The sequence below is a fragment of the Danio rerio genome, chromosome 16, assembly GCF_052040795.2.
Source record: "Danio rerio strain M-AB ecotype USA chromosome 16, GRCz13ab, whole genome shotgun sequence".
NCBI classification, from domain to species: domain Eukaryota; kingdom Metazoa; phylum Chordata; class Actinopteri; order Cypriniformes; family Danionidae; genus Danio; species Danio rerio.
The window spans coordinates 27,665,846-27,790,308 of record NC_141036.1 but is presented as its reverse complement, the minus strand read 5'-3'; the positions used below and the strand labels follow the sequence as shown (position 1 = coordinate 27,790,308).

The 124,463-nt window shown below is 38.8% G+C and overlaps 5 protein-coding genes and 1 long non-coding RNA gene across 7 annotated transcripts in view; 2 read left to right on the top strand and 4 right to left on the bottom strand.

Annotated features, from left to right (window-relative positions):
* Positions 1 to 18,985: 18,985 nt before the first annotated feature.
* On the bottom strand, positions 18,986 to 45,252 carry znf1035 (zinc finger protein 1035). The gene is given in 4 exon segments (NM_001328215.1): positions 18,986 to 27,872; positions 27,952 to 28,005; positions 44,291 to 44,368; positions 45,059 to 45,252. A coding segment is annotated over 1 exon segment (7,995 nt). The 5' UTR covers positions 27,763 to 27,872; positions 27,952 to 28,005; positions 44,291 to 44,368; positions 45,059 to 45,252; the 3' UTR covers positions 18,986 to 19,767.
* Positions 45,253 to 45,431: 179 nt separating this feature from the next.
* Positions 45,432 to 58,203, top strand: LOC147840291 (uncharacterized). Its single transcript, XR_015511433.2, has 2 exons — positions 45,432 to 45,528; positions 57,108 to 58,203. It is a non-coding gene; the product is annotated as an uncharacterized LOC147840291 (long non-coding RNA).
* A 5,779-nt stretch (positions 58,204 to 63,982) lies between these two features.
* si:dkeyp-84f3.5 lies at positions 63,983 to 79,239 on the bottom strand. Its single transcript, NM_001326353.1, is given in 3 exon segments — positions 63,983 to 67,688; positions 76,802 to 76,877; positions 79,006 to 79,239. A coding segment is annotated over 1 exon segment (1,743 nt). The 5' UTR covers positions 67,247 to 67,688; positions 76,802 to 76,877; positions 79,006 to 79,239; the 3' UTR covers positions 63,983 to 65,503.
* A 2,990-nt stretch (positions 79,240 to 82,229) lies between these two features.
* Positions 82,230 to 85,141, bottom strand: fpr1 (formyl peptide receptor 1). The gene is made up of 2 exons (XM_087287054.1): positions 85,070 to 85,141; positions 82,230 to 84,125 (listed from the first exon to the last, which is right to left on the bottom strand). The coding sequence occupies exon 2, from the start codon at positions 84,110 to 84,112 to the stop codon at positions 82,994 to 82,996; it is 1,119 nt and encodes a 372-aa protein (XP_087143180.1). The 5' UTR covers positions 84,113 to 84,125; positions 85,070 to 85,141; the 3' UTR covers positions 82,230 to 82,993.
* A 20,270-nt stretch (positions 85,142 to 105,411) lies between these two features.
* has1 (hyaluronan synthase 1) lies at positions 105,412 to 111,965 on the top strand. 2 transcript variants are annotated; one of them, XM_087285513.1, is made up of 5 exons: positions 105,412 to 105,536; positions 106,272 to 106,967; positions 108,125 to 108,350; positions 109,009 to 109,141; positions 110,595 to 111,965. In XM_087285513.1, exons 2-5 carry the CDS (start codon positions 106,287 to 106,289, stop codon positions 111,268 to 111,270), a joined length of 1,716 nt encoding a protein of 571 aa, XP_087141639.1. In that variant the 5' UTR covers positions 105,412 to 105,536; positions 106,272 to 106,286; the 3' UTR covers positions 111,271 to 111,965.
* A 91-nt stretch (positions 111,966 to 112,056) lies between these two features.
* spaca6 (sperm acrosome associated 6) overlaps positions 112,057 to 124,463 on the bottom strand; it is a 36,846-nt gene continuing 24,439 nt past the window's right edge. The window contains exon 10 of the mRNA XM_087285002.1: positions 112,057 to 112,686. Within this exon, the coding sequence (XP_087141128.1) occupies positions 112,653 to 112,686 (34 nt within the window). The 3' untranslated portion in view covers positions 112,057 to 112,652. The remainder of the gene's footprint in view (positions 112,687 to 124,463) is intronic.

The following is a 124,463-nucleotide window of genomic DNA, read 5'->3' as shown; positions in this document are numbered from 1 at the left end:
TTCATTCCGCTGTGGCAACCTCCGATTAATAAATCAAATCAAATCAGGCCTTTATTTTTCACATCTTTCGCATAGTGAAATTGAACCCCCTTATGCCTTCGCCGTTTGCTGTGTAAATACAGACGATCGGAAACGAGTCACTTTTGAAAGATGATGTAAGCAGGTTATCAAAAAAAATCGGATACAGTCACAAAATCAGAATTGACCATCACTATCTGCAGTGTAAATGCAGCCATAGAAAGACATTGCAGCGGTGGTGAAGTTGTGGGTGCTTACTGGGGTTTTATGGATAAATATGAATTTGTAGTTTAATTGTTAGCGGTGCCAAATAGCATTTCCCTTTGTTTACATCCTTGTTTAAGCCTTTGCTACAACATAACATTAACGCTAGACTCTATGCATGTAATAGATCAATTTGACCAAATAAAATACTTACAGGTTGTTACGTAGACTACATAGATGAGTTCTGATTCCCTCTGGATTGTTTACTCAGGAACTGACTTCATGACAACCGTGTTACCACATTACAGGTCTGAACAACATCATACGTTCATATGTTGCGCTTCCAATTCACCCTTTATAAAACACCTCCCTATCTTTAAGTAAGAATCCTCTTTTAACATTTACTTGTAAGAACAAAAATTCTACTAGAAGTGACATCATCTGTAAACATTATCTTGAACTCAAGCAAACAATTTGCTTTTCTTTTTACCATTTTTCTTCTCTCTTGTTAGAACATAACCTATTTTCGCTTTACAACTTCAAATGCTCAGGAAGCTGTGACACTCTGCCTGAATTTGTCACATAAGACTCCCTGGACCTATCCTTGTCTTCTACAGGATAGATATGAGTTTCAGTGTTACCTGTGTCATGAGTTGTGTCTCTGGATTCGGTGGGTTCTTTATGTTGCACTGGGTGCATTGCCCACACATGAGTGTGGTTTCTCCTTAGCAGTCCTTCATCAGTGTGTATGATGTAAGATCTTGGTGTTTCCACTGGACTCATGACTGTCCCTTGTGATTGTTTTCTTGGCAGCCACACACTTTATGCAGGTTGCAGTATTGGCAAGGAGGTACCCTGTGACACATGTCATACCAGCATCACTGTTTGCCTTTTGCTCGTCTCTCAAACTTCTTAAACTCCTTGATTTTTGGCCATTAAGGTTTTAAAATCTTTGTAAGCTGTGGTAATGTGGTGCGCAGTACTCTCCCCAGGAGAAGTTGTGCTGGGGAGTAGCCATTCTCAAGAGACGTAGCCCGATATGTCAGCAAAACTTTTGTTTTCTCTCCGCCTCTTTTCCATAGTCCTTTTATGGTTGCCACTGCACGGTCCGCTATTTCCTTGTCTGTATCTCGGGCTGCTGGTAATATGTGCAAACCCATAATCACTTGCAAAATTCTTAAAGAGTGCACAGTTAATCTTTGGTCCATTGTCCAACATTACAGTCTCTGGAACAATCTTTTAGCACTGCAATAACAGTATCGGCTGTGGCTACATTAAGACGTGCTGGTTAAAATGTTGCGTGAAAAATAGTCCACAACCAGAAGATACATAGTCTTTTCCCAGAAAAATAAGTCTGTGCCCTCCCACTGCTAGGGTCCGTCAGGCACTGCGTTGGTCAGCAAGAGTTATGTGTTCTGCCCTATACTGTGAACATATAGTACAGTTCTCCACCAACTGACTAATGTGAACAGACAGTCTTGGCCACCAGACAGCCTTGCGAGCTTTGGCTTGGCAGTTGACAATACCCTGGTGACCATTGTGTATCTTACGGAGCCCTCTAGCCTCATGCATTGAGGAACTACTATCCTTTGGCCTCTGAGGAGTAGGTCTTAAGCAACAGTAAGATTTTCTCTTTCAGGCCAGTATGGCACCAACTCAGGGGGAAGAGCTTGTTTCATCGGCCACTTTGTCTCACAGTATATGATGAGTTTTTCACAAATCAGATCAGCTTTCTGACTCTTGATTATTGTAGTCAAACCTGCCTCTGTAGCTGGGAGAACCTGAATCACTGCATCCAACATCTTCACTTCCTCCTCTTCCCTTTTCTCCTTCTGCGTAAGTGAAGTTTAATTTTAAACCAATTTCGAGAGGAGCACGTGCTCATGTTTGACCCAGCTGGCACACATTAGCTAATCATGATCCTTCAATCAAAGGATCCCAAATCACTATATATATCCTCATTTTCTATCTATAACTATCTTCGTCTGGAAGAAACCCCAGCTCCTCCCCTTCTTCCACGTTTATCCAGAATATCCAGGGCGGCATGGTGGTCCAGTGACTAGCACTGATGCCTAGCAGCAAGAACTGTCATCTGAAATGGCCATCTGGTATTTCTGTGTGGAGTTAGCATGTTCTCCCCGTGTCTGTGTGGGTTTCCCCCGAGTTCCCTGGTTTCCTCCCACCAATTAAATATGCTCTATATTATAGACGAAATAAGCCTAAATCTTTTTTAGTAATGACTTACTCTCAGGAAGTTCACCTTGGCCTTAGCAGCAGGGGAGTTTGTCCTCACCCTGCGAAAGGGGGAAGCCCTGGGCCCGAAGATCCCTTGAGCTCAGGGCTCTCTCCCAGGACAGCACGCCAGACAAGCTATGTATAAATCATGAGCTAAGTGTGCACTCTTGAAATGTATGTTTTGCTGGGGCTCTTGATAACGTGTCAGAGATTATGAGCTGCTTACCCGGCACATGCACAATGTCAAATGTGACAGCAAGGGCTTCTTTTTCTAACTAGGCATAATGTTTTTCTGCCTCAGAGAGACCTCTGGAAATGAACACTACTGGTTTCCATATACCATTTCACTGTTTTTGACTCAAAACACCACGAAGACATAGGAAGAGGCATCAGCAGCAACACATGTCTCTGCTGTTGGTAAGTATGGGGACAACACCCGGTGAGAGCTCAACTACACTTTCAATTTCTGAACCTCCTTTTTTTGCGGTATTACCCAACACCATTCATTTTTCTTGCTAAGCAGCTCTTTGAGTGGGTGGGTGTATGATGCAAGGTGAGGCAGAAATTTTCCTAGATAAATAGCCATGCCCAAAAAACTTTTCACTCCTTCAAACCCCGTTAGTTCAGGCATCTCTATAATCTCCCTGACTTTACCAGGGTCTGGTGCAACTCCTTCGACTGTGATGTGGTGACCCACAAACATAATGTTGTCTGTAGCAAACACACACTTAGCAAACACACACTTCTCGTTCAAGGTCTATCCTTCTTCCCTAAGTCTTTTGAGGACACAGTGCAGTCCCTCTTGTGGCTGTTTATATCTTCTCTATGTACAAATATTTCATCTGCATGACACACAACCCCTTTGTACCCTTCCAGTATTTGTGGTAGGCAGCGCTGAAAGTGTTCTGGGGCCGATGAGATCCCAAATGGTAGACAGTTGAATGCATATCTCCCAAATAGGGTAATAAATGTTGTCAACAATTTGCTCTCTTGTGACAATGGGATCTGCCAGAACCCAGACGTTGCATCAAGCTTTGTGAAAACTCGCAAGCGTCTGGTCCACTGCTGAAAGTATATGTCTTTCTCACAACATCCACTTGTTTAAATGGGTCAAGTCGATACATAGCCGTATCTTTCCCTGGGCTTTGGGCACAACAACCATTCCTGCACACCACAAGCTGCGTTGAATCACTTTGGAAATAACCCCCATATTCTTCATGCACTTCAGCTCAGCAAATACCTTATCTCTCATTGGAAGAGGTACCTGATGAGGGGATGAAAGTACATATGACACTGCACTTGGTTCAGTACGGGTTCCAACTCAATCGTATAAGGCTTTTTAATTTCCCCAAGACTGAGATAACTGAGGGGTATTTGTTTCTAATATGATCCTGTTTTTCATTTACAGTGTAGAGACGCTGTATTAACGTTAAGGCTTCAATTGAAGGAAGGCCCAGTAGGGGTTTTGACAGCCCATCAACCACATAAACATCTTGTATGGTGGTTTAATCTTTAACACGTAGCTCCTCTTTAAATCTGCCCTTTACATCTAGCTTATGGTTACCTGGACCAAACTGCACTTTCCTGTGGGATGCAGTGCACCATGTTTTTGGGTGGAGAATTTGTTGCATGGAATTGCTGTTACCCATGTCTAACTTAAAGACTCCATTCAGAGTAATGAATTCATTTTACCCATCATTTTCATGTGGATACACTTCACCAATCCAATTGGTTGCTTTGCTCCATGTAATATTAGCTGCTGCTTTTTCACTTCTGCACTCTGTCTTACTTTCGTTATACTTACACTTACACTTCTGAAGTGTCAGTTAAGCATCTAGTTGTAAACTTTCTGACAGTTTGGCATCACATATGCCGACAACGATTCGGTCTATTAATAATTCTTCTTTTAGAGCTAAGAAATCACACAGTTCAGCTAGTGAATGAACTTCTGTAATGTAATGAACGACTCTACACTCTTTCAAAAATGTTATTTCTGTTGTTGATGCAGTGTTTATTATAAGCTTCCATAACTGCAGCATATGATTTCTTTTCCTCTTCGGTTAAAGGCAGCACATATAAAATTTCCTTGGCATCTTCACCTGCAGTGTACATAAAAGTATTCACCTGATATTGCTGTGATTGTTTCCAACCTCAACGCTATTCTGTAGCGCTCAAACTGTTTCATCCATCTCTGCCATTCGGTTGTGTTGTTGAAGACGACCCTGCCTGGTGGTGTTAGCTGCGAAGCTAACATCAGTGGGGCTGGCTCATCTCTCTCCATTTTGTCAGTGACCTCCTTATACAAGTTTTTTTCAGGTGTAGTTTGTTCTTACTTTAACTACTACACCGTTACTTCTGACACAGTTTTACTCACCATGATTGTTTACTTAGGAACTGACTTCATGACAACCGTGTTACAACATTACAGGTCTAAACAACATCATACGGTCATACATTCCGCTTCCAACGTACCCTTTATAGAACACAGGTTGTGGCTCACAATCCACAGCTTCGTCTATTATGGTTGGAACTGCTCCTTTGAGGAGTTTTTAGTCAAATCCAGCACTGTACTGGGAGATATTCCAAAAGCTGTCCTTGTCACGTTAGTGATCAAGAACAGGAACAAAAACGGGAACAAAAAGGGTGTGGATCCAAGTGCAGATTTAATATAGTATAGTGCAGTAACAGTGACAAAAAATACAAAAATCCAAAGTACAAAATAACAAAACAAACAAAACCAAGAACTCAAACAGACTAAACTAAAACTAGACTTTGACAACTAGGATAAGATACTAAACTGGATACAGGATGACAAGATACAAGACTGGATTCAAACACATACCACAAGGAAGACAACGACCGACTGACAAACAGAGGATGAATGACTGAATATATAGTCCAGGTAATCACGGAGAACGGAGACAGCTGTGGTTGTAAATCAGTGTAGATGAGACCGGGTGTGTGTGCGAAAGAATGTATGGAAATGTAGTTCTAAAGCCACTGTAGTCCGCTGGGGGTTGCTGGCGAACTACAGTGGCATCTGGTGGACATACACAGTCATGACAGTCCTTTGTATAATGCTAGCTATATATATTTTTTTTTGAAGTTATAGCAGCAACTTTGTGAGGGGAAGGAACAATTGCAGTGGCAAGAGATGAGTGAATTATGTCAATGATGAGAGGAGACAGGGAAGGGAGTATGGCCTTCATGAGAGCAGTAGGTAAGAGGTTTAACCTGCACCTAGAGGGTTTGGATTTAAGAATGAGACTAGAGATATCAGTTACTAAGGGTAGAGTAAATTCTGAGAATAAATAAGAGGGGGTGAAGAAAATGCGGACTGGTGGATTCAAAACAGAAGTGGACATAATTTGCTAATGAATGTGTTCAATTTTTGAAGAAAAAAATTAAGCTAAGGTGTTACATAAGTCAGCAGTATATATGTTTGGGGGATGTAACAGAGGGTTTTGTGATGTTAGTTAGGAGAGAGAAGAGGGATTTAAAATTGCCTTCATTGTGCCTAGTTCAAACTCATGATTTTAGCCCCAATTTTGACCTGCTGACAGGTTTTTGGAAATCGCAGACAAATGCCTGGAATTACAGGCAAATTGGTGTTCGTTCACGTGAGTAACAATCACACAGTGTAAAATATTAAAGCCACGATCTGAAAGAAAGAGCAATGAGTCTCTGACAGCTGTGAGATATTTGGCATGCTAAATATCTGGACCTGTTGGCGATTTAAAATCACACTGTGTAAAATGTGTTCTAAATAACATCAGCAATTACCTACAGCCAATGAGAGAGCAGCATCCACTAGTATGGGTATCTGCAGGTAAGCGAGAAGTTGTGGGGAAGGTAAAAGGGCTTCATTTCAATCTATTTGGACCCAAGAAATGGAGGGAAAACTAGTGGAAATTTGGCAGGAGCACCCGTATCTCCTTGATGTGTCATCTGTGCAATACCATAACCAGGTAGAAAAAGAAATAATTTAAAGAAAATTGCTAATTCTCTAAAATGCAGGTGAGCAAAATAAGTATTTTTTCTACCCCACTAAAGGCTTTTTCATTATGTAGTTAATATCAAAATATATACTATGTGACCTTACGTTGTTTCCATGTCACTTCTCGCGTGTGTTTGGTTGTGAGACGTAGTTTGCGGACCGAGACAAAGTTGTTGGCAATTCTTCCTATTTTAAAGTCATGCAACATGATACCCCCTGTCGCCGAGCCATCTTGCAGTGTAAACACAGCAGTGACAGAACCCTGCCCCAGATAGTCATGCAGCGTGAAAACATCTGTGACGCGACTACTTTGAAAATCATGCAGTCTGAACTCGGCATTAGAGCTGATTAAACTGGAGTAGTATGTGAGTTTAGCTACAGAAATACAGTCGTTATAATAATGAATGTGATATGCATACATGTCCTTGTGTACAGTGAGATGTGTTTTTCAGCTTACAAGATGTCCTTTTATGAGTAGGAGTGAACCAAGGTGCAGACAGAGTACATGAAAAAGTCCTGGTTTTTAGTGGAGCATGATTATGTAAAAGGTTATGAAGGTTACTGTTGTAGTGAAAGCAGTTTGTCCAATGTCGTGAGATAGTCACCACTGGGAAGGCTGGTGATAAATCTCCTATAAATCTTCAGAGGATGACTTTAAATCTCATGATGTGTTTTCATTTCATATATGCCATATGCATCAGGAGTTGTTAGGTCACTTGGTATGACATTTGAGGCAGAATATACCCAGATGGCAGCTGATTCCAGACTGAATCCATTTTCAAATAGCCAAAGATGCATTATAGTCACATCTGTTTCATGCCTTCAATATGGATCCAAACCAATCTCAAAACAGATAGCGAAAAATAAAAACACACCTGGCCTGAATTGTTTTGAACTGTTTTTGCTTATCCTCACCAACACTGGGCCAGATCTATGCCAGTTGAGGATTCATTTATGTTGATTTAACCCATGTCTGGGCCAGATCTGGTTCAAAACTGTTCTGGATTTGGTCCAGTACAATGTTGGATCTGAGCCAGCACCATACTGGATTTCGGCCAGGACAGTCAGTAGCACAGTTTAAATACCACAGAAAACCAGAGCAGTCTGTCACACTGCTTAGGTGCTATGAGAGCCCAGGTTGCCCTGATAGTGGCTTTCAGCTCTTCTGCATTGTTGGGTCTGGCATATTGGATCTTCCTCTTCACACAACCTCATAGATTTTCTATAGGGTTATAGTCATGGGAGTTTGCTTGCCAAATAAGAACAGAGATACCATGGCTCTTAAAGCAGTTACTGGTAGCTTTGGTGATGTGTGCAGGTGCCAAGTCCTGTTGGACAATGAAATTTGCATTTCTATAAAGTTGGTCAGCAGCAGGAAGCATGAAGTGTTCTAAAGGTCCTGGCATAGAGCTGCGTTGACCGTGGACCTTAGAAAATGCATTGGAGCAAAACCAGCAGATGTCATGGGACCCTAAACCATCACTGACTGTGGAAACTTTACACTGGACCTCAAGCAACATGGATTGTGTGCCTCTTCTCTCTTCCTCCAGACTTTGGGACCCTGATTTCTAATAGAAATGTGAAATTTACTTTCATCAGAGAACATAACTTTGCAAAACTCAGCAGGAGTTCAGTCTTTAGCCCAGGTGAGACACTTCTGATACTCTGTTGTTCAAGAGTGGCTTGACTCAAGGAATGTGACAGCTGAAACCCATGTCTTGCATATGTCTGTGTGTGTTAGTTCTTGAAGCATTGACTCCAACTGCCGCCCACTCATTATGAATCTCCTCCACATTTCTGAATGAGTTTTGTTTCACACTTTCTCCAGGGCGCAGTTTCCTTATTGCTAGTATTAGATTTTCAACTTTAAGGCTGTCTATTAGTAATCAAAAAAAGACTTTTGTCTTGTCATGTATACAAACATTAGTTTAAATGGGCGGTCCACTATGATATCATATTTAAAATTTTAGTGTATTGAATGTAAGATGAGGGTGACACGGTGCCGCAGTAGGTAGTGCTGTCACCTCACAGCAAGAAGGTCGCTGGTTCAAGCTTTGGCTGGGTCAGCTGGCGTTTCTGTGTGGAGTTTGCATGTTCTCCCTGCATTCGCGGGGGTTTTTTCCGATTTCCCTACAGTACAAAGACATGCGGTACAGGTGAATTGGGTAGGCTAAATTGTCCGTAGTGTGTGAGAGTGAATGTGTGTGTATGAATGTTTCCCAGAGATGGGTTGCAGCTGGAAGGGCATTTGCTGTGTAAAACATATGCTGGATAAGTTGGCGGTTCATTCTGCTGTGGCTACCCCAGGATAATAAAGGGACTAAGCTAAAAAGAAAATTAATGAATGAATGTAAGATGCTCAAAGTTCAATGTAAAGGGAGACACTGGCTTTTACAATGTTAGCCATGCCTACAGTGAACAAAGCTTAGGGGACTACAAAAGTAGTCACCCCAGGAACATTATAACATTTATAACATTAGTAATAGAGAAAGGTAAAATGCCATCCAAATGCTGCACTGTAGTAAGTGCACTACAGTGTAATAATTAAATGATCAAATCACAGTGCTTCAGTGGAACTTATCAAATCGAGTGGGTTCCTTATTTTCTTTTTCACAGATCCCCATGGGAAGTGAGTGTGGCTTATGTGGCAGACCTGCCAGTGCGGTTTCAGTGTTGCCATGGAAACGAATCCCTTACCCCAATCAGCAAGCCGATCAGAGTCTGCTGAGGCTCATCTGGAGAGGAGAATATAAGCCACGAGGCCAGAAGAAGAAAGGGCAGCATGATTTGGACTGAAGGCTAGTGGTGTTCCTTTCTCCAGCTACTCATGATCGGCACTCCACTTCCCACAGTGGACCTGCACAAGCTGGATCTTTAGCTGCACAATGAACACTTCACACCCCACACTTCATACACCCCCTCACTGTAAATAAGCAGCCCTTTTGGCATTTCACTGTCTCTGTGTCTTTGTGATCTCTCACCTGCGACATCTGGTGGAGAATACGGACGTTGGGAGTGACTATACGAGATACAAATTACCATCAGACCGTGTTTCCCCCTAGGGCCCGCTCTCTCTCTCTCTCTCTCTCTCTCTCTTCAGACTGCAAGGAGTAAAGATGGAGAAGATGATGCAACTTGTCAAGGAGGTTGAGTCAAAACAACAAAACCTACCGGGCCAGCTAGCAGAGCATGAGAAGACGGCAGCACGGGTAATCGATCTCAGCCTGGATGCCCCATCCCGGGAGCCCTTAATACCATCTCATGCCCAAACTCGATGACCTGGATGATGTTGAGGCATTCCTGCGAGGCTTCAAGGTGCTGGCAGCAAAAGAGGCATGGGATAGAAAGCAGTGGGTCTGACTCCTTGCCCCATTCCTGACCGGCGACAAAAGAGGCTGACCTGCTGCATCATGTCCATGCCTGGCTGCTACATGATGGATTATTCGCTATGCAGGTAGGCAAGAGTGGGGATTACCACCTGCTGCAGGCGTTGCCTTCCCGACAATGCCATCTTGTTATGCTACACAGCCCCACCAGTTGCACAACTACTGGATGGGCTGGAGCATGTAAAGGCAACTGAAGCCCAAGAGATGAGAGAGAGAGCAGCAGGAGCACCCCTGAAATGGCAACCTGTGAAGGGTGCCGCATAGCCAGTACATAGACCTGTGGCCCCTTCACCAAAAGACCATCAGAAGTACATCAACCCACTGGTTTTTAAAAGGTTAGAACAGTAAAGCATTTACCATTTTGCAATGTTCCCATTACTTTTCACAACACTTAAGACATTTATGGACTTAAGACAACAAGTGATGAAGTGTTTTAGGTGTAATTTTGTCCTATTCTTTCTGCAAACAAGTCTTATGGAGGGCAACAGAACAAGGTCTTCATTGCCGCATTGTGCACTTCATAATGCACCACCCATTCCATATCTAAGAGAGGTCGGTATTGCAGATAGGCCAGTCAAGTACCTGTATGCTCTTCCTTCACAGCCAGGACTTTGTAATGTGTGCAGAATGTGGTTTTGCATTGTCTTGTTGAAATATGCATGGGCGTCCCTGGAAAGATTTCTTCCTGAAGGCATAAATTGTGCTCTAGTACATCTCTCTGTACTTTTCAGCATAAATGGTATCATTACTGACACAACCCCATACCATGGCAAACCCTGGCTTTTGGACTTACTGCTTGTAACAGTCTGGATGATTCTTTTCTTCTTTGGTCCGGAGCACACAGCATTTATTTCTCTCCAAAATACCTGGAATACTGATTCCTCTGACCCCAGTACACATTTGCACTGTGTGATGGTCCATCCCAGATGCCTCAGAGCCCAGAAAAGTCGACGGCACTTCTGGACATTGTTAACATACACTAACATACACAGCAGAGTTTTAACTGGCATTTGTGAATGTAACTATGTATTGCGATACTTGACAAAGGGTTGTCAAAGTAGTCCTAAGCCCATGTGGGGATATTACTTATAGATGATAATTCTTGATGTTGTTCTGCTTAGGCTTGTTTCCTTGTCTTTTAAGCACTGAAATTCCTCCAGATTCCTTTATTTTTTTTATTTGTGTTATACCCTGTTAAAATTGAAATATACAAATGTCTTCCTAATTTTTCTTTAAGGAACATTGCTTTTAAACATTTCAATAATTTCAATAATCGTATGTATTTATTGGCAAACTGGCAATTTTTAGCCCATCTTTGCTCCTAAAGCACTAGACCTTTCTTGAATGCTGCTTTCGTACCAAATCATAATTACAATCACCTCTAGACGTCACCAGTTTCAAGTCACATTAATCAGTTTACCTGACCACTAGCCCTAAACTGCTCCTGTCCCTATCTTTTTAGAATGTGTGACAGGTCTGAATGACAGGATAGGATGTATATTTACAAATGAAATGAAGCTGACCAGACAAAACATGAAGTATTGTGTGGTCATATGGTCTGCAATGAAATACAAGTCAAAGAAAATTTGGAAATCACTATTTAGTTTTTTAATTGCATTTCCATACTGTATATTTCACATATACACTCATTGGTCACTTTAAGTACACCTGTCTAACTGCTCATTAACGCAAATTTCTAATTAGCCAATCACATGGCAGCAACTCAATGCATGTAGGCATGCTGGTTTGTGCATTTCAGAAACTGCCTATCTACTGGGATTTGCACGCACAACCATCTCAAGTGTTTCCAGAGAAAGTCAGAAAAAGTGAATATATCCAGTGAGTCGCAGTTCTGTGGGTGCAAATGTCTTGTTGCTACCAGAAGTCAGAGGAGAATGGCCAGACTGGTTCAAGCTGATAGAAAGGCAAAGTAACTCAAATAAGCACTTGTTACTACTGAGGTATGCTGAAGAGCATCTCTGAACATACAATATGTCGAACCTTGTGACAGATGTGATGCAGCAGCAGAACACCACACCAAGCGCTGGTCCTGTCAGCTAAGAACAGGAAACTGAGGCTACAATTCGCACAGGCTCACCAAAATTGCACAATAGAAGATTGGAAAAACGCTGCCTGGTCTGATGAGTCTCGATTTCTGCTACAACATCAGGATGGTAGGCTTAGAATTTGGCGTCAACAACATGAAAGCATGGATCCCCATCCTGCCTTGCATCAACAGTTCAGGCTGCTGTTGGGGATGTGGGAGATATTTTCTTGACCACTTTGGATCCATTAGTAATAATTGAGCATTGTGTCAATGCCATAGCCTACCTGAGTATTGTTGCTGACCGTGTCCATCCATTTATGAACACAGTATACCCATCTTCTGATGACTACTTCCATCAGGATAACGCACCATGTCATAAAGCGCGAATCATCTCAGACTGGTTTCTTAAACAAGAAAATGAGTTCACTGAACTTACAGTAAATACCCTACAGTCACCTGGGGCCTCATGTATCAATGCTGCGTACACACAAAAACTTTGCGTATGCCAGGTTTCACGCTCAGAATCGATCATGTTTGGATGTACTAACTATGAATGTGCGCAGCTCCACGCCAGCTTCATGGCTGGCGTACACACATTTTTTGTGAGTGTCTGTTTTATTTCCATTGGCGACTCCTAGAGGCAATTGTGTTAAATTGCACTCTACAAAGTGTCTTTGAGCCGTGCAATGGCAGCTGTATGAGGCGGGTTCATCTAGCAGGTATATAAGGTTTCCATATCATGCGGTTGACCAGCCAAACATTAAAGCGCAATTTGCAGCGATCGTCGGTTTTACCAATTTAATCGGAGCTATCTACTGCACGCACATTGCTATAAAGACACTATCTAAAGATAAATTTGCATGCGTGAATCAGAAACATTTCCCTTCAATAAATGTGCAAATAAAATATGTTGCACAGACTTATTAATGATTCCTACTTGTCTTCCTCGTGATAAATAGTAGGCAAAATCTGATATGTAGCGGGGGACAAAAAGAAGAATGACTTCATCAGACGCTGAATTCGAACCGAGTTCATGCTCGAACGTGTCAAAACATGCTGACATGTGTTTTACGAACTGCGCCACCTAGACTATTAAGAGCACTTAAACATTTTACACCTATACATCTCATTATTTATTTTTTAATCCACACAGTGCGATGTTCAGATTTAACTGTGTTAACCGCATCAGCTAAACTCTCCCACTTTTTTTAATTCCGGAGGACAAACTTGCAAATAACACCGTTTTTCTCCGCTCTACCTCCGAAAGGAGCACCTCCAATTCACATTCTGTTCAAAGTTTCTCTTTTGGCTTGCTTTTGCCAAAGTAGAGTCATTTGCATATTCATATGGGGGAGGAGTCAGGGAGGGGTTTTGTGCTCGTGCATGTTGCGCTCAGTTTCACGTTCATTCGGATGTACAAAGAATATGCGTGGGATTCAGCGTACGCAGTGTTTCATACATCTGAATTTTTTTTCTGCGTACGCACATTTACAGCTTTGTGCTTACGCAATGTTTTAGTATGATTTCCACACAAGTCTTCGTACATGAGGCCCCAGATCTCAATCCAATAGGCCACCTTTAGGATGTGGTGGAATTAGAGATTCGCATCATGGATGTGCAGCTGATAAATTTGCAGCAACTGTGTGATGCTATCATGTCAATATGGACCAAAATCTCTGAGGAATATTTCCAGTTTCTTGTTGATTATCACGATAGATTAAGGCAGTCCTTAGGGGAAAAAGGTGTCCAACCTGGTACTACTAAGGTGTACGTAATAAAGTGGCCAGTGAGTACACACACACACACACATACATGTGACTAAATGATGTGCACCTGTTACGTTTTTGTCTCAAATCTTTCCACGTTAAGCTTTTTCAGAACCACTATAAAATTACGTTTTGTTGTCCTTTGGTGTGACAGTCCTATTTATTGTAATGTCCTCAATTCTGACAAGTCAAGTCACAAGAGAGTATGCATAATTTCACATATATATATATATATGTATGTATAAATATATAAAAATGAAGATAAATCACGCTCACATAATTTGTATTAGGGTTGTTTTTTGTCATACCCTAAGGTACCTTTAAGGTGCAGTTCAGTAATTTTTTTTAATAAATAAATAAGTGTATAAATTGATAAAGTTAGTGACTCCTATATTTGACAAGACTGACCTAAAAGTAATAAAAAATACAAAATTATATTTAAAAGCATTTTACTGCCTGTTTGGCAACCACCTAAATACAACTCTGTGTACTGTATTTAAAACTTCAGTGCTAAGAGTAATGCTAACCTTTCCTCCAAATAATACACTCCATATCACTTGCATATGTGCATTGAACATGGTCACTCACAGCCCTATAATGTCTTATTCTAAATAAATCTATTCAAAATATTTGTGAGTTAACATGAACAGGCACCAATACATTTAATGTTGCCCCCGGTTTAAAAAAAAATATAAGGAGAGGGTCAGATATCACCAATTAAAGAAAATAATAATAATTAAAAAAAAATGCTGAACTTTTTTTGCCTTTTTTAATCCTGTAAAGTGTTCTTCTTTTTAGTCTTACAAAACCCAGCAAACATTTTGTTGTGTTTAAAAAAAGTTGAATAGACAGAAGGTTAAATTTGGACTTTGATTAGTAAAAATCAAATAGACATTTAATAGCTTAAAAATGTACTTAGAAGTCCGTTTAATCTTCCTATTTGGTGACTACTCTAGTTTTTACAACTACTCAATATTTAGACGTCTATTAGACTGTATTAAATACAACATTGCTTGGTTGGAAACGGCCAATACCACCTTTATACGTTTAGAGAGGTCAGTAAAACATGAGCACTATTTAGTACATCAGAGTCAGAATTACCTTATTGATATATACTTTAAACATCACAGTCACCTTCAGGTGAAGGATTCAGATTTCTACCTTCCAATCCATCTCAACATGGATCATTGTTTATCCTTTTCTCATCATCCTGTTTCTCATTATTTTTTTATTAAAGATGATTATAGAATAATGAATAAAGTTAACACATTGCTTAATGTAAGAATGTTCAGTGCAGTTGCCTGTCTCTTGGTAACTATTTTCAGGAGCCAGCAAACTAGGTCAGAGTTCACGGAGACCTTGAGTGTAACTGAAGGGCTGAGGACTGGAAGCAACTGTTTCTAGTTATTTCTATGAGTTTATACTATCTACAATGTCTAAAGGGATTTTGCTATTTTTACCATTACTTATTTTAAAGTGATTTTCCTTTATATTCAAGATAGACTTTGTGCAGTAAGTATATTATAACTGCCTGAATGTAGATTATACCGGCTTTTAACCAGTTTTGATAAAGACAGCCGAGAGTACACTCAGCCTTGGGTAAGAAACATATTGTACTTTAAGTGTGTGTGTGTGTGCGCAAACTATCTTCAGTAAACTTTATTTATTTAAATCTCTGACTCTAGCACTTCTTTATCTGACAGTCTGCTCATTCTTTGGGTTAAAACTGTAAATAATCCATACACAGGTCAAACTAAATTTGAGATATAGATGTTGCTTAAAACTATGCAAGCATCATCAACTCTGGACTAATTGTATAAATTATTGCAGGTGATTATGGGGTGTTCATACAGAATAAAAACAAAAAATCTAATTCAACTACAATCAACATTGCTGAGTTAAATTAAAAATACAGGCAAATTGTATGACCTGATGAGTGTTTTACTTCATGTGTACTCACATATAGAGGTAAAATACCTTTTTAAATCTGAACCAACAGCTATGATAGCTTAGTGGCATGAATGGTAGTTACTACAGTATGTAATGTCTGGAAGATCATCATCATGTAACAAAAGAAAAATCTTAAATCAAATGTTTAATTTATATAGTGATAAATCAAGCTCAAGTGATGAAACCTTTTGAATTTTTAAAACAAATTGTTTGTCAGATATATAAACATCTCAAGTGTAATTAATGCTTTTGACAATAAGAATATTTCTGTATATCAAGAGTTTACACTTCTAACAGAATTCACAAACGTAACAGTTTAGATCACAGGTGTCAAAGCCAGTTCCTGGAGGGCCAACACAGCCCTGCAGACGGACACGCACATTCACTACATGTACAGATGGTAAAATAATAGAACCATATGTAATAGATATTTAAACTTTTAATGTATGTGTCTGAAACAAAAACAACCTGTTTATAACAAATTTATATACACAATAAAAACTAAATAAAAATGATTGTGAATCTTTCGTATGCTGTCTGTTTATACAAGTTGTCTGCTATTTAGGATAGGAGTAACCTGTGAATGTGTATCACACACGCACACCTTTACACACAAATGGACATGCAGCACTACATTCAGCATACTTTTATTCACAAATAACTATTTGTAATCGACCACACTCCCCCCTGTCTCTGCTATAGGCCTAACGTAGCATCCTTTCTCACAATACTGGTATTGGCAAAACCCTAATAAACACAGTATAGGATGTAAAGATTGCAGCTAAATGTTTTCTAACTGACTGCTCTCAACATGGGTTTCTACAGATTTCAACAAATCAAGTTGAAGACATTTTAAGACCCTTTTAAGACCATTATGAATAAAATTTTAGAAATACAGGGCTAAACACTGAGGATTTTTTCTAATGGTCTGGTAACTTTGGTTAATAGTTTTTGTATTAATGGAAGATCGCGTAAAGGGATGTGATGCTTTAGTTTTCTTTCATTGATTAGGGAATTTAATTTGGAGAATTTGCTGAAAAAATGTAACGGATGTTATAAATGGAATCTTTTTGCAATTAAAAACTGATTTGGCCAGATTGGGTACTTGGACAGATGGAAATAAAAACCTGTTTAAAATGATTTAAGACCTACAACACAATATTTCAGTGAATTTAAGACTATTTAAGGCCTAAAATTTTGTTTTTAAATTTTAAGACTTTTTAAGACCCCACTGAAACCCTGAATACACATTAATACAATTAAGTAATAACAGTAGCACCAAAAGGAATAGTATAGCAAAAAAATAAAAAGAAAATCACAGCAATATTTCTGTGTGTACCTGCAGATTCATACATTTTTTAATCCTTCTTAATATATAGTTATTTGTGAAATGAAGTATGCTGAAGCGTTGCTAGTGCTGCATCTCCATTTGCGTGTATGTGTGTGTAAAACACATCCACAGGTTACTCCTATCATAAGGGTTAATTTATCGTTAATTAGAGCCAGTGTTAAAAAGGCTGACATGAGCTTCTATTTTGAAGTGTTTCTGGCAATCAGTGATCTCATACTCATGTTGATTGTACATGGAAGTGTTTAGTTTATTCTAATTTGTTGTAGACCACACACATACACCAACCCACATGGAAACCCCAAAGTGATTGTTAGCACTTGCATGCTCGGTACTTGTTAGAAACTTTGTGGTAAGAATAAAGAATCAAAATAATTCTGGTTTGATTGCAGATTGTCTCTGACAATGTGAGGATTAACTACATACTGTTACCTGCATGTATTTAATGTTTTACTTTAAACACTAGCTATATATGGCAAGTAGCATTCAGCAGTCTGTATTCCCTAAACCCCACATTACCTGCTGATAATGACATATTAAAATGTACGGGAGTTCTACGCCAAGCTTACAACTGTTAAACACTGTAGGTTATTGTCACAAACTGTCAGAAGTAGCGTGAATCGCATGAAAATTACTTGGTACGTTTTAGTATAATGAGTTAGAAGTATATTTTCTGTTTTCTTCTTACCTCCTCTACCGCGCTACTGTCCTTTGATGCAGCAGCAGAATTTAAACCTTTCGAGAATATTTTAGTTAATTTTATGCATTTGGCAGAGTCTCATGTTAGAGCCCACCCTCCTCCTTTTGTTTTTTTTTGCTTTCTCTGAGCTTTTCCGCACCACCTTTCCTTTTTTTACAGTACATCTCTGACAATTAGCTTGTGTGGCACTTATTGTTTGTTTCACATTCTTGCCAGATTTTGACAACGTCCGCGTAACCTCTGGTTGGGTCGTCCCATCTCAAAACCAGCCGGCCATCGTCAATTGGACCTTAACATTTATTATTATTATATGTTCATGATAATATTGCACATCTTGTAAGAGATAAAAGCAGCCTGCATGTAAAAAAATACATATAAAAAAAAAAAATTTAATTAAAAATAAAAAAACTGACCGGCCAACATTTAAAAAATGCTCTGGCCCTTCTGGCATTTGCCAGAACTGCCAGATAGCCAGTCCGCCCCCAGGGCATACTCACACTATGTACAGTTGCCTTGAACCAAGCCAAAGCATGCCAGTCCCCCTCCCGTCTCCCCCGTCGGCCTGCATTCACATTACATTCTGGCCTGGGCACACTTGCGTCATCGATGATGCGCTGTTCAGTAATCGCTCTCGTTCAGCACAGTGGAGATTTCTCTAGTTTATTATTTTAGTCGTTTGGGATGCGGTGACGTGCAGTCAAATATTTTGCCGAACAGATCAGCCACTTTTGACGCTCATAAACAATCATTAAGTCCTCGTGCTGCAGGAATTAGGAGGTTTGCTGAAGGTGCAACTGCCATGCAGTGAGCAGTTTGCCTCTTTATTAAATCACGACAGTTTGTGTTCATTGAACGGTAAGAATGATTAATGAATCCATATAAAACTGTCCCTTAAAAGTCACGTCTTGCTTTCAGTTTCAGGCTTAGGCATGTTTTGCACTCACACACAAACATAGCGCGCTAAAGCCTAAGTGAACCACGCTCAGACACACGTCTTCCAACCGGGCCAGTGCCGGCCAAGTGAACTGTGCCTGAGCACGATTCAGAGCACTCACACTTCTCAAACGATTCAGGAAATGGGCCAGAGCATGGTTCGGATAGCACAGTGTAAGTAGGCCCTTACTTGTAGGTTTCAAACAGGGCTGAAGGAATCAATTAGTTTGATCAGGTATTTAATTAGGGTTGAAACTAAACTGTGCAGAGCTGCAGGCCTCCAGGAACAGGTTTTGGTTTAGATTATATGACTCAAACTTTTAATAACGCAGCAATTAAATTTGAAGACCTAAAGCTTCGTCAAAGCAAGAAAAAAACAAATTGCACAAGCTACAAGAAGGTAGATGTAATTGTTTTACTAGTTGAAGAAATCCTCAACATTGCCATATAATACAAAAGTAAAACTAAACACCAGGTTAACACAGACAGAAATGTCAGCACTAATGTAGTTCAAACTCATACAGAAAAATACAGTATTATGTCAAGCCTAATTTTTGCAGTTTACGTTGAGTAAAAACATCCAAGTTAGACTCAATAAAAAGGTAAATGTTTTTTAAGTAACAAAATACACTTTCCAACTTAGAAAGACATGAACAATATGGATAACTAATATTCAATAACCCCTTAACTGGACCTTAAATGTTTAGAAACACAAGGATAATAAAAAATATTAACATGAATCTACAGATTTCCTATTACTTTCAAAAGGATGTTTAAAAACAGTAAATGGCTAGTAAATCTAGCAAAGTCAAACAGGACTTCAACAATGAAGGAATGAGGCGCAATTCTGAACTATACATCCGGTTTGGAACCACCTCATTCATGCACATACTCCTACAGATCAATACATCATCTAACTGGCATACATTTATTATACACATCAGTCTGAGCACTGTACAAAGAATTTAGTGAGCAGTTCACAGAACTGTAAAACAGTAGATTGGTAACATTAGCAGACTGATTTAGAAGTAAAACACCAATGCAATATGTCAAAAGTGGATAAGAGCAGTTTGGCATAGAAAAAAAAAAGAAAAGAATTGTATGTACACCTAATTTTAAATATCGTTCAGAAAACTGAATCATATTGAATAACCTGCATTGCAGGAAACTTGAGCATTTTAATTTATTCATTTACTGGGCTCTGGAAGGGGAAATGGCTTGGTGATTGGGACTGAATTGAATCTGTGGAAACAGAAGCGGCATGAGTTTTTTGATGCTCCTCTAAAAGATGTAGAAAAGCAAAAGCTTTGTCACACTCCGTACACTCATAGACCACTTGACCTACATGGGTTTCCTGGTGCTTTTGCAAATGAGCGAACATAGTGAAAGACTTATTGCACATATCGCACCGGTATTCTCTGCTGTCCTGAGCTGTGAATCTGAGGTTTTCAGAATGTTTCTGTTGATGTTTTGCGAGATCTTTTGACGTAAGATAGGTTTTGCTGCATATGTGGCACTGATACTGCCGTTTTGCATCATGTATTTTACAATGACTTGCTAGAGTCGTTTCGGATTTAAAAGATTCGGAGCAAACTTCACATTGGTAAGGCCGTTCACTGTGTGTCTGCTGGTGCTGTGTAAGGTACCGTTTTTTCGTAAAGGTTTTTTGACAAACCAAACACTTGAAAGGACGTGGCTCCTCATGATGCTTTTTATGGTGCTCCATTAAACTGCTATTAGAAGAGAACCTTTTTTTACAGATAGGGCAAATAATAAAGTCCTCTCCAACATCAACCTCCTCCTCTTCGTCACCTGTTTGAAAGAGAGTCCTTGAACTCTGATTCTTAGAGTAAGAGGAAGAAGACTCTGAACGATGCTTTTCTGAAAATGTCAAACTTCGATTACTACAGCGGTGCCTGCGGAAAGCATCACTTCCAATAAAATGGTCTCCGCATTCTGTGCATTCATACTGCGTAGCAGCAGTTAGATGGCACTGTTCATGTTCGTCAAGCTCATTCTGAGAGGGAAAGGTCATATTACAAACACTGCACATATGAGAATGAACAGAGAGGTGATTTGCAAGGTCCAAGGCTTGGTAAAAACTCAAAGGACATATGGGGCACTGGTAAATTTTGTCACGTTTGGTTTCCACATGGACCATCTTTTCACTGGTTGCAAAGTTGCTGTTCTTGGAAGCCTTCTCATTTCCATGGCTTCTTAAATGAGTGAGAAAAAGGTGGTGTTGTGTGAAGCTCATGTTGCAATGGTTACACCGATAACAACGTGGTCCTGACAGCTGATGACTGAGCTGATGCTTTTTTAGGTGGGAACCATGTAAGAAATGCTTGTTACATTCCGGACATGAGTATGGACGCTCTTTAGCTGGATTGCATCCATGTTCTGAGAGCTGTTCTGGATCTGGAAATCTTAGTTGACAAATTCCACAGCGAAACTTGTACTGCTCAGTGTTACTTGATGAAAGACTCTTACTGTGGATAGCTGTAGTCACCTTCTTTGTTTCAGGCTGCTTGGGTGGAATCAATGGTGGAAGTTCCTCTTCTTGCTCTGTGTGCATCTTGCGATGCTCAGCTCGACTTGTTTTGCAGGAAAAGGTTTCATCACAAAGGTCACAAGGAAAGTTTTCATCACGGTGGGTAATCATGTGCTCAGCTAGTTCAGTTGAACGTGTAAAGCTCAGGTGGCACTTGGTACAGCGATGAGCACTCTTCTTGACATGCATCTGCTTGTGTTTGCGCAGACTAAAGAGAGAGGTAAAGCCTTTACCACACATTTGACACTGAAACTCAGACTTGTGGGATCGCTGATGTTGCTGCAAGTTTGTTAGCTGAACAAAGCACTTCCCACATTCTTCACACTCAAAGGGTTTTTCACCAAGATGACATCTTTGATGATCCTCAAGTTTTTCCGATGTTAAGAATGTTTTGCCACAAACATGACAGGGAAAGTAGGGTGCTGAATCAGAGTCATTGTCACTGTCATCATCATCTTCGAAATTTCTGTCGGACTCTTCCTTATCCGATGCCTGACTAACACTGGTAGAGGTTTTTGTTTCATCATTGGGAGTTTGGACTGATTCCGGTTTATGTTTTACTTGGCAGTGCTTTATGTATGATTTTTTGATTGTGTAAGTTTTGTCACATGGTTCACATCTATATACTTGCTCAGTTTTTGCTTTCAGGCCAGATTCTTTTGAATTTGGTGGTTGCACATGTCCATGAGCCATCCTTTGGTGAAGGGCCAGGGCTTTTTCAGTCCAATACCGCATCTGACAGGTAGTACAAACAAGGGGGCGACTAGGGTCATGGTAAGTTTTATGGATATCCAAGTCAGAAGGAAAACGATATTTCTTGGAACAAATATTACATGTGTAATCCACTTTTTCCTGATGTTGAACTCTCAAATGCCTGTGCAAAATACCAGCTTGAGCAAAGACTTTACTGCACACATGGCATTTGTGAACATCTGATTTGCGCTTTTGTTCTTCACGGCCATGTTCCTCCAAATGACTTATAAGTCTCAGTCCATCTGTAAAACTCTGATCACACTCAGAACACTGATACTTGTGAACAGAAGCATCTCCTTTCTCAGCATAATTTTCCTGGTCTTGATCTTTACATGAGAACTTAGTCTGCAGTACTCCAGTTCCTGTGGCATTACAACCCTTGTTAAATACTAGCACAGTGTCATTTAGAGCACTTTCTACGTCACCTGCACTTTCCAAGACAGATGCATTGTTTGAGATGATTGTGTGACCTCTACATTTCCTCTTGTGTTTCTCCATTGTCTTTTTGGTCCAAAAACCAATATGGCATTTTGTGCAAGAATGCGGGTACGCTCCGTTATGTATGCGCATATGCATACCTAGCCCGGTACTCCTGGAAAACCGCATGTTGCACTGTGGGCATTTGAGAGGCTTCATAATCTCTATGTTTGAACGTGCACGTGGCTCCCTTCGAGATACCTCATGGCTGCTTTCTTGTTTCTGCCCATGCACCTCATCAACTGTCTCTTCCTTTATGACTTGCTGTTGACTTGATACCAATTGCTGTTGATTGTTAATGGTCAATTGTGGCTGATCAGACCTGTGCTTTGCCAAAAAATGCTGCTGGAGCTGTGAAAACAATATAAAACGGGCACTACAGTTAGCACAGGAAAAACCTCTTATCTTGTTGGGGCTCTTGTCCTTTTTTACCACACGAGAAGATCCAGGCGATTTTGAATTCACAACACAAGTCTTTTGGTGTACAGATAGTGCTTCAAAGGTAAACAGGTCACCACACTTGTCACAAAGCACCTTTTCTTGATTTTCTACCCTTCCGTTACATTTGGCCAAGTGTCGTTTCAAATAGTCTGTTCTGATGAAATGCTCTCCACAGTTGGCGCAGCCATATGGTTTTTCCCCGGTGTGAAGACGTTCATGGACTTTCAGTTGTCCTGACATTTTAAAGCGTCGAGGACAATAGTCACATTGGTATTTCAATTTATTCATGTAGTGAACTTGTATACGCTGCAAAAGTTTGGAAGTTTCTCTGCATGGCTGATTTTGAACATTCGTGGCAGATTTCACAGTTACCTTTGGAATCCTTTTGCATTTGATGGTGTCGTTATGCCTTTTCAAAGTTTTTTCAGAACTGTAAGTTTTGCCACATCGTTTGCAGGGAAAAGGTTTATCAGTAATGTGGAGCATCGCCATATGACGTCGTAGATCACTTGGAGTGGAAAGCACCTTAAGGCAAACTTTGCACTGCAGTTCATTATCTTGCTGCGTTTGACTTTGAGAACTTTCGTTCAAGCGGTCAAGATTGATCTTTAGTACTCGCACCTCAAGTTGTTTCTTTCCTCTGCAGCGGGCTTGGTGCAATTTCAAATGATCATAGCGAGAGAAACCACTTTTACAGTTCTTGCATTGGTATGGCTTGACTTCTGTATGAGTGAGGATGTGGCGTCTTAAACTTTTGGCCCACAAAAATGTCTTGGTGCAAAAATTGCACTTTAAATCTTCACCATTTTCGTCAGTGACATCTTTCAAGTTATTTAACTCGGCACATATTGATTTGATTTTCTCAGATCCTTTTAAACTTTCCAATCTACGCTGCTTGGACACACCATTACAAAAAGCCTCGTGCTGCAAGTATCGATGCTGGCTTCCAAATTTCTGCCCACAACGCATGCATGAATATGGCATTGCCTTTGAATGAAGAGAAAGATGTCTCTGTAGAAAAATGCTAGATCTAAAACATCTAGAGCACTCTGGGCATTGATGCTTTAAGTTGCGCTTTTCTTTTGTTCCAGTTATGGTTTCAGCTGGCAGATTCCCCTGGCACTGCTTTTCGTGACCATTTCGGTAGTTTCTTCTGGTAAAAACTCTTCCACATTTTCTGCAAGAAGGTTGTAATTGACCTCCTTTGCAGAGCTCCACATGTTCCTTATATTTTCTTTTTCTGTAGTATTTCCCACATTTTGAACAAGGCATAACTGTCTTTGCCAAGTGGGCTCTTTCGTGAAGTTTCAAATTACTCGAAAAACGAAAAGCATGTGGGCAGTATGAGCAAAAATAAGGCCTGCTGGTCTGGTTTATTGCTGTGTCCACACTGCGTTCTGCTTTTATTTTTTTAGACTTTGATTTCTTCAATGAAGGAGGTTGCTCTACTTGACATTTTTCCTCATGTACTTTAAGATATTCCTTTCTGCTGAAGTGTCTGCCACAAGTTGTACACTGAAAAGGCCTTTCACCAGTGTGAATACGAATGTGACGAATCAGAACAGCATGACTTGAGTAACTGCTTTTGCAGAATGGACATTTGGACACAGATGAGGCAGGGATATGAATTGAACAATGCTCACTAAGTGCCTTCGAGTCAGCAAAGTCTTCTTGGCAGAGGCGACATTTAAACTCCTCTTCGCAAGTTTCTTCTACCTTCCAGGATGAAGCTTGGTCCTTTGGAGTTGTAACTTTTTTTGGAGGAGGTGCCATAAGTTTGTGTCGTCTTTCATGCACAGCCACATGTCGAAGGAAAAATACTGGAAACCTGAATTTTAATGGGCAATCAGGACACTTAAGCAGGCCTTTATTTGGATGAGACTCTCTGTGATTTAACAAGTCTCCAATTGATGAAAAAACTTCCCAGCAGACTAAGCACTGTATATTTCGCTTGTGCACATTTTTGTGAGAGATCAGATGCCCATGTCTGGAAAAATTTTTCCCACAGTCTAAGCAGCGAAAAGGCTTGTTTCCTTTGTGAAGTTTCAAGTGCTTTTTTAGCGCGTCAGATGAAGATGAATTCTTTCCACAAAAGCGACAAGAGAAAGGATGGTTTGAGCTATTATCAGCAGGGTTTGAACCTTTCAAATGAACATCACTACCATTTTTGTGTTTGATTGCCTTTTTGGAATTTCCAAGCAATTTATGTTTCGCAAGATGGGTGTAGAAACCAGACTTGCTTGAATACATAGCCGAGCAAAATGTGCATTTGTACCGCAATACTTTTTGTGAGGTCACAGCCAGTGACTCTTTGCTTTCATTTTTCTTAGACGAAAATATCAACTCCTTTCTTTTCCTTACTTTTGCTGTGTAGAGTTTAAGCTTGACGCAAGTTTGCTTGATGTGCCTATTGCGGTTGCATGCCATAGTAAACACATCTTTACAAAAAGGGCAACGATACTTATCATCAACCTTCCCTTTGCCTTTTCTCATGTATTCCTTAAGACACTGTTCACGTAAATGGCGTGTCCGATTGTAAAAGTAATTGAAAAGGCGAAAGCATATGGGGCATTTAAACTTTGGAGTCTTGCTTTCTGAATCTGACATGGTTGAATGAGGGATGATCTTTTGAAAGCACTGTTTTTTATGCTTGTTTAGATTCCAAGTATATTTGAATGCCTTTCCACAGTCACACTTAAATGGTTTTTCATCAGAGTGTGATCTAAGGTGTGCTTTCAGTTGTGCTCTGAGCCTGAAATTCCTCCCGCAAACTTGACAATGTATTTTTTCAGGTGACTCACTTTTCTTGTAAACATCCAATAATTTCACATAGCAATTTCGAAGTTCTACATCGGAGTCTGCAGTTTCAATGACATTTGGAATATATTTCCTTTTAAGAGTTGATTTTGATGAGTGTGCAGTCTGTAAAGAAGGTTCCAGTAGCAAGGGCGTGCATCGTATTTTGTGCTGGTGTGATTGACATTGGCTATCTGTAGGAAAGTATAATCCACAACGGGGACATCTATAATCAGTGACAATTCTGTGCTTCAGATCGTGAAGTACATAATAAGGTTTTTTAACAAAGATCTTCCCACAGTACCTACATTTGTACTTTGGTTTCTCCCCAGTTAGGTTCTTTGTATACGAGGTTGATGATTTTAACTTGTCATTAAGCTCAACTTCTCCACAGAAATGCTGTTTTGCCAATGCATCACCAGTCAAGAAACATTGACAAGTAGGACAATATTTAGCCTTATGGAAAGAATGCATGCAGTGATAGTGTTCAATTAGCTCATCTACACTATGCATTGACTCTTTGCACTCAAAGCAATGGAAATTTTTTCCATCACAAGTTTTTTGCTCCGGTGTTTTAAGGACAACAACAGGCTGTAGCTTTCTCTTTTGTGTTTTTAACAAAGATAGTGAATCCTTGCTTGCATTGGTGCCACTTTCAGTCAGACATATTGGTGGTCCAGAATCTAGAGAGTTCTCAGAACCTTGAACAGCACTAAGTGCTGGAGGATCTTCTTGTAGATTGGCTTCATCTTTCTGATCATTAGCTTCAATAGCAATCTGTAGTAGAACTGGTGGTTCTGTGGAATTCAACTGATTGCAATCATTGACTTGATTTACGTGTGCATGTTCCAGGTGTCTCAATTCCTCAGTGTTCTGTGTTGCACTTTTTAAACCAAAACAAGACTCAAGGAATCCAAAACTTCCCCGCTCAACATGTTCATCTTCAGAAGTTAAATGTTTTTGCACCTCCAGTGAACTAGAATTTTCTAGATCAAGATTTGGAATGGCACATCCAGGATCTGGTTGTTTATTGTCCAACTGGCAGCCACCAATTGAATCATTTTCGAAGTTGGATATCTCATCAGTTTTATGAATTTCAGGCATTAGTAATGCTTTTTCAGGCTCTGGGTCCATTCTATCCAACTGGCAAACATCAAGTAAATCTTTTCCATTCCTAGAAATCACAGATGTATCTTCACATTCAGGTTTTGATGATTTTTTTTCAGTATCTGGGGTTGTCTTTTCCAACTGACAATAATTTGGGGGATCTGCAGTTGGGCAGATTTCAGAACAGTTTTCATTTCCATTAGAAATGAATGAGGTCTCTACATTTGCATTATCTGAGGCACACATGGAACCACCATTGGAGGTATCAGGTTCTCTGCAATGTTCCAGTGTTTGCTCCAAATCACAAGAATGAACATCTCTCTTCTCAATTTGCACATCGTTTGACAAAGGCTCCACACTGTTTGGGCTATCCACACTTTGCATTTCTGTACATGGATCATCAGCATTCACAGGAACTGAGCCCTCACTGCAGTTACTGCCAGTACAGCTTACTTCTTCGGTTTTGCTCTCTTCCATGGTCACTGTAGGCCTAGTGTCCTGCATTTCCATGCCACTCATATCTGCCTCCACAGCACCATGACAAACGTCACCAGAAAAGTCAATTGTATTACTTAGATTCTGGTCTCTTTCCTCTATAGACTGATCAGCCTGGTTGCCACTAATGTCATCTTTAATGGATGAACTCAAATTGCAATCAAGATTTGTTTCGGAGTCAGAGCAGCTGCTTATATCAGAATACTCTACCAGACCAGCATTGGTTTCAAATGCAGCTTCTAACAACACCTCGTCAGAATTTGTTTCCAATGTGGATTCAACCTCTACCGAGTTGGGTAAGGAACAAGGTGTCATGTTACTATTATATTCTCCTTTATCTTCTGTTTTATCTGGTTCAAGATCAGGTGCATTTATCACATCTTGCCAAGATGATTCAAAGCATGTGTGCTGCAGAGAACTAGACTCAAAATCTTTCATGTCAGATTCAGCAATGTCTTGCAAATCCATCATGCTTGAGAAGTTCTCCTTCTCAATTAATTGTTCTATCTCATGTGCAAAGGTGTCCTCCGATTCTGCAGGAATACCATTACATTCCATAGTTCCTACAGAAGTCTCTGGGATCTGACTAACTGGAATCTGTGTTTGCAGGAGTGCATTTTATGTATTAGCCCTCGTTGTTTTCTCCTCCATGGATTAGTTATCAAACTCTGAAAAAGAATTCCATGTTATTACCAAAACAGCACACATTTTTAAAATAAAATTTAGATAAAGGAATGAAATGCTCACCTCACTTATCCGATACATATCTGTGGGAACATTATAGGTGACTTGCCGAAAGACCTGCATAAAAAAGCAAATATATTTAAAAAACAGCAAATACATTTTTTTGTTAAAATAGTTCTTTACTTTAACAGGTCTACATATTAATATTATGTAATCTGAAGGTAATCAAAGCATTCAATGTATAGTCTAAAAGCTTAATTTTAGTTGTCCCTTCATGGCCAGACCACATGATGACTAGTGGTTGTGGTTACCATTACAATCACGATAAAGGACACTAAGAAAAACAAGTAAACTACATCATTTTTCCAGTTTTTGTGTAGGCAAGAAAAAAAAAACTATAGTTGGATCAAGTCTAGTGAAAAGAAAGGTTTCAGCAGAAAATACAGTGTCAGCAGTATAACAGAGTAACAAACTGTACACTCATGCACCAGCAAAGGTATTCTACTAAATAAAACTTTAGGTACTGAACCCAAAACTGTGAATTGTTTGTCACGCAAGTGTTTAAAATGAATAAGTAGAGTACAGCAACAGTAGCATGGACAAATATGCAACATTTGTTTAATGCAATGCTAGGAATGCAGACAGACACACAAAACTCCAAATGACCTAGTACTAACAGTGAAGTTTCACCTCATAAAATAAGAAATCTCAAATCAACCAAACTAATGCATGATCTTGAGTTTTGATGGGGAAAAAATAAAAATCACCATTGAAATGGCCTGCATCAGGCAAAAATAAACTTTGCAAAACGGCGACTGTACAAAGAGCAGGATAATCAGGAAACACACCTTGGCCAGAAAGGAACAATTCCAAGATTTTCAGGGACTACCATCTTGAATACATGAGAAATAGGTAGAAACAAATATCCTTGCAACTTGGTAAATAAACTGGCATTGTGACTGGGTTGTAGTATCATTGAAATAGCTGGGGTGCTGTGGTAAGAATTTACTAACAGTGGTCCAATAAGAGAAAATTCGCTAAAAAGAAAAAGGCATTGCACTGTATGAAGTAGCGCTACTTCACTACAACCAACTGCTAATCAAAGGTAAAAGGATTGGAACTAAACCTTGGAGCAGGGTCACATTTGGTCAATCCATCATGTGCATGGATATACACGTGTGGCGTTTATCAGGAGAAGTGATGTACTACCAGATAGCAACAAACTAGCATGAGGAATGTAAAGATCTGAGCAATGTTTAATTGGGATACCCTGGATGTACCTATCAAAGCATTGTTGCAGAAAAGGTACACCCATTTAATAGGCGTTTACTGTTGGAAATGGCTTTTTAAAAATCAAATAACTGACCATGTAACACTGCACACATTCAGGAAATCCATCAAGTTGTGTGCTCTAAATATTAAGACCAAACCATATAACTCAATTGTCTAAAAAACAATTGCTGGATGGCCACAGCTCTACAGAGTTTAGCTCCACCTCACACCTGCTCAACAGTTATTAGTAGTCTTCACGAAAGTTTGAGACTTATTATAATCCTTTATATCACGTTAGTCTTTAGACAAGACTGGTGAAAAGGCAAGCAACACAACAACCACAAAAGGTTTAAAATAGCAATTCCCAGGTGTTATTTGAAAGACTACATAGGCCTACAGGTAATGGTACTGTGGGTGCAGGACTTGAAACAAGCACAGCAGTTGTAGTTGGAAAATTTTTTTTAAAAGTGGTGCCCTATTCCATATTTTTAGCAAGGTACACATATTTTAGCAACCCCCAATTGCTTACTGAGCACCAGAAGCAATAATCAAATACATAAATGAAAAGCTGACCACTCCTCTATATGTGCTCTTACTGCTCCCTGCATAGAATGTGTGCACACACTTTGAGGGTTTAATATTTAGAATGTATTAGATGTCTACCTATACAACACACAAAAGGTTCTTTTGCACAGAACTTTGAAAAAGTGCCATTATTATTGCAAACGCAATAGTCAAACAGACAATTTTGTGCATATCTACACACCATACCAATGGGAAAAAAATTAAACAATGGAATGTAACAACTCAAACATGTTTTGCAAACCATCAGCTTGTGTTTCATGTAGGTAAGTCATCTCAAATGTTCCAGGAGGTGGGTCCCAAAGACTTCAGTTGAGTAAGACCTTAAACCTAACAATCATGCACACCAACAATCAGGCTTTTACTCAATTTCAACTCCATTTACTCTTGTTTACTTGTTAACCAAGTTACAGGGGGAAACCAGCACTGCACATTTTGCGTGTCTCCTTAGTCTGCTACAACCATTTTTATTCCTTGATTTTCTGTAAAGAAATGAGGAGCTGAAGATGTTGGGGTCCTCCAGGAACATGGTTAGGCCCTTCAAAAACAAGCCTGGAGCTGTTGTGAAGTCACTCTATTATTTTAGCTGTGTGCTATAGCATCATTGTCATTTTAAAAGGTAAACCTTCAGCCCAGTCTGAGGTCCTGAGCTCTGGAGAAGGTTTTCATCCAGGATATCCCTGTACTTGGCCGCATACATCTTTCCTCAATTGCAACCAGCCATCCTGTCCCTGCAGTTGAAAAACTGTTGGGACTGTATTGGACAGGTGATGAGCAGTGCCTGGTTTGCTCCACACATACCACAATAGGCCAGAAAGTCCTATATTGGTCTCATCAGACAAGAGAATCTTATTTCTTAATTCTTTTTTTTTAGCAAACTCTATGTGGGCTTTCATGTGTTGGGCCATTCTGCAATAAACCCTCAACTGGTGGAGGGCTGCAGTAATGGTTCACTTTTTACAACTTTCTCCCATCCCCTGACTGCATCTCTGGAGCTCAGCTACAGTAAAGTTTAGGTTCTTCTATATTCTTCTCACAACGTCTCTTCTCCCCAGATAGCTCAGTTTGGCTGGACGGCCAGTTCTGAGAAGGGTTCTGGTCGTCCCAAATGTCTTCCATTTAAGAATTGGAGGCCACCGTGCTCTTACCATAAGTGCAGAAGAAGAACTTTTTTGTAATCTTGGCCACAATCTGTGCATGGCCACAATTCTGTCTCTGAGCTCTTCAGACAGTTATTTGACCTCATAATTCTTATTTGCTCTGGCATTCATTGTGAGCTGTAAGGTCTTATACAGACAGGTGTGTGGCTTTCAGCATAATCAAATACAGCTGGACCCAAAAGAAGGTGTAGAACCATCTCAAGGATGATCAGAAGAAATGGACAGCACCAGAGTTAAATATATGAGTGTCACAACAAAGGGTCTGAATACTTAGAAGTGGTATTTCAGTTTTGCTTTTTTATGCAAAAATGTCAACAATTCTCTGTTGCTCTGTCAATATGAGTGTGGACATCGAGTTAAAAAACAAATCTTAAAATTAATTTAGAAATGGTTGCAATACAAGGAAGAGTGAAACTTAAGGGGGTCTGAATACTTTCCATAGGCAATGTAGGTGATTTTATGCAAATAGCCCTAAGCAGATGCTAGCCAATCACGTTTATGCAACCCTAGAAAAGTAATGTAATTGGCAGTTGTGCTCTGCCAAGCATAGATGCTGACATTTTGCGAATGAACCATGAAACGTGCAGAAACCATAAAGTGCACAGCCGCTGGAGATGTGACAAACTTCAAAGCATGTGTAATATCATCCCTGGTGAACACAGTGAAGATGTGCATTGAGATATCTGATAAGCAAGATGAGCCAGCAACTATGAAAAGTACTTGACTTGTACAGGATGTTGAGGAAGTGATAAGTGCATTTTAGCACAAATTAGTCATTGGTAAAGTTGCATTGTTTTTGCAACATGTCATGAGCTGTCAAACAGCATGTTTGCTGCCAATAACTCGCAAATTGTGGCATGTCTTAAAACATTTGTATCTTGGTTTTTATTGATGACATCTCAGCGTCTATTCAACATCGACTTGACCTTGTTAACATTAAAAGTTGACTTCCAAAAATCCAAAGTATTTAACCCCCAGATCCAAGCCCACACAGAACCAATTGAGCTACCTAAAAGCTCTTACTAGGCTTTCTAAAAACAATGGTGGGCAAATAGGGGTTAAAATTTCCCCCAGGGCCAAAAAACAGCCTCCCATATACATCACATGTTGAGCCAAAGGACAGCTCTTAGCATGACGTCTGAGGCTATGTGTGGAGTCCACAGAGGTTCTTATAGAATCAAATCCAGGGAATAGAGGTCTTCAATCAGACATTATCTTAAAATAACAGCTGAATGTGATTTTGCAATGTCTTGTTGAAATATGCATGGGCATCCCTGGAAAAGAGGGCAGCATATTGTGCAGCAAAATCTCTATGCACTTTTCAGCATTATTTGTGCAATCACAGAAATGAAAGTAACCTTTGCCAAGGGCACTGACACAACTCAAAAGCCTGACAGACCATGGTTTTTGGACTTGATACCAGTAACAGTTTGTAAAATCCTTTTCTTCCTTGACCCGGAGCACATGGCATCCATGACCACAGCACACGTTTCCACTGTATGATGACCCATCCCAGATACCTAAGAGCCCAGAGAGGTCGATGACGCTTCTGGACATGTTAATATGTTTCCTTTTTGCACAGTACAGTTTTCAAATGGCATATTTGGATGTAACTGCATATTGTGGTACTTGACAAAAGTTTTCTAAAGTAGTGGTCCTGAGCCCATGTAATGATTATAGATGAATGCTAATTCTTAGGGCTGTAACGATACACCAAACCCACGATTCGGTTCGTATCACGATTTTTGACCCACGATTCGGTTCGTAACACGATTTTTTATTATTATTTTTTTTCGTGTGGGGTGGTAAAAAAAGATTTTTAAAACTATTTTTTATTAAATAACATTTGAAAAATCTTTATAAACTAAACATCAAAGAACAATATTAACTATGCAAATTATTAACAATATAAATAGCCATATATAAAATAAATAAATAGCCAAAGCTATCACTTCTGTTTTCTTTGTAACAAAATACTGTTGAAAAACCAAACAGAACTAAACTCCATTGTGTAGATGGTTCAAGCATGTTGAAAATTCTTTTTCAATCAAGTTCTCTTACACAGAAAAAGTAAATTAAATAGCTACTAGGGATGCTCATTTAGTTAATTTTGCTAACCGACAACCGCTGCTCATTAATCGGTTATTAACGGTTAACTGGTCAGATTACTATTAATTTTATTTTAAACAAATTGACGTGTCTATTTTGTGTCTGACACATTAAATATTGCATTTTAAAATACTGATTTATTTTTAAATGTTAGAATATTAATAGCGGAACAGAACAACAGAGCATCTTCACGCACCTGCAGTGTTTAGCACAGAAGAGCAGAATAATCTAAATAAAATGAATAAAATAAATAGGACTGCCCTGAATTATTTTCACTTAAATATTTAATTTATATTACAAAACGAAAATGAGACTGATTCTTTTTAATAACCGGCATATGCTTTTTTTTTTCAATCATATGTTTTTTTCTTCCGTGAAATAAAAATCGCAGACTTCCTCAAATTGCCCGCTCCACGGAAAATATGCATTTATTTAATGCCCCGCTGTTATTATTATAATCACAAAACCTAAGAACGCTGTATAATCTCCCAAATGTATAGACATGGAAGAAATTTACAGAAATAAACATTGCTGCAATACTCCACTGATCTTGTCAGTGACAACACAAATTATTTTGAAAAAATACATGCCATGAAGAACTGTAAAAATGCCAAAAATGAGGATCTCTGAAACTTAAATTCAAGGTCTCATAGCTGGAAGAAAATCAGGGATGCTCAAAACCATTCCAACATAAAGCATGGTGATGGCAGAGACATGCAACGGGGGATTTTCAGTGGCAGGGAATAAAGAAATCAGGGATACAGATCTGCAGAGTTTAGCTCTAACCACCTTTAGCTCTAACCAACTTCAACTCAAACCTGCTTAAAGGATGATTTATACTTCTGCATCAAGCGTATGATTTGGCTCAGCCTTTGCGTAGTCGCATAGCCCTCACTGTAGCTGAAGCGCACCTCTCAAAAAATGCAAATACACGTTGCACTAACGCATATCGCAAGCTCTGTGATTGGTTTGTTGGTAGCTGTTACCTATGTTGGTGGGGCAGAGAGCCGCACGAACCTGCTGGAGCAAGTGTTTACAAGTGTTGAGTCCCAGAGGAACTCCAGCACAACACAGAGGAACATAAAAACCTACTGTCAGCTAAACTTAAGGAAGAGTTAATTGCAGAGCAACACATGCAGATCACTTGACGCAGAAGTATAAATTAGCCTTACTATTCGTTCACACCGAAGGCTACTCGCTACATTGATCTCGTATTTAAAGGAGTCATTGCAGTATATCATAACAGTTACATTCCCGCATAAGACATGCTTTTTAGTGAGGAAATGTTGGGCACTTCATCAAATTCATTTAACAACGTAATATCAAGTGGTATGTGGTGTGGCTTTGCACTATTTAATTATCCAATGTTTCCATATGTCTGAAATATCCTGAAGCAGCAATACCGTTTTGTCGCATGAGATTCCCGCTTTTTTTTAAAGTAAATATATATATATATATATATATATATATATATAATATATATATATATATATATATATATATATATATATATATATATATATATATATATATATATATATATATATATAAAACATTATTGCATGTCAGTAACTCGCCAGTAACTTTGTAAATAATTGGCAATCTGGTGATTGCAATAATCAAAGCCTTGGGAACAACTGTGGTCTGAACCAAAGTTCACAGTGACTATGTTCTCTGGACTCCTCTCAAGCGGTCGACATCTACATTCTGATTGCTTGCCACCGAACCGCATCATAACTCATTACCATAAAGTTGACTTGTTTCAATTCTACTCGACACTCACACCGGCGAAGATGGAAAATGAATGACTTCCGGCTACTTTGTCGCTCTCAATGCTTTCAGTGTGAATGTACAGTTAAGAGTCTTTAGTAGTCTTGAACACCTTGATTAGTTGGATCAGGTGTGGTTGATTAAGGTTAGAGCAAAATTGTGCAGAGCTGCAGCTCTTCAGAAATAGAGTTTGAGACCTAAGTTGTAGAGCAGGGGGTGACCAAACTTGGTCCTGGAGGGCCGGTGTCCTGCAGATTTTAGCTCCAACTTGCTTTAACACACCTGCAAGGATTCTTCTAGACTGCTGAGTAAAGCAGCAGTCGCACTGGGCTTTTCCTCCCATAGACTTCCATTCATATGCAGGCAAATGCGTCAGACCGGAAACGCAGGGTCATGCTTCAAATTTCGCAGGATGCTGCGGTGCAAACTTCAAGCTTGGTGAACTCTGACCTTGCATGAGAACAATTGAGGATAAAAACATGACCTCTCTGGACAGAAATTTAAAGCATGGAATAAGCATTTGCTTTTTTAACGTCTAATCATCTTGTTTAATCCCGCCTCTTTTTGCAGCGCCGTATGACAGAATTTCGCACACACAAACTCGTGTGACCGCAGCTTAAGAGCTTGATTAGCTAGGCCAGCTGTGTTTGATTAGGGTTGGAACTTAACTTTGCAGGACACCAAGTCTGGACATCCCTGGTGTAGAGAGTAAAGCCCAGTGTAACATTCAGTGATATCCTGACTGAAAACCCAGTTCAGAACACTTCTCAATATAGGCACAAGATTCACCTTCTGAAAAAGACAATCCCTAGCACATTTGAGCCCAAGCACATCTCCAAAGAAAGCTGATAATGGCCGTGCATGAGTTTCCATATTTTACCAACATAACGTTTGTGCCTATTTTTTTTTACAATGCCCATTGATGGCTGTTTATATATGAGCCAATATACCAAACAAATGTAAACATAACTATAGCTTTAATAAAACGCATAACAATGAACATTCTACTAAAACACACATTTTTATCTGTGAACAATTCCTAGTTTAAACCTCAGCAGAGATTGGGACCTGCACAATATTGCACATCTAAGAGATTTTTTTTACAGTGAGTGGCAGCATGCTGTTCATTCCAAAATGACACCAGTGTCGACAAGTTTGAAGCAATCTAATGTGGCATCGACATAAACGTGTCTATTGGCCCGTTTCCACTGAGTGGTATAATACGGTACAGGTCGGTACGGGTCAAGCTAATCGGACTTGCGTTTTCACTGCCAAAAGGGTAGCATTGGTGGACAACCAAGTTTCATCTGTATCTTTAATCTACACCAGCACATGTAACCTCTTGTTAGAAAGTGATTCCGTCATTCAAAGTTCATAATAGTCCAAATGGTGAAGAAAAAAGTTCAACATGGCAGTTTGGTTGCTGAAAGATTCATTTTCTCCTTTGTTTTTTTCCAGCTTCTCTTTTTTTTTTTTTTTGCACTTTACTCTCATGTTTGTCTGTGTCTGAAAGGATCGAGTGTCAGCTGCACAATAATCAATAATCATGCATGCTTTGTTATTATTATTATTATTATTTTGAGCTCAAAAAGTTTGTTATATAGTTTTAAATAGAGACACGTGGCAAGAGCAAAAAATGAAATCAACCTTAAAGTGTGAGCGGTTTCAATTTGTACTTCTGCATCAAGCGCATGGTCTGGCGCAGCCTACGCGTTGTTGCATAGCCCTCGCCTTGGCTGTCGGCAACACTAATGCACACATCTCAAAAAATTTAACTACAAGTTGCAACGACACAATCACGCTCCGTGATTGGTTGGCTTAGTAGTGCTGACAAGTGTGGGCGGAGATGAGAGCCGCGGGAGCCTAATGGAGTGAGTGTTTACAAGTGTCGAGTCCCGTGAAGGAGCTCTAGATCAGTGGTCCCCAACCTTTTTCTAACTGCGGACTGGTCAACGCTTGACTATTTTACTGCGGACCAGGAGAAACAAGCGCGTGCACGTCTAGAACGTGCTGACGTGAGACGTGTTCACGTCCGCGCGATTTAAAAGAAAAAAGCCTTTGAATATTTTTACAGAAACATTTAGCTGATAGAAATTAGGCGGCGGATAACGTTTATATGTTCATATTAATGCCGTGTAAATAATTATCGATAAGATGCTTATGATAAGCCGTTGTTTGTTTACCTTCAAGCTTTGCGTGTGCCCGTGAAACAGCCCGTGAGCGCCAGAACACACATCATGTACATCTCGACATGGCAACAGGGTTTTCAGCACTGTGTTAGCCATCTCTGGGTATTCTGCCATTACTTTAATCCAGAACACCGGCAGAGTTGTTGTCTTGAACACTGTTTTAAGGTCGCCGTCATTTACGATCTCCAGCAGTTGGTCTTCTTGCACAGACATGCTGGATTCAGCTGGTTTGTTGACAAATGGGTCACGCATCCATTCCCTAGCCGTTTGTGGGTCCTTTGAGGTTGGGAAGTAGCGCTCAAACTCCTTTAACAGCGAAGACTGATGATCGTGCACCAGCTCACCCAAAATCCCCACTAATGTTTGAAACATGTCCAATATGCCTCAGTTCGACTTTAAATGCAGCTACTTTATCTGCCAGCTTAAAGATAATTAATTCTTGTGCGGCCCGATACTGATTGATCCACGGACCGGTTCCGGGGATTGGGGACCACTGCTCTAGATGGAAACTGTTGTTTTGTGTTTACCTCAAGATTAAAGTTGTTGCATGCCTGCCCATTCCTGCCTCAAAATGAGCGCATTTGAGCCACTTGTACCATCAGTGTTTAGAAACAACAAAACACCAGCGAAGAAACGAGAGCATAAACACCTACTGCTATCTAGCGTTTCTGAAGAGTTATTGCAGAGCAACAAAACAACGCTCAGAGGTATAAATGCACAGCTACATGCATTACATGCACCGTGGGTCTTGCAGATCACTCAATGCAGAAGTATAAACCAGGCTTTAGACGGCCTTGTAAACAACTAAAGGGCTCAGGGTAAACTCTGCTCTTCTTCTTGGCTTTGTGTGGCTGTTTATCAAGACGACGACAAGTTTGTTTAAGCTCGGGTCAACCACTGTGCGTTATTACGTTATTAAGGTGTAATATCTCGGCTGTGCATTTAAAAATGGTCAGTCCTTTATTTTTATTCTTCTGGTTTTTGTACAAGCTAGTGATGCATCTCTGTAAACCAATAGCGTTCAGCTGCCTGTCTGGCTTTGCCTTTTGGTACCCTGTTGTTGCGTTAGGTACCCCTTTGAAAGCGTACCCAAAAAGTGGTACTGTAGGGTACAATTTTAGGGTAGGGTTTAACTTTCTTTAGCCTTGTTTTCCATGGAGTGGTACTGTATGGTACACTTTTATGGCCATTTCCACTATCAAAAGGAACTAAAAAAGCAAAGCTTACCATACTACTTTTTTGGTACCCCTTCTAAAAGGTACCCATCACAACAAAAGGGTACAAAAAAGATAGACGTGCAGCTGAACGCTTTTGGTTAAAGATATGTCATTAGCATGTACACAAGCAGAAAAATGAAACCAAAGGAGCTGCCATTTTTAAATACACAGCTGAGACATTACACTGTAAATATATTTACATAAAGTAAACAGGCTTGGTCGACCCCAGCTTAAACAAACCTTGTCGCTGTCTTGACGAACAGCTGCAAAACCAAGAAGAAGAGCAAAATCAACCCTGAGCACCGTAGTGGGTTACGAAAGTCGTCTAAAGGCTGATTTATACTTCGTCGCAACAACGCGTAGCGCAAGCTCTGTGATTGGTCAGCTTGGTAGCGCTGACGAGTAGGGGCGGGACCGAAAGCCGCACGAATGGCGCGAACCCAATGTAGCGATTGTTTACAAGTGTGGAGTCCCGTGAAGGAGCTCCGGATGGAAAGTTTTGTTTTGTGTTTGCCTCATAGTTAAAGTTGTTGCACGTCCGCCGGTTCCTGCCTCAAAATGAGCGAGTTTCAGACACTTGTACATTCCGGAAGTGTTCAGGAAAAGCAAAAAAGCAGCGAAGAAACTCGACACAGAGGAAGATTTACACCTCACTGCCAACTAGCGTTTCGGAAGTGTTAATGCAGACCAACAGAGACAGCGCACAGAAGTATAAATGCACAGCCACGCGCGTTGCATGCGCCGTGGGTTACGCCGGTCACTTGACGCAGAAGTATAAATCAGGCTTAAAGTGCAAGCGGTTTTACTTTCATGAGAGAGCTCACGTCCGCCGGTTCCTGCCTCAAAATGAGCGAGTTTCAGACACTTGTACATTCCGGAAGTGTTCAGGAAAAGCAAAAAAGCAGCGAAGAAACTCGACACAGAGGAAGATTTACACCTCACTGCCAACTAGCGTTTCGGAAGTGTTAATGCAGACCAACAGAGACAGCGCACAGAAGTATAAATGCACAGCCACGCGCGTTGCATGCGCCGTGGGTTACGCCGGTCACTTGACGCAGAAGTATAAATCAGGCTTAAAGTGCAAGCGGTTTTACTTTCATGAGAGAGCTCACATGCGGGCCTATATTTGAAAAACTTCTTGAGCTGATGAGAATAACATGTGCATGATTATTGAAGTGCTTCTGACTTCTGATCCTTTCAAAAATGGACAAAGGAGTAAAGTGCGAAGAAACAAAAGAGAAGCCGAAGAAAAACTAAGGAGCAAATGATTCTTTCAGCAACCGGAAACAAACAAACTGCAATGTTTATCCATCATCATCACCTTTTGGACTATTATGAACTTGAAATGACGTAATTATTTTCTAACAGAGGTTACATGTGCTGGTGTAGATTAAATATAGAGAGAAGAGGTTTGCACTGACTGGACTATATGTTGTTTGCTGTTTTTGTAGCCAAATAATGACAAAGTATGCTGTGTGTAGTTTATCTGTAATTGGTAACATATTGGATACTGTAAGGACCTGTATGTGTTCATATGTCACATTTATTCATTTTATTAGTTGCAGATGTTACAGTAGGCTATTTCACTGATCTGCAGTTATAATCAAATCATGTTCATGGAAAGGACTGCCATTTGTCAAACACCACACCCATCAAAAGGGTACCATTGGTGCAAACACGGATTATAAACAATAGTTAAAGCGTTGTAAATTAATGCGCACTACAAGGTTTTAGTTAGCTCTCTGTGGCTTTCAACTAAGCAATTCTAATATAACTTTCAAATATTTATATATAAACTAAAGGGGCTTTTGATAAAAGTTTATAAACAAAATAGTTTTGGAATAAGATCAGTTTGTCCATTATACTAGCTGTTGAAAGCACAGGTAAAACTCCTCGCTCACTCAGTCTCACACACACACACACACTGGACAATGAAACTGAAACACTAGCCAATTTAGTTATAGAGGATTCATGGCTAAATTTGACTAGCTTAGTGGCTTCACTGATTGAAAATTCCATCAGTAAAGCCAGTCACAATGCACTTTTCGCCCCATAGACTTCGATTTATACGCAATTTACCCTAAAGGCTGATTTATACTTCCGTGTCAAACGCCGGCATATGCTACGGCGCTGACGCATAGCCCTTCACCGTCGGCTGTCACTGACGTGCACCTCTCAAAAAAATGTAACTACACGTCGCAACGACGCGTAGCGCAAGCTCTGTGATTGGTCGGCTTGGTAGTGCTGACGACTCTGGGCGGGACCAAGAGCCGCGTGAATGGTGCGAGCCTGATGGAGCGATTGTTTACAAGTGTGGAGTCCCATGAAGAAGCTCCGGATGGAAAGTTTTGTTTTGTGTTTACCTCATAGTTAAAGTTGTTGCACGTCTGCCGGTTCCTGCCTCAAAATGAGCGAGCTTGAGCCACTCGACACAGAGGAACATTTGCACATCACTGACAACTAGCGTTTCGGAAGTGTTAATGCAGACCAACAGAGACAATGATCAATGATCATTTTGCGTTATTTTTGTATATTTATCTTTAGGAAATCACTGAAGGTATATATCATGTTATCATAACGATATAATGTGTCAATAAGTAACTGTACTGTATATTTACACCGTGGCAATATTAATCCAAGTAAATATGAAAACAATATTAACATTATGCCAGACACAGTAAAAAGTGTCATCAAGCGAAAGTTTGTGGAACTGCAATACAGTATTTATTACTGTGGATTAAGGAAAGTAAAATTTTGCGGTTTTTATCTTTATTTTTTTAAAGCAAGAAGGTACAACACGAACCCCATTATGGATGTATTAAAACATATGCTTGTTTGTTTTAAAAAGTAAAGTAATAATGACAAAAAAAATACTAATTTGTGCATTTCCTGACTTCAGTGTGAAGCCATGTTGCTGCTGTAGATGGTGTATTCTGGGAAATTCTTACCCCTTGGTTTTGAGTGTGGTTCTTAAAAAAAAAATCTCTGTTTGAAGGGGTATCTAGCCCTTCCCTTAGCCCTACGCCTTCAAACTAATGAGAATTGAGACACCTATATGGCGCATCTATCTAAAATAGTCGCTCGTGCCAACGGTACCAGAAGCAAAAGTACTGGGCTGTGGACAATGTGAAATATGTATCATTCTTTGATGAGTCCACCTTTACCGTCTTCCCTAACAATAGAAGAGTTACAGTGTGGAGAAGCCCTAAAGAAGCATACCACAAGCATCACTGTCAAGAACTACTGAACCTTTCTGGAGGACCATGTGCACCCAATGATTTAAGCATTGTATCCTAAAGGCGGTGCCGTAAATCAAAATGATAATGCATAAACACAAACAAGATTGCTGACAGAGTGGTTTGATAAACATAAAAATGAAGTTGGACATCTCTCATGGCCTGCAGTCACCACATATAAATATTATTGAGCCACTTTTGGGTTTTTTTGGAGGATTAATCGAGGAAACATTTTCCTCCACCAGCAACACTTAGTGACATGGCCACCTAACCCTGCAAGAACAATGGCTCAAAATCTCTCTGGCCACAGTACAGGACATGTATCTGTCATTCCAAAAAGGAAGTCATGCTGCATTGGCCACAATAGGAGGCCCTACACCATACTAATAACTTATTGTGGTCTAAAACCAGGCGTTTCAGTTTCATTGTCCAACCCCTGTATGCATATATGTGTATGTGTGTGTGTGTGTGTTTAAGTATATATACACACACACACACACACACACACACACACACTGTATGCATGCATGTAAAGTGCTCACATATCTTTCTTTTATATAAACTTTCTATATAATGCTTTATTATGCGTGTATGCACATAAGATCAGCCAGTATCAAAAAGCAAAAAGTAATCTAAAATTTAAAAAGTAGTTTAAAAAAAAAGTCCAAATATTTTCCACAAATACTTTATACACCCAAATTAATATGCATTCTTAAAAAAACGGGAAAAAGTATTTAAAAAAATCTATCTGAAATGAAGTTAAAATTGGAGCTGTACAGTTAACTAAATATAAAAAGTGTCTATATTTGTCTTATAATGCACATAATGGTTTAAAAAAATGTGTTTGAATCAGGGGTGCCCAAACTCAGTCCTGGAGGGCCACTGTCCTGAAGAGTTCAGTACCAACACCAACTAGACACAGCTAAAACAGCTAACCAAGCTCTTAGTAGGTATGCTACAAACTTTCAGGCAGGTGTGGTGAAGAAAGTTGGAGCTAAATTATGGAGGACACCTGCCCTCCAGGACAGAGCTTGGGCACCTCTGGATTAAATGCACCATATATATATATATATATATATATATATATATATATATATATATATATATATATATATATATATATATATAATACAATTGATACAAATATTAATTTTCAAAAAGGAGTGTACTCATTAATGCTAAGCATTGTAGCTATTTTTCCCTCCAATCATTCATCTATTTTATTGCTCTTTATTATTATATTTAATACATACTTAAACCTGAAATGGAAATAAAATAAAATAAAAATGAAATGGAAACTATTGCTTATACAATTGAACAGACATATTTTAATTAGTTAGATAATTAATTAGTTGGAAATATTTCTAATTGGCCATGTGCATGGGGTGACTGTAACACATTTGTTTTTAGTTACATTTAAAAAAAAAAACTAACATTTAAACACTAGGATTAATCTTAGTCTGGTTTTTAGCTGCAAAGAATAAATCTCTGTAGTTACTTAATTTTGCCTGCTTTCATGGAATCGAGTCAAGACTAAATTCAGCCAGGATAGTTTGAAAATCCCAGCTTAATCTTTTATCCAGATTTTTGCGCAATACCCCACTGTACTTAACATTGTCTGATTGATCAGATTGACAAAACACATCTTAAAGGGATTGTTCACCCAAAACAGAGATCAGAAACATTATGCGCCAAATATGCTTGAGTTCTAGTGTCTGTGCTGCTTTGTAAAACAACAAATCTGACTGCCATATGACCAACTAATATTACTTTATCATACTTAACTATTATATTTTTAATACTTTATTAAATATTATTATAGAAATTAAGACATTTTATTTTGTTAGTAAGTGAAAATTATTTAATACACTGTTTTAAAAAAAAATGCTCAATTGCCACAAAAAACATCAATTTCTAACCATTACTTTTATTTTCATAAATACAACATGCAGTGACACTAAAAGAAAAACAACATTTACCTGAAAGCCTAAAAATTACTTTCCCAAAAGAGAAACTGTTTAATAACTATGCATGCATTTGCTTTTCAAAGCAAACTGCACTGCACTGAAACTGCACATTTACTTAAAGTTGATATTACCTTGTAAATGAGCCAAGGTTTTAGCACTACAAGCACCAATGTGTCCTGTAATAGGTCATTATAGGCCAGTAGAACTATTCCCAATATTATCATTTCCATGTGATAAACATGACAGCCACCATCAGGTGACATGTTCCATGTGAAATAAATCAGTTTTATATTAGGTTACTGATATGAATGCTAGAACACTATTAGTTCCATGTATAATTACTGTCAATTTTTCACAGATAGTCCTGCTCTTTTCACAACAACTGTACTTGGCTCTAAAACTACATAAACACATTTTTGGATTTGGTGTTCTTGCTGTTACGATTGTAACTGGTTTAATTTTGTAGAAAATTCTATAAATGACCATGCGAGTCACGTCTAAATTTAATATTAGTGTAAATACAATATAAATGTGCAAAAAAAAATAAAAATAAACAAATAAATAAAAAAGATAAATAGCCTGCAAATCAGCCCTGTTGCCACAAACAAAACTTAGTACTACGCAACTTGGCATACACAAATGGCTGCATTCATGTCACTCAAATAAGATGCTCAGGTTGTGCACACGATGAGCATGCTACAAATTACCTAACAACAAATTCTGTCAAAAACTTGTTCACTACATTAATGTGTATGAAGTACAAATGTATGGGGAATATTGCACATGTTATTTATTTGTAAAATAAAGCTGCAGTAATAGAAAATGCAGCAGTACATGAAAGCAATCAAGCATCCATACATTCTACAAACTATATTGAAGAATTAGTGTTGCCCAACTTACCCTAATATGCCACTTTCGTTACACATTCCAAAAGTAGACTCACTCCTGTGATAGCTGCTTTTTCTTCTGTCATCCACTCTGTGGAAATAAAAGTTCACATCACTATAAAGCCTTTGTGTAGAATGAGAACAGATTTTAGCTGCAAAACACATAAACAAGAGCCCATTTACAATGGTAAACAACGTTACTAGGATTTCCCCAGTACAAATGAAATATTTTAAGGACAAAACAAAAACATTGTTTATTTTTAATTTTATAAATTCGGCACGATGACCTTAAAAATACAGAACTCCTAACACCACTACGGTGACAAGCCGGTGGCTGTTTTAAACTGATGCAAGCGTCCCTGCAACGAAAACCTGCAACTCGCAAATAAATAAACAATCGTGTTATAAGCATTGTAACATTTACGTAAAAGTTTCCCTATTAACGTTAATACGTGTGTGTGTTTAACTTGCTCTTTAGTTGTTTACATAACTGTAACGGATAAATCTGCAAGAGAAAATCCCGACGCTAAGCTGGCTAGGAACATGGAAGTCCAACGTCACAAAACAAAATGGGCTGCACGCTTGCAACCTGGAGTCCGAGGACACAAACAAGATTTAGCAATCTGTGGAACAACAGGAGTTATCTTCCGAATTTGAATTGTTATTAATATATAGCGCATTATAGGCTACACTCCTATTATATTACCGATGGATCACGCGGTAAAACAAGTGTACGCATTTTCTCATGGGCTCACTCCCCTTTAGAACGGCTCGTACTTACCGTCGTGCTCGGCTTCCTGCTGTTGTCGTGGTCCTTTGTAAGACTATGTACCTTCCCGTGGCGCAATGCGCACGAACGCTATTTCCAAACTTTCAAAGCAGCATATGGAGATACTTAGAAAGCAATTCGTTGATTTAAAAGAGATAATTAAGAGCTTGATGTTAGTACATCTCGAGGCACAAACACCAGACAATGTGGCTCAACCCGGGATGTTCCGTGACACTCCACCTCTTGAACCTATGAGAAGGCAGCGAACGGAGACGATGACCCGCCTCCAGTTCTACGGGGCCTCCATTTCAATCTCCAATGCGTGGAAGCATTTTTTGCGCATGGTTTCTAAGGAACGTAGCTTAAAATGGCTGCCGATGTCGTGGGAGGAGCTTGTTAGATCTTCTGTCGACCATCTTACGTGGTGCCTTTAGGACTGTTGCAGGGAGCTTGAACAGTTTCTTCTCAAAGAACCATAGCAAGTATGTTTGCCCAGAGCTGTAGCAATCCATGCCACAGTTATATTGTTCTTGGTGCTGCAATGTATTTATTATGCTGTGGGTTTAGGCAAAAAACTCAGAACCTACTTTGGAGCCTAGGCTACCTCACCTTTGCTCCTGATAACCCTCTGTAAATACACTGTTAACTGGATCTGTGTTACAAGACACATTTAAAACTAAAATAATGTTTGAAATTGTATTTGTAAACAACTAGTATGATTCCGGTTCCTCTGGTTTACCATGATGAATCGGATTAACCATGTGAGTACTAAAACATCTGTCCCTGCAACATTACAGCATGTCTTTATTTTGAGCAAGTTGTAGGCTTACATATGGCATCTCCCCCAAGGGATGTCCTAGCAAAGACGCACAAATGCCCCACCCAGAGAAAGGCTCCATTGTGTTCAGGGAGAGAAACAGCCCTAAATGTTTTCATTTTCCCCCTTAGTTTTCTCGATATACCTTCCTGGTTTAACTGTTTTCCTACCTACCTTAGCTAAATTTCGATGACCCCTTTCTCTTTTCCTCAGAGTTGTACCTTCATATAAGAATAAGGTGCCTGAAAGCCAGGAATTGAAGGGGAACAATTAAATGAGGAAAAGTTGTCAAATCAACACAACACACTCTGGTCATGTTGTTCACTATAGCATATGGATGATTCAGCTTCTTTAACTTTTGCTCAGTTTGCTATTTCTCTGCAGGTTTGAAATGCTTTAATTTGGGTAGGGTTTAAGACACATGATTGTAGTTGTGAGCCTCACGGTGGCGCAGTGGGTAGCCCAATCGCCTCACAGCAATAAGGTTGCTGGTTCAAGCCCCGGCTGGGCCTTGGCATTTCTGTGTTGGCATTTCTGTGTAATTTGCATGTTCTCCCTGTGTTTGCGTGGGTTTCCTTCAGGTGCTCCGGGTTTCCCCACAGTCCAAAGACATGCAGTATAGGTGAATTGAATAAGGTCATAATTGAATTGGCCATAGTAAATGTGTTTTCCATTGTTAGGTTGCAGCTGGAAGGGCATTCGCTGTGTAAAACATATGCTGGATAAGTTGGCAGTTCATTCTGCTGTGGTGACCCCTGATTAATAACGGGACTAAGCCGAAAAGAAAATGAATGAATGATTGTAGTTGTCCCAACTTTACTGCCACGATACAGCCATTTTAGGTTGCACGTGAAAGTCAATTAAAATGATCATGCGGTGGCAGTTACCAACTATTTAAATCTTGTGGGGATGTGTACATGTCACATTTCAGTATTGGTACAGTTTGCTTGAAATCTTGCGCAAAGAATCTACCAAAAAGTACTAAGTAGATTGTACATTGGAAAACCCTCCTAAACTGAACCATATCATACAGTGGACAAGGGCCCTAAATAGCTAGGACAGTGGTTTTCAAAGTGTTGGGGGTGGTGTAGGTGATATGAAAACCTCTAGATAACCTTCATAGTCCAATACTGTAGAAATGCCTGCATTCGTGAATATTATACTTAACATAGTAAGGTATATGGCTAAAGTGAAAGAAAATGGTTTAAGTAATTTTCTGCACATAAGGTCTTAAAGTGACAGCAGTCTCATAACACCATCTACATATGGCAAGGTGCCATACCTTTTTGAATCGTGTAAACAGCTTTCTATTAGGGTACATACACTGGGGCTGCCATTTGGCATCTGATAGCATTGCTTTGTAATATAGATACAACCATGTAGAGACTGGACATGTCGCCGCCCACTTTGGGGTGTGTACACACACTAGGCAGGTTGCCTTGAACCAAGTGTAACCCCGCCGGTCCTACATCACCTAACCCGGTCTGAGCTGGGATCTAACCAGTGATCTTCTGCATGGGAGTTGGTTGCTCTAACAAGGAGGCTAAACACCATGGCCTCTAGCGTCTGTCGCTAAAGCACCTTTAGAGGTCAGAGGAATGAGGTTTACCTGCACAGCACTTACTAGCTGGCCTCCGTTACACAAGCTCAGGCACGACTGCCCCCCTCTCTCTCCGGCCTACCTCTTCTAACTGGGTCAGAGGTTGACAAATTAACTGCGGAGCACACACACACACACACACACACACACACACACACACGTCAAAGTGTGATAGGGATAGCCTAGTTTTGAGTACACCCTTGAGGCTGATTTACACTTTTGCGTTAAGCGCATGCATATGGTTTGGTGCAGTCTTCACACGGTCGCAAAGCCCTCGTCACGCCTGATGCACAACCCTCCAAAAAATTTAACTATTTGTTGAATCGATGCGTAGTTCAAGCTCTGTGATTGGTCGGCTTGGCAATGTTGACGAGTGTGGGCAGTGCTGAGAGCCGCGAGCCAGATGGAGTGAGTGTTTACAAGTGTCAAGTCCTGCGAAGGAACTCCAGATGGAAACATTTGTTTTGTGCTTACCTCTACCTAGAGGTTAACGGTTCCTGCCTCTGAATGAGCAAGTTGGAGCTACTTGTACATTAAGGTAGTGTTTAGAAAAAACAAAACACCCACAAACAAACTTGAGACAGAGAAACATAAAAACCTACTGCCAGCTAGCATTTCAGAGGTATTGTTGGGGCGCTGCTAGGGGGGGAAAGTTAGGCCCTCAACCCCACCCCCCTCCCCCCACCCCCTCCGCTCTTCACTTTCATCAGTGATCACATTCACCACCAGGGCTGGAGTGGGACTCCTTTTCAGCCCTGGAGTTTCAAGCATCAGACCTGCCCACCTCAGTTCACGACTGACTATATTAAAATAAGGTCATTTCTAATTCAGTTTCAAATTACACTATCACATCTTTTTCAAAAAAACAGCTGCTTTAGAACGTCAAATGTTCAACAACCTTACAGTTTTATATGTCTTACCAATAATAATAAAAAATAAATAATAAAAAGAATTACTCAGGTGAGGATCCAACACGGATCGACGATGTCGTAACGCAACATGCTAACCACTGGACCACAATGGCGCTGTTACGCTTGTGTGGCCAGAATAATACTTACATCATTACTACACTGCAGGCTGCATTTTGCTCAGGGGGCTGCGAGACGATAAATAAGAAGAGCGGAACTGTGGCAAAATAATGAATAAAAAGAGTGAGGCTATGGTTAAATAAATAAATAAATGAAAAAAATGTTACATGTGTGTAGAGTGCAAGCAGCTAGAAACACCACACCACCCCAACCCCAGCTCTTCGACCGAACTCACACTATGCACAGTTGCCTCGAACCGCGGCAAAGCACGCTTGTCCACCCTCCCGTCTCCCCCGACGGCCCACATTCACATTACAATCGGGCCTGGATACGCTTTTGTCATCGATGCTGCGCTGGTCAGTAAGCGCTTTCTTAGCACAGTGGATATTTCTCTAGTTATATCGCTTTAGTTCTTAGGAATGCGGTGACACGCAGTCTGATATTTCGCCGAACAGATCCATTTTGCCGCTCATAAACAATCATAAAACCCTTGTGCTGCAGGAATGTGGAGGTTTGCTGAAGGTGTGCAGCTGTCGTGCAGTTAGGGGTTTGCATATTTAACAAACTACGGCGGTTTGCGTTCACTGAACAGTAAGATTGATTATTAAATCCACATGAAACAGTCCCTTAAAAGTCATGTCTCGATTTCAGTTTTGGGCTTGTCCCAAGTGAACCGCGCTCAGGCCCACCTCTTCCGACCGGGCCAGGGCCGGCCAAGTGAACCGTGTCTGAGCCCGATTCAGTGGAATCACATTTCTCAAACGATCCGGGAAACTGGGTCAAAATCCAGGAGAGTCAAACCTGCACAAACTAAAAACCTGATCATACTGATTGAGTTCTTGAGGTTTGTTTGAAACTTACAGGTAGATGTGTTAAAGCAAAGTTGGAACTAAACTGTGCAGGACTGCGCCCCTCCAGGAACTGAATTTGAAACCCTTGCTCTATTAGATACTTTCATCTGAAATTATTTTGGAATGCCAAAATTCCCAATGATAGCAAATGTGGCAACCATTGAGGATAGTACAATACGAAACAATACAATTATTCATTCATTCATTTTCTTGTCGGCTTAGTCCCTTTATGAATCCGGGGTCGCCACAGCAGAATGAACCGCCAACTTATCCAGCAAGTTTTTACGCAGCGGATGCCCTTCCAGCCGCAACCCATCTCTGGGAAACATCCACACACACACGCTCATACACTACGGACAATTTAGCCTACCCAATTCACCTGTACTGCATGTCTTTGGACTGTGGGGGAAACCAGAGCACCCGGAGGAAACCCACGCGAAGGCAGAGAGAACATGCAAACTCCACACAGAAACACCAACTGAGCCGAGGTTCGAACCAGCGACCTTCTTGCAGTGAGGCGACAGCACTACCTACTGCGCCACTGCCTTGCCACAATACAATTATGTACCAATAATTATGGGCAACAAGGTGGCACAGTGACCAGCGCTGTCGCCTCACAGCAAAATTGTCACTGGTTCAAACCCCGGTTGGGTCAGTTGGCATTTCTTTGTGAAGTTTGCATGTTCTCCTCGAGTTGGCGTGGGTTTTCTCCGGGTGCTCCGGTTTTCCCCACAGTCCAAAGACATGCCTTATAGGTTAACTGAATGAGCTAAATTGGCCGTAGTGTATGTAAGGGTGTGAATGCAAGAGTGTTTCAAAAAGTGCTGGGTTTTGGCTGGAAGGGCATCCGCTGCGTAAAACATATGCTGAATAAGTTGGCGGTTCATACCGCTGTGGTGACTCCTGATTGATAAAGGGACTAAGCTGAAATTAATGTACAAATAAGCAATACTATTGCAGCAAGCAGTAAAAGGTATAATTGTTTAGAGTAGATAAGATGACAAAATGTGCATGTACCGGACATAAACCTTTAAATGGCTTGTTTATGTTGTCAGGGGAAAAATTGCCTTTGCCAGACTTTACAATATGAGGACGCCAAGATTTTCTTCACAGTATACAGTGCATCTGGCAAGTATTCATAAAAAAAAATCATTATTTCTTATGTTTACAGCCTTATTCCAAAATGGATTAGATTGATTTATTTCCTTAAAATTCTACACACAATACCCCATAATGACAATGTAAAAATATATATATTTTTAAATTGTTGCAAATTTATTACAAATAAAAATCTGAAAAATTACATGTACAGAAATATTCACAGCCTTTGCTCAATACTTTGTTGGTGCACCTTTGGCAGCAATTACAGCCTCAAGTCCTTTTGAATATAATGCCAGAAGCTTGGCACACCTGTCTTTGAGAATTTTTGCCCATTCATCTTTGCACTACCTCTCAAGCTCTATCAGGTTGGATGGAAAGCAACAGTAAACTGCCATTTTCAGATCTCTCCAGAGATGTTCAATAGGATTTAGGTCTGGGCTCTGGCTGGGCCACTCAAGGACATTCATTGAGCTGTCATGAAGCCAGTCCATTGATGTTTTGGTGGTGTGATCATTGTCCTGCTGGAAGATGAACCGTCGTCTCAGTCTGAGGTCAAGAGCACTCTGAAGCAGGTTTTCATTCAGGATGTCTCGGTACATTGCTGCATTTATATTTCCCTTTATCCTGACTAGTCTTCCAGTTCCTGCTGCTGAAAAACATCCCCACAGCATGATGCTGCCACCACCATGCTTCACTGTAGGGATGGTATTAGCCTAGTGATGAGCTGTGCCTGGTTTTCTCCAAACATAATGCCTGGCATTCACTCCAAAGGGTTTAATTTTAGTCTCATCAGACCAGAGAATTTTGTTTCTTATGGTCTGAGAGCCCTTCAGATACCTTTTGACAAATTTCAGGCAGGGAGTGGCTTTAGGCCACTCCACCATACAGGCCTGATGGGTGGAATGCTGCACAGATGGTTGTCCTTCTGTAAGGTTCTCCTCTCTCCACAGAAGAATGCTGGAGCTCAGACAGAGAGACCAGCGGGTTATTGATCAACTTCCTGACTAAGGTCCTTCTCCCCCAATCACTCAGTTTAGATGGCTGGCCAGCTTTAGGAAGAGTCCTGGTGGTTCCAAACATCTTCCACTTATAGATGACGGACGCCACTCGTTGGAACATTCAGAGCTGCAGAAATTTTTCTGTAACCTTCCCAGGCCTTGTGCCTCAAGACAATCCTGTCTCGGTGGCCTACAGACAATTCCTTTGTCTTCATGCCTGATTTGTGCTTTGACATGCACTATCAACCCTGAATCATGTGCAATCAACTGATTTTACCCCAGGTAAACTCCAATTAAGCTGCTGAAACATCTCAAGAATACATACAACAAAGTGTGGCTAAAACATTCAAGACTGGACAGTGCATGCCTAGCAAGAGAGGTTTAAGGCTATTTGAATTGCCCTCAAAGTTCCAAGATTAGTTATTTGCTTCATGTCAAAATATAGTTCCAAAAACACCCACTGTTTAAATGATCATTACAGATCAATGGTAGCTCCAAGTGTTTTGGTGACAAAACAAACTCCACCAGAAAGCTTTTGTAAGCCTTTTGAACTTAGTATACCAGGGCTTTAAGGAGGCAGCCATAACATATTAAAGTCCCAGTATATTTCAAACCAAATCGAAAAACAAACTGAAATTACTTCATTTCAAACAAAATCTTACCCAAACAAAGTGATTTTTTAGTTTATTTAGGAAGGTTGAAACAGCTCATCAAAGAAAATTTTGGGGGATTTGTTTTTGGCAACTAAACAACTTTAAGCTCCCATTGGTCCATGGCGATTAGGCAATTGGTGGGTGTGTTCTGGAACTCTGCCTTCTGTGGCACGCAATATCTTCCTTTCTATTAGTTTCTCATTCCATGGGGGTCAGACAGGTAAATAACATCTAAAACAAAAACACTAGTCCCATAAATATGCTTGAGAGTCAAGTAGCAGAGATGGTACAGATGTATCCGCACCTGTACGATCAATCACGGAGAGATTTTAAAGAAATGGAAAGGGTCACAAATCGAATGAGAAGCTTCCCTTGTTACGACATGTTTTTTTTCGATGAGTTTGAATACATTGGCGACACTATTCAATGTCTGTCTGTAACAATAGAAAACAAAATAAAGATATGACATGCCATGGTGGGTCTCCTCATGGAGAAGGCTGTTTGCCAGATGTTTATGAAACTTCTATCTCAGGCCTTAAGTCTGTCTCCAGATGTGTTGGAGAAGGTATGAATTATTCTACAATACACTGTATTGAGTGGTTGTCAACCATGGAGGCACAGCAAAATACTGAATTCAGGTGGTTCTCAATACCGGTTCACCCCTAAAATGATTCAACAAAGCCATAACAGGGCTACTTTCCATCATGCTTCAAGCACCTGGAACGTATACACTAACCCTACTGCAAAGGTTTCACCATTAGCAGTAAAGTGCAATCAAAACATTCTTTTGGGTCAACAAAATGGATACAAGGTACCAAGCGAAAGTAATACACAAGTGAACTGACAGGCAATGGCTGAGCAGACAGGAACATTTGAGGCACTATGATGGGTTATAATGATCTACAACAAAACAAAAAGCTTTGATGTTTTTTTTTTTTGCAAGAAATGACAGTAGGAGTGGAATAAGTTGGTCAGAAATGTACATTTAAATACACAATGACCAGTTATTCCAGCTTTCAGATGGCATCTGATGAAGGTATCTCAGAAAACAGGAAGAAAGGTGAGATTACAATATAGACTTGAAGACCAATTTATACTTCTGGGCAGAGTGCACGCAGTAGGTCCAGTATACACATTGCAAATCCTTAGCCATACCTTGAAGTGAACACTGATACACACCTTTCAAAATAATTACACATCATGGTATGATCTGTGATTGGTCAGCTTGATAGTGGTAACAGGTGTGGTTGTGGTTGAGTCCTGAGTCCTGGGAGATAGTAGTGTGAATGTTTATTAAGGCTTGAGTTTCACAGTGGAGCTCTGGATGGAAACTTTTGGTTTACATCTACTTTATGATTGAAAATGTAGAAATGTTGCCAGCTTAATTTTTCTCATGTAAAAACGATGCCAGCTTTCAGTTTGTCAGCTGCCCATCCTCTCTGGAATGGGCACATTATTTAACAGCATCACAAGAACAAGTGAAAACCTGACCTGATCTCTGAGGCAACTGTCATTTGAGACACTGTTTTGAGCAGTCCCTTTAATTCCATCCATCTCTCCTTATCCTGAGGTTCACATGATCTTGAATATGCTCCATATCCAGACCAGATGGTTATCAGGCAGAGAGGATGATCTCAACACAGCCCCACAGAGGACATGGATAAGTCATGCCCAAAATATTCTCAACAAAGATCAAAATGATGGTGGGAGGCAGTGGACAAAGGATATATATGTTGTCGTGGCTTAACACCTTAAACACGACTATCACAGCAATTCCAGGGAGAGAATGTGTTGCTATGAGGTCTGGTATGCTAGCATTTTTTTATGTAGACACCTAAAAATTTGTCAATTGTGACATGACATGGTTGTACAATTATGGCTGATTAAAGACAATACAGTGATGCATTTTGGATTGTATTCAAGACTTGACAACTGGAAAGCCAGATCCCAAGTTTGTGGTGTCAAGGACTGCACACTACCCAAAGAATCTTTCTGTTTGGATTTGTGTTGAGTAGATCAAATTGCAGAGTTCTACTTTTCAATTTACTTTTAGTGCTATGCCTAGGTTTTAGGCTGACCTAGAAATAACATTATTTAATTCGGTCTTGGTAAGAAGGACAGAATAAAGACTCCCTTTGCACTTAAATGAGTAGGTATGACTCAGACACTCTTCCTTTTTCTGGATCAATATGTAAGATGGGATTTGGACGTAATCACAATAGGTAAAGTTGGCTTAAACCGTGTTGAAGCATGATTGCCCCCCTCCCCTTTCCCTCGACTGCCTACACTCACACTGCATTTTGCCTTCGGAACCTGAGCTCGTTTACATCATCAATGATGCAACTGTTCAGTTTAACAGGAAGAGAAGCACTCTTGCTCAGCACAGTGGGGATTGCTTTAGGTATATCATTTTAGTTAGTTGGGATGCAGTGACGCAGTCAAATATCTTGTCAAACAGATCCAACACTTTTGACGCCCATGAATTATCATAAAAGTAATTGTTTTTCATAAACTATGACAGGTTGCGTTAACTGAAAAGTAAGAATGATTGATAAATCCATATGTAACAGTCTCTTAAAAGTGATGTTGGGTCTGCAGTTTCAGGCTCAGGCAAGCTTTGCACTCACATTACAAGCATACTGCGCCAAAGCCCAACCAAAACGCACTCTGGCTCACCTGTTCCAACCGGGTCAGGGCCGGCCAGCTGAATCATACCTGAGCCAGATTCAGAGCACTCACACTTGTCAAGTGAACCGGGAAACATGCCTGGGCACGGTTCAGATAGCATAGTGTGGGAGCAGAAAGATATAGATTTAGGCCATACTCATACTAGGTACAGTTGCCTCGAACCGGGCCAAAGCACGCTTGTCCCCCCTCCCGTCTCCCCCGACGGCCCGCACTCACACCACAATCGGGCCTCGGTACGCTTACATCATCACTGCTGTGCTGTTCAGTGAGAAGCGCTGTCACTCAGCAGCACAGTGGAGATTTCTCTAGTTATATTGTTTCAGTCGTTTGATATGTAGTGACATGCAGTCAAATATTTCGCCAAACAGTCTTTAGGGATGCGGTGACATGCAGTCAGATATTTTGCTGAACAGATCCGCCACTTTTGGCGCTCATAATCATAAAGCCCTCGTGCTGCAGGAATAAGGAGGTTTGCTGAAGGCGCGCAGCTGTCGTGCAGTGAGGGGTTTGCATATTTAATAAACTACGACAGTTTGCGTTCATTGAACAGTAAGAATGATTAATAAATCCATATGAAACAGTCCCTTAAAAGTCATGTCTCGCTTTCAGTTTCGGGTTTGGCGCATTTTGCATCACTCTAAAAATATACCGCGCCAAAGCCCAAGTAAACCTCACTCAGGCCAACCTCCAACCGGGCCAAGGCTGGCCAAGTGAACCATGCTTGAGCCCAATTCAGCGCACTCACACTTCTCAAACGATCCAGGAAACGGGCCTGGGCACAGTACGGATGGCATAGTGTGAGTAGGCTCTAAGAACAAGTAGATTCAAAACTAAATATCTTTAAGTACATCTTGCCAGACGTAGCGCTTCAAGAAAGGGAAGCATGGTAGTGAAATGTCTTTTTTAAAACCAAAATCATAACATCCTGTAAGTTGTTCTATGAGCAGAATGCATAAGTTAAAGATGTTCAGTGTTATTTCAATGTTTTTAGACAAGAAAGTTATCATATAAGAGATCCAAGTAATAATCTTAACTGATACAATATGTCATGTATTCCATTAAACAACATATAACAGAAGACAGCTTATGGCCATATTCCAGAATGATAATGGCATATGCTAGAGAAGACCATACAGAGTGATTCTTCTTGGGGTCAGAGAGTAACCAGGTTATGATGTGGCCCATTTTAAAATTGTTACAACAATCATAATGCAATGCCACAAAGTTTATAAACATCAAGTGCTGTTTGGCATATTGTATTTTCGATGGGAGACCTTGAATCTACTTTAAAAGTTCATGTCTGTATGCCCCAGTACTAAGGACATATAACTTTCTTAATTTTGTTCGGGTCTTTTACCAGACCAAACGGTTCAGTTCGTAAAGCTCTCAGCTAAAACATAACCTTGGGACTGTATGGAAAACACAATTAAAAAGAGGACATTTACTTTGACTTGTATTTGCAGAAAATATATCATCACTTAATTTAATCTGTTTGTGTGTCCATTCATTTCCACAACACTTAAAAGATATTTGAGGACTGAAAACACCAAGTGATGAAGTGTTTCAGGTGTAATTCTGTCCCATTCATCCTGCAAACAAGTCTTAAGGTGGGCAACAGTACAGGATTTTTGTTGTCATATTTTGCCATGTTGTCCTGTAATGCACTACACATTCTTTATTACAGACAGGTCAAGACTGCAGGCAGGCCAGTTAAGTACTTGCAACCTTTTTCTCTTTGTAACGTGTGCAGAATGTGGTTTTGGATTGTCTTGTCAAAATAAGCGTCCCTGGAAAAGAAGGAAGCATATTGTTCTCCAAAATCTCTATGTATTTTTTAGCAGTAATGGTGCCATCACAGAAGTGTAAGTTACCTTTGCCAAGGGCACTGACACAACCCCATACCATAATAAACCCTGGCCTTTGGACTTGTTACTGGTAACAGCCTGGATGATCCTTTTCTTTATTGGTCTGGAGCATATGGCGTCCATTTCTCCCAGAAAAAACTTGAAATACTGATTCATCAGACCTCAGTACACATTTCCACTGTGTGACGATCCATCCCAAATGTCTCCAAGGCCAGTGAAGTTGACAACGCTTCTGGACACTGTTAACATAGGGCTTCCTTTTGGCACAGTACATTTTTAACTGGCATTTGTGGATGTAACTACGTTGTCTGGTACTTGTCTAAGGTTTGCCAAAGCTGTGCTGAGCCCATATGGTGATATTGCTTATAGATTAATGAAGGTTTTTCAATGCTGTGCCACCAGAGGAGCTTTAAAAAAACATTTGTTTCTAAACATTAAAATTTTTTTCATGTATTTGCAGGCAAACTGGTGATCCTCGGCCCATCTTTGCTCCCAAAGGACTAAACCTTTCTTGGATGCTTTCATTCATTCCTTTTTCAGCTTAGTCACACAGCAGGGTTGCCACAGCAGAATGAACCAACTTATCCAGCACGTTTTACGCAGCGGATGCCTTTCCAGGTGCAACCCATCACTAGGAAACACACTCATATGCTCTCATTCACACACATACACTACGGACAATTTAGCTTACACAATTCACCTGTACCGCATGTCTTTGGACTTATGGGGGAAACAGGAGCACGCAGAGGAAACCCACGCAAACATGCGAAGAACATGCCAATTCCACACAAATGCCAACTGACCAAGCCGAGGCTTTAACCAGCAACCTTCTTGCTATGAGGCGACAGCACTACCCACTGCGCCACCGCGTCATCCAAGTTGACTTAACAAAACATGAAATATTTTGTGTTCATATTGTCTGCAATGAATATTGTAATGAAAGTCAAAGTAAATTTGGAAATCACTACTTTTTTATTTGCCTTTTCTATACTGTCCCAACTTTTCCTGATTTTGAATTGTAGATTAATTCATGTTTTTTAAAGTGTATAAGAGAATGCATATTGTTCTGTGCCTGTGCTGAGCCTCAGAGATGTGCAAGAGTCATCTTAAACTGTCCAATTCATGAAAAAATTGTTAAAACGCAGTTTCTAGTGATTATTCACATTAACCTTGGTTAGTCATGTAATGTCTGAACAATGAAGTGAGCCTTTTGTCAAGCATACAAAAGCCTGTGGAAACGAGTATTCAACAATTGTTGAGTTCCGGGGTAGAGCTCCAGATTAAGACTTGTGTTTTCTTTAATTAAAGTTGTGCGTCCACCGGTTCCCGCCTTTGAATGAGCGAGTTTGAGCTACTTGTGTAGTAAGGTAGCATTACAGGTATTTCCAGCAACACAAATAAAATGCAGAAGTATAAATGCACAACTTCGTGCAAGGTATGCACCATAGGTTATGGTGATCACGTGATGCAGAAGTATAATTCACTGGTTGTATCCTTCATTACCTGGGAAACTAAGTATGTATTTTAAGGCAGCATTTGAAGGAGCCTTCAAATTTTTTTAAAAATGAGACAGCCTTTGTCATGCCACGATGACGCAACACCCTTCGAATAGATCTTTCGGAGGATGCAGACTCTGAAATAAGACACAAATATAGTGTACAGACGTACATACTTTTAGCCTTAAACAGGAACCACAAAGACAAGACCGGCCATCGAAGCAGAGTGATCAAGGGAGAAGAACCTTAGTCAGGGAGGTGATCAATAACCCGCTGGACACTCTGTCCGAGCTCCAGTGTTCTTCTGTGGAGAGAAGAGAACCTTACAGAACAACAACCATCTGTGCAGCAATTCACCAATCAGGCCTGTATGGTGGAGTGGCCAGACAGAAGCCACTCCCTGCCTGAAATTTGTCATAAGGCATCAGAAGGGCTGATGAGACTAAAATAAACTCTTTGGAGTGAATGCCAGGCGTTACGTTTTGGAGAAAACTAGGCACCGCTCATCACCAGGCTAATACCATGCCTACAGTGAAGCATAGTGGTGGCAGCATCATGCTGTGGGGATATTTTTCAGCAGCAGGAACTAGAGGACTAGTCAGGATAGAGGGAAGGATGAATACAGAGACATCCTGAACGAAAACCTGAATCCTGAATGCAACTCTTCAGAGTGCTCCTGACCTTAGACTGGAGACGGTTTATCTTCTAGCAGGGCAATGACCCAAAGCACACAGCCAAAATATCAATGGAGTGGCTTTACAACAATTCAGTAAATGTCCTTGAGTGACCCATCCACAGCCCAGACCTAAATCTTATTGAACATCTCTGGAGAGATCTGAAGAAAGAAGAAAAACTTTGGAGGGAGTTAGTTAAGGCTCATAAACACCTTTAAGCTACTATTGGTCTGTAACGATTATGCAATAGGTGGGTGTGTTCTGGAGCTCCACCTTCCTTTCAGAGCAATTGTTTCATATCTCATACCCATGAAGGTCAGACAAGAGAACATCAAAAACAACAATATAGCAACATAAATTAACAGAAGGGTCGATTAGCAGAGCTGGTGTAGTTGTATCCACACCAGTATGATTGTGGAGAGATTTTGGAGGGGATCAAACACAATGCGCGAAAAGGCACTGCTTCTTATAAAATTCAAAACAATGTTTCCATTTAATGCTTGTTCATGACAAATAGCAAAAAATGTGAAGATGTGGTGCACCACAGTGGCTCTTCCTGTGCGAGAGGCAGGAGAAGGCTTTATGACGGATTTATTAAAATGTTCTTCTCTCAGAGCTGCCACCATTTTGGTTTAGGGGTACATGTGAGCAACATGAATTATGTAAGAAGGTTCAAAAACAGTATGCTGTTACACAGCCTTTTTAAAAATCTTTTTTTTTTTCCCTCAAAGAACGAAAAAGAACTTTGTTTAAAGTTAAAGCTGTATACCAGGGCCTTTAAAATGGAGCTGAAAACTGCAAGACATTAGTTTGGTATGCAACTTGAAATCATCAGAGAGATGCCATCTATGTGCAGATTCATGAGTTTAACTGTTGATTTAGTGCTCAGGAATGCCGTTCTAAAAGGAGGCTTGCGGCTCAACTTAAGCTATGCATTCAAATCACTCCATTCCTGCAACCAACTGATTCTTTCCATCCCCCGATCTCATTTGCCCTTACGCCGTCAAGTGACCAGCGTAACCAACGGCGCATACAACACACGTAGCTGTGCATTTATATTTCTGCGCATTGTCTCTGTTAATCTGCATTAACACTTCAAAAACGTTAGTTGGCAGTGAGGTGTTAATGTGTCTCTGTGTAGAGTTTCTTCGCTGGTGTTTTGTTCTTTCTGAACGCTTCCAGGATGTACAAGTGGCTCAAACTCAGGAACCGGCGGACGTGCAACAACTTTAACTATGAGGTAAGCACAACGAGTCACCAGCTAGCACCGCTCACGCAGCTCTCGGTCCCACCTAGACCCGTCACCGCTACCAAGCCGACCAATCACAGAGCTTGCGCTACGCATCATTGCGACGTTTAATTACATTTATTGAGAGGTGCAAGTCAGCGACGCCAATGAACACGGCGTAGGACTATGCATTGACGCAGAAGTATAAATCAGCCTTTATATTCTCACTAGGCATGGTTGCCTTGAACAGTGCTGAAGCGTGGTTGTCCCCCCTCCCCTCCGACAGCCTGCACTCACACTGCATAACAGGAAGAGAAACACTCTTGCTCAGAACAGTGGACATTTCTTTAGTTGTATCTTTTTGTTTAATTTTATGTCGTTTGTGATTAAGTGACACCGTAAGATATTTTGCTGAACAGATTCATCACTTTTATGGTAATTTATGAGCGTCAAAAGTCATTGTGCTGCAGGTATCAGGAAGTGCAGCTGACGTGCAGTGAGGGGTTTGCGTCTATAATAAACTATGATAGTTTGCGTTGATTGAAAAGTAAGAATGATCTATAAATCCATATGGAACAGTCCCTTTGGGATTTCAGTTTGGCGGTCAGGCACGCTTTGTACTCGCACTACAAGCGTACAGCACCACAGCACAACAGAACCATGCTCTGGCTCACCTCTTCCAACTGAGCCAGGGCCAGTTAACTGAACCTCACCTGGGCCCACTTTGGAGTACTCACACTTGTCAAACCAACTGAGAAACATTCCCGGGCACGGTTCAGATAGCATTGAGTAAGCCCTAAGGGTCACTAAACTTTTGCAGCTGTGGCCCTAACAGTAGAATGCATCTCCAGTAGCCATGAGGTCATTACCTGCACAGTTGACTTTTTAAATCTAGATTAAACAGTAATTTGTTCTCCTTAGCCTTAGGGCTTGTATCTTCAACTGACCTATATTCAAGGACAATTGCAAAACTAACATCCTTCCCTGAGACCCAAGACTCAGGGAAACTCACCCCACCCCAAAGCCTGAAAAAGCCCCGTCATTGACCCTGATGAGGCACCAGAGTTTACTGTGAAACATGACTTGCACAGGCATGCTCACTTTAGGTTTGACAGTGAAAACACGACTATGTGTATGAGTTCTCCACCGGTCCTGTAATGTAAACTTAAAAGTGCTCCACATGAGAAATTCTGTATACTTGCTTTAACCATCTGGACGTTTAAGCAATTTATGTTGGGGATTTTCCCACCATTGGTTTACGTAATTCCAGGGCTCATTTAATTCAGTATGACTTAGTATGGCTTTTGAGGACTCTCCAATGTGTATAGTGCCAAGAAATTGTGCTTTTTGGTACCACCTCAGTTATTCAGTTATCACTGATTGGCAAGACAGATATTTCACAAGCTACATCATTGGATTTCTGACATAAGACAGTTAACATGCTTATTTAATGGGCACCTATTTTAACCCTTTTTCAAGATTTCAGAGAAGTCTTTTGTGTCTCTGGAATGTTTATTTAATATATTTGTTGTGGAGTTTATTCAAGCCTTTCTGCAACGATGACTTGCATACAATTTTGTCACAATGTTCGCGCACACACAGCATGCATGTTTACCTTTGTACGTTTTTTGCACAGCAATTATGACAAAAAGACTTGTGTTTTTATTACTCCAAAACAGGCACGTGCACACATAGTGCTCAACCTGTGCAGTGCACATGCCCTTTTTAGTCTTGGATAGAAAGTGCCCTTCCAAAATGATCAAAAGTGCCCCCGCGACGCGGCACACCTTCGGTCCCGCCTTTCAGTATGCGCGCATCCACTCTGCAGATCTGCAGCAGCAACTCCATCGCTCCATAGCTAATGTGGTCAAATCCATTTTAACCACTGAGATCCTGCCAGCTGGACCCACACATCTAACTAGTTCACTTTGGAATGACAAAAACAAAATCTTATCCTTGTACCTGGAAGACCACCATCACTGCACATTTTGCCATGTCTCCTTAACCAAACACACCTGATTCAGATCAGCAACTCATTAGTAGAGACTACGGCCCCGTTTACACTGCCAGTTAAATGTGACCCAATTCCGATTTTTTTGTTCATATGTGACACAGATCGGATCTGTTCTATGATCATGTAAACACAAAAAAAACGCATGCATTCGGATATTCAGAGATCGTTTTCAGGCCTCCTTCATATGTGGAAATAAATCAGATACAGATCGGATATGTGACAGTCATGTAAACAGGCAGATCATATTTATTGAGGCATTCCATTCTGTACATTATTAAACTTGTGACAATGTGATGCTTCTCCGCGGTTTAATGACAGAAAGAAGAGCGTGTGTGGAGATGCCGATGCAGTAAACAACATCAGAGTAAACACAGAGAAGGAAAGTGGACATTCGCCACAATTTGCTCCCACCGGACCTGGGATCTCTCTCGCACCCACAAATTCCTCTGAATGGTGGAGGACATTATAAAGCATAAACCATAAGCGCAAGCTGCAATGACGACCCCCACCTCCGCCTCAAAATCATTTTAAGTTGAGCGAACTTCGTGTTGTAACCTTGCTTTTTGTTGCTATTAATACACGCACTGCGGGCTACACATAACTTTATTCTCCAACACTAGTGCGCACACAGGCAAAGGCTACATCAGGGCCATACCATTCAATAAACTGCGTGGGGGTATATCTGGACTAAACCATTCACTGCTTATACTACACTTCGCATATTTCGCAGAGCTAAAAACAAGACAATTTCTTCCATCGTGGCTAGAGTGGCACAGATGCTGGAACCCGCCTTTATGCATGCGAAAGATCATAAATTGTTGGCAAGTGTAAACACATGAATTGGATATGGGTCGCAATTAAAACAACGTGTAAACAGACAGGCAAACAAATCAGATACAGGCAACAAATTGGGCACTGTCAAGACCTGACAGTGTAGACGGGACCTACAAGACCTGAAAAGGATGTGACAGACAAAAGAGATATGAAAACCGTGCTATTGGTCCTCCAGGAAAGTGGATGAGAACCATTGCTTCAAAAGTACAGCTGTCAGTGCGGCTTCAGATCAATTTCAAATATACAGCCAAAAATGTCAGTTGCAAAGCTTTTAAAGTTGGCATAAAATGAAAATCTGGAAATACATAGGCATAGCTGAATAATAAATGTTCAGTACCAGGAGCAAACATACAGTGAATCTCAAACAGTTATGTAACCTTGTCCTCATGTAAAGTCTAAAATTCAGGGGAAAAACAGGCCAGTTAGAACAAACCACCCACTCTGACAATACACACAAAATTATTAATCAGCATACCTTAGGCAGCATTTAATTTGCCACAAGGTTTCCTATTGAGATTACAACAATGATCATACTTCCAGTTAGAAACTCAGTTTTAGTTCCCAGAATGCTGTTGTGATGTTTAATAAAAAAAAAAAGAAATTACCAATTTTGGCTGAAAATTTTGTCATATAAACAACCACTTATGGCAAGAGAATCTTGAAACTTCGAAAACAACCAGGAATGGTTAAAAACAAAATGACCTGAATTCCACTTGGAAAAGCTGATAATAACAGCATGAAACACCTTTAAAATCTGGACCACCACATGCCTGCAAGACTAAACTATAATGTGAACTGTCATTTAACCAATGTATAGTTGGCTTTTAATTCATCAATTATAACAAGAAAGCTGTCCATTGCATTTAACAATTTGATTTAATTAATTTATTTGTATTTTAAAAAATGAAAGGTAAGTGCACCTAATTAGTAGATAATTCAGTTAACAGAAATCTTAAATTATTGCAACTTAAGCAATGTGTATTTAGCTCAACCAAAATACAAAAATGGTGGTCTCGTGATGTTTGCATACATAAAACAAAGTATTTTGCAGCTCGAATGAACAAAAGAAATTCAACAATTACAAAGCTGTAGAAGAAAAACAGAATTCTTTATTTAAACAAGTGAAACCAGACTTGCACAAAACTACTGATGTCAGAGAATAGTAATAGTATGTTTCGTAACATGGCGATACAAAAAATAAAAATAAATAAATAAAAGCTTCGCTGTTTGACCTGTATGGAGACTAGTGAAATCTAGGTTGTTGGTTACAAAAACATCTAAAATACAAATTACTAAAATGTACTAATGAATAATTGCAGAATTGCTTCTGATATGCATTAAATTTCAGATACTCTGGTATTATAAAGATTCTTTTACAGGTCCCTTAAGTTTGTGTATGACACAATTTAGAACTGCAACAGCATATCCAAAATCTGAAAACGCACAAGATTATTTGATGGGAACATTTTATATACATTAAATGCAGCACACAAGAAAAACAATCATTTGAAACCTCTGAAAAGCCCAATGATATAGAAGTACAACATTTTAAGAATAGAAAATGTAAAATGTTTCAGTATCTATGAGCACTGTTAATGTTACTGACATTAACTACATCTTTAGTGTGGACACTCTCTTGTAATAGGTCTGCACAGTAAAAAGATATCTGTAAATTAGCAGCTTTTTCATATTTTGTGATTCACGTTTATATTTTTTAATAGTTTAAAGTGATATATTGTCTGGGTTGGTGTTGTATGTTATTGTACAAAAAACTTGTAATAAACTGCCAAATACATTTTTTTTTTATTTATTGACTTATTTCTCTCTACATTATTTTGTATACGTTTTATCATTTTAAACTATTAAAATGCCAATAGAAGTCAATTTGTTAAACCCTAGAGTTTTATTTCCAACATCAAAGGTCAACAGAGAAGAGATCAAGGTACCATAATGCAATTCACAACAGCAGTTAAACAGAAAACACTTGTGAATCATAAAATAAGGAAACTGTTAAATAACAGAATTTGTTTACAGTGTGGCTAGGTATTCCAACTCTAGTACAACTATATTAGTAGAACCATTTTCCAGAAGGACAGCTTGCATGAAGACCTAAATGCCTTTGGGTACAGAACATCAACACATTTTCCAACATCGGTCCCCGACCTCACATGTAATCAAAGTTTTATTTTAGACAAAAGACACAAGTAGAACAAAAGCATTAATGTCTCCTTTTGCTGCAGTAAAAGATTTCATCCCTCTTTGAAAGAACACTATTGTAAAGGCCGAGCATGAAGTAGGTCAGGAAATAATATTATGTAACCCCTTTAGTGGCTCGTAGTTTGCAATCTCAATACCTCCCCCTAAGATGTTCCAGTAGGGGTTAGGTCAGGGATTTGCACGTCACTAGCATTTTTCACCACATGAACAAGTAGACGATAGCTCTGAGCACAGGGACATTGGCTGGCTGGATAAGAAATATGCCCACCCTCCCAAAAACAAACAAACAAAAAAAAAGGTTTATGGAATAGCCATTATACTGACATTTATGGATGAGCCAAATCTGTTAATTACAAAAGAGTGTCCATATGCTGTTGGCCATATTGTGTATCACTAGATCTGAGAACATTCAGAAGATTCATTCAGTATTTCTGATGACATGTCAATATTTGCATTTGAATCCGGATATTCGGTAGGAGAATCTTCTTGTTGAACTTGGGAATTAATGTCATTAGTTTCGGGAGGTTTTGTGACATCCGTCCCCGGGTCTCTTTTATGATGACACTCAAGATGGCGATTTAAAGCAGAGGTGAATGAGAAGCGACTTGGACAGAGAGGGCAACTTAGCAATAATCTGTAGGGGTTTCTCTTGTGGTGAACCATATGCCGCTGAAAAACACTAAGTAGTCCAAAGACTCTGCAACATTCTTTGCATTTATACTTCATCTTTGGCTTGAAAGTTTTCTTAAATCGAGAACCAAACAGGTCTTCTGACTTGGATGAGGGTTGATTTTCTTCTTCAAGATCTTCCTGTTCACCATCGCTTGTTGTTTGTGTTGATTCTTTCATAGGTTCCTGTTCACCATTTCCAGTCTCATGTTCCATCGTTGACTCTTCCTGAGATTTGGATTGAAGCTCTGAAGCGTGGTACATGGCCACATGCCTTGTGACATCACATCTTTGTGGAAAGTGCCTTCCACAATAAACACAGGCATGCAGAGTACCTTTATGGTATCGCATATGACGCGAGAGACTGCTTGAGTGTACAAAGACACGATGGCAGTGCTTGCAGGAGAATAATTTACCAGTATAGGTGGCTCTGTTGATTCTCTTAGGTTTTCCTTTTATGTTCACCCTTAGCAACTGCTTGTGCTGCTTTGCAACCATGTGTCGCATTACACCATGGTATTGTTGTTTTGCCTTAGCTGGTAAAACTGAAGAATCCTTTACTTCAATCTCATCTGGATGTTCGACTTTATGATGCTCTCTTAAATCTGAAGTGTTGAGAAAATTTTGGCCACACAGTCCACAACATGGTTCATTGAATTGAGAGATAACTGAATTATCATCAATTTTCCTGTTTTCTTCTCCAAGTGCTTGATCTTGCATAACCTCATTGGGCGACTTATTGACACGAGAATGACTGTTGAGGTGGCTTTGTAAGTCAGACAACCAAAAGAAGCGCAAGCCACAAGATTTGCAAGGATATGACCTATCCATGCTGTTTTCTTGATCTTCCTGTGATCTACTCAAAATCCTGGAAGAAGCAGATCCATGCCACTGTTTTTGATGGGACAGCAAGGAATCTTGTCTTAAGAATCGCTTTCCACAGTGCCCACAACTATAAAAGCGTTCATGAGCATGGTTTTGAAGGTGGTTCTGCAGGCTCTCTCGATCATTTAACACCTTGCAGCACAGAGTGCATTTGAACCCCTGTTCAAGAGCACGATACTGCTGATGCAGATGTAAGCTTTTGGAGGTTTTGAACAGTTGTCCACATCTATCACATTTATACAGAGCAGGCTCTTTTTCTGGCATCTTAGATGGAACAATGGTTTCTTGACTGGGGGGTGGGCAGAATCTCTTTGGTTGAGGTTTTCCAAACAAGAAGGTAAAGTTAGACAAGACGGATCGATCAACCACAGTAAGTGTTCCATTTTCATGGAGCGCAACCTCAATGGATGGGTTGACAGAACTACCATTACTAATACCATCAGAGGAAAATACGCCAGTAAGTCCATGTATGGCCATGTGTTCAACAAGTTTTGGATACAGTCTAAATCCTTCACCACACTCTGTACAGATAAAGGCATCTCCTCCTCTTAACTCTTGAGTAAAGTTCATTGAGAATGCCATCTTGACAAAACCAAATACAGCTTTTTAGGAATGATAAATGTCAATAGTTTAGGAAGTTGGGAGCATAATTATGCAAATATTCAGAAACTTCTATATATGCATGATAACTTTTAATATTGCAATTATTGTCCAATAAATGTAATCTGTTCCAGTCTCACCTCAGTTATTAAACAAAGCTAGATTCCCCTACACATCTAATAAAACCCAACTAGTCAAAGCAGCACTTAAATTACTACTCTAACATCAATAAAAAAAGAAAAAAAAAAAAGAAAATTACATATAGGATTAAAGGGTATCATTTAAAAAGTCTTTGATTGTCAAATCAATCATTATCAACTGTTTTAAAAAATCTGTCATTTGACCATAAAACAGTGATGTAAACCTCGTCAGGTATATGGCCTGCCTTCATTCAGATGCTGGCTCACAATTCAGATATTGCCATCTGCAAAAAAAAGAGAGAGAAAATAATTAGTGGCAAGCAATGGTTCTTATGTACATAAAAGATATACCCACACATTGGTGTGAATAGGTGATTGCCCCTTACTGATTTCTAATTCTTTTGACGTGTGAAAAAGTTTTGCCCTCTAAATCTGATAACTGGTCGATTACCAACAATTACGTTTATGACAAGCTTCATTTTCTAACATGCAATGAGATTGTTAAAGCAGTGCTGATGATTTTTGGCTTACTCATCTTTGCAGAATTCTTGTAATACTGCCACAATGGAGGGTTTGACTATGAACCGACTTTGGCCAAACCCCAATTCTTTTTTATATCTATTCACCTCTATCCCCCTAAGAATCAGAACACCACTACTATACATGCACATGTCATCATGATTTCCCCCCAAAATGTTTCTTTAAAAATAACACATGAATATAATAAATCAGCTGCTGAGTAGTAATAATCCTTATTAAAGCACTTTTACTTTGGTGGGTTTCCTTGCTCGGTTTACAGCAGTGTTGCTACTGTAGCTGGTGTAGTCAGAGAAAACTATCATACCCCTTCATTTGTAGTGTGGTCCTGAAACATCTTCGTTTGAAGAGCTCTATGGCTTTTCCCTTAACCCATATGCCTCCAAGCTAAAGAGGATTGGCACACTCCCACCCCTTTATGTGAACGCACAAACAGAGGGGTAAGGGTAAGCGGAAGGGCAAAAGGGTAGAATTGGGATTGTGTCTTAAGGTCTTGTCACAGAATCTCAATTGGGTTCAGGTTAGGACTTTGAGTAGGTCACTCCAAAGTTTTAATTTTGTTTTACTTCAGCCATTCAGAATTGGAATTGTTGGTGTTCTTTGGATCATTGTCCTGCTGCAGAACCCAAGTTCGCTTCAGCTTGAGGTCACTAACAGATGGCCGGACATTTTCCTTCAGGGTATATGTTACACAGCAGAATTTATGGTTTCATTTATCACAGTATGTTTTCAGGTCCTGAAGTAGCAAAATGCCCCTAGACTATCACACTACCAGGACCACATTTTACTGTTGGTATGATGTTCTTTTCTGAAATACGGTGTTACTTTTACACCACACATAATGGGACACACACCTTTCAAAAAAGCTAAACTTTGAATATTTTCCCAAAAGTGTTGGGGGGACATCGAGATGTTTTCTGGCAAAACTGAGACAAGCCTTTGTTTTTTTTTTTTTTGCTCAGCAGAGGTTTTTAGTTATGAAACTCTTCCATGTAAACCATTTTTGCCCAGTCTTTTACTTATGGTGGAGTCATGAAAACTTCTTAACTGAGGCAAGTAAGGCCTGCAGTTCTCTGGTTGTTGCTGTGGGGAAACAAAAGACCAATTTAAATGTCAGGGGTTTCATGGCTAAATTTGACCAGCCTGGTGGCCTATCTTCGTTGATTACACATTCCACAAGAGCAGAGTGTTAAGGTTTAACTAGAACCTAAAGTTTATCGATGAACTTGATGTTGGCTTGAGAAAGCCAACGTGACTGCACTAGGACTCAAAGGCAGCTGGCAGGAAGCGCATCGGCATCAAAAGGCACAGTGCCTCCAGTACTGCACTTCTGATTGGGGGGGTGGGTTGTTGTTTTGAAGGCAAAGAGCTAGTGGGGGGTGGTGGTGTAGAAGAGCTGATGAAGGGAAGAGGAGGTGGTAGAGAAAGTGAAAAGTTGTTAGGGTAAGGAGCCAGTAAGATGGAGTTTGTTCCAATGTTATGAGTTGAAGTCTCTATGTCTTAAATGTAAGTTTCTTCCACATTGTAAGTCAAAGAGCAAATTTGGGGCACTCTTGCCCAGGGGTGCAACTTACATGTAGATTTAATCAGCTTGGCAGCTTCTTTTATTGTGAAAGATCACGTTTTTAAAAATTTCTCTTTTGAAGTTATGATCCGTCAAAGTTTGGTCCAATGTTAAGTTAATGTGATTTTTCCAAGATTTTCGGGTCATTTTCTGGAAAATCGAAAGTCAGATCAGTTTGAAAAGATAAAGCAACTCGAGTCAAACTAGTTTAATGCCTCATTCACACTAGCAGCGACTTAGCTGCCTGTCACTCTGGGTGGCCACCAGCTGCAAACAGGTCTGTGTAGGTCTACAGCACAGAGAATACAACCGGCCTCTGAGCAAGCAGAGAGAGGATCCTATGAGTTCTACTGGTGCTCCTTTTGGCTGTCGCACAAGAAAGTCACTTTTCATTTGCAAAAAGTTGAAGGATTTTCAACTTTGTTGCATTGCTCGACATGCCCACCTGGTCGCCAACGATCACTCATTCGCATAGACGAAGGTTGCCGAAAGTAGCCCGCTCTCCGTTGAAATGAACGGTTGCTTGTCGCTTTACCGCTGCGAGTCGCTCAGTGTAAATGAGGCTTAAAGGGTCACGAAACACAAAAAACACATTTTTTCAGATGTTGACAGTCATATATGTGTGCCATGCTGCTATAAACACTATTAGGACACATTTAGTTAACTAAAAAGTGAAAATTGGTTGTTTTAGTGTTATTTTGAGCAAATTAATTTTCCGGTTTGAAACAAATTTTTGAAGCTGTCTCACAGCGATTAGATCCTTGTGTGTATTACAGCATGGATAGTGGATGTCTGTACCTGCAAGTGCATCGTGACGTCTCTGAAGCAGCAAGCAATAATTCATGAGACAGACTTGGCTCAATCTAATCAACGCGCTCTGCTGTGTATGCAATACAACTTCATTAATATGCATGATAGCTTCGAAGACTGTTTTTATCTGTTACAGTGTTCAGACGACAGAGACGCCACGTTGTGTTGCCAAAACAAATGGAAGAATAAGAATTTGGAGACATGGGTCATCAGTGTTGAGTTTATCAATGTGCTGCAACAAAGGTTTTGTTTCATTTTCTTGCTATGAGAGCGCAGCTGGACTCAAATGTGGACTACAGTGCATGCGACAGAAATACATTTATAAGGAACATTTTTTACAGAGCTTTTCGCATCTGGAAATGATAAAATTCGGATTTACCACTCATCTCCTTTTAAAAAAGACGTGGCTCCAGTTGGTGTTGATTGTCCTGTCTCTACAGATTTGGTAAGTGTGTTTGATCAGTGCCCTTTGTTCATTCAGAAGTTAGTTCGTATTGTCAGCAGTACTCTTTCAGTTTTTAATGACATACCTTAGTCAAAATGATTTAGTTACTAAGTTAACAGTATGTTAATATCCCTACAATATTATAGTACAATATTATAGGCTGAAAGATCTGCTGTAAATGCTGCTCTCCGAATGTAAACGTTAACATCTTAAAGAGCGCCTATTATGGGTATTTAAAAATAAGCTTCCATGCAGTGTGTAACACAGCTCTAAGGGAATGAAAACATCCAGCTGAGGTTTAAATCTAAAAGTGCAGCATGTTTAAAACTATTGATTCTTTAGCAAAATATTTCAATAGTCGAATAAATGAATCGAGTTGGGTTAGGATCTTTTGTTGGATCGCATCGACGTCAATAAAGTACATCTCCAAATATGTACTTAGAGTAAAGTTAAAATGTGCATGCGCTTTCCCTTCACACATTAGCAGTGGCACAGGGGACCACGGGACTGATCATGACACGAAGATGACGATCACTGACAAGAGATTCGGCTGTGGGCAGGGGTGCACGTACGACAGCAAGAACCGGGGCGGTGGGGGAGATTATCATGGACGAAAGTTAGGAGATGTCTCCGACGCCTTCTCTCTATTCTGCCGCCCTAGGTGGCTGCCTGGGTCCTATATGGAGCAGAGACAGCAGAGACTATGGGACTTTGTCAAACTTTGACGGTGACTTTAGCCCCTTTCACACATACAGACCTTTCCGGAAAATTGCCGGCAATTTTCCGGAAAGGTTGTATGTGTGAACAGGTCCTTTTTGAAAATACCGGTAAATTCGTTCTGGCTATTTTCCGGAAAGAGAAGTTGTAACATTACCGGCAATTTGCCGGAATGCTGCGCTGTGTGAATGCAGAAGGAAGATTACCGTAATAAGCGCGTGCACGTCTAGAACGTGCTGACGTGAGACGTCTGTTTTAGCCAATCACAACAGTCAGGCGCACTGCACACGCACATATTATGAACATCTCGACATGCGAAAGTGATCCTGCGAAAGTTGTTCACAATATTGATCATCCACAGAGTTTGTAATTTAGTCAAATGTTTACAAATACAAGCGCAGCCGTTTAAAGCTCATTTGTGGTGAATGATGTCAGAATGTACCGGTATTTTGGAATGGATGTGTGAATGCTCTTTTCCGGAAAATTTCCGTAACGTCCTCCCCTGTGTGAACAGCACTTTTTTGAATATACCGGTAAAGTCGTTCTGGAAATTTTCCAGATATTTACCAATATCACTGTGTGAAAGGGTCTTTTGTCAGTACTTAACTTTTACAGTTCATATGGACCAGTTTCTTCTTCCATCGGATCATAACACGTAAGTGTCATTAAAATTGTTGCCTCGTTTATTTTGTAGTTTGCAAAATATGTTTAATTGTGAGTTGTAACTTGTAATTGCTCTGTCTGGCTTGTAATCACGTATCTATTATAGATAATTTCTTGTACTTTATTTCTTAGGTTAAATCTGTATGGGGCTGTTCACATATCGCCACATATCGCGAGCTTCTTCCTTTACCGATTTAAATGCCTTTCTGAGCTGGCGAATTTTCAAAATAGTTAAATTTTTTGCCACTGTGTGCATTAATACTGAATGTGTGTTGTAATTTCTTGAGGTTAGGTTTAAGAGTAGAGCAATATGCTGGTGTTCAACTGCATTCATTTATTGCATTCCCGCGCTAGGCTCTCATATACTCTGTGGCTGCTATTTCATAGCCTTGGTGGGCTTTTCTCTCTGTCTTGTGCTGAACGATGTCGACCAGTCGCAACAGACTGGGTCATCGGACCAATCAGAGCAGATTAGCTTCGCGCTAACAAACTGTTACTGTCGTGTAGGATTTTCGCCACATTTTATGCAGAATAGTCTTTAGCAGGGATGCCAAACTCAATTCCTTGAGGGCTGCAGCTCGGCACAGTTTAGTTTCAACCCTGCTCCAACACACTTACCTGTAGGTTTCAAACAAGCCTGAAGGACTCAATTAAAATTAGAGTTGGAACCAAACTGTGTAGGGTAAAGTTGACAAATTAAGAATTTGGCAAATAATTTGATTACTGATGTCCATGTAAATATGAACTTTCTCAATGCACAAAATAGGACAAATTGTTGGTGCAAGTCTTGCTGGCACATTGGTCTTGCAGACCAAGACTGCAAGTCTTTGTGAAATATTAAGAGCAGTATTCAAGATAATGTTAGCATCCCACTAAGAACCACAAACCACATCCAACAGGAGAATTGTGGATGCAAAAGAAAGCTGTCTGAAAGAGAAGTTCTATGCTAACCTGATTTGCATCCAAAAACATAAAACCACAGCTGCCCAGCTCACTGTAGAATTCAATGTGCACCTTAACTCTCCTGTTTTCAACAAAACTGTTCTTCAACTAGCCGGGTTTCCGGTGTCGCACCTAAAGCAAGTGTGTCACTTCCAAAGTGCCATCGGGCCAAAGCGGGGCTTCCTTGGGGCCAGCGGTTGGCCTTTTTTGGCCCACCAAATACCTTGGGGCCAGCTGGGTTTTTGGGGCAGAGTGACAGCAAAGACAGAGTTTGCCCGAGTATGGTAAAGATGGTTGGCTGCCATTTCACTAGGGCTATGGACAATATGAAACATGTATTGATCTCTGATGAGTCCACCTAGACTGTCTTTCCCAAATCTAGAGTAGTTAAGCCTGATTTATACTTCTGCGTCAAATGACCGGCGTAACCCACGGCGCATGCAACGTGCGTGGCTGTGCATTTATACTTCTGTGTGCTGTCTCTGTTGGTCTGCATTAACACTTCCAAAACGCTAGTTGGCAGTGAGGTGTAAATCTTCCTCTGTGTCGAGTTTCTTCGCTGCTTTTTTGCTTTTCCTGAACACTTCCGGAATGTAAAAGTGGCTCAAACTCGCTCATTTTGAGGCAGGAACTGGCGGACGTGCAACAACTTTAACTATGAGGTGAACACAAAACAAAATTATCTATCCGGAGCTCCTTCACGGGACTTCAAACTTGTAAACAACTGCTTGCGCCATTCACGTGGCTCTTGGTCCCGCCCAGACTCGTCAGCGCTACCAAGCGGACCAATCACAGAGCTTGCGCTACGCGTTGTTGCGACGTGTAGTTACATTTTTTGAGAGGTGCACGTCAGTGACGCCAATGGCCACGGCGAAGGGCTATGCGTCAGCGCCGTGGCATACGCCGGCGTTTGACGCAGAAGTATAAATCAGCCTTTACAGTGTGGAGAGCCCACAAAGAAGACTGTTGTATACCCAGAGTAAAGCATGGGGGTGAATCAGTGATGGCTTGGGCTGCGATATCATGGCATTCTCTAGGCCCAACACTTTTGCTACATGAGTGCGTCACTACCAAGAACTACCAAACCATTCTGGAGGACCATGTGCATCCAATGGTTCAAACATTGTATCCCGAAGGCGGTGCGGTGTAACAGGATGATAATGCATCAAAAATTGGTGACAATGGTTTGATAAACATGAAAGTGAAGTTGAAAATCTCCCATGGACTGAACATTCACCTGAGACCTAAATATTATTGAGCCATTTTGGGGCCTTTTCGGAGGAATGAACCAGGAATCGTTTTTCTCCACCAGCAACACGTAGTGACCTGGCCACGTTTCTGCAAATAGAATGGCTAAAAATCCCTATGGTCACTGTGCAGGTATTGTATCTGTCATTCCCAAGATGAATTGATTCTGCAAATGGCTGCAAATAGAATCCCTAAAGCAGTGGTTTCCAAACCTTTTTATCACCACAGACCAGTCAATGCTCGAATGATGCGGACGTCGGGGTATTGGTGGGGTGGGTGGGGGTTATGGTTCGTAGGTTGTCAGGTGACAATCAACAGTTTTCTCAGAGGATGACAAGCTGACAATCATTGCTGTCACTCTGAGACAAGTTTTATTTATGGAGAAAATTGCTTTGTTTGGGTGCTCTGTGTATTGTCAGAGATAATTAGTGTACCGAAATGTGTACGTTCTATACAAAGTATGAAGCTGATCAGTCAGTTCAGTTCTTGTGACTCACGATGCGCTCCCAGAATTTATTCAACTGGTCGCGTTAAGAAGGCGCGAGCCCGTCATGCTGCTTGCGCACAAAAGCTGCACACCTCTATTGGAAATAACTAACCTGCGTGAACTCAATAAAAGATGCAATATGCGAACGGCCTCTAAAAAGCCATTATCATTTTTGATCTCCAGCAGTTGATCTTTTTGCACAGAAATAGTGGATTCACCTGATTTGTTGACAAATGAGTTGCGGATCTATTCCTTGGCAGTTAGCGGGTCCATCACTGGGTTTTTTTCCCTAAGCAAAGAAACTCTCCAAAGGCGCCTGTTTCTTACTTATTTTGCAAACTTGTGGGTTAAATTTTGGTACTCAAGCGATGGAGATGCAAGCAAGAGAATACGGTCATTTTTCAAAACAAAAGATTGTTTAGACTGAGAAAATAAATATAACAAAAATAATTAATCAAGTTGCCCAGTACCAATAGATCCACAGTTCTGGTTCACGACCCGGTGGTTGAGGACCACTGCCCTACAACATACTAATGAATTATTGTGGTCTAAAACCAGGCATTTCATTTTCATTGTCTAACTCTTGTATATTTACAGGGGTTGGACAATGAAAATGAAACAGCTGGTCTTAGACCACAATAATTCATTAGTATGTATAAAATCTACTGTGACGCAGTGGTGCAGTAGGTAGTGCTGTCACCTCACAGCAAGAAGGTCGCTGATTCGAGCCTCGGCTGGGTCAGTTGGCATTTCTGTGTTGAGTTTGCATATTTCCCTGCATTCAAGTGGGTTTTCTCCGGGTGCTCCGGTTTCCCCCACAGTCCAAAGACATGCAGTACAGGTGACTTGGGTAGGCTAAATTGTCTGTAGTGTATGAATGTGAATGAGTGTGTATGGATGTTTCCCAGAGATGGGTTGCGGCTGGAAGGGCATCCGCTGTGTAAAAAACATGTGCTGGATAAGTTGGCGGTTCATTCTGCTGTGGCGATCCCAGATTAATAAAGGGACTAAGCTAAAAAGAAAATGAATGAATGAATAAAATCTTTTTTGTTAGCATAAATCTTTTAAAACCATCATCATAGTGGATGACTTCTGAGGTTAATTTATTCCAGAAAAAAGGTCCACATTTGCTTTCAAAGCAAAAAAAATATATATATATTTTAAGTATTTGGTGCCAGTTTATCAGTGAGTGACAATATTTTGTTTTCTTTGACTTGATGGATGGAAGCGGGGTTTTAATTGCAAATGTTTATGCTATATTCCTATTTTGGCAAAAATGTAATTCAAATCTTTGGATGGAAACATAAGTAATGAGCCAGTTTACATGCACTCCACGAAACCGCAGAACAGAACTCATTATATAAATCACATTTTATTTCTTACACTGTTTAGAAGTCAGTTTCACATGTCCATGTATACAATAAGCAGCATACTAGCAGGTCTTTGAAAACTGTGAATATGCAGAGTTTACAATATACATAATGTGTAAAAGAAATAATATGGTATTAAAAGTGCTGTGTTGAATGTATTTGACAGGAGTTTTGCACCTTTAGCAACATAAGGGGATGTTGATGCTAGTATGTCTTTTAGGACTGGCTTATAGGATTTATTTCAATCTACACAATGCATATTATGGGCCATTCAATACTCAGAAATACAACAATTACAAGTGCCAAGCATATTAACAACCATACTATATGTCAATCCTATGCAATTTATTACACACAATTAAACATTGTTAATCACTGAAAATCTACAGATAAAAAAAGAGATATTATAATAATGTATTTTCATAATTTTCATAGATAGTTATGTGGATTTATTCACAAGATACTTATTTTTTCTTTAGTTAATTTCCTTGTTGGCTTAAATGTGAAATAAATGTGGTACAAATTGCCCAGGTGGTGCCCAGGAAGAGCAGCATTTCTTTATATTAAATAGTCATATAAAATACAAAACTACACCAAAAAGTTTTTTTACTTACAAAATCCTGGTACTTTAAAAGCATTTACTCCCCGTTGAGTAAACGCAGAGCAAACTGAAGACAATATCCAGTATTTCTAAAACCGGAAAAAGACAACAAAACAAACAAATAATTAATGTTAAATCAGATATACTCTGACAAACTCTAACACACTAAAAAGCCCTCAAGCTCAGCAAAAAGATTACACAGCATACGTAATAAAGAGTTTAGCAGACTTCATTATATAAACCTTACAATACATTAATCTAAACATTAGTATAATATAAGGCTACCCTATCAAGATAGAATATTCAGGTACAAAAAAAATGGCTTTAACGGTTTTCAATTTCCAGTTTCTTCTGAAATGAACCAGTGGTGAGGCCACTCTGACAAAAATATGGAAAAGTCAGAATAAAAACGGCATAGAAAATATGTAACTAATCTCATTTGGATTATAAATGTAAAATATGAAACTGGTTAGCAGCAACCTTTAGTCATTGTGAATTTGTTGACAAAATGTGAAGACCGCCTCCACTGCACGAAAATGAAAATATACAATTACGGTCCCAATGAGCTCTTTTTTTCTTCTTCATTTGACTTGACAGCATCTCTAAAAAATTAAAAGAGGCACTTTCCATGCTGACTATTCTGATTTGCTGTTCAAGAAAGAACATTAACTGTAATAAAATGAGTACTGTGAGTATATAATAAATCAGTGGTTCTCAAACTGTGGTACGTGTACCACTAGTGGTACGCAGGCTTCCTTCTAGTGGTACACGGAGGAATTAAACATGTAATGTACGTGCTACATAATTCAAAATTTATTAAAAATGATGTATATAATATGCCATAAATGACATATAGCCTATATTTCTGAGGTAATCTGCCACGTTATTTTAACTGTGCAGAGTTGTAGCTGCTTTACTGGGCCTACTACTTTACTGTATTTCAGTACTGCTCATTTTGGTGGTACTTGGAGAGACTATTTTTTTTCTGAGGTGGTACTTGATGAAAAAAGTTTGAGAACCACTGTTATAAATCATCTTAATATGTTTTCAGCAATTAATACTGATCATACTATCACAGTTAAAATAAACATCTAAACAGTGTAGCTATTTAAACAGGATTAATTCAACATTCTTGTGCTTAAGTCAATTTTCTGAAACAAATAGGAAAACTGCAGGCTGCAGAGTGTTTCATGATGGGATTATTTCGGCTATAAGCGCCACCTACTGAGAGAAAGAGTGAATTAAAATTTATTCAGCCTGTCAAATAGTTTCTGTAGGTATATTTTTAAATGATACAATCTAAAATATGAATAGTTGCTCATGCCTGCCAATATATGCAGCCTTTTTGTGCAGTGGTTGCCTCTCATTTCTTTGGGAATAAATGCTCAGCTTAAGCTAAACGCCTAGTTCATGCTGTAATATGTTTTGTTTCCTTTATAATAAAGAAAAAACATGTTCAGTATCAGAATTAGATAAAGATTGAATAACTATATTTTTGCATTCACATCACAAATGATCATTTTTTGTTTTTTACAGGTCTTATGACAAAATGAATCATTTGAAAATGAAACATTTTTGCCACATGGGTGTTAGTGTTAGCTCATAGTTATTAAATCATTTACTGTATTATCAGAGATTATAAATATAAGAAAGTAGTTATTTTACAATTAGTTCAAGTTAGGCACTGAGGTCCACGCATGCATCACATCGTCATTGAAACGAACACAAACACAAATGGACAGAGACTAAAATGTCTAACTTAGTTCATCACACCTGTAGTTACACATGTAGTTACAGCGGACCGCCTTTATGATATCTGTTATTGCGTGTGTCTGTTTATACTGTTTTGTTATGTTGATCTCAACAAAATGTTGAGATGTTCGAAAGAAATGTAATAATAGCCATAATAATAATAACAATAAAGATTATAAAATCAACTATAGTTCAATGTACACCTACACAACAACAGGGCGATTGTGGTAAACAGTACGATTTAACGCTCATACAGATATTCACTCGCTACAAAACCGCCACATTACAACACTAAGCAACATGCTACGCTAGCATTTTAATTTGATTACATGTCACAAACTAGTTATATTAAAGTAAACTCAACCAATTAGTATAAATGTAGGCTATTTAAAAATATAAATACCAACAAGCGAGTGTTTTATAGCAGAGTTTAAACAACAAAAAGGGAACGTGTCCGCGAATTACCTCGATGTCACTTCTGAAGAGGTTCGGACGCTGGCCGCAAGTTTCCGTCTAGCTTTCCATCTTCTTTCTGTCTAGCGTGTAGCAATAGTGCGACCCTCTGCAAACTAAGTGTTTACTGTGCGTTGGTTTTGGCTTTGATCGGTCAACTGAACTATTCGACCGTATATCCTAAAGCGTTAAATCCTCGAGAAACACAGACAACACAAGAGGGGACGAAAAAACGAAAGCTTCCTCTTCGCACTCTTCTTCGTGTGCGATTGATATTTACTGGATTATACCGCCACTAACAGGACTGGAAGAGAAAATGGCTGGGTGCGCCCGAAAAAAATGTTTCCATCATTGTTGCGAATTTATTGCATATGTTAGGCTATGTGGTAAATGCTATTTTTAAATTGTTTTATGCAAATCAGTTTTATTAAGATTATTTAATGTTGCTTATGTTCTGACTACGTCCTTGAGGGGCCAATTGGTATAGGTCTATTAGGCTTTTACAGCCTGTCTTTTTTCTTTCTTGAATGAGCTGTGCAATGTAGGATACTTTTACCATGGGGTTTTTATTAGTTTTTACAATGGAATTTCGTTGACTGATTTTTCCAATATTTATCAAAATATCTTGTTTTATGTTTAACAAGAAGTATGAAATCTATTAAAGAAACACTTAAAAGTTTAGTTTTTGATCACTTAAAATCTTAGCGTGTGCGGATTTACAGTTATGGTTATATTAATTCATTCATTTTCTTGTTGACTTCAACAGACTCAAGAGCACAATCTTGACAAACACTGCGTTTTTATAGTAGCCTATCAAAAAAGCAGGTTAACATCTGAACTGACAGCATAAATGTAAAAATATAATTTGAACCACAAGTTTGTCTTATTTCTGATTTGTATACATGGAGAGGACAGCGCTTATAACCTGTACTGCACCAGCCACTAGTGGGTGATCAACATGTTTTGGCCTCACATTTCAGGATAAGTGAGATGCACTTGTAAAAGCATGGCTGCATTCAGCTTTATGAAAACTCAGTTGTACTCAGTGTCAATGCATTTTATCTAGTCGTAAAGTTGGAAATGTAATGTAATTAGTGATGGCGTAGATTTTCTGATGGCTGTCTGCTTCAGGATGGAGTAACATGTATAAATTCTTATGTCTTTATGAATAATAAGAAGAGCCTAGATTATATAATGAACCTAGTGTCATCTCACTTAGAATAAAGCTTGAATAATATGTGTGTGATTGCTTCTCTTTTTCCCCAATGATTTGTTTCCTCAGGATCTACCCAGCCAGGTCAGAGGTCATGGACACCTCTGAGTTTTGCCATTTTATGTGTTAAATCTTTTAAAGATAATTCCTTTGTAAGTAAGCTGCCAGTTTGGATGTTGATTGTAGCAGTTTTGAACCAGTTTTGCTATACTGAGCCTTGGGTAAGAAACAGATTGTACTTTGAGTGTGTGTGTTCTATTTATTTTTCAGATCATTTCACAGGTCTGGGGTCAGCTCTAAAGTGACTTCCTGACGTTATATGCTTGAGATGTTGAGATATGGTACAGACACACACACACAGGAATTTTCCAATCAGGTTAAAATGCCTACAGTATCTATGACACAGTAATGACATTATGTGAGAGTATAATTGTTGATGTTTTAAAAAAGTTTAAGCTGAGTGGCCACAAACTCATCGCGAATGTTGAAGCTGGCTTCTGCAACTGCAAACTATCTTCAGTAAACTTTCTTTTTAATTGATTCTCTGACCCCAGCTCTTCTTCATCTGACAGACCGGTCATTTTTGGGTTCAAACTGTAAAGTTTTCCTACATTATGATATGACATGAATGCAGTATGCAAACACTGCAGTCGGTTGTTTACCCATTCTTCAAGAAATAAATACAAAATACTTTTAAGGCTTCTGTCATTTATTGGACATGCAGATACCACATAGAGTTTTTACGACATATAATCCCAGCAGTCATTCAAGATGATTTTGAGAGTTTGTTGCTGTAATGATGGTGTAATTGTGTAATTCATGTCATTATGTAGAGTGATGGCACTCATTCCCAAGGCCAGCAATGTTAAAAGCTAAATGTGAGAGCCAGATTGTGTTTGCAGCTCAGCAAACTGCATGCTCCCCTGAAGTTTCAGATTTGGAAAAAGGATGTATTTTAGTATAACATACAGTGATTTCTAAATAAAATTTCTATTATTATATTTTGGGCATGCAAACAACGAACTGTATAAAAACAGCGTACATTTAATCTCTTATCTGCTTAGCTGCTTGGACAGAATTGCTGCATTTCATGTTTTTGCATTTGCTTTACTTGCACTTTATGCTGTTATATTACACATGTATATTTGAAAATTAAAACAACATCAACAGTAATCAGATTTCAATTTCTAAAAAAAGCAATTGCAAGTTTTTTGTCTTAGAAGGTGCTGTGGATATTTTTCATGAACTGAGCACTTTAATTTCATAAAAAGAATGGTTGAGTAGAATGTATGAAGCTTGTATATGTAATATGTCAATGTTAATTTTATTTATATAGCACTATTAAACACAACCAGAGGTTGACCAATGTGCTGCACAATACACATCACAACAAAGAAAAATATAAAATTATAGCTAAAACAGACAATTTTCCTTAAAAAAAAAAAAAAAAAAAAAAATCAAAGAGGTATGTTTTTAAACTACAGACAGCAATGAAACAGATCTAATACAGAGCGGCAGAGTAATCCTAGGACCAGCTACTGCAAAGGCATGGTCACCTCTGCATTTCAGCCTTGACTTAGGGATACATAACAATCTCTGGTTAGATGATCAAAGAGACCGACCAGGCTGATGCTCAATCAACATATCTGACAGATAAGAAGGTGCCAGGCCATTTAGAGGTTTAGAAACCTAGAGAATATTTTTTTAAAAGTGACTCGAAACTGCACAGGCAACCAGTGCAAAGAACTGACTTCTGACTTCAACTATATATACATAATATACATATACATAATACATATATCATTATATTTATATATATATATATGTGTGTGTGTGTGTGTGTGTGTGTGTGTGTATATATATATATATATATATATATATATATATATATATATATATATATATATATATATATATTTATAATGATTTTACACATTTGCAAAAGATGCCAATCTTAAGTTACAACTATATTGGTACTTAAAGGATATGATGATCCAGACATCTGTAGACATTGACACCAGTATAAGAACCTCAATTAGTTTGTTTATTTAGCTTCAGCATTTTTCTTAGTTTTTGAAATACACAAATAAACTTGATACTGTTTCATATAAAATAAAATATGCATTATGAAAAATAATATATGCAGGCAACAGTTACACAGTAATGAAATAGAAAAAAAGCTACAATGGATCTCATGCACAATATATGAAAAACTTCATTCTAATATGGTCTACATTGCCAACAATGCCATGTTATTTTTGTCAAAATACTTATGGGTATATTAATAACACCTTTACCACCACTCTCACACACACAAGCACACACACTCACACGTTCTTCTTTACTTCTAGTGATTTTTATATACATCTTGTTATAGATACTATAACCTAATTATAACTGAAAAACCTTCTGTATTGTTACAAACCACAACAACAGCAGTAATGATAAAATATTTAATCATTTTATACATTTAAAAAAAGATTATTTTCTAAAATGAAGGTTTAGGCTGTTTCTGTCAGATTTAGCTCACTTCTGGGAACAAATCTGTCTCCAAAATATTATGTGGGTAAACACATGCACATTGCACACACAAATATATAATAACTCTGCATCACTTAAGCATTTCCCTGCAAGGCAGGCTTTTAAAGTAAAGTTTTAAACTAAATGAATATCTTCTGGTCCAGTTTGTTCAGGTTAGCATGTCTTTATTTTATCTATGACGAGTGGTAAATCCACATGTCACTGTAAATTCCTCCTTTAGAAAAGTGATTCATGTGTGTTACATTGTTATACTTCTGCATCAGAGAAGGACTTGCTACCATTCTCTTTGTTACGTATAGTTGTCATTGAATTTGTCCAGGTATTAGTGCGTGAAACTTCTTCCGTGAAAGCGGTTTCCAAAACCTTCAGGATTGACTTGCGCACTTTGTCTTTAAAGTCCTGTCCCATGAAAACATACAACAGTGGGTTCAGGCAGCTGTTTAGGAAAGCCAAACTGGTCACAATGGGAATTCCAACAGTGATGACATATTGCAGGGTGGGGCTGTATTCAGTACTCATGTGGTTTACCATCTCAATGAGCACCAGGATATGGTATGGAGCCCAACACAGGAAGAAGGCAGTGATCACTGCAGCTATGATCCTGAAAGGACGTCCAGTTTTGCCAGACATCGAACGGTTTCTTTGGAGACGATGGATGATGACTGCATAGCAGGAGACGATGATCACAAATGGCACCACAAAGCCTATGATGAAACGGGTAATGATCATGGCACGATGTCGTAGCATACGGAGGTCCTCCACCTCTTGTGTGTCAGCATCAGAGAAAGCAAAGTTGTTGAAGCAGTTGATTATTTTTGGGTCCCTGTTGTCCTGTGCAGTGTCCTTGAAGACAAAGTATGGTGAGCTCAGCAACAGAGCGAACAACCAAACCCCAAAGCTCACCGCAGATGCACGGCCCACATTCCGATGGTTCTGTGCCCAGATTGGACGCACCACAGACACACAGCGGTCAACACTGATCACTACTAGGATGTACACACTGGCAAACATGTTGAGGAAACCGAGAGTGCTGTTGAATTTACACATGAATTGTCCAAAGGGCCAATGAAATTCCATGGCAGTATAAGCCACGCTGAGCGGGAGGAATGCAGTGAAGAGAAAGTCAGCGACAGCGAGGTTCAGAAACCAGACCGTGTTGACTGTCCTCTTCATTTTAAATCCAGTTACCCAAATCACGATGCCGTTTCCTACCACTCCAAGTACAAAAGCCAAACTATAGACTATGAGTGACATGATTTTAAGAGATTTTCCGAGCTCTGAATTTTGGTAATCCTCATAATCATCATCATAATCTGATGAGTTGTGATTAGGGGGACTCTCAGTAAAATTGAATAGATTCATCATTGTACCTTCAAACCTGGGACGATAGAACAAACATTGTATTTAGTAAAAAATTAAAAGGCATTTCAAACAATAACAACACATCTAGAAATGTAGAGAGTGTCAAAGATGTTTAAAATAAAGGTTCATTATTGCAAAGATAATTTCATGAAAAAATGTTATCATCCATGGAAATATTTTATGCAATGAACAGTTCTTTATATTGAAAAAAAAAACTTTAGATCATTAAAATGTTCTTTAACAAGGGGTTCGAAATATAAGCATCTCCTATATGGTATCACTGTGAAAAACCTATTTCTTCCTGGCCCCTTTTGTTATTAAATTTATTTAAGATTGTGTTGTTCTGCTTTTGTCCACTGGAGGCCAGAATATGAGAAGTAAAGTAAGACTCTGCGACACAGAACAGCCCTGAGCATCATCTGAATGCTTTTTCTGGCCACTGAGCCTTTTACATTTCCCATGAGGATTGTCTATCAATTAAAATGCATTGTGCTGCTTTATGAAGATGTAACACCACTGAATTAAACTGAGCATCACAAATAAAAAAACAATCTGTTTTGTTTTTCTCCTTGTATATCGGTTCATTCCTTGAACACTGTATCAGACATTTTGCTGTTTTTGCACATCACTGCACATTGAGGTAAAAAACACTGTGTTAAATTTGTAGGTAAATCAATGAGTAAATTGTCAGTAAATTACACAACTTGTCTGATATTAGCCTAATACTAGCCTAATTCTTATAAAGCATCTGTGCTCATGCAGTTTAAGTGCTGTATATTAAAGCAGAAAGGTTTATATGAAACAGGCAAACGATAAACTGTGCCCATTTTTTGGTTTGCTGTTAAAAGGCGTCTCAGTTGACTCCTATAAAAGATGCTCAATTCAGCCTGTAAAATGTTCGCACACAAAGTATATTTAATGACACGTAAAAGCTACATTTTAAATGGAAAATTTACTTACCAAGCCTGTAAGTGTATTCCACAGAGTTAAACTCGCACGCACACCTGTGACTGGCGAGAGCAAAACTGCACTAATCTCTCTTGTTTCTTGTCTGGAAACTCAATCCCAGTTCGGAGTGACGTCACATCACCACCCGCACCCTCCTTGTTCAACTGGGTCGTTGTAGCTCATCGCTTCTCTATCAGTTTTATTACATTTTTTCGTTCGTTGAAGCAGTGTTTGTGTCACCAAGTTTTGTTGCACAGCGTTTAAATATAGGGCTATAGAATAGTCTTTCTTATTTTTTGAGGCGATAAGCCTCTCATATGTGTTATAACTTGCCTCATATCTTCAGCCAGACCTTTCCACGGAATGAATGCGGTTCGCCGAATGCGGTAACGCGAACTGCAATTTCCTGACAAAAACAGCATGTTTAGAGAAACGAAGGAAGAAAGCAGACGTGAAGTATCAAAACACGCCACTATGTCCGACAACTGTTTATTAACTATTTCACATATGCATGCTGAAGGCTACTTATTGTAGGCTTACTCTTAACATTTAAGCTATTATTTAACATAACATTGTTATTACCTACTCTGTTTTTATTGTCAAGTCATCTATTATCTATTGATGAGGTCCATTTAGAGTATTAAAATTTTTCTCCATTTGATTAATGTTAAATTAAATCTTTTCAGTTTATTTATTGAGTAATGTTGGACTTTAAAAATAATACTTGACATGTGTGACTGAAGTCTTAAGCATCATCTTTAAATTATTAAAAAAATAAATTAGAGGAGTTGTTGTCTTAAATCTATGATATGTCTTATAACCACTAACCATAGCAGCACATGACCACATTACACAAACACTCATAAGACAAGTAAAGCTTTTGGCACTCACACTTGACAGGCTACATGAAACAGGGTTACCATCAACAAATCAACATTCTGAGTACAAGAGCAAATGCTTTCTGACAACACAAGTAAATAAAATCAGCAGCAATATTAATAAAACAGTATGAAAACAAATGCCCCGATTGCATGATGTGGAGAGGGTGAATAAGCCTAAACCACAAATCCTTTTAAGGATTGCCTTAAATTTACTTTCTGTTCCTGAAAGTGGAAAGTTGATAGAAATTTTTATAGAGGCTCTCAAATAAGTAAATAAACCTATACTGTAGTGTATTATAACATGCACTTATTATTTGCTACTTTGACAGATTACATTTCTAATTTACATATAATCAAGTGACACATAATAATATATCTCATTGGAAACCTTTAAACCTTTAGGTTACCAGCATTTTAAAAATATTTTAACTTTTTTGTGTTTTCCCAATGTTTTTTTTTTCTACCGGGTCAAGCTAATGTTTGAGGTTCAAATACACACCATGTGTTTACTACTGTTGAATGAGCAAACATCCATGTATGTTATTTTTCTATGCAGGATGACATATGTCTAGTCACTGCATCTGTTGACAATTTACTGTGGTCACAGCTGCCCGGTGTGTCATGGTGACTTGTTGTTTTTAAGGCAAAACATCACCAGCAGGTTGTAAATATAAGTTTCTTAAAAGCCTTGGGATTATCAATAAGGCACTGATTCTGACTTACATAACCTTAAAACTTTGGGTTAGCATGTCATTATCGAGTTCTCAAGATAGAAGCTGAATCAGATCCATAAGGCCAAATATTATGAGCTTTTAAAAAGGCTCTGTAAACACTCAGTGTTGACCCAACCTACAAAGGGTTTCTGTCAAAAACAGGTCTTTTTAGCCAAACTAAACACTGATGAGTACACAGAGACAGTTTTGTCTTCTGCTTACTTTGGAATACTAACAATATGCTTGTCATATCCCCAAAGCGTATTGAATGAATATATGCAAATAGTATAAATGTGTGCTTGTATACATTTACTCCATATAGTTTGAAGAGGTTGTTTTAGTTTTTTTTGCAATAAAATATTTCTCATGAAAGAGTTGATTTTTATTTTTTGGACCACTCAGAGTATAAATAATGTAGCAATAACATTATATGGCTCACGGTAACTTTAGCTCAAGTTATTGGTCAAGTTTGTCAAGTTGTTTGACAAAGTGAGTTAAATGTGAAATGATTTCATCTCACTTTGAAATAAATGAACAAAGTTTATCCTGGATGTTTTTTACTCTTCTACTGCTCTGCGTTGTGATCAGTTTATTCTTGCTTCTTTGTTAAGTAATATTTTACAGATCTCTCCTTGGCATATTTTAGTCCCACTGGTGGTCATTTTGTGTTTAAAACATTAAAAAAATATCTTGGGGCAAGCGCTTGGTCATCCACAGCATAAATCTACAATTGTTTTTAAAAGTTCAGACATTTTCATATTGCTTATAAGACAACACAAAAGGGTGACAGAGTGCATAGGGCCCTGGCAATTTAGGGGCCCAGAGACTGAACGTCTTCACTTTTGCAATCAACAGCAGTTCTCCTGTAGATGGTTCATTACTGTTACTCATATATGTGGTCTATCAATATCAATATATGTGGTCTATCAATTCTCAGGTGGTAATTTGTACACAACTTGTAGAACAAATTCAAAATAATATCGTTTTAAACATAAATTGCACATTGTTACTTCTGACCCTTTCAGTAGGGACAAAATTAACATACGAGTGGTGTAAAGTGCTAGATTTACTGGCTTAATCTTGTTTATTTTAAATATATATGATTGACTTTGTTAATATGTTAACTGAAAACATATTTTGTCTATCTTTGCAATAAATATTAAATAGACTTTTTATTTAAAATTTCAGTTCCACTACATTATTCAAAAGTAACCAAACAGTACAAAATGCAAATTATAGCCCCAAATGAGAAAATGTTGGCACATTATGGAAAATACAAATAAAAAAAAGTAATAATTTCTAAATTTACTTTGACTTTTATTTCATTGCATACAGTACAACAAATATTATTTAATGTGTTCGATATTTATGTGTTTCGATAATGTACATGATATTTATTTATTTTATTTATTTTTAAATAAACACGTGTTCCAATTTTGGTTCTTGCAAAAGTTGAGACACGAGAAAATTATGGCAATAGTAATCAGATAAACTGGCTAAATTATGATGTGATTTGAAACAGGTAATGTCAACAGGTGATTGTAATTATGATTATCATAATTATCATCATACAATCTAGGTCCTTAAACATTCCTTTTTTATTAATAATCATAAAGACATAAGAAAGGATGTGTTACTCCATCCTGAAGAAGATATCCATCAGAAAATCCCCTCCCTTCACATTAAACAGTTATACATGTTTGCTAGATTGTTCTTAACCAGTCTTCTTAGTTCTTCATGTTAAATATGTTTTTTTTTTTTACAATAATGTCTCTCATTTGTTGTTACTTTCAGTTGTTTGATTTAAATTATTTATATTTCACACTTTCGAACTTCCATCAAAGAAACTTCGATACTACCCGATTTTCACGGTGCATTCATGGAGGCCGTGAACGTTTCATGGTGCATCCCAAACAAAAATATCTCTATATCTATAAAGGTCCTTAAGGTACCTCTGAAGGTGAAAACACTCATGGCTGCCATGTTGAAGTGTTGTTCCAAAGAAACGTGACCTGCAGAATAAAAAATTAAGAAGGGTGTAACTGATGGGCGCATTGAGCTATGATCCTTTGAGCAGGAAGTTGATTAGTGTTGCAACCCCCTAACCCCCCAATGTGAAATTGTGGAAGTGAAAAATAAGGCTGTTTGCGTGGTAAATAAATGACAGTGTTATTTCCACCGGAACTTTCCACCTACCCTGACAGTAGGGTCAAATTAACATACGAGTAGGTGTAAAGTGCTAGATTTACTAGCTTAATCTTGTTTATTTAGAATATATGACTATGACTTTGTTAATATGTTAACTGCAAACATATTTTGTCTATTATCTTTGCAATAAATATTAAATAGACTTTTTGTTTTAAATTTAAGTTCCATCAAATGATTCAAAAGTAACCCAACAGTACAAAATGCAAATTATAAATTATGTTAAATTATGATGTGATTTGAACAACACAAACTTTTTGATTTAGTGGCTAATTCATATGATTTCGTTCGATCTAATTTGTACAATTTAGTACAATTTGCTCATCCCCCAATGACGGTTGGGTTTAGGGGTGGGGTTAGGTGCCATGGCTCCTTTTTAACTCGAACGAATTTGTACGAATTAGCCACTAAACTGGCAAAACATAAAATACTTACATTTTCTCGTGAGATCAGGCTGGATTTGAAACAGGTAGTGTCAACAGGTGATTGTAATTATGATTTGGTACAAAAGCAGCATCCAAGAAAGGTCTAGTCCAGGGATCACCAAACTTGTTCCTGGAGGGCCAACGTCCTGCAGATTTTAGCTCTGACCCTAATCAAACACACCTGAACAAGCTAATCAAGGGCTTACTAGGTATACTTGAGACATTCAGGCAGGTGTGTTGAGGCAAGTTGGAGCTAAGGCCTGCAGGCACACTGGCCTTCCATGACTGAGATTGGAGACACCTGGTCTAGTCCTTTAGGAGCGAACATGGGCAGAGGATTGACAGTTTGCCAACAAATACATGAGAAAATGATGGAAATGTTTGAAAACAATGTTCCTCAAAGAAAAATAAGAAGAAATTTGGACATTCCACCTTCAACACTGCATAACAAAATGAAAATACTCATGGACGCTGTGTGCTCTGGACCAAAGAAGAGAAGAATCATCCACACTGTTTCCAGCAACAAGTCCAAAAGCCAGGATCTGTCATGGTATGGGGCTTTGTCAGTGCCCTTGGCAAAGGTAACTTGCACTTCTGTAATGGCACAATTATTGATGAAAAGTACATAGACATTTTGGAGCACATTATTCAGCCTTCTTTTCCAAGGATGCCCATGCATATTTCAAAAAGACAATCCAAAACCACACACATTACAAAGTCCTGGCTGCAGAGGAACAGTATACAGATACTTGACTAGCCTGCCTGCAGTCCCGACCTGTCTCCAATAGAGAATGTCACACATTTTAAAGCCCAAAATATGACAACAAAGACCCCGCACTGTTGCCCACTTTAAGACTTGTTTCTGACCTAATTGTGGGACACAGTGATGAAATCACATGATATTTGGCAGATCCGTCAAAGGTTGCATGATAAATGTGCTGATTCATGTTTCACACTTTCGAACTTCCATCAAGAAAGCATAAGCTTCGATGCTACCCGATTTTCCCAAACGAGCCATATCACCCTCTGAAGATGAAAACGCTCATGGCTACCATGTTGAAGTGTTGCTTCAAATAAAAGTGATCTGCAGAATGAAAAATTTGAATGGTACAACTTACGGACACATTAAACCATGATCCTTTGAGCAGGAAGTTGATTAGTGTTGCACACTGCATTCAGTCCAATAGGGTTCATCTCTATTCTCTAATCTCTTCAAAGGGATGCTCTAAATAAATTAGTGCATAGGTCCCAAACTGAATTCCTGGAGGACTGCAGCTCTGCATAGTTTTGCTCCAACCCTAATCAAACACAGTTGGTAGTCTAGTAGTAGTCTAGAACACCTTGATTAGTTGGATCAGCTGTGTTTGATTAAGGTTGGAGCAAAACTGTGCAGAGCTGTGGACCTCTGGATATCGAGTTTGAGACCTATGGATTTGGGCATAGGGATGATCTTTTTGAAATGGAAGCCATTGTCAATCCACTGGAGGAATTCTGAGATTGAGACAGCCCTTAAAATGGCTGACTTCCTGATCAGTGCCCTGACTACTAAGCAAGGTAGGTGATTGAACTGGACTCTGAGGCTGCATTCAAAATCGCCTATGCAGTAGGTACAGGTACAGGTACTCAATCGTAAACTCTGTTTATATAGTATGAATGTAGTATGAATGGAACTAAATGGTACTAATTTTGTCCCCTATTTTGTCATGATCACATGACCTACTAGCGTCAGTTGCTTCACTCACATTCATAAATTCTCTTGATTTCAGAATCTAGCCGGAAGTAGTACGTAGGTCGGGTACTTCTCTCAGACTTTTTAAAAAATTCTATGAATTCGGACATACCACACAGCTCGCAAACTGTTTATAGCATACTAAATAGTATAGAAGTATGCGATTTCAGATGCAGCATGAGTGAGAGGGGATGGTTAAAATGTCAGTGCTGATTAGGTGTGAAAGGTGTGAATGCTTCAAATTTGGGTGATTGGGAACTTACAGAGGTTGTGATTGGATCTGATGGCGTTGGATGGCGTTGTCTTTTGTATGCTTGACAATTTTTTACTCAAATACAATACATCTAGAGAAACTATATAAATGGGAAATGTAGTTGCCATGTGTTACATCAGTTTTTGTCAACTTGAATAGACAACTTTTTTTTTTTTTACTGAATAAGCATAATTTTTCTGGTATCAAGTTTGTTTGGACAGCATATTTTTAAACAGAAATACAAACAAAGGTTTGACTGTGCAATATGAGTAAAACATAATCAGTCCAAGCTGCAGAAGGGATTGTGTGAGTGGGTGAGTGCTGGGAGATTAAAGTTCTCTTTCCACCTCTTCTTCCCATGAAGGTTATAGAAATCGGACAGCTTCTCCTGAGACACACCCAACCTATAGAGATGAGGAGGGGCTCTGAACCCCCCAACATGCCTTTATTTATTATACGCCCCTGCAGTGCAGACTTGCGTGTTGCTGTGTGGGTGTATTGGCAGACGGTATGTGAACCTTTTTGTGGGTCTAGAGTTCTCTAGGGTTTCGGATGAAGTGCTTGACTTGGACAGCTGTGGGAATGGAACAGTTTTAGGAAATCATTGTTAAAAGTAGTTGCAGACCCTTTTGTGAATCTTGAAATGTTTCCGTGTTTAATTATAAATTCTAAACACACTAAAAAGATGGTTCTATCAAGGTTCTTTGCTTACAGTTCTTTTTAGAACTGTGTTGGAACTGTGTTGTCCAGAGGAACCCTTTCTATGTTGAATTGGTTCTTCATGTAAGTTCATAGTTATTTTTTACCGGCTCATTGTTTTTTTGAACCTGTAACTTACAAAGAACCTTACTGGTTTTCTGGAGCTCAACCACCAATGTATTTAAAATAATATTTGCTTCCTATGCAAATCAAAGACATCTCAAACAATGTAATGTTTGCATTTAAAATGACCCACAAATGACACTTCAGGACAGTAATATCAAGCAAAACAAGCAATGGAAATAATAGATTTGAGATCTCTAGGGTCACTCAAGATTTCTTAATAGCATATTCTGTCTCCCAGACGGCTCATTATAAATTGCTCACTAGATGACGTATTTGAGCCCACAATCTAAATAGTAATCACAGATTTTGCAGTTGTCAAGTTAAAGTACATACACCTTACAGTGAAACTAAAGTCTCTAGAATTTCAAGTTTCTGAAAATTTGGTCTACACAACTATTTTGTTAATTCTGTTGCTTTTTATATGATAAAGATTGTGTAGAAGCAGCCTGTTGAGATCAACAGGAATATAAAAAAGGCAGAATCAACCATGAAAGTCTCACTATTTATATCAGTGGGATCAATGTTGATTCAGTTCAGTTCAATATCAGTGACAATGTTTTAAGATGAGGTGAGCTTTTGTGGTTTTACTCATATTCAAAATTGGTCTTCAGCTTTTCACCCATGCAAGTGCACATATACATTTTGAGTGTGCATACACAAACACACTGTATTCATACACCTGGAAGAGTGAGCAGCTATTGTTTCCAGTGCCTGAGGATCAACTGCAGGTTCGGTGCCTTGCTCAATATTGAAAAGGAAGTGTGGAGTTGATTCACTCCCAAAACCTTCATGTCCAGCTGGGACCAGGAGCCCTTGGGTTACAAGTTCAACTCATCAACCATTAAGCCACAACTGCCCTGATGATGGGATTCTGCTGTAAAGCAGCTTCTAATGTATTCGTTATTAGACTTACTAGTTTAAGAGAGTAAAGGCAAAACTCACAAGATCTAGAACTTTTAATACACTTTACATGTTAAATTAAGTAACAGACATGCTGCAGAAAATGGTCAATTTATTACATAACTGCATTGCCAGTTGCAATTAAACTGCTATTCGTATGCAGAGTAGTAAAGAGTTTATTTGCATATTGAAAAAAAAAAACAGTCAAAATAGAAAAAGATGCTAATTTCATGAATCCTCCCTAACTTATTGTGAAATACCCCCCAAAATTCTGAAACCTTTCCAGATACTGTATATTAGTTATTGTGCATCATGTAAAAAACAGCTAAAGTAATTGTAGTGGATGCACAGGATATGGAATAGATTGATGTTTGTATTTGTGCTGACAATAAAGACAAATGCAGAAGGAATTTATCTTTGAGCTAATCGTTTTGTGACACGTTTTAACAGGTCCTGTGCTGAAACTCTCAAACAGGGTTTAAGCAAAGGTCCTTTTAATCTTACAACCAGCTGCAGAACAGTACTGTTAACAGTTTTTTTTTATTTACAAAACTTTAAAATTCATGTGGCTTGAAAATGGATTGCACACTTCAAACTTAACAATTACAGTCTTGAAAGCATAAGCAACCAATCTGAAAGTCATGCTCGCTGCCAATACAGATGTGTGCAGAGGAAGATGAAGTTAGAATAAAAAAAGTAAAGACAGGAAGAGGGAAGAGGAACAGAAGGGTGGAGAAACTTCAGTGATTAAATGCATCATTTGTTTTTTAAATGGTGAAAAGCACCACCCAAATTCTCATAAAGTTGAAAGTAAATTTTCCTAATCATGTTTTTTCTATCACGAACAATGCTTTCATTTTGGGAAGCAGGGAAAATATGCAGAGATTAAATCTCCAAATGATATTAAAGCACACTGCATAATCTTTCCTGTCCCATCCTATATGAATATTATATATGCTTTGATTTATAGGTTTAAATATTTTAATAGTTTTTGCTACATTATCCCAGCTCATGACTATAAATGTTGCCGAGTCATGTTTAGTTATGAAATCTGAGCATAAATATATGAATTATGTTTTGTTAAATTGCATATTTTCATTAAGGTTTTCCATTTTAATTGATTGTTCTAAGTTTCCCATAAAGCTGTTATGAGTCATTCATAATTATGGTGTCTGGATGGGATATTAATAGATGCAGTAGTTTGCGGGCACCCAGGTCTCTCAAACTGGCAATTTGGTCAGCCAACATAAATACCAATTTGGGTGTGTAAAACAACTAGTGGGACCATGAGGCAGAGAGTAGGTTTGTGCCTGGGCTGGGGGCTCGGTTGGAGTAGATTCTTTTGTGCAGATGAAGCCAGGGTGTGGTCACCAAAAAACAGATCCAAAGAGTCTAAAATGAACTTGCTGTGCTCTCATTTTGTGGCAGTGAAAAATCTAATGAGGCACCATACAGACTTCCACCCTGTGTTTATGTAGCTGTTAGGGGAAAATCCTCACAACCCTATTGCAGTTCCAGCCCGCATTTTAGCAGGGCAAACATTTGTGCTCAAATGAGAAAAGAAGCGATTTAGAAGTTCTTTCTGCAAACAGCTGGATTTTTTCGGAGAAGTAATGCTGACCATAAACCTCTTTGCATGCTTTTTATCTAAAATTAACACTGTTGCTTTGGTTCACATCCTCGGCTCATTTATGAGTCTTAAAGTTTTTTTTCTAAAATTGACATATATACTCACTGGCCACTTTATTAGGTACAACTGTCCAACTGCTTGTTAACGCAAATTTCTAATCAGCCAATCACATGGCAGTGTCAATGGATTTAGGCATGTAGACATGGTCAAGATAATCTGCTGCAGTTTAAACCAAGCATCAAAATGGGGAAGAAAGGTGATTTGTGACTTTGAACGTGGCATGGCTATTGGTGCCATACGGGCTGGTTTGAGTATTTCAGAAACTGCTGATCTACTGGGATTTTCATGCACAACCATCTCTAGGGTTTGCAGAGTATGGTACAATAAAGAGAAAACATTCAGTGAGCGGCAGTTCTGTGGGCGCAAATGCCTTGTTGATGCCAGAGGAGTTTTGCCAGGGTGGTTTGTGCTGATAGAAAGGCAACAGTGACTCAAATAAGCACTCGTTACAACTGAGGTGTGCAGAAGAGCATCTCCGAATGCACAACACATCGAACCTTGAGGTGGATGGGCTACAGCAGCAAAAGACCACACCAGGTGCCACTCCTGCTAGATAAAAACAGGAAACTGAGCCTACAATCCACACAGGCTCACCAAAATTGAACAATTGAAAAAAATGTTGTCTGGTCCTTGTTGAGTCTCAATTTCTGCTGCAACATTTGGATGATAAGGTCTGAATTTGTCATCAACAACATGAAAGCATGGATCCATCCTGCCTTGTATCCATGGTTCTGGCTGGTGGTGTTGGTGTAATAGTGTGCAGGATATTTTCTTGGCATACTTTCAGCTGATTAGTATCGAGCATTGTGTCAGTGCCACAGCCTACCTGAGTATTGTTGCTGACCATGTCCATTCCTTAATGTCTTCAGTGTACCCATCTTCGGATGGCTACTTCCAGCAGAATAACGCATAGTGTTATAAAGCGCGAATAATCTCAGACGGATTTCTTGAACATGACAATGAGTTCTCAAATGGCCTCCACAGTCACCAGATCTCAATCCAATAGTGCACCTTTGGGATACGGTGGAGCGGGAGATTTGCGTCATGGATGTGTAGCTGACAAATCTGCAGTAACTACATGATGCTCTCAAGTCAATACGGATCAAAATCTCAGAGGAATATTCTCAGTACCTTGTTGAATCTTTGCCACAAAAGATTAAGGCAGTTTTAAGGGCAACCTGGTACTAGTTAGGTGTACCTTATAAAGTGGCCGGTGAGTGTGATTTTCATGTGTTCTTCTAATCTTTCATCAAAAACTTGTACTATTCTTTGATGATGTTTTTCTTGGTACATATGAAAACTACTTGAACCAAAAATGTAAGCCCGTACAACATTTGTGTTGTTCAAGAAGCTGTTTTACTGTCATAATAGGGAAATAACTATAACATCCTTCATTTTTGTTTGTGTTAAACCAACTGAATTATTGTGTTAATTAAGACACAGTTGAACCTGAAATTGCAACAACAGGCTTTAAGGTTAATTCTGCATTTCCCATTTATGTCAACATCAGGATTTGTGTGGACAGGGAGGGCGCGGAGTGGGAGTTAAACTGTGGTGTTACAGCTGTGGAAAGGTCAGGAATTTTGTTATGGAGTCAAAGATTTTTCTCCCTACTCTTGCTTTGCCTGTCTGACCAAAAATCAACAGAGAGGGAAAGCTGGAGATCTTCTGCCAGACCCACTTCCTATTACTTGTCTTTACTTCCAACCACAGTGTTTGTAACCAGCGACACAAATATAAGTCTTCACCGCAATGACAGCAAACAGGCAGACCAATGTATGGATACTATATTGCGCAAGAGATTCTGAACACAACATTTTGGGATATACAGAGACGGTGTCCCTTAGTGAGAATAAAGACTGACATGAAATAAAGGCCCTTTGTTTTTCATATGAACAAAACTGTCAGAAACCACAGGAGAAATACACATATACATTTTAGGGAGGGGAAAATCGGGGCCAGGCAACTGGCATATGGACAAAGTCAATAAACTTTGCCGTATACACACACACAAGAGAGGACAGTGAAATTTTGTCTTCCCACTTTTTTACTTCCTCCATTGACCCCATTCAGCAAACACTGTTTCATGATGTAAAATAGTCAGCATCTGTTGGGCACATGCTGCTTTCTTGTGGGAGCGCTGAGCCATATTCTAATTTCAGTTCCACATCCGTGATAAACTCCATGTGAATATGAACTCATTGTCATCGTCAGCAGAGAAAAGTGCTGAAGCTTTTATGCAACATCTGACATTTTGAACATCAGCAACTTATATATATAAGATATATACTTGTATATTTAAGATATATACAAGTACACTGATTTTGCCCACATCTGTCATGCGGACAACTTTGTTGTGGTTTTCATTTGCACATGTCTGTTGCCTTTTTCTTATCTTTTTCCATTTTCCGGTTCTTGTTTTCTGCCACTGAATTTTTTTGCTGCTTGTTTTCATGTCTTATTAGTTTTGATGACTGCTGGTTCACCCTGTCTCCTTCCTCAACCTGCATGTGATTACATAATCTCTTTTTTTAAGGGCGTATACTTTGTATTTACATTTTTATTGTAAACTCAGCTTATTTCTCAGTAAATTAAGTTTCATTTCAAGTTCTAACTAAAAAAGAAATTCTGGCAAAATTTTATTTATTGTTTTGCACCATAAGGAATAAAACCACTTCCTCGTTTCTTTTAACAGCCTCCTCTTCCTTCTCTCTTTTTGCTCAGCAAGTGAGATTTTTTTATTCTGGTTTTACAATAGGCAAGTCAATAAAGCTTGAAAGCCAAAACTTTTAAAAACATTTCCCCCCTAAAACATACACATTTTTGAACAGTAAATGACCAAGAAGACATTGAGAACAGAATTAAAGCATTAAAGGGAACAAAACAGCATTTATTTTTATTATTATACCAGTGCCCAGAGAACTCCTTACCATGGCCTTTTGAAGTTCAACAAATAAAAGCAAGTCAGCTGTGACATAAAGAGCGAGGAGAAGAAAACTTGCCCATACTGGATGAGAATGCATTATATTTAAAAGTCAAGTATATATAATTATGGGGTTATGTAACCTTACATCTATTTTTCTGCCTGCCACTGATAAACACCTTTGCACATATTAATATAAAGTACCTGAAAATCTGTTACCTCACATCTGCAGCTATTATTTAACACAAGAACTAAGTACATAGGTTTGTCAAGCAATTACTTTTTAATCTAATTACCTTTCATGATGTGGTATTAATCTTATTCATTTAGAAACAAAACACTGTGTATTGATTGTTAACACACTGTGTATTGATTGTAAAATAGAGTAACAACTTTATTTAAAAATAGAGAGTAAATTTGTGGGCTTAAATAACAAATTGACTTTACTTAAAAGTAAACTTAAGTTACTTAAGCTTGAGTAAACTTACTTAAATACTTAAATAAACCATTTGTAAATTAGGACTGTTAAATTGACTTAATTTTTGTAATATACACATAGATCATTTACTTAATAATTTTAAGACAACGAGTTTAAGTCAACTAATCACTTTTTCCTTTGCTGAGCAGATCTGCAGTGACTTAATTTTCATCAGCAAAATTAACCAAAACATCACTTTATATCTGAAAAATGAAACAGTGCTAACTAATTGTTTAAAAAAAATGTGTGTGACAATTATCAAATATCAATGAGGACATTTTGAAAATTAATGATAACTGTATTAAAACACTATATTGTTCATTGCTAAGATCTTAATGCAAACAAAAGTTATGGTGATTTTCTCACCATTTTTTTTTAATCTCTCATACTCCAGATTATTTTGACCAAATAAAATTGTATCCAACATTAACCAGAAGGTTAAATATTTTCATTTCAGGTGATATATAAATCTCAATTAAAAAAATAACATTATGATTGCCTACACAAATACACATTTTATAGCCAAACCTTTGATCAGTTTACCACTGAGAATATTGAGAAAATACAGTGAATAAACAAAAAGTGAATTGATTAGCTATGAAATAGTGGTTTCGACATAGGTTTATTCTGAAAACGTAGCCCTATATACATTTCTGAAGATCACAAATTATGCAGCCAGAAGTATGTATGAATGCATTTCATGCAGTGGTGGTTTGATGCTGTTCCTTTTCATGCTTACCAGCTAACCACTTACCTCAATATAGACAGCTTTCCTGCTGATATCAGTTGGTTGAGTTAGTTAGTCATGTACGTTGACAAGAAGCCATATAATAAACAAGTAAATAAGAAAAAAGGCAAAAAAGAAGCCATTTAATAAGTTAATAACAAGCTGAGAATGTGGTAAAATTTTGAAACGTGGTGAAAATCAGGCAAAGGCTTTTCTTTTTCTGGATTGCTTTTTAAAACTGTCGGTTGGGTGTAGGAAGTAGGTGGTTGGGTCAATCTGTGCTTTTGAAAACACTATTGGTTGGGTTTAGGGAATGAGGAGGGTGGGTCAGTCGATCATTCAGTCAGTCATTCAGTCAGCCAGTCAACAGCGGCTTCTGGCGGATTTACGCGAGAAGAGAAGGCGTGAATGGCATTTACAAGAGAATTTTTAAATCTCTAAAAGTTAACACAGGTGGATTTGCGAAAACAAAAACTGAAAAAAAAGTACCTCCTGCATTTCCTGCTCTCCAGAAATGTATATAGCGGTGTGCTTTTCAGAATGAGCCTGGGTTTGTATTTGTGATGATTTTTGTTATATATTATATTAGTTTAAACTTTGAAGTATGATTGCTGGTTTAAGTGCTGAACAAGCAGCTCAAGTGTGCATCCACATGAGCGCTGCACTAATAAGCACTTTCTGTATTCCCTGAGTTGTGCAATTATTGTCATTTGCCACAAATCAGTGCTTTCAAAGGCAAATTATTATGACAAAAATGAGATCACATCTTGAAAAGATAAAGATAAAATACTAGTGAAGATGAACAAAAAAGAAACTTAGAAGATATTGTGTGTGTGTGTGTGTGAGTGTATTTCTCTTTTCATTCATTCATTCATTCATTCATTCATTCATTCATTCATTCATTCATTTTCTTGTCGGCTTAGTCGCTTTTTTAATCCAGGGTCACCACAGGTGAATGAACCTCCAACTTATCCAGCAAGTTTTTACGCAGCGGATGCCCTTCCAGCCGCAACCCATGTCTGGGAAACATCCACACACACACTAGGACAATTTAGCCTACCCAATTCACCTGTACCGCATGTCTTTGGACTGTGGGGGAAACCGGAGCACCCGGAGGAAACCCACGTAAATGCAGGGAGAACATGCAAACTCCACACAGAAACGCCAGCTGAGCCGAGGTTCGAACCAGCGACCCGGCAACCTTCTTGCTGTGAGGCAACCACACTACCTACTGCGCCACTGCCTCGCCCTTATTTCTCTTTTCTTCCTGAAAAAAAGTATTTGTCTTAGTACGACCACTTTTGGCTTTGTATGAATAAATGTCATGCTGTGACCTTGAACCATGTGAAAACGTCACTTGTTAGTGAGCTGTCTTTACCACGTGGGCTTGACAGTGGTGTTTTGCTATATATTGCAACAACTTCACTAAACATATTGAAATATATCGGCTTAAAATGATCATTTAAGGCTGCGCATCATTCATCAAGATTAGTTGTTTTGAAAATTACTACCTCTTGCTAAAACCCCTCAGTTACAGACAGCACCAAATCATGTTTCATATAATAATCATCTTATTTATTAATTAACAGTTTTATTAATTGATTTACTTGTATTGTTTATTTTGAAGTTTATGATATATAGTAAGCCTTACAGTACCGGATGTCTCTTTATTTATTCTATATAAAAAAAATATATATATCTTTTTTTAAAACATGCCATGTGGTGCTTTTCACAATCATATCCTTACACTACTTCCTTATAAAGCTTGAGTAAAAAATCAAAAATGAAAGACAATATGCTGTTCATTTCTATTCTTAGGCTGACATGTAGATAGGCCTTTAGAATTATTAAAATTTTTATCGGAAACCAATGCAAGTCAACTGGCATTTTTAGTTTTTCATGACTGCTGATAAATTAAAATTAAACTTTTCCCACAATTAGCAAACGCGTACACTCAAGGAGCAGAACACAAGGCTAGATCTGCACAACTGTAAGCACATTGTCAGCTTCACACTTTTTGCAAAACATTACACACAGTGATATGCAAATCACTAAACACACTTGGATGCTTTTGACAGAAATTTTTGGATGATGGAATTTCCTTGCATGTTCAAAGCAAAGGCTTTCAAATGAACACACACATTAACCATAGGTTAAACACAGCCATCAGGTGTGCACACACACTGCTACAAAACTCTAGACACACCAATCAGCAGTAACCACAATAAAAAAGCAATCAGTATAAACTATTAGTCTTCAATAAACATGTTTACAGTAGTATAGCTATAAATATTCAATAAATGTGTTTTACAGGAGCTATAAATATTAATCTACAATAAATAAGCCAATGTTGCAGTATGAAAGATGAAGCACGATAGTGAGGAAGATTGGTAAACAGGAGACGGGATGGTTTTTTTTTTACATTAAAATGTATACATCACCAGAAAGCTGAATAAATAAGCTTTACATTGTTGTATGGTTTGTTAGGATAGGGCAATATTTAGCTATCAGTCTATCCCTGTTTGGTGAATACAGCATGTTCATGTACTTTACAGCATATCCCTCAAACCCGGATTATATCAGTATTAGTCAGTAAAAATGATACAAGTGTTTAAGATTGATTTCAGCAGTGTGCAAATGAAGCAAACATTTATATTGAATAAGGCGAGTGTGTGCTGTATGGTGTTAAAATTGTGTTTTGTTATAGTGTTGTAAAATATTGGATGAAGTGTTTCATTTTGCAAAAGTTCTGATGTGTTCTGCTGTTTGTGTGAGTGGATGTGTAAATTGTGTGTAGTGTTTTGACCAAATTAACCTTAATTTTAAAATTGTGCTTAAGCAATCAGAAAAAAAAAAACTGTCAAAAAACATACGCAGACAAACAAAATGAATACCTTAAACATGTTTAACTACCACACAAATCATACATGTGGTTATTTGTAAGAAAAGCATGAAGCTACAAAACACAAAACCTTTATGTTTTCCCGAACACAAGACCAAACATGGCAAAACATCAGCTTGCTTGCTTTAATGCAACATGCTATAAACTCTTTCGAGTTGCTTTTTATAGATCTGGAGGTATTGTGTAATTTCCAGTTCTGTCTGCATGGTAATTCTCTATTTCTTGAGTTATACTGACAACTAAACTTATTTATATATTCATTTCAGCCACATACTCTGACCTATCTCACCTCTCCAGGGTGTTAAAGTTTCATACTCATGTCCTTCCTTCCTAGTCAAGCATCGTCATTTTCATATCACACCACCTTTTGTTCAGTTATAAAGTTTTCTAAAATCATTTTGCTTTGCATTTCAGAAGCCCAATATCATTTTTCAAAACTCTAGACACAAGATTCACAAGCATTGATTAAATTTCACATTTTACAAAACTCTTATTGCTCATTTCAAATGTTTGGATACAATGCACATAAGTCAATCACCTGTTCGTAATAACACAGTTTAACATCAAATTAATTTCAAAATCTTTATATTCAAAATATATATGATATTGTTGAAAAAAATGTAAGCAGATATTTTTGCTCATGACATTTCGTATAGGCTACAGTATGTGGAATCCAGTTGTAATTTGCATATGTTGCCATATATCATGTCATATATCGGCTTTCTAATTAGGGATGTGCAGTGAGAAAAAAATTACAGTAAACATACATTATGATGGAATGAATAAAACTAGTTCAGTGTTTCCACTGTCTGCACCGTTCCCACTACACTTATGCATAAACCATGATGAAACCTGTATTATATGTTTTGGAACAACAATATTTAATGATTGGTAAAGATTGTTTATCGAAACAATGTGCATCTTGTGTGCTAGTAATCGAAAGTTGTGTTCCTGTAGTAATTGTATAATAAAAGGATTATGCGAATCAATGATCCTGCAAATGCAAGACTTCTTTAAGGAAACGAATGCAGCATGCAGAGTTTTGAACAATGGAGAGTCTGTGTTAAAAGTAGTGACTGTTTAGAGTTTTAAAAACTGATATCAGTTTTCTGAAATTTGCGGCAAAACAACTGAAAAAAAAAAAAAACTGGCATAAATCAAATGACAGCAGACACCACAGATGACTGGATTCTGGAGTATATTATCTATAGATGCCATATTTCATCTATATTCTTTATCAGATATGTCCTATGGTCCAGTGTACCACTTTTACAGGCAATGTTTTCACATTTGACATTACTGTATGCAAGAAAGCTCAACGTCAGGCCTGATTTTTTTTTTCTACTATTTGTTTTAAGCTCTCAGCTGCAGACAGTTTTTCTTGCCAAAGCTAATTAAAACTAAATGTGACGAATGTTGATCAAAAATGTTGTTCTGGGTGACTTTAAATGACACTTTGTGTAATATTTTACTATGAGGGACAAGACTGCTTTTATGCACTTACTCCGTAAAATTTTTCTTACACGTCATGCAGTAAAATAACAAGATGAACCGATGCTGTCCTCTGCTGGCTAAAGTTGGTGATGCGATGGTTAAATTTGAGAACCGGTTCGGTTTCAGGCACTTTTTTTCACATCTAAAGAAAATCCCTGAACAAACTCGACGAAAGAAGAGAAAACGGTCAAATAGGCAAAAATAGCTGCAGAAGATGTTGTTTGTCTAATGGATTTGAATAATCTTCAAGTAAGTGAAAGACGTTATGTAGATTATCCAGATAAAAAGTCTTATACTTATATTTAAATTTAACAGCGCACATTTAAGCTCATGATATTTCATAAAACATCCTTTAAGGGTAGCATAATGAGTGGTTTACATTATAAAATAATATGACAGAAATCATACATGTGACTTAAGAGACAATTAATAAAAAACAACGAAGATAAATCATAACCTGAGCTGGTCAAGAATACCCCTGCAGGTATAGACAGAAATATAATATCAGTAGTACATAACTGTACCACAAGAGGGCAACATTCTGTTTTCTGAAATGCAGACCATGAAGCCCTCTTATAAATCAATGGTTTTCTGAAATTCCCATAATAATAATAATTGTCAAAATATTATTAGATGAACATTTTACTCACTGCATTTTCTCTCATTTGTTTATATATATATATATATATATATATATATATATATATATATATATATATATATATATATATATATATATATATATCTTTATCTATCTATCTATCTATCTATCTGTCTGTCTGTCTGTCTGTCTGTCTGTCTGTATATACACACACACACACATATAAGAAAAATAAACAAAAACAAATTGTAAGCACATTCACGTTCGCGTAAAACAACATCAGGGTTGTTGGCGGTTCATTCCGGTGTGGCGACCTCTGATAAATCAGAGACTAAGACCAAGGAAAATAAATCAAGGAATGAATGAATATTCCACAGTCCTATTTAAAACTTTCTTGTGACCTACTGACCCTGGACCTCAGTAAAAAAAATCTGAGATAAAAGATCAAGTCCTGAAACTATAAGATATGCTCCATACAAAAAAATATTTAGATATACCAGCAAAACAACAAACTGAAAAAACCCTAATTATCTCAGATACAATTATTGATCTATCTATGTATAAATGTGCTATCTAACAACGAGAAGGGCTAGCTTTTGTTTCATACACCCTGTTTTGTTTTGTTTTGATAAGATACTGCAACAATGAGCAATGACATCACTGACAAGCCCAGAAAGCATTAATATTGTTGTTGTTAACATAGACACACACATTTAGAAATAAAGAATCACTTTACGGTTTAGAAAAGTAGTAGTTAAAGTGAGAATTATTAGCCCCTAGGTAATTTTCCCCTCAATTAATGTTTAACGAGAAGATTTTTTTCAACACATTTCAAAACATAATAGTTTTAATAACTCATTTCTAATAACTTTTTTTTTTTATCTTTGTCATGATGACAGTAAATAATATTTGACTACCTTTTTTTCAAGACACTTCTATACAGCTTAAAGTGACATTAAAAGGTTTAACTAGGTTAATTAGGTTAACTAGGCAGGTTAGGATAATTAGGCAAGTTATTGTATAGCGATGGTTTGTTGTGTAGACTATAGAATAAAATATATAGCTTAAATGGGCTAATCTTTTTGTTTATAAAAATTTAAAACTGCTTTTATACTAGCCAAAATTAAACAAATACGACTTTCTCCAGAAGAAAAAAAAATCAGACATACTGTGTCCTTGCTCTGTTAAACAAAAAAGAAAAAAAAAATCAAAGGGGGGCTAATAATTCTGATATCAACTGTGTATGGTTGCGCGTGTATTTGAGAGAGAAATTTCTATTTCACTCTTAAATCTGTAGCACAATTTACAAATAATACAAAAGCTTTTAAGGCAATCCGTTAAAATACATATAGTTGATTTCCGAAAAATGAGCATGATCATATTATGACCTAAGATACTTTCAACCTCAACCAACAAATAAAATCCTTAAAAAACAACAATCTGGCATCTTCAGCCAGCATCACGTACTGACCGTACAAGAACAGCAGTACATCAGAGTTTCAGAGGGGATGACGAGTTTTGAGGTTGTGAGTATGTGAATCACTGATGAAGTCCTGAAGCGGGGTGTGATCTGAGCTGAGCTGAGGAACAGCTGTGGTTCATAACATCTGTAGAGGGATGTTCCTTGAGCTCAGAATAAAAGTTTCAGCTCTTCAATGAACTCTCAGTTCGAGAGGAGAGCAAGTCAAGAAGGAGGTGAATAAACCTGTGTAAAGATCTGCCAGGTTAAACAGGTATGTGAATAACACTGACTGATTCAATATGCTTTACATAGAGATTTTTATGTACATTATATATAATCATATCTAATACAGAAAAAGAAAAATACCTATTTACAGGATTTCACAGGTATGGGTTTGAGTAAAATATTATTATTGTTTTATTCTATAAAGAGATGAAAACATTTCTTCTGAAATTCAGATAAAATATTGTAATTTCAGCATTTTCCCCAGAAAAAATGAGAATTGAGGAACACCTTTTGTTATTTGATGGGATTAGAAATCAAGATTATATTAGAAAATATTGGTACTGACTCTTCTGAAATTACGTGCATTTGTATTGTGCTGACTTACACTTAATATATGAAAACACCTTTTTATTTCATGCAAAATGCTCTGTTTGGCCATATTAAAATTTTAAATATTATGTAAAAAATGTAGTTTTTATTCAAACACATTACTTAAACTAACAATCGGAAATGTACTTTTTGAATGTAATAGCTGCAATATTTGTATTATTGTATTATTATTTGTATTGTTGATATACAATATATTTATTTTTCATATCATGTAAATATTAAAACCAATGTATATATAAATAAATATTCAAATTAGTCTGAAAAAACTGTGAAAACATTACTATTGTACTTTTGTTGAGTCCTATTGACTGTGACTAAATGATGCTGACTGCTAAAATAGAGTAACATTTTCATCATGAAAATAATTCTTTTTCCCTCCCATTATTTCTAGCGTTTTAACATTAAAATGGACCTCAAGCCAGTCTTAAAGAAATTTGTGTCTCTGGTCCGAGCCTTTCTCACATTTCTCTTTGCCCTCCTGGTGCTCGGGGTGATGTTATGGGCGTACATCGATGGTTTCCAGATCGCCACATCTCCATTCGGCATCATCTCCTTCGGTTTCTATGGAGTGCTCCTCAGCCTCCACGTCCTAATCCAGAGCTTTTTTGCCTTTGTGGAGCATCGGCGCATGAATGCGAGACGCAAACCTTGCTCTTACACCAAAACCATCGGCTTTACCATATCAGCCTATCAAGAGGATCCTGCTTATCTGCGTGAGTGTCTTCAGTCGGTCCGGGCTCTTCAGTATCCTTCTGAACTTCTGCGTATTGTGATGGTGGTGGACGGAAACTCAGAAGATGACCGCTATATGTTGGAGATGTTTCGTGAGGTCTTCGCTAATCAGGATCCTGGCTGTTATATATGGCAGAACAATTACCACTCATGGAACCCCAATGGGCAAGACCAGGGTGCAGCTGAAGGCCCTGATGCAGATTATGAGGTGCTGTTTGAAGACCCTCAACGCTTAGAGGTTGAAGAACTCATTAGGACCAAGAAGTGTGTGTGCATAATGCAGAAATGGGGAGGAAAGAGGGAAGTGATGTATACAGCGTTTAAGGCACTAGGATCTTCAGTGGATTTCATACAGGTCAGTGATGTGCAAGTACAAATACGCTTTAGGGATAAAAGCAACATGAGGTGCTGACATGATACTGCATTTTTACTCGCATGACAAAAATGAATATAATTAGTATTGTCATGTTGTAATTTTTTTGTTTTTACATTTTTGAGCCAAATCTCAAAATTGTGCTATAGTGTGACTGTCTAAAGCCTAATTCAATAAATTACAGCTGTTATAAAATAAAAAGAAAATTGTAAAATCATTAATACCTACCTTAGGCCTAATTTTACAAGTGGCTAGTTAAAGGCAATCTTTTTTTCATCTATATTTCTAAAAACATTTTATCACTGGACCCAGCAAGCATTTCTTTCTCTTTCTTTCTTTCTTTCTTTCTTTCTTTCTTTCTTTCTTTCTTTCTTTCTTTCTTTCTTTCTTTCTTTCTTTCTTTCTCTTTCATTTATTCATTCATTCATTCATCCATCCATCCATCCATCCCTTCATCCATCCATCCATCCATCCATCCATCCATCCATCCATCCATCCATCCATCCATCCTTTCATTCATTCTTTGTTTTTAAAAGACATCTAATATATGTCTAGACATCTAAATATAGTCATCTTAGCTAAAACAAGGCTAAATCTAATAGACGTCTAAGAAAAGGCCAAAACTAGTCTAATAAAACTAATAATCTAATAAAACAGAAACGAATGACTACACAAATAAAGTCTGCCTAATCTGTATATTTGACGACTAGCCTAGCTCTATTAGACATCTATCAAAACACAAATTTGTTTGCTGGGGAACCGTGTCCTCTGGTGTGACTGTATACTATATTTAAATCTTGATTCCATATAAAAAAGTATGATGGACCACATTCATATGACTGAAGCCCATGCAGTTTTTGTCTCAATTTTATTTATTTATTTATGTATTTATCTATTTTTTATTATTTTTACATATTTAGCTTTTTTGAAGCCTCTACAAAATTACAGAAGTTTTAGTGATTTTTGATAGTTTTGTTGTTCTTTATATATTCTCTAACATCAGACTTCAAAAATTGTTTTACCAAAAAAAAAAAAAAAAAGGATAGCATTTTTTACTGCCTTTTTATTTATTTTTACTACCCACATGTATTTGTGAGAAACACTTCAACGCTTTCCATATTCTTGTATTTTTCAATCAGGTATGTGACTCAGACACAAAATTAGACCCTCTGGCCACAGTGGAGCTCTGCAAGGTGCTGGAAAGCAACCAGAAATATGGTGCTGTGGGAGGAGATGTGATGATACTTAACCTTAAAGACTCCTATATTAGCTTCATGAGCAGCCTGCGCTACTGGATGGCATTTAACATTGAGAGGTCCTGCCAGTCCTTCTTTGACTGTGTCTCCTGCATCAGCGGCCCCTTAGGTAATACAGAATATTTCCTAAAGTTTGCATGAAATCAATATTGGCGCTGTTTTTAAACTCCTCTTTTGATTGGTTTGTTTCTTAACTTTTTGACAATTCATTTTCTGAAATATAAGTCAAAACGATCTAAACTGTTTAAGTATGTTTATTTTTGAGAATGTTTGAGAAAAGCCATACATTTCTTAGAGTAAACATATTATAAACATGATCCTGAACCTCAAAACCATAAGATTTTGAAAATTAAGGTTTATTGATGTATGGTTTGTTAGGATAAGACAATATTTGGCTGAGATGCACTTACTTGTACTTACTATCTGGAATCTGAGGGTTCAAAAAAATCTTGAAATATAGAATATAGGGAAAAAACTAATTTAAAGTCATCCAAATAAAGTTCTTAAAGGATATTAGTAATAAAAAATTAAGTTTTGATATAATTAAAGAAGAAAATTTACAAATTGTCCTCACTTTACTTTAAATAGATCATTTTGACACATTTTGACACAAGTGTATTTTCATTTTTTTCCAAAATATACTGTACCTGTTCAACTTAATGTTGTCCAATGTCACATATACAGTATACATGTAAGTTTTAGTAAGATTGATCAGCAGTATTTTGTTGTTTCTGAAAATTAACTGGTTTTCTTGATCTTTGATTCAGGTCTTTACAGGAATGACCTCCTGCAACAGTTTCTGGAATCCTGGTACAACCAGAAGTTTCTTGGCACTCACTGTACTTTTGGAGATGATCGCCATCTCACCAATCGAATGCTAAGCATGGGCTATGCTACAAAGTAAGTAGTATGGCTGAATAATTTTGTGAGTCATAAAAACAATGATCAATTATTCGTCATTAGCCCAATAAGCTCCACTTGAGCTCTGTTTAGCACATTTAAAAAAAAAAAAAAAAAAAAAAAAACATTCATCAATATTGACACAATAAAAGAGCTTTCTAATTAAGTATTTTATAAGTATTTATCTACACAGTATTTTCCTGCAACTCTCTTGGGAGCATTTTAGTACCTTAAGGGATATTTTAGCACCTTAAGCTAAAACATTCAAAGGTAAAAAACTAAAAATGCTACAGTAAAAATGCTTCACTGGTGCGTACAACAACGTTTCCATATCCACAGAAGTAAAGGAATAAATTAAAGAGTAAATACAAAGAAAAGAGAAAGTAAAGAGGCCAAATGGAGGAGGCTCATTCTTTATCCTCACTGCAGATGGTCTGTTTAACTGTTTTCTCGCTAGTGAAGCATTCAGTTTATGCACTTACAAAGTCTGCCATGTAAAGAGCAAATGTGCCATGGCGCAATGCAACTGAACCTTAAAGGGGATGGGACATGAGACTCTGATTGGTTTAATGCACGTTATACTCAAAACACACCATAACTCATTAAGAGAATAAGCACAACCCTTCTAGACCATGCGCCAGTGCGCAGAAAGTATTTTTCAGACCTTAAAATAGCAAAATTGGATTCGGACATGACATTATGCTTTTGTGCCATGCGCTTTAGACTTTGCACCTAGAACGTTAAAATAGAGCCTTTAAAAATGTTTATTGCAATAGTGTCATTAGTGTTACCATGATGGTGTAGTTTCTCACCCACACCTCCTTGTTGTGTTTTTGTCTGTGTAACATAGGTACATTATATAGATGTTAGTATTGAAAATACTACCGTAAAATTGAAAAAAAAAAAAAAACTTTTACATATATTTACTTATCTACGGTATATTTTACAGTAAAATTCCAGAAACCACAGCTGCCATTTTACCAATATTTTTTAACAACAACAAAAATATTTTTTGTATTGTACTTGTAAATATGTAAAAATGTCTCGTCATAATTTTACACTTATAAGGAGTGGCATTGTTACATCAGATTTGTCACTTTTCTCATCTGATTGGTCAAGTTTGGGTCTGTGATTTCTAACCAAGAATAAAACTTGCTTTAGCCATATAATGAAAGTTAACATGGCAACAAATTTGATTAAAACCAAACCATATTCTTGAGCCCAAAATCGAAACTTATCTAGTTAAAAACCTCAAACTTTGGAGTCTTTGGAGAGCTTCTGTCTGCTGAGAACCAAGCGACAATAATCCAATATGGCGTAGAAAGTGTTACTAATTGAGATTTTGTAGCAACAAACAATAGTATCCACATCATATAGTCCTGTCAACTACTTACTTAAATCACAGTTCATTTCCAACAAGCATGTTTTAACTATTGTTTTCTGTCCTCACAAGGTACACAGCCCTCTCCAAATGCTACACGGAGACCCCTGCTCAGTTTCTGCGTTGGCTCAACCAGCAAACCCGCTGGACCAAATCCTACTTCCGAGAATGGCTCTATAATGCTATGTGGTGGCACAAGCATCACCTATGGATGACCTATGAATCCATCGTCTCAGGGATATTTCCCTTTTTTGTCACGGCCACCATCATCAAGCTCTTTTGGACAGGCACTCTATGGGACATTCTGTGGGTCCTGTGCTGCATCCAGCTAATCGGGCTTATAAAGGTGGGCTATGCCTGCCTCCTACGACAAGATATAGTGATGCTGTTCATGTCCTTATACTCTGCCCTCTACATGACCAGCCTCCTGCCTGCCAAATACTTCGCCATTATCACCATGAACAAAAGCAGCTGGGGTACATCAGGTCGGCGTAAGATGGTGGGCAACTACATTCCCCTGGCACCACTTTCAGTGTGGGCGGCCATCTTGTTGGGAGGCCTGGGGTACACGATTTACAAGGAGGCCAAAAAGAGTTGGCTGACAGAAGCAAAACAAGAAGAGATCAAGTTTTTGATATTTGGAGCCGTAGCTTATGTTTGCTACTGGCTTATAATGATCTGCCTCTACTGGATTTGGTTTCGGAGATTATTCCGCAAACGCTCTCAGACTTACACTGTGAATGTTTAAGACAATTTGTTTGGGCACATTTTTTATTTATTTACAAACACTTGCACATTTTTTTTAAACTCCACGGTTTACATGCAATGTTATTTATAGATTTTTTTTTTAACTTGCAATTTTATTTATGATGTTTTTGGTTTAGGAGATAGTAGTATTTAATATATTTTATGGAATTAGCAGAAGTGCCAGAAATATGAAAGTATTTAAAAATGACCACCATGAAGTGGCCAGTCTTTATGAAGTATAACAATTGTAATATATATAATAATATCAATATTACATGTACTGATAAAAATGTATGTCTATATGAAGTTTAACAATGACCGTGTGAAATGTGCAGAAAGTAATCAGTGATAATAGAACATTAAATCTAAATAATAGATTCTGTTGTTAGTGAAGGGATTTGAACACCAATTGGACTTACTGTAGTGATATTCATGTACTGTTGAGATGACCAAGGAAAAACTAAGGTATCCTGTTACAACACTTCTTTACATATTATTTATAGTCCTGAGTTACAAACTTAACACAGTGAACAGCACTGACTATGAATTTGCAGAATGACTACTATTGAAAAAGTATTTTAGCACTTGAAAGAGGTTTGTTATGTCTGTATTTATTGTGAAATATGCTTTGTTAATGTGAACTCACAAATATTTATTGAAACAACATAAGATTAAATAAACTTTTTTTTTTTTTTTAAACAAAGATGCGTGGCATTTATTTCAAACCTATTTACTGTTACGCACCGTCTAGGGATGGTGCACAACATGAAAGACAAGACAACAAAAATAATTCAAAGATTTATTGGGGTTTGAATTCGGGAGCTGACAAGGCCAAAATAACAAATAAAAATTCCTTTATATTAAATCTGTAACTTACCTGATCAAAAATAAAAGAAAAGAAAGTACAATTCACTACCCTAACTACCTAACACAAAAACAGAGGCCAAAAGGTTTTACAAAGAAAATGGCGTCAAACTCCTTACTCCCAATATATACACTATTTACAATCTATTTACAAAAACAGGCAACCATATTTGAAGGACAATCCAAAATCAATGTCAGTAGGCAACAAAGGTCAAACAAGCCGGTGGAACAAAGTATCATAAACAAAGCAAACACTAAAACAAACAGTACTCACAATTCTCAATATAATCTCAGAAGTCAAACAAAACAAACAGTACTCACAAATCTCAATATTATCTCAGAAGTCAATTAAACCAAACAGTACTCACAAATCTCAATATTCCCAGTCCTAACACATCCAAAAACTCTGCACTATACCACATTCAAACATTTCAACAAACACAAGCAAGTGACCAAAAACAAGATGGCTGCCAAGGAAGTGGTGTTATGGCTTTTTAAAACACTGTAGGCCAATCAGGATCAAGCAAGCTGGAAGTGGCCAATTGGATGTGTTCTAAGTAAAACAGGAACAAGAAAAAAAAAACAGATGAGACAAGACAAACATAGGATTGTAACATTACTGACAAAACTACTAAATGACACTATTTATCTGATTAAACTAAAAGAAACACTATATTTAATTAAATTCATATTTATTTATATAGCACTTTTACAATGTGGATTGTGTCAAAGCAGCTAAACATAGAAGTTCTAGTAAATTGAAATTGTGTCAGTTCAGTTTTCAGAGTTTAGTTTGATAAAGAGAATAAAGAAAGTAATTAACGTAGCTGCTGTTCATAGTATATTTAAACAAAAAATGCAAAAATGAAGTGCTATACATGAAAACAGCAGTTATATAAACAAACAGAAACAAACATGTCTAGCATATGAGCATTTCTAATAAGATGTATGGTGCATTAAGACAGGAGGAGTGTGTCCTACAGGTGGTCGTTAAGCTCACTCGTCTGCAAGGAGCACACTCGTGCATCATACTGTTAAGTGATGCATTAAGTGTATGCTTTACTAAACAGATAGGCCTTTAATCTAGCTTTGAACTGAGAGAGTTTGTCTGAGCCTCGGACATTATCAGGAAGGCTATTCCAGAGTTTAGGAGCCATAAATGAGAAGACACGACCTCCTTTAGTAGACTTTGCTATTCTGGGTTCTACCAGAAGCCCTGAGTTTTGAGATCTTAAAGATGAGGTAACTGTGGGCTCTTCTTGAAGATTAGACAGAGTGAGACATTTACGATTGAAGTGAACTGAATAATAATGTTTTATATGATTTATGTTTGTAGCTACATGTTTGTTTGTTTTTCTAATCTATGGTAGACCCATAATGTTATATTGTACAAAAAAATTAAAGATCATTCCGAATTTTTTTTTTGCTATAACCGCTTAGTTATGTCATGTTCTGGGAAACCTGAAATTGTTTGGTGGACGTCAGTCATTGTAACTTTTATTTCCTGGTTTTGTTCTGGAAATTAATCACTTACAAATTAAGCACTGGGTATAGGATTAGGATGTACAACCCAACCCCAATAAAAAAAGAAAGTAATGATTTCCAAATTTACTTTGACTCGTATTTCATTTCAGACAAAATGAACACAAAATATTTTGTGTTTTGTCAGGTCAACTTTATTTCATTTATAAACATCTTTTCCTGTCATTTAGACCTGCAACACATTCCAAAAACAGATAGAAATGAAGTAATTTAGAGCTAGCAATCAGGCAACTTTGTTAAATAATGGTATGATTTGAAACAGGTGATGTCAACAGGTGATTGTAAATATGATTTGTTATAAAAGCAGCATCCAAGAAAGGTCTAGTCCTTTAAGAGCAAAGATGGGCAGAGGATCACCAATTTACCAACAAATACATGAAAAAAATTATTTAAATGTTTAAAAACAATGTACCTCAAAGAAAGACAGGAAGAAATTTGGATACTTCGCCTTCCACAGCGCATAACATTTTTAAAAGATTTAAGGAATCTGGACAAATTTCAGTGTGTAAACGACAAGAGCGCAAGCCTAAGCTGAACTACTGTGATCTCTGATAATCAGGTGGCACTGCATCAAGAATCACATTCTGTCACACCCCTGGTTTGATCACGTCGCCTTTGTTTATGTTCTCATGTCATGAGCACACGTGGATGTTTTGTTTTGGTCTGTCACCATGTGATCACCGTAAAGCAGGTCGCACACCAGAAGCGCCGCTCGGCGGCGCGCCGCGCAGCGCCACGTAGCGCCATGTATTTTAGAATTCTAAACATAGGTTTCTATCAGGATACACACACCGGCGCCGCAAGTCGGCGGCTGTCGGCGGCGCCCGGCGACGGCTCAGGACGCAGTTCATTTTTCAGCCGCGCCACAGAGTGCCATCTAATTAGTTTCATGTTAAATATCATTCGAATGTGCGCGTCTGGTGTGTGATACTTTAAACTGTCATGTACGCGCCGTGTCGCGGCGCCGAGCGGCGCTTCTGGTGTGCGACCTGCTTAATATTCCTCCCTCCCCCTTGTTACCTTATTTTATTATTATCATGATTTAATTGGTCTCACCTGGATTAAGTTATGCTCCTTCCCCTATTTAGTTCCCTCTTGTGTGTCATCCTGTGTCAGATCGTTGTGTGGCAGTCTGTGTAACTGTCTTCCGAGTTGTCTCTTTAGTCCTGTCATGTTGGTTGGTGTTTTCCCTTCCAGTTGTGTTTCGGCTGGCCGTCATCTAGCCTCTAGCGCTCTGTCATTCTTGTGAATGTTCCCTCTTGGCTCATATCCCTCTGTTCTCAGGCACCGTCATCCCCTCCGCACTGAGTTCTCCGGCATCACCTGCCACCCGGCTTCCCCTCTCCCTCGCTCGCTCTCCAGGGTTACATCCAAAACAGCCGGGCCATAATAGTACGCCCTCTACCGGAGGAGTTTGTAAGGACATTCTTTTCTCTGTATATTTTTCGCTGTCTTAACCCCGGCCGTTTTTTTGTTGTTCTTCTCCTTTTGTGCAGCGTTCCACTGGCCGAGAGACTCTGATTTTTTTTTATTTTTTCTTAACTAACCCGGTAACGGAGAAGGCCCTAAAGACTTTGTTTGATCTTTGGATTTTTGTGTTATTTTTTGGCTGTTATTTTGTGACCCTGACTACTGTTTTTGCTGTTCATTAAAATCTTTAATTTGAACCTGCATTTGTTTCCTTCAAGTCCCATTCCTGACAGTACGATCTGACCATAGAATGGACGCAGCAGATTCAGACACGGTCAGAACCGCAGTCATCCAGCAGGGTGCACTCTTAGGCCAGCATGAGGCTAGATTAACTAACACCACCAGGGAGGTGGAATTCCTGGCCAATCAAGTGGCAGAGCTAACTGCACTCGTCCAGGACCTACAGCATGAGGCAGCCCAGGGGGGCCCTCCCCGTCATCACGAGCCTGAGCCCCATTGCAACAACCCTCCACTCTATAACGGAGACCCTAATTCTTGTAGAGCCTTTTTTGTCTCAAAAAGTCACTGCACTTTTTTTGTGCAGTGGTTTTTACCTTACAATCATACACTTATGCATCTGAGAAATCCAAAGTGGCGTTTGTATTGACTCTCCTCACCGGTAAAGCTCGAGACTGGGGAACGTCAGTGTGGGAGACTAGAGCCCCTTGCTGTGCTTCGTTTGAAGATTTTCGCCAGGAGATGGTGAGATTATTTGACCGATCAGTCTGGGGCCAGGAAGCAGCGGACCAGCTGGCACGTCTACACCAGGCAGGACAATCCGTTACGGAATACGCCATTGCCTTCAAGACTCTGGCGGCATCCTGTGACTGGAACGAGGGCGCGTGCAGGTCTATGTTTCGTGCCAGGTTACAAGATGACATTCAGGACGAGCTGGCCACACAGGATCTTCCCCAGGACCTTGATGACCTAATTAACATGGCCCTGCGGATTGAGTGACGTCTCTATCGTCGTCGACAACGTCTAACGGTTCCGCTATCATGGAGAGTGGAGGATACCCGTCCAGTCTTGGCTGCAGAAGCGTCTGGTTCTGCTCCCATGGATCCGGATCCATGCAAGTAGGGCGTCTTCGTCTCACCCCACTGCAGAGACAGCAACGCTTCATCCAGGGACTCTGCCTTTACTGTGGGAAGCCTGGACATTTTGCTGTAGCCTGTCCACTTAAACGCCAAGCCTCACCTGTGAAGAGGGGGCTACTGGTGAGCACTACCCCTTTCCTACATTCCTCCTCCTACTCTCTTCTTCCTGTTCCTGTACACTTCAGTGATTCCTCTAATTCTTGTTCAGCCCTGGTTGACTCGGGGGCTGAAGGAAATTTTATGGACTCCTCCCTAGCTGTTTTGTGGGGAATTCCTGCTATCCCTCTTCCTGATCCTATCCCTGTTCGCTCCCTCATCAGCTACCTTATAACCACTGTTTCCCATTCTACCCCTCCTGTTAACCAGACTGTTTCAGGCAATCATCACTAGGTGACCACTCTGTTGCTTCTGGAGTCCCCAAGTGCCCCCATAGTGTTAGGGCACCCGTGGTTAGTAAAGCATGGTCCTCATGTTGATTGGTCTGGTAATGCCATTTTATCTTGGAGCCAGTATTGCTTGTCTTCTTGTCTGGGCAGTGCCTCTTTTCCTGTTTCTGTGTGCTCTGTGTTACAGGCAAAGGCTGCTGATCTGACTGGGGTCCCGGTGGAGTACCACGGCCTGCGCCAGTTGTTTAACAAGTGCCGGGCCACTTCCTTGCCTCCTCACAGACCGTACGATTGTGCCATTGAGCTCCTCCCAGGCACTTCTCCGCCTAAGGGTCTTACCTTTCGGTCTGACCAACGCCCCGGCTGTCTTTCAGGCCCTGGTTAATGATGTGTTAAGAGACATGGTTAATCGTTTTGTCTTTGTGTATCTCGATGATATTTTGATCTTTTCCCCGTGCCTGCAGATATATATTCAACACGTACGCCAGGTGCTACAACGGTTGTTGGAGAACCAACTTTATGTCAAGGTGGAGAAGTGCGTTTTCCATGCCCAGTCAATTCCGTTTCTGGGGTTTATCATCTCAGCGGGAGAGATCCAGGCAGATCTCTTTAAGATAAAGGCTGTTGCCGAGTGGCCAATCCCTGACTCTTGTAAAACTCTGCAGCAGTTTCTGGGCTTTGCAAACTTTTACCGGCGTTTCATCAGGAACTTTGGCAAGATTGCTGCACCTTTAACAGCACTCACCTCTCCCAAGGTATGGTTCAAGTGGAATAGTGGGGCACAGGAGGCCTTTGATGAATTGAAGTCCCGTTTTGTCTCTGCTCCTGTTTTGTCCATTTCAGATCCTGAACAACAATTTATTGTTGAGGTGGATGCATCTGATGTCGGGGTAGGCGCAGTTCTATCACAGAGGTCTGGCCTGGATGGGAAAGTACATCCGTGTGCCTTCTTTTCCCACCGCCTAAACCCTTCGGAACGGAATTATGACGTAAGGAACCGAGAATTATTGGCAGTCAGGCTGGCTCTGGGGGAGGGGCGTCATTGGCTAGAAGGGGCAGCCCAACCTTTCCTGGTCTGGACAAATCACAAGAATCTCGAATATATCCGTTCGGCCAGGAGGCTGACCCCTCGACAGGCTCGCTGGGCCCTTTTCTTTGACCGCTTTAAATTCACCCTATCATTCAAACCAGGAACCAAGAATGTTAAGCCCGATGCCCTCTCCCGTCTCTCTGAGGTCCCAGGAAAGGAGAAATCAGTTGATGCTATTTTACCAAAAGAAATGGTGGTGGCGTCTCTCTCCTGGGACATTAAGAGACGGTTGGAGAAGGCCATACAAAAGAACTCAGTACCAGGGAGGGTCCCAGCGGGCCGTCTGTTTGTTCCAACCAGACTTCGCTCAGAGGTCATCCAGTGGGGACACTCGTCCAGGCTAGCCTGTCACCCAGGAGTTCGGAGATCGCTGGCTATGATTCACCAACAATTGTGGTGGCCATCCATGGCCAAGTAAGTCAGGCAGTTTGTGGCGACCTGTTCTGTTTGTGCCCAGAACAAGACTTCTAATGCACCTCCCGTTGGTCTGCTTCGCCCCCTACCCATCCCATCCCGCCCATGGTCACACGTGGCCCTTGATTTTGTCACTGGTCTTCCAGAATCTAAAGAAAACACCTACATTCTCACGGTGGTGGACCGTTTCTCTAAATCAGTCCATTTCATTCCCCTCCTCAAACTTCCTTCAGCCAAGGAGACTGTGCAAGTGGTGATTGATCACGTATTCCGGATTCATGGTCTTCCTGTTAATGTGGTATCTAACAGGGGTCCCCAGTTTGTTTCCCGCTTCTGGAAGGAATTCTGTCGTCAGATCGGGGCTTCAACGTGTCTGTCATCAGGATTCCATCCTCAGACCAACAAGCAGTCTGAACGAGCCAACCAGGATTTGGAACGAACTCTCCGCTGCCTGGCGTCCCACAATCCTAGCTCCTGGTGCCAACAACTGTCGTGGGTCGAATACGCTCACAACTCTCTTCCGTCGTCAGCCACAGGTTTGTCCCCATTTGAGTGTTCTGTTGGCTTCCAACCCCCTTTGTTTCCCTCACAGGAACCCGAAGCTGCTGTTCCGTCTGCCCTGGCTTTCGTTCGACGGTGTCGACGCACCTGGAGGAAAGCCAGGGAGGCCTTGGTCCGAGTTGGCAGACGAACCAAAGCAGTGGCCGACCAACACCGGACTCCTGCCCCTCATTACATTTGGTATGGCTCTCCACCAAGGACCTGCCTCTCAGAGTGCCTTCACGCAAGCTGGCCCCCAGGTTCATTGGCCCATATCAAATCACCAAAGTCTTGAGTCCGGTGGTGGTACGGCTCAAGCTTCCCCCCAAGCTTGGTCGGGTACACCCTATTTTTTATGTATCTAGGGTTAAACCTGTGTTGCATTCCCACCTTGTCCCTTCTGTCCCCCCCCCCCCCCCCCCCCCCCCCCAACTAGTGGACGGCTCACCAGCCTACACTGTACGAAAGTTGCTTGATGTTAGACCCAGGGGCAGGGGTTTCCAGTATCTAGTCCACTGTTAGGGCTATGGCCCAGAGGAGAGGAGTTGGGTCCCAGCCCGATATATATACTTGATCAGGTGCTGGTCGAGGATTTCTATCGTCGACAAGGTAAGCCCCTCCCTGCAGCGCCTGGTGGCGCCCGTAGGGGGGGGGAGGGTACTGTTTGTTTTGGTCTGTCACCAAGTGATCACCGTAATATTCCTCCCTCCCCCTTGTTACCTTATTTTATTATTATCATGAATTAATTGGTCTCACCTGGATTCAGTTATGCTCCTTCCCCTATTTAATTCCCTCTTGTGTTTCATCCTGTGTCAGATCGTTGTGTGTCAGTCCGTGTAACTGTCTTCCGGGTTGTCTCTTTAGTCCTGTCGTGTTGGTTGGTGTTTCCCTTCCAGTTGTGTTTCGCCTGGCCGTCATCTAGCCTCTAGCGCTCTGTCCTTCTTGTGAATGTTCCCTCTTGGCTCATATCCCTCTGTTCTCAGGCACCGTCATCCCCTCCGCACTGAGCACTCCGGCATCACCTGCCACCCGGCTTCCCCTCTCCCTCGCTCGCTCTCCACGGTCACATCCGAAACAGCCGGGCCATAGTGCACCCTCTACCGGAGGAGTTTGTAAGGACATTCTTTTCTCTGTATATTTTTCGCTGTCTTAACCCCGGCCGTTTTTTGTTGTTCTTCTCCTTGTGTGCAGCGTTCCACTGGCCGAGAGACTCTGAAATTTTTTATTTTTTCTTAACTTACCCGGTAATGGAGGAGGCCCTAAAGACTTTGTTTGATCTTTGGATTTTTGTGTTATTTTTTGGCTGTTATTTTGTGGCTCTGACTACTGTTTTTGCTGTTCATTAAAATCTTTAATTTGAACCTTCATTTGTGTCCTTCCTGTCCCATTCCTGACACATTCATCTGTAAATAATATTGCCACATGAGCCGAGGACTACTTTGGCATACCTTTGTCAAGTACTGTAGTTACATTCACAAATGCCAGTTAAAACTATACCATGCCAAAGGTAAGCCCTATGTTAACAGTGTCGAGAAGTGCCATTGCCTTCTTTGGGCTCGAGGCATCTGGAATGAACCATCATACAGTAGAAATGTGTACTGTGGTCAGATGAGTCAGTACTTTAGGGTTTTTTTTTGGAAGAAATGGATCCTGTGTGGGGCATCCACTGTATAAAAACTTGCTGGTTAAGTTGGCGGTTCATACTGCTGTGTCAACAAAAAAGGGATTAAGCCGACAAGAAAATGAATGAATGAATGAATGAATGAATGAATGAATGAATGAATGAATGGATCCTGTGTGCTCTGGACCAAAGAAAAAAAGGATCATCAAACTGTTATCAGCAATATATTTTGGAGCACAATATGCTGCCTTTTTCTCCAGGGACACCCATGCATATTTCACAGAGGCAATGCACAACCACATTCTGCATGAGTGTTATTTTAATTTTTCAATTTATGTTTATTTTAAAGATAAAAGAAATTTAGAGTTTGATAATTAGAGATTGTAGACAAGTCAAGTTACGGATATAATGCTGATTTGGTTCTTGCATCAATATTACAAGTGCTTGCTGCATTGAAATATAGTTGCCAGACTTCAAAGATTATCTAACTACTTGTGTGACATAAATTATATAAATGCAAAAATGAATATTAATTTTATAGATAGATAGATTTTTAATAGAATTTTTATTTCCATTATGTTAAAATCCAATTCCTTAACACATCATAATAATGTTTAAATCACTTAAAACATAAACAAACAATTTATGTGCCCTAAAACAAAGAAATGATTTGTGAATTAAAATCACCCCAAACTAATTTAAATTGGATTGTTTTTGAAACACAACATGGCATTTTCCTATATAGCAAGTGGTTACACATTTTTGCAATGTCTGAGCTAAAGACAGTATAAGGGAGGATTCCCTGACATTTGTACATCCAGATCAGCACTGACATAAATCAGTTTGAGTGTCATTTACAGCAGAATCAATAACACTGAAGGATAAGTTATGGCTCCCCATAATTGACCTGTGGAATTATATATGCACGATCAATTGAAAGTAAATGATTTACCCTCTTGTGTGATTTAAGGGCATCTGGTCATTCGTGAACACAGGCTGAATCAGAGCAGGGTGGGGGCCGTTCGGGGGTTATTGCTTTATACAAAACATTTATAGAGTTTAAACATGTTTAGACTGTTACCACAGGCAACCAAGGAGGATCCCAAATTATAGGTTAAAATTTGTTTCAATAAAACCATATACAAAAACAAACAGAAAAACAGTATAATAATGTCTTTAAACATAAGCTATATAAAAATGTGTTTACGAGAATGTAATATATTTAAGCTTTCTTACTTAAATTTATTACATAATAAGTTGTGTTTTTTTCCAAACAGTACTAAAACTTAACATTTTAAAACATAATGAAGATCTACTGTAGAATCAGAAGCAGAATTACACTTTCTTTCTTTTTCTTTCTTTTCTTTTCTCTGTTGAACCCTTAAGAAGATATTTTGAAGAAAACTGGTAACCTGTAACTATTGACTTCCATATTATTTATTTTTTCTACAATGAAAGACAATGGTTATTGCTTTAATCTTTTTTGTGTGTTTAACAGAATAAAGAAACTCATGAAGGTTTGAAGGTGAGAAAATAGTGAGTCAGTTTTAATTTTTGGGGTAAAAGAAAGTTAAATTAGTTTTATTTATGTACAGTATACTGTGAGCAAATTATAATTTTTTTTTGAGTGAACTATACCGTTGAAGTCTGTTTGAACTGGAAGTTGCTGAGATTTTGTCCTCTTTTTCGATCGAAGTCTAAAGCGCATGGCGCAAAAGTATTAAGGGCGTGTCCGAATGCACTTTTATTTTAAGAACAGAAAAATGGCGCATGGTCTAACAGGGTTGTGCTTATTCTTGTATGCATGTGTTTTGAGCATAACATGGATTAATCCAATTAGAGTCTCCTCTCACCTTCCCTTGAAGAGTCAGAGTCACATTCCCTTGATGGCGCATTTGCTAGTTACAAGGCAGACTTTGTATATGGAAAAACTGAATGGAACAACTTAATGATTTACTAGAGAAATATGGGCCTTCTCCATTTGGCCTCTTCACTTTCTCTTTATTTTACTTTTACTTTTTATTTCTTTACTTTCGTGAATAAGGCAACGTTGTTGTACACACTCAAATGTAGACCTACATTAGCCTACAAATTTAATTTAGTTTGTTAGGTGCAAAGATTTGCTTCAAAACTATTTGTAAATTCAGTTCTAATTTTTTGCAAACTTTAAGTTAAGTGGAATAACTTACACAGATTACTTATTCAAGAATGTGAGTAAATTAAACATTGTAAATTTTGATTATACGCAAATGGCAAAGGCAAAACAGCTTGTGTCATGCGGAATAAATGGTAAGTGAATGGAAGTGCGTAAGAAAAGTATTATTCATCAGTGGGGTTTACAATATTTGGACTCTTGTTAAAGAGTTTCAAAAATGTTTACAATCTCTTTTCCATAACTGCCATGTTTGTCACTGTCATAAAAATTACAATAACGTCAAATTATGTAACTGGTGACAGTGATCCATCAATGTTATATTATCATGGTAGGGTTTGGTAAATAACCAAGTCATTTAAATAACCATTCTTCATAGTAGTAAAATGACCTGCAAATATATATATCAACCATGTTAATGATTTATGTCAAAAATTATGTATATTTAAACATGCCATAAGGCATGGGGCAAGAGAGGTTTTCTTGTAATCTACAACAAGTTTTAAACAGCCTATTGAATTGATTTTCTTAAGCAAGGCAGATAAAACTTGTGGAGGAACAAATATTCTTGTCTTGTTATGTTAAACATCAATCTTCACTGCAATAATTCTATATGTTTAAGACATGGAAGAAATATCATTGGTGACGGTCATCACCAGCAGCAGTTATTGTGATACAGGGAGCATAAAAAACACACAGAAGTCAGTGTCAAATCAAGCAAAATTCTATTGGTCAGCATGGTACATTTTTGTTAAAAAATAGGTACCTTTGACCTGAAGACAAAGGCTTGTAAACTTTTGCCTCAAATATATACTTTTTTGGGGGTTTCTTCAGCTCCTGAGAATGTGACATCATCATCCCGATAAATAACTGAGGCCGTTGCCCTGTTTCTTACTGTCAGAGGTCAAAAGGAAAATCTGATGGTAGACTTCCTAAGCCACACCTAAACCTGTGCAAGGCTTTGGCCTAGTCTTCATTCCTTTCCTTGTCAATCACAGCTCAGTACAAACATTGATGTAGTTCAGATCAACAAACTTTAAAATCCTGAATCAATTTTGGAGTTACTTTTGCATGCTGGAGGAAGGATGACACCATTGCTGAAGTATTTCTTTTAGCAGGTAATGTTGTGTTTTACAACTATTTTAGTCATGCAAACTAATGTGGATTGTGTTGTATTATGAATGGGTTATATGCCCGAGTGTTGTTCAGCCACTGAAATTTTCTGACAAAAGACTGATGTGACTATTTTCAGTTTCATAAGGGACCTTTTACAGCACTGATAATTCATTTATTAATTTTCTTTTCGACTTAGTCCCTTCATTATTCAGGGGTCGCCTCAGCGCAATGGCCTGCCAACATCGATAATGTAGATTTTAATTTAGTTTAACAACAAACAAAAGTAAATAGCGCTGCCAAGTCTGTTTTACTGAGGTGAAGATGGTTTTATATTCACATTGGTTCATCTTTGAACAATAAGAGCCTGTGACTCGTTTACTATATTGTATGTATATATATATGCTACTAATATGCTAATATTTGGTCTGAAAAAGCATGTCAGTATGGCTTAGTAATAAGGATAATTCCTGCATGCTGTCAGCCAACCACTAATCATACAGTAGTCTCTTTAGGACAAAGTGTGTGAGAGAGTGAGACTCGCGATTCATGTATGCATGAAATATTGCACATTTTTAGATCAAAGAAATTCTGTTTTCTTTGCAAATCTGTTTGTGTTAATGATGTCAAAGTATTGCCTGGCAGTGGTGTTCTGTCCCTAAACATTGCAGTGAGTTGTGTTCTGAATTGTAGTGCTGGTTAACAATAGTGCTGCAATGTTTATCTGCTTGTTAAGTGTGACATCACGCAAAGTGACTTCCGGGTTCAAGTGCTCTATCAAACTGTATAGGGAGAATCGACAAATGGTAATAATAAACATTTACAAAGTGATGTAATATTTAAAAAAAAACACGATTGAAATATATATATATATATATATATATATATATATATATATATATATA

What these genes read in the sequence shown, in the direction of transcription:
- fpr1 (XM_087287054.1), bottom strand. Translation starts at nt 84,112, where the DNA reads ATGATGAATCTATTCAATTTTACTGAGAGTCCCCCTAATCACAACTCA.
- has1 (XM_087285513.1), top strand. Translation starts at nt 106,287, where the DNA reads ATGGACCTCAAGCCAGTCTTAAAGAAATTTGTGTCTCTGGTCCGAGCC. An exon ending in CTTCAGTGGATTTCATACAG is followed by an intron (nt 106,968 to 108,124) that starts GTCAGTGATGTG and finishes TTTTTCAATCAG; the next exon opens with GTATGTGACTCAGACACAAA. An exon ending in CTGCATCAGCGGCCCCTTAG is followed by an intron (nt 108,351 to 109,008) that starts GTAATACAGAAT and finishes TCTTTGATTCAG; the next exon opens with GTCTTTACAGGAATGACCTC.